The sequence below is a fragment of the Porites lutea genome, chromosome 14 (genome assembly GCF_958299795.1).
Source record: "Porites lutea chromosome 14, jaPorLute2.1, whole genome shotgun sequence".
In the NCBI taxonomy this organism is placed as follows: Eukaryota; Metazoa; Cnidaria; class Anthozoa; order Scleractinia; family Poritidae; genus Porites; species Porites lutea.
In genome coordinates, this window is record NC_133214.1 from 22660003 (window position 1) to 22801044 (window position 141042).

The 141042-nt window shown below is 37.7% G+C and overlaps 12 protein-coding genes across 21 annotated transcripts in view; 8 read left to right on the forward strand and 4 right to left on the reverse strand.

Annotated features, from left to right (window-relative positions):
• The first annotated feature begins 716 nt into the window (after positions 1 to 716).
• On the forward strand, positions 717 to 11431 carry LOC140924099 (uncharacterized). Its single transcript, XM_073374100.1, has 6 exons — positions 717 to 968; positions 1111 to 1185; positions 1400 to 1477; positions 5519 to 5659; positions 5823 to 5915; positions 6367 to 11431. The coding sequence occupies exons 1-6, from the start codon at positions 840 to 842 to the stop codon at positions 7540 to 7542; spliced, it is 1692 nt and encodes a 563-aa protein (XP_073230201.1). The 5' UTR covers positions 717 to 839; the 3' UTR covers positions 7543 to 11431.
• Positions 11432 to 11864: 433 nt separating this feature from the next.
• On the reverse strand, positions 11865 to 26305 carry LOC140924097 (tetratricopeptide repeat protein 13-like). The gene is made up of 26 exons (XM_073374098.1): positions 26010 to 26305; positions 24259 to 24404; positions 23081 to 23159; positions 22730 to 22800; positions 21171 to 21236; positions 20734 to 20826; positions 20381 to 20497; positions 19478 to 19588; positions 18863 to 18945; positions 18413 to 18485; positions 18162 to 18230; positions 17890 to 17994; positions 17458 to 17521; positions 16944 to 17062; positions 16792 to 16829; positions 16417 to 16462; positions 16077 to 16291; positions 15840 to 15932; positions 15421 to 15504; positions 15017 to 15098; positions 14402 to 14514; positions 13918 to 14041; positions 13348 to 13427; positions 12975 to 13053; positions 12531 to 12610; positions 11865 to 12102 (listed from the first exon to the last, which is right to left on the reverse strand). Exons 1-26 carry the CDS (start codon positions 26269 to 26271, stop codon positions 11979 to 11981), a joined length of 2616 nt encoding a protein of 871 aa, XP_073230199.1. The 5' UTR covers positions 26272 to 26305; the 3' UTR covers positions 11865 to 11978.
• Positions 26306 to 26333: 28 nt separating this feature from the next.
• On the forward strand, positions 26334 to 33103 carry LOC140924101 (intraflagellar transport protein 43 homolog A-like). 2 transcript variants are annotated; one of them, XM_073374102.1, is made up of 10 exons: positions 26348 to 26487; positions 28762 to 28903; positions 30104 to 30238; positions 30451 to 30518; positions 30657 to 30689; positions 30841 to 30890; positions 31057 to 31129; positions 31513 to 31597; positions 31716 to 31778; positions 32660 to 33103. In XM_073374102.1, the coding sequence occupies exons 1-10, from the start codon at positions 26468 to 26470 to the stop codon at positions 32768 to 32770; spliced, it is 780 nt and encodes a 259-aa protein (XP_073230203.1). In that variant the 5' UTR covers positions 26348 to 26467; the 3' UTR covers positions 32771 to 33103. The 2 variants fall into 2 exon arrangements, with proteins under 2 accessions (XP_073230202.1, XP_073230203.1); XM_073374101.1 differs by lacking the exon at positions 28762 to 28903 and having other exon boundaries at positions 26334 to 26487; positions 32660 to 33098.
• Positions 33104 to 33174: 71 nt separating this feature from the next.
• Positions 33175 to 34902, forward strand: LOC140924068 (neuropeptide Y receptor type 1-like). Its single transcript, XM_073374066.1, has one exon. It carries the CDS (start codon positions 33943 to 33945, stop codon positions 34900 to 34902), a length of 960 nt encoding a protein of 319 aa, XP_073230167.1. The 5' UTR covers positions 33175 to 33942.
• Positions 34903 to 35667: 765 nt separating this feature from the next.
• LOC140924096 (DIS3-like exonuclease 2) lies at positions 35668 to 39927 on the reverse strand. Its single transcript, XM_073374097.1, has 2 exons — positions 39840 to 39927; positions 35668 to 39651 (listed from the first exon to the last, which is right to left on the reverse strand). The coding sequence occupies exon 2, from the start codon at positions 39595 to 39597 to the stop codon at positions 36067 to 36069; it is 3531 nt and encodes a 1176-aa protein (XP_073230198.1). The 5' UTR covers positions 39598 to 39651; positions 39840 to 39927; the 3' UTR covers positions 35668 to 36066.
• Positions 39925 to 52315, forward strand: LOC140924098 (protein phosphatase 1 regulatory subunit 21-like). Its single transcript, XM_073374099.1, has 29 exons — positions 39925 to 40122; positions 40936 to 41004; positions 41111 to 41188; positions 41361 to 41429; positions 41785 to 41880; positions 42264 to 42334; positions 43200 to 43293; positions 43464 to 43522; positions 43629 to 43675; positions 44860 to 44907; positions 45053 to 45195; positions 45398 to 45457; positions 45700 to 45801; positions 46058 to 46146; positions 46273 to 46409; positions 46780 to 46872; positions 47039 to 47100; positions 47177 to 47242; positions 47763 to 47852; positions 47960 to 48028; positions 48726 to 48818; positions 49143 to 49244; positions 49565 to 49642; positions 49765 to 49848; positions 50488 to 50523; positions 50942 to 51016; positions 51349 to 51390; positions 51613 to 51711; positions 52034 to 52315. The coding sequence occupies exons 1-29, from the start codon at positions 40060 to 40062 to the stop codon at positions 52181 to 52183; spliced, it is 2364 nt and encodes a 787-aa protein (XP_073230200.1). The 5' UTR covers positions 39925 to 40059; the 3' UTR covers positions 52184 to 52315.
• A 1530-nt stretch (positions 52316 to 53845) lies between these two features.
• On the forward strand, positions 53846 to 57286 carry LOC140924448 (uncharacterized). The gene is made up of 2 exons (XM_073374480.1): positions 53846 to 54014; positions 54130 to 57286. Exons 1-2 carry the CDS (start codon positions 53952 to 53954, stop codon positions 55681 to 55683), a joined length of 1617 nt encoding a protein of 538 aa, XP_073230581.1. The 5' UTR covers positions 53846 to 53951; the 3' UTR covers positions 55684 to 57286.
• A 1264-nt stretch (positions 57287 to 58550) lies between these two features.
• LOC140924449 (obg-like ATPase 1) lies at positions 58551 to 66065 on the forward strand. Its single transcript, XM_073374481.1, has 16 exons — positions 58551 to 58759; positions 58848 to 58918; positions 60023 to 60034; positions 60557 to 60617; positions 61068 to 61134; positions 61811 to 61871; positions 61960 to 62051; positions 62179 to 62205; positions 62452 to 62508; positions 62588 to 62665; positions 63252 to 63349; positions 63454 to 63535; positions 64026 to 64084; positions 64266 to 64362; positions 64949 to 65071; positions 65643 to 66065. The coding sequence occupies exons 1-16, from the start codon at positions 58566 to 58568 to the stop codon at positions 65754 to 65756; spliced, it is 1293 nt and encodes a 430-aa protein (XP_073230582.1). The 5' UTR covers positions 58551 to 58565; the 3' UTR covers positions 65757 to 66065.
• Positions 66066 to 83397: 17332 nt separating this feature from the next.
• LOC140924450 (transcription factor Sp5-like) lies at positions 83398 to 85621 on the forward strand. Its single transcript, XM_073374482.1, has 2 exons — positions 83398 to 83642; positions 83798 to 85621. Exons 1-2 carry the CDS (start codon positions 83595 to 83597, stop codon positions 84944 to 84946), a joined length of 1197 nt encoding a protein of 398 aa, XP_073230583.1. The 5' UTR covers positions 83398 to 83594; the 3' UTR covers positions 84947 to 85621.
• A 17125-nt stretch (positions 85622 to 102746) lies between these two features.
• On the forward strand, positions 102747 to 132734 carry LOC140925206 (inward rectifier potassium channel 2-like). Of its 5 annotated transcripts, none has more exons than XM_073375183.1 (3): positions 102747 to 102793; positions 128229 to 128560; positions 130383 to 132734. In XM_073375183.1, the coding sequence occupies exons 1-3, from the start codon at positions 102748 to 102750 to the stop codon at positions 131172 to 131174; spliced, it is 1170 nt and encodes a 389-aa protein (XP_073231284.1). In that variant the 5' UTR covers position 102747; the 3' UTR covers positions 131175 to 132734. The 5 variants fall into 5 exon arrangements, with proteins under 5 accessions (XP_073231284.1, XP_073231282.1, XP_073231281.1 ...); XM_073375181.1 differs by lacking the exon at positions 102747 to 102793 and adding an exon at positions 104217 to 104356; XM_073375180.1 differs by lacking the exon at positions 102747 to 102793 and adding an exon at positions 122541 to 122559.
• Positions 110657 to 127391, reverse strand: LOC140925205 (transcription factor Sp9-like). Of its 4 annotated transcripts, none has more exons than XM_073375179.1 (2): positions 126973 to 127391; positions 110657 to 112428 (listed from the first exon to the last, which is right to left on the reverse strand). In XM_073375179.1, the coding sequence occupies exon 2, from the start codon at positions 112384 to 112386 to the stop codon at positions 111226 to 111228; it is 1161 nt and encodes a 386-aa protein (XP_073231280.1). In that variant the 5' UTR covers positions 112387 to 112428; positions 126973 to 127391; the 3' UTR covers positions 110657 to 111225. The 4 variants fall into 4 exon arrangements, with proteins under 4 accessions (XP_073231280.1, XP_073231279.1, XP_073231277.1 ...); XM_073375178.1 differs by lacking the exon at positions 126973 to 127391 and adding an exon at positions 119812 to 119999; XM_073375176.1 differs by lacking the exon at positions 126973 to 127391 and adding an exon at positions 114377 to 114610.
• A 601-nt stretch (positions 132735 to 133335) lies between the features above and the next one.
• Positions 133336 to 141042, reverse strand: part of LOC140925207 (probable RNA polymerase II nuclear localization protein SLC7A6OS) — a 10273-nt gene continuing 2566 nt past the window's right edge. Inside the window, exons 3-11 of one of the 2 annotated variants that reach the window (XM_073375186.1) lie at positions 139258 to 139325; positions 139040 to 139138; positions 138246 to 138313; positions 136947 to 137099; positions 136345 to 136454; positions 136121 to 136211; positions 135159 to 135250; positions 134667 to 134765; positions 133336 to 134498 (exon numbers count right to left, since the gene is read on the reverse strand). In XM_073375186.1, the coding sequence (XP_073231287.1) occupies positions 134443 to 134498; positions 134667 to 134765; positions 135159 to 135250; positions 136121 to 136211; positions 136345 to 136454; positions 136947 to 137099; positions 138246 to 138313; positions 139040 to 139138; positions 139258 to 139325 (836 nt within the window). In that variant the 3' untranslated portion in view covers positions 133336 to 134442. Of the gene's footprint in view, positions 134499 to 134666; positions 134766 to 135158; positions 135251 to 136120; positions 136212 to 136344; positions 136458 to 136946; positions 137100 to 138245; positions 138314 to 139039; positions 139139 to 139257; positions 139326 to 141042 lie in introns of both variants that reach the window. The other variant, XM_073375185.1, reaches the window with a different exon arrangement.

The following is a 141042-nucleotide window of genomic DNA, read 5'->3' on the forward strand; positions in this document are numbered from 1 at the left end:
GGCACTCCGCATATGAAAGGGGTGGGGATGCTCGTCGGAAATTTTGAATTAAACCCCTAAAGGAGACCGATCTGGGTGTGGCCCAACCGCCCAATCTTTTTTTGACCCCTAAAAGAGACCATGCTAAAACACAGACAAATGAAAAAAACTTGGATTATATGAATGGAGTAAATAAAACGCAATAAAAATATACGTATCAGTTATATATTGTTATATTTTTTCGCGTGCAACCCTAAACGAGACCTTCACGGCTAAATATGATGGTGTTTTGCCCAGAAGACCCTAAGTGAGACCAAAATCCGAAACTTACACCCCTAAGTGAGACAACGAGCATCCTAGTCTCCCTCGCAGCCGTTTTTAGTATCGTCACGCAACGCTCCTCTCCACAAAGGGGAGCGTTGCGTGACGATACTAAAAACGGCTGCGAGGGAGACTACGAGCATCCCGACCCCTTTCAGATGCGGATATCCGGGGTTTGAAGGCCTTGAAGGCTCAGCTCTACCCAGACTTCCTTTGAGTGCGCCCCGGATCTCAGTTAAATTTTGAAGAGCGACAATAACATTTTTTTCTAGAAAAGAAAAGAAAGGTATCTACCTTCCTGCAGATCGGAAGTTGCTAACCTGAGATCATGCCCTCTCCCAGGTCAGGAATCCGCCTGGACATCGCTAAAAATAGTTTTGAACACATTACGCAATAGGCATCTGAGCATGCGTGTATTGGCCGGTTCATACACCGTTCGTAAGCTAATAACTTTTGAACAAATGCATTTGTGAACTGTGTCGGGGATTTGTTGTTCTCTTTATTTCGGTTCTCTCGAGATTTTGAAGAACTTTCCAATTATGAACAGGTTAAAACGAAGCTTAAGTCTAAGAAGCTCAAAAAGGCACATACCAGAAAGCGTAAGACCGCAAATCTGGGAAAACGACAGCTACAAAGTTCGCAATGGAGGAGTTAGTTTTCCGGTTAAGGTAAGTCTTTCTAAATAAAGAGACTTTTACTGGCATTTGTTGTTGTACTTATTGGTTATGAACTTGCTATAATGACGACAGAAAGTATATAAGTGAGTAAATCCAGATTTTCGATTAATTTGAGAACGTGCAATTGCTTTAGTACGTAGGAGCAATAGAAGTAACTGAATCAAGAGGAACCCAAGTTTGTGCCGAGGCTTTTCGTAAGATGAAAGAGGTAAGCTTTCTACATGAACTTCTTTGATTTCCGTTCTAAATATAACAGTCTGAAACGGGGTCTTCCTCTAAAGTCTTTGCTGTCACTGCACATCTTTTTATACCGTATCGCATCTTTGCTCTTACGTTGGTTAGCTTATAGACAGATATTACCAAGTCGTTGGATTGATAACTTTCGTGTCGATCTGACAAGGCCTGTTAATTCCTCTCTCTAGGTTGGCACTGCGAAAAAGAAACGAATGCAACTTCTTGTTACGGCGGATTGCTTGCGAGTTGTAGATGAACAAACTAAGGTCAGTGATATGTATTTTTTTGTAGTAAGCATTAATTCGATTGAAATTCGATGTGTGTGAAATGAATAATGGTTGTACACTACGATGTGACATCATATGATTATCGCCAAAACTTAAGAGTGGTCGGCAGTATTGCTTATGTGTTTTGATGGCTGTTGCGTTTGAAAGTTTCCTTCAATTCTATTTTTTTCTGTTACCCCGGTGTTACTCAGCAATGCGTGTGAAAACGTGGAATTATAAATTACAAATTGCCTTACAAAACCTGAAATCTGTCTTACCGTATATCAACAACACGAAATATCGATCGAAAGTTGATGTGAGATTAAATGGTTCATCGGATTCTTCATTGATATTGGTCTATTGTTACTTCGATCGTTTCTTCGGAACGTCGACATTATGGATCGACAATTTCCTGGATGCTTGGGATACTATTTTACAAACGTTAAATGATTATATTTTTGGTTTTCATTGTTTACTGTCATTGAAAACTAAATATACGAGACCAGGAACACTAAAATACACCAAAGATGTTAGTTTCAATTACTTGCTCTACTTTGTTTAATATTTATTCTTGAGGTCCACCTTTTTTTATATATTAAATTCTGTCTGAGCAGCAAAAGCAGCAACACCAAAAATAGGTATTGCATTTATGGTTTTGGCTGGATCACAACATATGTTGTCAAAAAAGGAACTTTGTAGAAACAGCTGAATTGTAAAAGAAAACTGTCTTAATGTTTAAAGATAAAATATTTAATATGAAGTACAGGACGCGTTTGAATACTCTTAATTTTAGACTTTTTTCTTGGGATGAATAATCAAGTGATCTCCACATTTATTTTTAAGGCAGTCATTTAAAAGATCTGTCTTTCAAAGCTGATTATGTGTTTTCTTCTCAAGCATGTTTATGACTATTTGTTTATTGTGAATCTAAGATCCTGTGGTGGCATAATGTTTTATTTATTTCAAATCATGTCTTCTTAATAATCTTGAAAGCCAAGGAAAATTTTGAGATATTTAGTTTTGAACAATGACATTTGACATGCAGATGTAAATGCCAAGTTGTTATTATTCCAGTGTCATTTTAACTTTGTATCCCCACTTGTACTATTGTAGTTAAACTGAATGTAAAGGCTTGCCCTAGTTGGAGACCTTTGCTCTAATGTACCTTTCATTGGCTTTGATAATTGGGGAGTAAGTGTTGAGCTGGTCTGTGTGGTAGAGAATTAGATCTTCTGATGGTAACTTTGCAACAAATTGGAAAATATGTGTGGTATTTACATGAAATCCCTCCTTGTTAGACTTTGTTTTGAACAAATTGAGGGGAAAGAAGGAAGTAGCTTGTACACTTTGATATTAGCAGAGTCCCCTAATCCATCTACACAGGGCCCCCCCTTAGAGAAGTTGATGACAAGTGAATAAATAGAGCTTCATAAAATCAGAGATGTAGCTAAAAGCTGGCTGCTGGCTAATTTCACCAGATGAGAGTTTACTACTGGCTCAAATTGCTCTGGAAAACAAAGACATTGGGATATTTTGAAGGTGCCGCAGTTGACTAAAAAGCTGACTTGACTACGCTACGCTTCTGATTAAAAATGCAAAGTTTTGCTAGTATTTACCAAAGGACTGAGAACCATAGTGAAGGATTCAGATTATTATTAATCCTTAGTATGTGCGTAATTCATATCCTTATGTGTGTGCATTTTTTGTGGTATGTAATGAGCTTGTCACTATAAATGAATATAGCCTCAAATAAGATTCAATAAAAGAATTGTTACATTACATTTTGCGAAAAAGCTAACAAGAGTTGAAATAATTATTTTGCTCTTCTTTCTATTTTACCCTGAACCTCCTGCAATTAGAAGATTTTGATGGTATTTCTTTATTTACTCAATTTAATTACATAGATAAATTTTAAACTATTAAGTAAATTTGTCTCCAGTGATTTATTATATTTTCACTCTGCTGATTAGCAGGGCTACAGTGTATGGGCATTTTTGAAAAAACTGTTTCAGTAGTTAGTCAATAATACTGTTTTCTGGTTTCCTTAAAAATAAGTCCGAAAAAATAAAAGAAGCCATGATAACTATTAACAATCAGTTTCGTGGTTATTATCTATTTTTTTTTATGTATAGCATGATTCTTTCACCATGCCTGCTGGCTCACATTTTTGTCTTTTTTGTGCATTTGTGTAGACAGAAGCAAAGAACTGTCAAACAAAAAGGTTATGATATATGAAATCATATGTATGCATGTCAGAAGTTTGTGGTTTAAATTGCTTTTGGGTGAAAAACAGTGCAATTTGTGGTTTTCATGGGGCTCTATATGAAAAATGAATTGGTAAATAGTCAAACAAAACCTGAAATATAATAATAACCTCAAAACAACCAAGTTTACAGTTGAGATAGTCTTTAAATCGTGTTAGTCTCAGAAGAGTGGAATGGTATCTTACACACTCTCTGTATGTGGACTTGCTTGCCACACCCAAACACATTTTATTTATGTATTTCTTTGGTTTACTTTAAATTGAGAGCTTTCTGTGACCAATTTTAGTTAAATATTTTGTTGAAATTGAATATTTCTGATTCAAGTTGTGGGTTTTAAATTTGAAGTGCACAAAGTGAAACATATTTTATGAAAGCAAGCCTGGAAATTATTGAATTTAATTTGAATTCACAAAGAATATTTTTTGAACACTGAATTCTAGTTTTTTTGTTTTTTCTTGAGATGAAATTTGGAATAATGTATTCAATATACTGGGGTATTATTTTTTCGTATAAAAATTTCTGTATTAACTACTTGTGCATAAATCGGTGTTATGAGAATTTTAGCTGTCCGCTCTGGTGCAGAGTGCAATAACCTTAACTTTGTCAGAATGTGCCTAATTAATTCAAATTCTTTAACCCAATATATTAATATAATAATATGAAATTTTGGTGCCCTTATATACATGTATCAGCTGCTCTCGCTTAGTTTTGGGCCTGGAATTTCTAGCCTCTCATAGATTAATAATAGTTATTTTTGACAGTGCGTAATTTTTATTGAAAACGACTGAAATCAACTTTTAAAACAAGAAACACTATTGGTTAATATTGAAATACTTTCTTTAGATGACAATATTTTTAAAGTTGTGAGCTAATTATTTTAAACAAAACTCCATAGCAGAATATAGGTGATGGACCCTGAGTCTGGGATGTTCATAATTAATTATACAGATTGTTTCATTTTTCATTTCTGGTGAGGAAGTGCTGGTGTTGAATGCAATTTGAATTTTGGATAAAATTTATGTCAGCCTTTTAATAATTTAACAATTAGTGAATGAGGCTGAGTATCTTATGAAGAAATATGGAGATCGAGTAGAGTATTACAGCCTCGACCGACAACACCCTCCAAGATCTCCATAATTCTTCATATGATACGAAAGCTGAATTCAATAATTGTTTTATTATTCATTCAAAATAGTTCCTAGTTTAAAAACATGGCTAGAACATGCTTACCTCCATCGATCCATTGATGTTCATCTTCGATACTGCATGTTTAGGGTTGTTAAGCTCTGCAAATATTCTCCAAATAGCAGATATCGCCCTTTGAGTTGTCCTCTTGCTGTTATTGCCATGTGTTTAGCTATTATTTTGCCTAGATCTTACTCTTGAAACAAGTGAAATGTCCCCCATTTCTGTTTTCACAACCAAAACAACTCAACCTCGTCCCCAGGTCTTCTCGGTTAACGTTGCATTAACCTGCAAGAAAGCTGCACTTTTGACGTCATCGGTTCATTAAACACAAAATTCTTCCAAATTTAGTCATCAGTAGCTGTTTATGGTGAATTATGCGTGTGCTTTTAGCCAGTCAGAATCGGGGAAATATTTTGAATGAATAATAAGAAATATTAATCATTTATCCAGCAGAAGACTTTGTCGTATCTTTGTAGGAAAAGTTTGTGCCAGTTTATTGTACATGTATATATTATCTAATCATTCTTGCTCCTAATTTGTTGATTGTTGTGAATCAGTGATTAATGCCATTGTTACTTCTATGTTTCAGTCACTTGTTATTGATCAGACAATTGAGAAAGTCTCCTTTTGTACCCCTGATCCCAGTAATGAGCGAGTGTTCTCATACATCTGTCGTGATGGAACCACAAGACGATGGATTTGTCACTGTTTTATAGCCATGAGAGACACAGTGAGTGTTTGACCTTCTTTGTAGCAATCTCCTTTAACAAACAATGTTGAGTTGTGTAGCATATCTCATGTTAGAACTGTCATGTGGTAGTGTATGGATTTCCATTTTCAAAGATTCTGTACTTTGTTCAAGTCAAGATTGTACCCTTCTTTTTTTCCTTCAGGGAGAACGTCTGAGCCATGCTGTTGGCTGTGCTTTTACTGCATGTCTTCAGAGGAAACAGAAGGCTCAAGCTCTACAACAACAGCATAAAGAGGTTGGTTGTTCTGGATGACGTATCATGTTCCTACTGTGGTGAAGGTCCAAACAGTTTTTTGACTTGATGTTATTTGGTTGGGGTAACTGTGACACCATTTTTTGTTTGTCATATCCTCAACCTATTCATAAGAGTACAAGTAATATTACTTCCACAGCTGCTTCAAAGTTAAACATCTTGCCATACATTCCAACATTATTGAAAAAGTGCTGCTCTTGTCTTTAACTCCTTTAGACTCAAGTTCTTAAAAGTACTGTGTTCTTTTTAAGAGGTAGAAAGAACTCTCGGTTCCCTGGCTGTTATTTATTGATAATAATTGTATTTTTTAGCTGCAAATAATAAATTATTGCCTTTTTGGTATGAAGTGCCATACCATACATCAAGAAGTCAAAACCTGTTCTTCTTATCTTATTCTCACTTTTTTGGTGTATTTGTTTGTTTCCAATTGTAGCAGCAGCAGCAACAACAACACCAAGGAGGGCAGCCTTCTGCCTCAGCAACTGCCACACTCAGTACTTCAAGCACTGCACCACTGGTGAACGGGACAAGTCCATCAAATCAACCAGCACCTCAGCAGCCTTCTCCAGGGAAAATTACTACCCCTACCCCTACACCCTCATCAACTACAGTCCCTATATCTGCTGCAGCAGTGCCATCAAATGTCTCTATGGCTCCAATTAACAATGGCACTGTGGTTACTTCAACACCGCAACAGCAGTTGCCATCTTCAAGCCAACCAAAGCAAAGCAATGCAGCTACTCCCATTCTTAAGCCCCCACCTTCAGTTGCGAGGCCACGCCCACAACCATTCAACCCATCACCTTTTACTCGGCATATGTCTCTGAGATATCGCTCCAATCCTCTTTCTTTTATGCCTCTTCGTGGAGATACAAGTGGCTATGAGACCCTTACAGAGGAGCCATCTGTTCCTCAGTTGCCTCCACCTATGGATGCCATCACACTGCAAAACAACACACCATTCACAACATCTGGGGCTCAACCCACTGGGCCACAGAGCAGTACTCCAAGGCAACCAAACAACATGTACAATGGGTTGGGTGCAAATCCACCATCATCTGTACAAGCCCCTAATACATTGCTGAACTTGAGTAGAGGAGGTAATGTACCAAGTACAGCAGCAGTATCATCACAGCCATTTGCTTCCTCTTCAGCGCCACCTCAAGTCAAGGGACCCACCCAATGGAGCACCCCTACCCAGCAGCCACATCCAGTTAAGCCACAACCACGACTTTCTGATGCTGAGATGTGGCTGGCAACTGCCTCTGGAAAGGCAGTGGAGTCAGCAGGGACAACAGCCCAACCAAACCAAGGTCTCCTTACAACTGTAAACCCATTTGCAGAAACAGCATCACAGATTGATGCACTTTCAAATGCATGGACTAGTGATTTGAAGGCTACTTTGCCATCAAGTGGTACCTCATCTCAGGGAAATACTTCCTGGTCAGCGGCATCTTGGGGACAAAGTTCTGCACATACAACAAATGGCAATGACTTTGCTTCTCTATTTGACTCTCGACAGATAAGTTCACCACCTCGAGTACCTCTCACTAAGAAGGATTCCAATCCATTTAGCCCATCTAGTCAGGATCAAGTGTTTTGGGTGTGATCACAGTGTAGCTGATCTGTGAGGGGGTCACTTTACTTATAATTAGATAAAGTGTTTTTTTAGATAACTCTAACATTAAGATAAGTTGGTGATACTGTAGGGATAGTTTGATTAGTCTCTTCTTTGTTAGTTTGATGTTGTCATGTATTTGAAATTTTGTTCATACGTGTAGTCAGGGCAACATGATAAAGACATGCATGCAAGATTAAAATATTAGTATTTGATCTTGAATACTAAGCTTTGAAAGTAATGCAACCTTCATATTAGAAAATTATTTTTAGAGGCTCAAGTGTAGATATATGTGTTTAAGGGAAGGGCTGTTTATTTTTTAAAATCCTATCGAGCACTATCAATGGATAGTCAGACCTCAGAGACAAAAATAGCAACTCTCAAACTCAGTAAAAATCATTGTTTTTTTATCCAAATTAAAATATAACTGCAGCCATCACACTTGCCATTAGACTGGTGTTGAATTGCAATGGTTTTCCATTGTAAAGGGCTTGAACGAAACACTGAGAGCATATACCTGCCAACTTTTTCTGAGATATAAGCGTGAGATTTTTATCCTGGGAGTGCTGGGATTTTTGAAGACGACACGATTATTTCCGAAGATTCCTAAAGAAGTCCGAAGACGTCCGAAGTCTGCAGAAGGCGAAGTTATCGAGAAAATGCTTATCCACAAAATCAGAGATCGCGAGGAAGGTATTGTCATTTATTCATTTTACACATGGTTTTCGTTCCTAACATGGGTCTGAGTTAACATATTTTTGGAAATTGTGTCAAGAAAGACGGCAACAACTCACATTTTTCAATCAGGCGTGAGAAATTGGCCCGCAAGCGTGAGCAGGCATGAGATCGAAGTTTTCAACCCGCAGGCGTGAGACTCACGCCTAAGGCGTGAGAGTTGGCAGGTATAAGAGCAGGGTTCACAAAACTCTCTCAGCAAATTAAACTTCATGGTTCTTTTAGTGGATCTACAGGGTGCATAGAAAGTCACTTTTAAAGCTTGCCATTTGGGCAAGCTGAAGCTAGCATATACTAGCCCAAACGTCATTTCAACTAGCCCCAAAAAATTGATTTGAATTGATTTCACAGTTCTTCTGTAATTTGAATTCCTCATAAAACTTAACTTGCCCGCCAGGCAAGTTAAGAACAAAATCCACTAGCCCAGGGTTATCGGACTCTACTTTCTTTGCACGCTGATCTAAATGGGAGACTAGTCTGCACAAAATAATTTAAAAACTCTATTGTAAAATACTAATAACAATATTAACCACATGTGTATTTAAAACTTACAGTATTTACTATTACATTATAAAAGTACTAATGAGCTTCTATTGATGCCTGTAAACAACACAATGGGCCATCATTTCACTCTGTTGCACCATCTGTGGCTCAAATGATTTAAGTGGTTCTTCATTGTAAGATTTCATCCAAACACAACAAAGCTTGTACAGTGTTGTGAAAGCACTTTTATGAAATTTTATTCTAATAGTTGATCCTTTTTGTTAAGTTATTTCATGAAATTTTGTTACTAAAAAGTTACCAGATGTAATAATGAAAGCTTGATATTTTGGAGTGGTTTAAGGAAAGGTTTACTGCCGAAGGTGGATTTAATAGTGTAGTTGTTCTGATGACAGGGTTGAAGGGGGGAGATTTCTAAGTTATATGCAACTGAATTTTTTTATTGATATTGTCAAGATCACCTTTGTGGAAGAGTATAATAATTTTATTCTTTTTGTCTCTCTTTAACTTCAGATAATTCATATTTTAGTACAATGTTTGGTAGAGTTTTGCTTTGTTCATAAATTTTTAGACAAATAAGTCAGTTTAAGAACTGTTTTGACTTTTAGATGATGGGCTTGCCACCTTTTCAAAGAATGAAGGTATTCTTAGTTTGTATTTTAAATCTTTACACAATTTAGGGATTTTACTATTGTTACTCACTCTTGTTTTCTATCTTCATGGGTGTGTTTCTCACTGTTTTTATATGCACTGAAATTTTTGGTGAGTAGGCCATGTGCATCATACAAAGAGACTAGATGAGAAGGCAAACTTTCTCTGCATTTCCATTTAAGAGAAAAAACAAAATGAAGCTGCAACTTACTTGCATGCCTGCTAAACCAATGTGAGAAGTATTACTTAGCTTGAGCATTTCATTAATCATTTAACACATGCAGTGAGCAAAATTAGTCTTGCACAAGTTTGTGTAACAGATGAGAGATTACAGATGAACGTGAAACGATATAGTAGGTTGTTATTGCTCCTGTTCATGCAATTATGACTTTTATCTATATTGACTTTATAGAAAGATTTATAGCTTGTTTGCACCAGGGATTAAAGAGCAATTCAATATCACTTGTATGTTATTATAACTTAAGGTTGTCCTTAATGGCTTTTACATGTGTAAAATTAATTGTATTATAAAAATTGGCATACATGTATTACGACCGTATAGTTGGTAGATTTTCCACTTAAAGATTTCAGAATTAAGTGTAGAATTAAAACTTAAATAAAACGTTTAGAAGTGAGGGTGTGTTCCCAAAGTATTTTGTGGAAAGAATCCAAAGAATATAAGATCAAGAGTTTAATCTTGGATTCTTTCAAAGTAACACACCCTCATTGTTAATACAGTGCACCTGTGCAATAACTGAAGCTTGAGGAAGTGGATCAGTTACTTCTGTATCCTCTCAACTTTGGTTGTTGTGGAAGAAACCCTTTAACAGGAGAAAAGTATGGTGTACTTTAATGCTCTTGGATTCCTTATTTGAAAGCGCTGCCTCAGAACCAAGGAATCTCTTGTTTGTGGTTATACTTGGCTGGTCAGAGTGCCTGTAGGTTTATGTGAGCAGTGATACTTACAAGACATTGACTCTTTTTTAATGCAAATTGTATTTTTTGTAAGGAATCCATGAAAAAAGGTCTGGTATGAATAAATTTATCTCTTCACCTGTGGCATCTTGATGCCTCATGTTGCAAAAGCAGCATTTTAAAATTAATTTGCTTTACTTATTTTACTATTTGATTAATAATTGTGCAAGACTGGGTAGTTGTTGTAATGTAGAGTAATATATTTTAAAACAATACATACACAGAGGAGCTTGCTTGTGGACATGCATGCAACAGGCACAACCTCGTTCTTATGGTCCTAGTGAGAGAGAACCCAGGAACCAAGGTTGCAACTAGATTACAAATAAGACTAAGATGGGGGACTATCATGTATTAGTAAAATCCAACTAGTGGTCTATTAGCAATGCTGCGCTCTGATTGGTTGAGCTACTACTAGGCTATGTGTTATAGCCAACTAGTAGTGAAGTGCTGGCTTTGAAAACCAAAACAGTTGTGGCTGAATCGCATTTTACTAGCTAAAGTTGTTTTGTCTCAATATTTTTGACCAACTAGTTGGATTTTACTAAAACTCCTCTTGCCCTCATGGCCTCTGAGTCAATATCCAATTCAGCCTTCGGCCTCATGGGCTATTAACTCAGAGTCCATTTGAATTAGAGGAATAATAATTGTTAAATAATTTTTGACATGAGTAATCTTGTCTATAGGCTTCTTTATACAGTTTCAATGAACAGGGCTGCATCACTGTAATTTAGTCTACTTAATGTAACTATACTATACCTTAAGAGAATGTAATACTTAGCGTTAGTGACAGGATTAGATTTGATAGTAGTTTGCCTCGACAAAGTATCAATGCTTGTTCATCATTCCCAAATTTTCTGAACAAGACCAAATAATGCAATATTATTAATCGGGCCGAGAAAAATTTGGGAATTATATTTTCACACGTTCCTTATTGACTTGTAATTAAGTACTATGCTTGCCATTCATGAAGTCTCGCAAAGATTTAGAAATCAAGTAAAGTTTGCTGAAAGTGAAGAAACTGTGGTTGTTTGTGGTTAACATGTTAAGTCTTCTAAAAGTCTAGCTTAGGAATGCGGAATCCGTTAGAGCATTTTACTTGGTTTATCTGCCAGTCTGCAGTCTGAGCTTGTCGCACACCGCCATACTAGTAACAGGCCTCAACGCGCCAGACTGCACGTGCCGCTGATCCGAATCTGCGCAACGTCCCCTCCCTCTTTTATTTCTACAAACAGATTAGCGTGTTAACCAAGATTTGCAAAAAAAACTTTTACAAGCAGCTTTGTACATCAAAAAGGCAGATTATACATGGCGGTCATACGTTGAGGTGAAGTGAACTGAAAAAAAAATCAAAACACGGCTGACAAAGACTGGAAAATTTTTGGCAAAACACTATTCTAAATTTCAAATAACAGACACTCCCTTCACCAACAAATGTTCGTAAAGCCAAGATGTAAACAAAAGTATTCAACAGCTCTTTATTACAAAAATCAAATTTGTTTCAACGTCTCCTCAATCGGTGACATTAATTTTCGTGCTTTTTTATTCTGTGCATTTTATTAAAAAAATTAAAATGATGGGAGATTTTTACAATCATCTTCAGTGAAGCGAACATTTAGAGCTTCCAGAGCAGCGCGGAGAGTGGGGAAGACTTCACTGACAAAGGGAAAAGACGTTACCGGTTTGGACAACCTGCAGAAAGAGAAAAGAATTAACACAACGATCATTCGAACTTATAAGAAGCCTATGCTCAGGTTGTGGAAGTTTCGGAGTTTGACAAGATTGAACTTTAATACTACATTCATACAACTCACTCTCTCTAATAATGACAAATTGGGACCAGCCCTATGTGACCATCTTAGAGAGATGTCCATCTTATAGACAGTCAACTAGAAGGAGTAAAGAAAGGCGGGGACTAACTCTAGGTGACCGTTCTAGCGAAATGTACGTCTTAAAGAGGTGTCCGTTAAGAGAGAGTTGACTTTACATCACTACATACTCCCATGAAGAAGAACATAATATCATATCATTACAGAGTAAATTTGTTAAATCAACTTCACTGAAAATAATGCCTCGACCTCGACTTGAGGCTTATAATTTTCCAGTACCTAGAGCCTTACTTTTTAAGCGCCAGCCATTCTTTGACGTGCTTGGCGAAATTTTCTACGGATCCCCCGATCATGGCTTCTAAGTCCACCTCCTAAAACAGTAAGAAAAACAAGAAGGTGAAATAAATATATCAACCGATCGTAAGCTAGAATCTACTTTACACTGAACGCCCGCGGCCTGGGTCCCCATGATAGTTGACCCAACTCTCACTCGTCCATGTACCTTATAGCGCTGCACGAACAGAGAAGCACTATTGTAAATTTTGATACAGCTGGCTGATTGGTGATAATATGACCTTAACTTTCCATGTTACTTAATACTATTATTGCTTTTAGGTTTAAGACTTTTTTCGTCTGATCCCTCGGAAATCTGGCAACTTTCGCTCTCGTGTAGTTCCAATGCGGCCCTCAAATCGAGACGTTTGACGGAAAACAAAAATTTTCAGGAGCACGTACCTTTCCTTGTGGAATTTTTCCAGTTGTTTCTCTACCAACGGCAAGGAAAAGACCTAAAGCTACTGTGTAGGCCACAGCACTTGTACAGAAAGGAAAATAAAGAATTCGTAAGCTACACATGTTACTGACTCGGAGCCCCCGACGATATAAGGAAGTGCAAAGCGACTGGTAACGCCGAGTGTGTTATATCGGGTCCCTGTTTCATCAATTAAATACAACGAGATTAAAGAAAATCGCTTGCTACACCGAGGTCTGCGTTAAAAAGGGGCCGTAATATCGGGTTGTTGGAAAGAACCATATAGCGCGGTGTTCAAACAAAAGCTGGCTATTTAACCTACACAATGTCGTGATCTGGTAAGAAAGGGTAAATTACCTTGATCCTCGTGACAGAGGCATTAGATTAAAAAAGTAGTACACCATATAGAGAATGTAGTTGCCAACCATATCAACATCCTGTGGGAGAAGCATAAATGATGAACTATAATCACAGAGGGCATGGCAAACAATCGAAAAATTGTTTAGTCATTATTTAGAGTCGTAAATTATGATATTTTGCCGAACAAGAGAGAAGGAACTGGTTGTAAAAACAGGTGAACACAGATGTCACTGTCGTGTAATTTGTTTGTTCTGTACAGCCCCCGAAATGATCCCGACCCCGAAATGATTCCATTCCAAGAATTAATTGGGGATCATTTCGGGGTCGACGTGAAGAGAAATGGGGATCATTTCGGGGTCGATTTGGGGATCATTTCAGGGTTGGGGATCATTTCGGGGGCTGTATAGTTCCCAAAGTGGGGACCACCGATGTTGTTCTAACTGCCGTCCGCGTGGGACTGTAAATTCGGAGCCGAGAGTTCTTCACTTTTCTCATGGACCAGTTCACAACAATTTCACTAACAAACACGTCTCGAGAACAAAAGAGGCGCAAACTTGAGTCTTTTACCTTGTTGCCTGGTTTTCTCATCTCATCATAAAGCTGTCCCCAAATAAAATCCAGCTCTGAATGATAATCAGCTGTCCTTGATGGTGTTGTTGGGGTGTCCATTGTGAACAAAAGATTGGAACCGCTAAGATAACAGAAGTCACGTGCTCTAGTTTCAATCTTGTTGTTAAAACGTATCACTGACGCAGTAATGCCTGCACACCCTGGCAAGCGCGTGTGTGTGAAGGGGGGGAGGGGGAAGGGGGGAGGGGGCAAGATAAGCAATGGGCGTGAGGGAGAAGAACAAGAGATGACTGTTGGGATTGGTCGACATCATTACCAAAGAATGACCAAAATCTTAAACTTATTAAAATCTAGATAAAATTGAAAAGTAATAAAAGCTTACATCACTACTATGGTCCCACCTTCGCACTTCGTGTTAATGATTGAAGGGTACGACTGCCTTTAGTATGAATGCATGTAAAGACATAAGCAATAAACTGACCTTTCAGAGAGACTTAAATTTAATCCTTCTAAACTTTTCGTTCCAGTGCCCTTTGTACTTGATACATGAGTGGATAAAACCATACCAGGCTGCGGGTTACGTGAATCGTGTTGCTAATGTACACGAGAAACAGAAATTGAGAAAATATCTTCTTAGCAGGATGTAAGAAGGCCCCTAGACCCACTCTCTGCACTATCAAATGTTAAGGAATGATACAGTGCGGTCATAAATGAGGTTAACACAACCTCAGGATGAACCGTGCAATCATTCCTGGTGCCTTTTTTAATCGTTCGGGGCAACAAAGGGGAAGAAAGAGCTCAATTGACCTATCTATGTTTTTTGAGTTGTACAGCATCCTAGAATGAACTGGGTGATGCGGGGTTTTAGTACAACAACAGGAGACTGATAAGTGACTGAGACATAAAAGCAGGCTAGCCCTCCAAAGGTCAGCTTCTCAATCTTTCTACAGTCAGTGGTTTATCAACTGATTTAATCAAACAAAATTTTTAAGTTCACTCCCGCCAACCGACATAACACCACAGTTTCTATAGAAACTAACCCCTATAATCTATTTTGAGGAGGTGATTGATTATACTTGTCCCAATTCAGGCCTACCTTCAAGACTTCCATAAGCTGCCGACATGTTTTTGCTTTCTCTATATTATTTTTAAATTCCTTGGAATTGAGTTCATCCACTCTAAAAGCAATCAACCTGAAGTCAGTACCGTTCTGCGCATGCTCCCACAGCTTAGTGGGTTAACTTCAATCAAATTTCCTGCTTTAATGAACTCTTTATTTTTGTTATTGAAATTGTAACGATAGCAGTCTCAAAGACTTAAGAAAGACAAACTCAATCTTTAAGGGCCGCCTCAAAGCTACTTAAAAGCACATGTTTTTTAGGTCACGTGGCTTAGAACAACAGGCATACCAGGCATGACAGAAAAAAACTGCAAGCTTAGCGCGGAGCGATAGATTTATACCCTTAGAAAAAGTCAAGGATAGAATCATAGTTAGCTCACCTGTATAAATGCTGTAACATTGTTTTCGTAAACTGAAAAATCTTGTCAAAGTAGTCCGAGTACCGAACGCTTTTTAACTGGCCCCTGCAATCATATGAATTTAAGGTCCGTGATCGTGACACGCTACCCGCAGTCTCGCTGCGTCACAGAAAGTCAGTGTAAAGAACTCTGGAGTAATGTTAGTAGTTTTCGCATTTTGTCACTCGCACAAACACAAAGCAGATACAAAAGATAATTGCTGTTCTATTACATCGATTAGATGGTAAAGTCAACCAGGTCTCCAAGTCCGTAAAAAGGGTGTCGTCAAAATTCCTGTGGTAATGTTGTTATACACTCTAGAACCTATGAGCAAGCCTTGTTGGCAGGGGAGGAGGGTACGTAACTGGGTGGGGTAGGATGTACATTGTCTCTTAACAAACCTTAAAAGATTCATCCGGAAATTAAAGCCGCTTTTGACGCTTTTATCTGGCATCATATCCAACCAAAATACTGGCTGCTCTGGATCAGACAATCTACACATAAATAAGACGGCAATATCAGAAAAAGGGTCTTGTAAGATAAGGGTAATAATTGAAAGAGAGAATCACCGTAAGAATCCCGTAAGAAAGGGATTGTCTGGGAAAGTTTTTAGGTATGTACAGTCGATCTATTCTTACCTTCTCCACTTGACAGCCACATCAAACATGCTTCTCCAGCTAGCTTTCTTTTGGTTATTCTTAGAAGACCTGCCAGCTTTCCAGTTCTTACTAGCAACTTGTGCAACGTCAAGAATGGCAAGGCCCATGGCGCGATGATGCCTCATGTTGGGCAGGAAACCAGCCGAATGATACTGAATCAAAGGACCCAAAATGGAGGATTTGCATAATAACAACTAGAGATGGAAGACAATAGGAGTTATTAGGAGGTGTTTGGTATCAGAAAAGACAGGGTTAATCACATAAATTACTACAAACACGACGAAAAAAAAGACGATTTCAAATGCACTACTCGGCATACCTGAGCCTCTGGACTAAAATCGGCGAAAATAACATCTTCAACTTCTCTGTTTAAAAAAAATGTTGATAATCACCAAGGGCTGGAATACTGCAGCAAAGACTTAACCTTGTTTTCCTGTACATTTCTTTTCGTTTTTTATGTCACAGCCCTTCAGTTTGGTTCCATAAGGCAACGGATTTAGGGTCATTTAGCAAAGACAACGATGGCAGAATGGCAAGTTACACACTGGAAGATGCGTTGTCTTTTCTAAATCTTCCGTTTGCAACGGATCAAGTCCTTGACAGCACAGACAGATTGTTTTAGGGTAACACTACTTTGGGACGCACCACTTTGCTTAAAGCAAATTAAAATTGACTGCCTACTATCTTTACTAACCGTATATGAGGCTGGATACCAGGCTGCTCATTGTAATTCTAAAAAAAAAGATGTTTAAACCGTTAAAATGAATAATGAGTTGAAATTTACAAAGTCCTCGCCCTTAAAAGCAGTTAATTTCAAAGTTTAAAGAAAGTCTGCTAGTCACGTACCCTTGCATTGAAAGGAAGGCCCTTCACCCAGAGATCTCTCAGTCGACCATCAAGATCAACATCCGGGGAATACTCAGAGAGAGGAGTGTCCAAGTGGGGATGAAGATACCGTGAATACTCTGAGAAATAATTAACAGTCCAGCTCTTACGTAAATCATATAAATCAGTCATACAAATGATAATCAAGTGTTTTTATAGAAAATGAATACACAGTGGTGAACCTATGACAAGGAGAATCATCTTTTGATCAGAAGTATGCTATCCAGGAAAAAGTACTGATGTCCCTAGTCACTTTGTAGTACATAAACCAGGTTATCATAAGATGGGCTAGTCTAACTTGTTCCAGGGGTGTTAGCAAGCTAGTATCCTATCCACCAGGGCTGGCTCCTGTGGAGGGTATTGTTTGCTAGCTTCTGGTTATCAGCGAAAGATTGACTCATTAAGTTGTCCTCAAAGACCTTCTATTCAATTATTACAGCAAATTAAATTAAAAATTTAGAGAAAACATTGTCACCTTTGAGGTAATGGCTTTTGATAACATCCACATCTTGCACAGGAGATGTATCTGTCAGCAAGACCTGTGAATTCAAGGTACAATGCTGATTCCCACCCATTTTGTTGATATTACATTACCAGTTCATCTTTAACCATTACTTTGTATTCGCATGCTTTGGAAGAAGTTCCAGAGAGAATAGAGATCATTTACATGTAATCCGGTAAATATTCCATGTCAAACAAAAAGCTAAGTTTATACACTTGTCACAAAAAATGAATAAATTTTAGGTTTTTGCTCAAGAGTGAAAATAGGGACAAGCTTAAAACTGTCAAGTTGAAAATAATAGTGATGTATAAAATGCCACACTTTTAAGTCCAAGAAATCAGTGATTAATTGATGACTACCATGAGGCCTGCGGTATTAAAATAGTGAGTTGATTGACAGTCAAACCTTTGTGCTTGATTTCACAGCCTCATAAAAGTTTCCTTTTGAAGCATGACTAACTCCTTTCCAATAAGTACAGGAAATGCTACTTGGATTGTATTTAAGACATTCCTGTTGAAAAGAAAACAAACAAAAAAATAAACCTTGTCCAGAAATAGGGAATTGAAACTTGTATTCATACAGGTTTGGCTGCAGAAAAAAATGTTTTCCATCATTGCTATTGTGTGATTTTACTTGAACCACGCTACTTATGAATTTTCACCGTTATATTGTAGTACCTCAAAATCTTTGATAGCTTCTTGAGGTTTCCCATTCATATAATTAATTATCCCTCTGGACTGATAATTCTATCAAAGAAGATAACAAGTAGTACTGTTAAACAACTTTTCAAAACAACTTACTAAAGCTATAACAACTTAGCCACCACCCTTCCCCAACTACATTACTTACAGTCACTATAGAGCTGTTTTAATTATTATTAAGGCATTTTACCTCAAGCAGCAAATTTGTAAAAAATGTTTTTACAAACCTGGGAGGCTGTTGGCTCTAGAGAGATGGCTTCTGTGAAATGTGTATGGGCAAGGTCTGGACTTCCCAACTCCCTGAACAATTAATGAGACAAAAAATTAATTCACTTGCAACATAAATATCATAGCTTTACATACACCACAAACACCTCAATTTTTACACACTTACACAGCAGTGTACAAAAAATGCTTACCGGTAAGTCTTATCTACCCTTCTATTTGCATAGACAGTACCAAAGCATGGTATGTCTTGCAAGAACATACCCACATACTGTTGGTTGGTAATGTTTTCTCCAAAGATCAAAACCTGACCCTCTTCCTTGTTGTCCCCCAGTAGGTACATGGAGAAACAATAATAATATTACAGCAACAGACTCCAGAGTTGAACCATCCAAGCTTAAAAGTTGTTTATAACTTCCAATAATTCACCCTTACATTGTTACATCACCCACCTGTAGGCGTGGCCCAAGCTGCGATGGCACTCTGCCTTGTTAACGTTTGTCTCAAGAACTTTTTTAAAAATCTCAATGGACTCCTGACAAATCAACCAAAGCAGTGAAAAAAAAAAGCAAGCAGGTAAGTAACAATAACTATACTAAATGTGGAAGAGACATTTTAGGGCCAGTTATTTAAATGGTTAGCCATTGTTTAACAGAACAGCATTCTAAGTCATTTTCAGTTTGCCCAACACTTTTATCTAAACACCATTTGTTGTTAACAGTTTCATTAAAGCATGTAGAGTAGACAGGAAAAGAATTTATCTTCTTAAATTGACCCACTAAGGAAGAGATCTGGAGGTCAAAAGATTTCTTAAACCGCGGTTTCAGTTAGAATTTGTTTAAATAACCGACCCTTAAGAGTTTGTGGCCACGGTTATTTTGCATCAAACAAAAAGAGCCAGTATCAACCCTAACCCTAACTTAATGATCTGCAGGCCGTGGGCACTTTTTAAATAACTAGAATAAAGGAAAAATAAAGATTGTTGTTGTTGTTGTTGATAAACTGAGGTACTCTCCTGAAAAGAATTTTTTTCAACTAGCTGCTGCATGTATTGTATAACTGATTACCTTCACTTTTCCCCTGTGGTACAGAGACAGTCCATAATATAACATTGCTGTTGGTTCATTCTTATCAGTCTCCAGGCACTTAACGAAACTTTCAGTGGCAGCCTCATAATCCTTAAGAAGCCAATAAAAAGTTAAGGTTTCTTTTTAGGTCATCAACAGTTAAATTCACTAGAACAGAAGATTATGTGAAGAAATGCAAGCAGGTAAAGTTAATTAGTTTTTAGTTATAAGGATTTTGGAATTCCTTTAGACATGGTTAATCTCACATTGTTAAAAGTCATTCCCCTACTCACTCCCTTACTCGCTCACCCACTCATTGAGTAGGTCAGCCAGTCAATAAATCAAGGAAAAACATCAAGACAAGATATTTATTATCATAATATTGAAAGTACAATCTTTTGGTATGCAGTTAGCAAAAAAAAAAAAAAAAAAAAAGCTAGTAGAGGCGTGCCAAATTGACTCTATTACAAATCAGATAGCACAGATAATTAAATAAGTAAAAAGCAAAGAAAAAGAAAAGACGAAATAAGTATAATAAATTCAAAAGCAAGAAAGATAAATCTGTTTAATGCAACCTGGGAAAGAAGCTAAGGTTTAGGATTTCACGATTTTATTTATCGTGTTATCATGGTTGCATCAGGGTAATAATCTTTGTCTTTTTGTAATTTAGCGCAAAAAATTGGGACTAAGTTTACCTATCGTCTTCTTACACTTTGCTTTAGGTTTTAGTAATAGAAATTTAACAGAGATTTACACCGAACTAGAGCTCAAAAATAGCGCGACCTACTCGCTCAAAGGCCATGTGCCAACAATCAAGCAGGTAATTATTCTCAGTGATTAATTACCGCATTATTAAATCCTTTATTATGTAAATAAGTTATAGTTTCATTTGTCTGTTCATACCTCTTGCATAAAGTGAAGCGTTCCACTCATGACATACAAATGAGCACTGGGTTTCAGATCAAGAGCAATTCTGATGTCTGCTAATGCCTCTTTGATGTTTCCCAGGGGTGATAACACCTATCAACACATTAAAATGAACAAATTGCAAAAGAATCGGTAGTTGTCTTAGCGGGTGACAGTTATTGCCAGAGGTTATTTAAAGGCCTTATCGATGATCAGTAAGTTAAGGACTGATGCTTTTTCCCACCTACATGTATCGAGTGTATCATTCTTTGAACTTACTTTTCTTCTACTGCCTTAATCGACACTTTAACATGATGAAGGCAGATCATCTCATATTGATTATACATTACCTCAGCACGTTTTATCCATCCATCAGGATTATCAGGACTCAATCTGATAATTGATGAAAAATCTTCTATTGCTGCATCAGCATTCTCCTTGTTCTGAAAATGATGAACCGCGGCAGGATTAGCTCAGTCGGTAGAGCCTTTGACTGCAGAGCGGGAGGTCGTGGGTTCGATTCCCGGGGCCCGACCAATACTCAGGGTCTTAAAATAACTGAGAAATGAAGGTACTTCCTTTGCCCTGCAGGCGGCTGGACCTTCACGTGGCTCGGATGACCACGTAAAATGGCGGTCCCGTCTCCATTAAGAGACGTAAAATACAGTGTCCCCAATTAGCACTTTCATGCTAAATACATTGACACTCATATAAAATGCTTTTTTTTTAATACAAAGAAAAAGAAAATTGTATTCACACCATGAACAGAGTAAAGCCTTTGAAATACCTGTAAGCCTTTCTGAACATAAGCTGTACCTCGACCAAAATATGCTGCTGTCACCCAGGGGTGTTCCTACATGTAAAAAATTACAAAGCAAACAAATAAAATTTAATGTTGCAGTTCCTTTAGCTAGGCTTTAAATTAAAGTTTAATAAAAACATGACAACAAAACATATGGCATAAAGCGGGCTACACCACTCCGCAATCAGCATGGCAGACGACTTCCGTAGCATGACCATAAAGCCTTACTTATCTCCCAGCATTATTATATATGCCCTGGATTGGACAAGTTCGGGTAGGTCCAAGAGAAACAAACTTAATATGGCCTAACACTCCACAGCACTTCAAGCTGAATCCTCTGGCCAGCATCATGCAACTTAATGGTCATGGTGTAGGGAATATTCTTTTCTAGGAGCTTTATCTTATCAGCACTATGAGCTGACTCTGTCGGCACATGCTCGAATACAATCACATACAAACATTTGCGTTAAAATCAAAGCTTGGGGAAGTTGCCGCAAGACTTAAACCGAAGGCAAAAGAAAGTGGTGAACCCATGTTTATTGAGAACAACAACAAAACCTCCAAAGGGAGGAAAGGGTGGGAATGACAAAACTTTAGGACGGTTGAACTATCAACTTACAGGGTTTGCAAATTTTATTGATGAGTGGAGTCACTGTGACTTCTGCTTCACAAATTTTGGAGTCATTTTGGAATATTTGGAGTCAAGTATCACAACGAAAAAAGCCACTTTTAGACTTTCCAGCACGTGATGTATACACTATCATGAGGGATGCACGAGGTAGCTGTGGCGGTGTGCTGACTTGGAAAGCTCAAATCCATGATGGCGGTCATCGAGTAAACTTTGATCGTAATTTACCCTCTTCCTGTTTTGTCATGGAGCATAATTCTTTAATTTTGATGATTTAATTAAGGTTTACAACGTTTACAATTAACAATTAATGGTATTTGTTGCGAAAAAGGTAAGGACAAAACTGTGTTTGTCACCGAAAATTTCTGGATTTGAAGTGGCTCCCTGTTTGTTCACCAAAAATTTCTGGAGTCGAAGTGACTCCCTCCGTAACCTCTGTGGAGTCATCTGAACAATTTTGGCATAAAATACACCAAATTTGGCGTATTTGCGAACCCCGAACTTAGCAATACAGCTCAGAATGAGACACAGGATTTTTACTAGGCCTTTTATAGTCAGACTGCTAACTGAGGGTAAGCCAATGACAAACACTACATACCATTGAACAGAATGTGCACCTAAGGTGCTCCACGAGATATGCATGAGGAAACCTATTCTTATTAGGCATACAAAATGAGCGATACATTAAAAACTAGCCCCAACTGCAACAGAAACAAGCATCGCTATTGTATCTGTAATTTCCCAACTGTGGAAGTGAACTTACGTACAACCCAGTAATTTTACCTATTTACAAGTAAAACTCTACCAGATGTGATAAGGGCTGACATAACGTTGCGTTAAGTGTTGCTGATCGAGGGTGTCGCGCTCCATTAACTTTGTTTTACAATACAGTAATTCTATAGAATTATAGAATTACCTTTATTATGTTGGTGAATTGCTCGATTGCATTATCCAAATTCCCACTGTTCATTTGAAGTGTTGCAAAACCTAATAGGTCAGTAAAAAGATGCAAGTGAAATTGTGAGCCTTGTATACAGCAAAGAAGTGCAGCTCAAAGATAAATATAAAATGTCTGTTACATTGGTTTAATCTGCTGTATTGGGAGGCAAAAAACCCAGAGGAATCTGAGTAGCAAAGAAATGAAAACCTGGCTAACTAGTTCAACCTTCAAACCATAAATGAGCACTGATTTTTGTTGTATTTTTTTCTGACTCTGCATGTTTTAAGTATTAAATCAATAACAGGGGCTTATGCATGGCTTGCTCACCAACTCTCTCATCAATGTGACTGTTTCCTGTCAAAATAACCTTCTGTTCTGTATTGTGTGATATGACTAGATGGAGACTCTGAAAAGTAAAACATTTATAGATAGAAATGAAGTTAAATGAAGTATGTTCCCTATTATTTAAGTCACATATCAAATAATAAAAGAGTTGAAGTATTACAATGTGTACTAATGTATGCAGGGCTGTCGTTTGAGGGCTGGGTGCCAGGGATTTTCCTCGGCTACGATGCAGAATGTGACTCCTCGCTACTCTCATGATTGAATTGGAGAAAAACAGAACCAAAAGAAATCAATTGCTGTCTGATTTCCCACCAACATGTTGTATTTACCCTGCAACTAGAAACATTAGTGACAGCCCTGCATATGGCTGTGGGATTTCGTATTAAGCATAGGATTGGATGTACTGCTAGGCCAGGTGGACAATACTTTGAGACAGGACTGAAAAGGACTGGTCAAGTGTGAAATTAAAGACAAAATAGTTAATGAGCACTTACCATTTGTAAGGAAAACCTGGTGATTCCAGGAAGAATTCAAATGGAACGGTTCATCCCAGTGGAAATTTTCCGGAAAAGAAGTAATACCTTTTAAGGCATTACCTTTTTCGTATTTTAACCGAAATGACTGAAATTTTTTGTACCATTTGTCTGCACTTACCATTTGTATGGAAAACCCGGTAATTCCGGCGAGAATTAAAATGGAATGGTTTATCCCGGTGGAAATTTTCTGGAAAAGAATTAATAGCTTTCGAGGATCACCTTTTTCCCGTTTTCACCGAAACAACCAAAATGTTTTGTACCATTTGTCTGGTAAACCAGTATCAGGTTTCCTCTTGAGGAGAATGGTGATTTGTTTTAACCCAGGCCCACTCGTTATCTGGTGTTTTGCAAATGGCACAACTCTAACCCATTCCTCTTTTCGGAAACATTTTCAAGTCCAGTACCATTTGTCAGAAATTTTTCACCTAAATTTCATTACAAATGGTAAGCCCTCAATATTTCGTACCTTTTACAGCAAGTGAGAGAAAACAGGAACCTTTTACTGGCAAAAACACCCATGCCATTTTCATATGAAAAGATATATTCACAACCTCCTCTAATAAAGGTAATATCTCTAGTAACACAATGTTTACATATTTAAAAAATGCCCTGAAGCAATGTTACCTTATTGTGTTCAGGTGTGTGAATAATAAAGTGCTTTTTATCACTCATCAAAGGCTTGAAACAAGGAGTAGTGGGTATCATCTCTTCTTTATTACAACTAAACTTTGTACAAGTATCTGTATGAGACATTTGCTTGCTGGCACAGCCTGTGACAGAGAGTAAAACAACAATGAGAACAAAAAAATGCTGAAATTATTAGTATAGGTAATAACATGATTTGTAGTGATATTTGGCATAAATACCACGAGCGATATTTCGAAATTGTTATATGTAATTTGGCGAGCCGTTAGGGAGGGAAATTTGAGACAATTTTGAAATATCACTAGTGATATTTATGCCAAATATCACGTACAAATCATGCTATTATTTGTTTATACTACTATCTACAAAAGGTTTGTAATTTTCACATGTAGGTATTTCAAATTGAGCTGAAATACCACTGCTCTAAGCCAATCAAATTGCAGTGATTGTTCATGTAGTAGTATAAAGAACTAAAGATGCCTTGAACTTAGTAAATCAGAGCATGGTGTATAAATGAGCCCCGGAATTGTTAAGAACCTTGCATAACTTGGGAGTTGCAAAAACTTTACTGCTGATTAGGCAGATTTGATGACTTTTCCATCTAAGGGTTTTAATTCGGGCAAAACGATGAATCCATAATTTGATCTTCCCCACCCCCCTTCCCTGTTTTAGCTGATAAAACAAAATAATGAGAAATACTTGCAGAAAATATTTTCAAGGCAAAAATAAAATTTCTCTATTATTGGAAATTAAAGAGCAATTCTCTGGAAAATTACCCCCGTTTTTTGCCTTTCTGTGGTTTCTTTATATGGGTGGGAAACAATATGAAGATTGCCTCCACCATAACAAGAACAAAAAAAGGAATGAGATTTATATAATGATCAGTTTATGTATCTCAGGCTTCCTATACTTAGGATGACGTTAACGAATTATTGGTTAAAACGAAATTAAAGTAAGTACAGTACTTAACTAGCACACAGCTGATCAGTGTTACAAAGTCCCAGTGACAACATGGAACTCATGAGCTTTGAATCATTTATGACAGAAGTTCTGTCGTTCTGATGCGAGACATCAACCATACCTGTACATCACATTTTTGTATTTGAAACAGGTTATTAATTCATTTAAAGGGTAAATCTCATGAACTGGGCACATGCGAGCCGAAGTACAACACTAAAGAAGGAGAAGACGAATTCTTCTTTAGTGGATAGTACCTACAATAATATTGCAAAACTCAACAAAATGCCACATTATCTGGCCAGGAAAGACAAGGATATGTTCAGTTAAAGGTATCTTTGCTTTGTTTTGTTATATTTTGACTTTGGACTATTTTAGTTCATGGGAGTTTCGACGACTCATCGCATTAATTTGTCCATGTGAATATTAATATATTGACACACACTACTTCTGGGCCGCCTGTGGTGCAGCTCATGAGACTACCTCTTTAATTGTCTTGAGTGAATTGCATCATTCTTTGATTGATAACATTGCATCATTCAATACGATATATTAAAACGTTATTTGCATTGAAAAAGACTATATTAATCATCTGGAGAAGATAACTAGAACCTCAAAAAACTGTAACCTGAAGTTTGACACAAACACGTGTACTGTACAGCAAAACATGAATGGACAGAAGCCGCGAGATGAAATTTTTAACAAAGGTGCCTTATAGTTCACAAGATTATTAACATGATCTGAAACACCCCACTTAACACTGTCGTACAAACCTTGGGAAGATTTTAACCGCTCTTTTGCTTTTTCCGCGCAACTTGGCTTGCCATTGTTTGAAGGTGGAGTGGTGTTCATAACATTGCATTGATGTATCGGACCATTGCCAAAATTGACATGAAAAACCTGCGCTCCGGAAGAGCAAATATGGTTTGCTCCGCGTACGTTGACTTTAATTGCTAAAACCTCATAAAAAAGCAAAAAGAAGAAGGTTAAACGGAGCGGCGACACGACGCACCACGCAGCCATGTAAGCCGCCATGTTTTTGTTTTCTATGACACCAGGTCCTCTCGGTTTCGTTGGACGATGAACGCTACGTTTCATGATATGTTACACAGAGTCAGTAGCGAGGCGTTAGACGAATGTTTTTTTATTTGGTTGACCTTCTCCAGCAAAAATCGGATTTCTGATAACACTAAGGCTATTTTGGGCTCTTTGGACGCATTAACATTCATGGATGACTTTCTTCCTAAGAGAGTAAGTACCCTTCGTTGAAACATGGCTTAGTTATAAACTTCTGAATTGGCATATTTCTTCACGTCCTTTCCCTTGGCAACGTACTGAACACCTGCTTGTTTAATAAGTTTATTCTCAATTTTTTTGTTCATCGGTAAAACAAAAATGGGAAAGAAATTCAAGAGGGGAGTGGGGTTAGAATTACTGGCCACTATCAAAAGAAGTGAATTAACCCAACAAAATCACCAAATTCACAAACCTTCAGCAAAACGAGCTTAAAGGAGTATGTAAAATAGACACCCAATGGCAATATTGCGGAACATTTAATTATATGGGTGGCTCTGGTAGTGAGTAAGATGCTGTAAAGCGAATCCTGTGTTATGACTAGCTCTACCCGTATCTCACGTGCTGAGAATTTCCCCACCATTCATGAAAGAATGGTTGATGTTTAGGATAATATGGGGAGTGGGGAATGAGCACAAAATGGGAAAGTGATAATGGGAACAAAACAGAGAATTGGAAATTAAATTACTGATAGGGCTAGGGTTCAAGTTAGGTTTTGTTCCCATTTTCTATTTTCCCATTCCCTGCACTTGTTCCCCACTCCCCATTCCCTATTTTAGTAACATCCTAAACCATTATAGCCTGCATCACAGATCTATTCTAACCCTGGATAGTAATGTCTGCAAAGCAGGACCGATATCCTTGTTCTTGTACCCCAGTGGGTTCAACAAATTACCAGAAATGCGTTTCGAGTATCCCTTCACCCTGATTGACAAATTGACCATTGCCTTTTTATTAGGCCAATCATGGCAGGTACTTAAATGGTAAACAGATCATTAAAGGGATACATAACTGTTTCACAGATGGACTTAACCAGAAGTTTATATATGGCTACAAACAGTACTTTTACACTCATGCTGTATTATATATAGTTATTTACTAGCCTTGAGTAATTTTACTCGGCATTTGTAAAAACATGGCCCTTGATGTAATGATAGTGTGAAATCTAACACTGGTTCTAAAAATATAAACTGTGCAAGGATGCCTGAGCCACTAATCCTGGTTCATGTTTTCGGTAACTTAAAAAATGTCCTACCATTTCCAGTTCAGATTCAGGCTTGATTTTGGAAGGATAGGTTAAACAATACATTTATATTCTAGTAATGATTAAAATGTGATCAAACAATTTCAAAAGCTGCACAAGTGTGACACCTGCTTACAATGTTGAATTGCCCTGAAAAAAAGAGGAAATTATTTTTTGCTGCTCTAAAACCTATCAGTCAATTTTTATTTAGGATTCAACCAATGGTGGTCATTTCTTTGAATTCATATAAAACTTCAAATAATTGATAAATTATTTACATCTTTTTTAATCATCCTCAATCACCTGTCCTTTTAAGGCTTGCTCACAAGGATTTCATTTTTTTGCTTATTCACAAAAAATAATTAAAAGCTTGTTTTGTGGAGTCTGTGGGAATCACCAGATGGATTCCAGTATTTGTTCCTTTTGTGATGTGTAGTTCTTAAGCAGATATCTTCTGCAGTGTGTTTTCTTAGTAACTTCATTATCTGGGCTAAATGACAAAGAACTTAAGTATGACTTAAAGTAAACGACTCAGTTGTACTTACTCTAATAATTATTTAGTTCTTTAGATAGAACTCTTACATTTGCTTCACTAGTCCAAGAGCATTATCGGTCTATAAGTTTAATGTGACCACAGTCATTTAACAACTCACTTTTCACTTTTAGTTTTCCTACTTTAACCATTAATGGCCAACAAAGTTTTCCCTTTAGCAGTTTCCCAACATGAGAGGTTAAGTTTTTTAATTTTTCAAAATATTTTAAAGTTGATTTTAATTAATGTTGTGAGTTAATATTATGACCATGGACTGCAACAGACTAAACATAGAGTCTTGACATACTGTACATCTTACACTGTACAGAATGTATATTTCAATGCATAAATTTCTTACTGTGTCTAATGCATAAAACAGTAATGATTCTTTTCCCCACCAGGTTTCTAATGAAGTGAACTGTCCTTTAAAGATCTTAGCAAAGAACATGCTATAAGTCTGTCCCCATAATCCTTGATTATCAGGGATATTATATTATTATAGTTTGGATCACTTTAGATTATTAGATTGGTCTGTGACTCAGCCACCAGTTGGTAATCCGGAATAACAAAGCAGTGCTATTAATTAACCTCTATTGCTGTCTTTCTCCTCCAGTGCCTGTGACTGTGACACCATTTATATTTTTCCTTTTTCATAACTATTTTATTTTACATACAGGAGAGTTAGTGGAGTCCAACAGCTGAATGAGTGGACAGATATCTTAGCACATCTTGAATTGCATGCTCCTTCATCAGCTGTTAACAATTCTTTTGAAACTAAACAAACAAAAACTGATGACTTAAAGCCAGATATGGCCAAGGTACATGTTAATATTTTAAATATATTAATTAAATCTTAAATCAATGAAATTATGAATCTTAAATATAAATTATACTTACAGGGTTAAAATATAAATATAAATATAGGGCTGATTTTTCCTGTGTCCTTATAGTGAGCAGGCAGCAGAGAAAATAATGCATTTAACTGTTACAAACTTCTTTCTTTAAGTAATAAAAATGTAAATTTAACTTTAAATATTTTAACCATAACCACAAAAGGCTAATGGAACTGCAATGAAGAATATTTAAGCAATAGACCACACTTTCTATGGGTTTACTGGCGTGATAACCCACGTGGGATGTTGGGAGAACACAAGAAAAGCTTGTTTATCACAAACCGGAAGCAAGTGATTCTCAAGCTTTTCGAGTGTTCTCCCAACATCCCAAGTTGGTTATCATGCCGGTAAACCCATAGAAAGTGTGGTCTATTGCTTTTATAAAATAACTTTAAGTTTTCTATAAGTTTACACAATAAACCATAGGTTTTTAACCAATCAGAACGTGCATACTATCTTAGTTATTTAATAAAAATAGATATGATTGAACCAACAGTGTAGTAACATAATTTGCATTATTGAATGTTTAAAAAAACTTCGCTCAACTTTATCTTTGTTACAGAAAAACTCATGGGTTGTACTCTTTAGAAGACTTACAACAAAGTTATTGTAGGTTTCTGATTGTCATAAAATTTATAGACTTGCTTTAGCCCCTTGAGTCTGTTTTTAGGTCTTTTTCCATACATATGAAACATGGCAGCATGGTAATAGCTCATGCTAGAACTGATAAACTCTTAACTCTATATTTCTGTCCATGACTTTTACTTTTACTTTGATGCTTGTAAGATTGAATTAAGTTTATGTCTTATAGTATCTTTTTTTTTCTAATGCTTTGATTTTATTCCTATGTCTCTTCTTTTGTTGTCTGCTTACCTGCTTGGTAGCCTGCAGAGGAGATGATCAGTTCCTACTCTGATGAACAGTTCTTACTCATTTCTCTTCCTTCTGATGGTGATGTGGTAACTTTGGCATGTTAATGGCTATTTACTCCTTCTTTCAGTTTCTTTCAATGATCTTCAACTCTTTTCATTAACAAGATCATCTGGGAAGCTAGAGGAGCTTAATTGATGCTCCATTGCTTAAAAACGTGTATTGTTATTATTATAATATTATTATTGTTATTAGGAAGTCCGACAAGGCAGAAGAGCCGCTCAGAATATTCACTCCAATCAAGAGGCAGATGAGGATGTATTGGATGCGTCTCTGGGAGACATGACACTTCAAGCTAATAACACAGCAGCTACAGCAGAACACGATCAAGTAAAATTCTAACTGCTTTTACATAATGAATATTTTTCTACACTGTCATGAAAGCAAACTTTGAAATTTCTTTCCCCTTTTAATGCTGTACTGAGATACTGTAATTTCTGATGCCTAACCCCACACCAACCCACCACTGAGCCAGGATTTATAATCCTACTCCTTCTGAAAGAAGGCAATTTTCAATAGGTTGTATTAATTTTGTTTTGTAGCCGCCACCAAAACCCTCTAGAAGACAAGGAGGCTGGGCAGATGACACACCCAAAGAGAAAAAGAAAGGGTATGGATTAAACTAGCATGAATTATCATGTGGAATTTTAAACTCTGCAATTAATAGCTTCATCATAAAAGATTTGTCTCCCGCTGGCACTATCTTGATTATTTTATAATTTTTTATATAATTTTCTTTCTTTGACAGGAGAAGGGATGTTGAAACCTTTCAAGAAGAAGAGTAAGAATTCCTTTTATTGAAGGCTCATTTTTACTAGGAAATAATTCCTGAATAAAGCTAGTACATATAAAGAAAATTATGTTCGCCATTATCCTATAAATCACACCATTAATACTAAGTCTTACAAATGCATTTTTCCATTTTTGTTCAGTGAGAGACTCAAAATGGACAATACCGTAACACAGGATGATGGTGATGGTGGTAAGATTACCCTTCAATGTCAACTATTGTAATGCTTAGTTATGTCATAATAGTAAGAGTGTCATTAGTTTGAATTCTCATGACTGATGTACTCATTAGATTCTTATTGTTAGATTTTACATTTATTCAGTTGATAACATTCTTGTCTGTGTTTGTGAATTTTTAGACATTCCTGTGATTCCTGATTTGGAAGATGTACAAGAGGAAGACATGATGACACAGATTGCTGCTCCACCCAGGTTATTATTTCTGTATTACTCTCCCTTAGTTGTTTTAATACTCTCCCAAGGCCCCTTACACAGCTTCACCTCAACAATAAACGCACATGATTATAATATAAACAGTAAAAACCTATTATTATGAGAGAGGGTGATACTAATAAACCTGGAGACGCTTTCCAGATCAAACATGCTGGTTCTTGAGAAGAGGGGAAAGTCAGAGTACTTGAAGAAAAACCTTTCTTTTTTACTTTTATTTTAGTTTCATCTTCATTTTGAGGTTGGCATGTGCAGACTCCAAATGCTTTTTCCCAATTTAATTTATGCATGTGACTTCCATTAGTTATCAATGGCATTCAACTGCTTTTTCATATTGATAATTTTTTACTTTTTTTTGCTCTCAGTGTTCAAGTCAACAGGGTAGCGACTTACAAAGAACTGGACAGCTACTTCCAGAAACAATCTGCACTCTTTAATGTGAACTTACTGGTAAGAGTAACGAAATAATGAACATCCCAACCTGAAATAAATAAACAAATTAATATCTAAATGAGTAAATAAATACATGATACAATACATAATATCTTATTCTTTCAACTATTTTCAGGATGGAGAAATTGACCTCAAACTTCTGACTAATGTTCTGTCTCCAGAAACGGAAGTTTTTGAGGTGACGATTATGTACTTTGCTTATCTAATGTGTGTATAATTAAAGTTAGCCATATCGAGTCTGGTAACACTCAAACTGACGTTTATATAGCTCAAAGTGATTATCATCCAGGTACTTGCCAGCTCTCTACAAGACTGCATCGTCAATGACCACACAAATTTGTGAAATTTAAAATATTCGTATGCTTCTATATAGATAACATAAAAAATATAGTAGTGTAAGATAGTAATGTACTATAGAGGTCATTTGAATAGGAATCAAACAAGTAAACTATTAACAGTTCTGAGCAGGGGGTGGGGGTTGTTTTGACTTGAGGCTTTTCCTTTGCTTTCGTGGCGCTACGTAGCTTTGCTCTCTGTTCATTTTAAATGGAAACTTGTATCATGTGCTGTCCAACATTCTGCCTTTCAGAATTAAACCATACCAACCGTATTTTACTGCCCTGGTAATTTTCTCCCACTATTTTAAGTGACTACCCTGGGGGGCTTATTTATTTCAAGCCCATTGGAAGCGGGGCTTAATAGAGACAGTGGGCTTATTTAATTTAGAAACGACGATGGTATCAGTTCTCCATAAAGAACTAGAATACAAAGTGGAAAAGCTCAAGTACAAGACGTTTTAGGTCTTGCAGCCGAGGATCAGAATCAAATCCGAACTTCCAGTTGGTAAATAAACCACCACGGATCAGTTCACACGAAGTTTTCCAGTCGTGATTGATTAAAACAGTCCATCATTTATTAGTGAAGAATAATTAGGGGCGGGGAGGGGGGGCTTAATAGAGAGGGGGGAGGGGGCTTATTAACTTTCTTCCCACGAAAAGGGGACGGGGGGCTTAATAGAGGATTTACGGTAATGCTGCAACTTTCCTTTCTCTTTTTTAGGAGGACAAGCGGTGGGACTGGAACCGACTTTTCACTGAAGTCGCGTCTGAACTCCAGACGGAGTGGGACGAGGGAGGAGAGACAGATGACTTGGATGATACCAAATCATAAACAAAGCCTAATGCTTTTTTAGAACTCGATATATTTAAGAGGTCTGCAGGGGCCAAGAGATAAGAAAGAAAGTCTGCTATTTATTAATATGGAACCAGGAGTCCAGAAAACTGTATATACATTCTGATCCCACTGCATGTTAACTGAAGAAGAAGGCTTCGTGCTTAACAGGCTTGTATAAAAATAGCACGCGGATGATTCAATTCATTCGAAGTAAAGTTATCCAAATACGTTTTACAACTGCGTGCCGAGAAGCCTGAAATTTCTCAGTGAAAAGTGAAATTTTCCAGTAAAGCTGGGGAAAAGCAGAGGACAGTGTAATGAACATTATATAAGTATAAACATTATATAAGTATAAACATTCTACCTAGCGCACTCACAGGCTGGTATACTTTTTGGAGTTTAATAAAGTAAAATCACACACACAAGATTCCTCATAAGTAATCTCGCTATATTTCCTATTTTGCATTCATGTAAAATCAAACTTGCTCGGGGCAATTGTCGGCCTAGTTATTGCGCTGGAATCGTGAGCTTGGTGACGTTACTGACCAGCTGAAAATACCGCTTGGACAAACACAGCGAGGGAAAGTCATAGATCAGGATCATCAGTATGAAATAACACTTAAAATTGAAGGCAAGGCTGATCGGACAGCTGAGGGTTACAAATTTATTTGCCCAATATTTCGACTAGACAAAACTAGTCTTCATCAAGGGCTAGGAAAGCTAAGTGAACAGCACTGTTTTGTCGGTGGGCTCTGGTGGGTTACGCTTGTCATTAAGGCGTTGACAAAGAAAACTCCCTTTTCCCACCCACACCCTTATGCCTCCCTGCTTTTTATTTGATTTTGATGGCTTGACTATCAACAGTTGACTTCACCTAAACAAACTTATGTTGACTTTTTACCCTTAAGCGATTTAGACTGTTTTTTTTATAAATTATCATTTCAAAAGATGATTTACATCCCGAGGAATCGTTTATTTTCATCCAAGACTGTCAATTATCATATAGATCAATTATCTTGCTAACTGTCTGTATGTCAGATGGTTTATTTTGAATAGACTGGTTACACTAAACATCACATGGTCGGCGCTCAAGCGCTTAAGTGATCTGCAAATAAAGACGACTTCCAAGATTAACACGTTGAACTGGACAGTTATCCTGAAGGTACTTCATGGCAAACGCAACGGCCGTAACTGAAGCTAACACCACTCTACTGCCTCCATGGCCAGACGAACTGCAGTCTCAAGTCTATATACTTCTCACAACAATTTTCTTCTCTTTAATTATCTTAGTTGGTTTGTTTACCAACAGCTTGGTCTTAGTTACTCTGGCTCGCTGGCCGGTGGAAATGCGAATTCCCTGTAATATTCTGATTGGTAATATCTGCGCAGCGGACTTAGGAGTGTGCGTATTTGCAGCGCCTCTAAGGATCATTGAAGTTTACTTCGGCTGGATCTTCGGTCAAGCAATGTGCTTCATTTTCACTCCACTTCAAGATGTCTTCGTGGTTGTCTCTGTCGCTGCACAGACCATAATAGCCTTGGAGAGGCATCGTGCCATTGTCACACCGTTTAAACCCAAGATGACACTGAAGAGAGTTAAGAAGTTTGTACTTGTCATATGGATTGCTAGTTATCTCACAGCTGGGCTACCGATGATGATATTTCTTAAGAATGAATTGTACGAGGACCGTTACTACTGTTTTCCACTTTTCACCAAGGATCAATATCGAATTGCATACCAGATTTACATCGTGGTGTTGTTTATAGTACTACCTCTTGTTATTCAATGCATAGCGTACTTCAATATCATCCGTGTACTCAGAGCCAAAGGAGTGTTTCATCGAAGGGGTTCTTCAGTTGAAGTCTTCAAAAAACGCATACGCCAAAAGCGCCGACTTGTCAGAATGTCATTAGCTCTTATGCTGGCTTTTCAAGTGTGTTACCTGCCCAGGGGAGTGGTAATGTTGATTCAAGAATTCAAACCTGAAACAACTGTCAAGCTTGAGTTTCTCTACATAGAGATGATCACACTGGCGATGTATTATCTCAAACATGTCATTAACCCATTTATACTGTGGGCTATGAGCAATGATTTTCGCGCTGGTTGTTTGAAACTGTGCCAAAGCTAAGAGCCTACCGTACAAGAACAAGGGTCTTCTCCTTTATCTTTTTTCAAATTTCCATGTCAAGCCTTCATGGATGATGTAATGAATCTGAATTCATCGCGCTTTTCTGACTCCTTGGTAAGCTCATAAGCTGTGTAGAAAACAAAGCGCTTCAAAGCTTTCGTTCATAACGGTTACGTAACCATGTAGTAATTATTAAAAAAATCTTGTTACACGTTTATTCGTTTCCCCTTTTGTCTTAAAAAAATGCTCTATTCCTCTAGGCAGACAAGGAGTGCCAAAGTATGCTATTGGAGTCTCCCGGAACTTCTTTGCTCCGTGCGCAACAAAGGAAATAGGACACGCTTACACGCAGGCTAGCTCCGTTTTCCTTCAGTTTCCATTTACAATTTCTTTTGTGTGAAAAAGAATCAATTCCTCTACGCAGAAATATACAAACAGCATGTCACTTGAGAACTTTGATCAAAATCAGAATTGGCGTTCAAAATCGCAATGCGCGGTTGCAATAGACCCAACAATCAGGGCCCAGTTGTTCGAAGGCCGATTAGCGCTTAACCCGAGGTTAAATTTAATCCGCGTTTCTTTTTCTTGTGTTCAAAAGTATTTTCTCGGATAATTTTCTCTGTTATATTTGGAGCTTCCAATCATCAACTTGTAGACAGAAAGAATTAAAACTGAAATGCTTTTTGAGCTTACAAATCCGAATTCAAATCTCGCACTAACCCTACGTTATCTAAACCCAGCTTTGAACAACTCGGCCCAGGTCAATGTCTCTCTAAATTCCCCCCCAAATCCCATTTTTAATCCGATTTAATAGTAAGAGTACCTCACACATTATTTTTGTGGGAGTAAAATAATACACACGATAACTACCTCTCATGAAACGGAACTAGAGTCCAGAAATGTCCTTTCTTAAACTTCAGTTTCTCCAGCATGCATAATACATTATTCCGTTCGAGTTAAATAGTGGACTGAATAGTCTTTTAACGAATCAAAACAAACTCGAGTTCATTTCTTGAGCATTGAGAGCTCCCGAAGAGAACCAAAACTAGTGCAGAGTAAAACCATCAAGAAATTTGTTTGTTGTACAAATTTCAAGGAGTCTTTAAAAACGGACAATGTTAAAGAATAAAATTTATTCCCCTGCTTGTAAGGTTGTCAGCCCTCTTAGGGATCGGTTTCAGACTCCACTATGACATCATCGGAGTCATCTTCGGTTGCGTTCGTAGATTTATCGTTCCCATTCGGCAAGGCACTCGCCTCTTCTTCAGACTCTACAATAACGTCATCAGAACTATGCGACTCTATTTCCGCTGCTTCAAGATGACAGATCTCACTCCCTTGTTCGGAAGTACGTGGTCCTTCCGGTTCTTGTTCCGACTCGAAAAGTTTCTTTCGGATATCATCGGCAGCACGAATGTTAGCTGAGATGGGACCGTGAACCTTTTTGGAGCTGCATACAGCATTTTTCTTCTCGTCAGTTTTGTGATCTGCTGAAGTCGAGGGGATGTAGTATTCATCTCCGCAGGCCAATTTTGGAACGAGTTTTCCCATGACCTTGAAGGGGTTTGCCCTTTTGTTTTCTGTCTGGCTTTCAGTTGTCAAAATCAACCGGACTTGGTGAAATATCTTCAGGATTTGTTCCTCTTCGTACGGTTCATCACCCGATTTGAGCTTCACGCTCCAACGCAAGCGTATCTCGGCTGGCTTCCCTTTCTCGCCTTTGGTGAATTCAAAGCTTTTAACTCCTGGGCAGAACTTTAAGTAAACCCGCTTGACCACGCCCAATTGGGGCACCAAAATGTCCAAAGACTGGTCCATAACATTCAAAACCATTCCGTCTTCTTCAAGAGGGCCACTTTCACGCACAAAGATACCAAAGAACAACTCGTTGCTCAGTTCACTGGCTCGCTTTGCAGCAAGTTTCCGGTCATTGCAGTGTCCCGCTATCATGTCAATACCGTCAGGGTCTTGATTCAGAGGTTCGTCGATGCCAAGACTCGCGGCTAGAAGCCTGTGTACTACTACATCTGCGTATCTTCTTATTGGGGACGTAAAGTGGGTGTATAGAGGTAGACATAAAGCGTAGTGTCCATACTGATCTTCTTCTACCGACCCAGTGCAAAAATATTCCGCGTTCTTCATCGGTCGCATAGTCAAATTGACCAGAACCTCTCTCTCGGGGGATGACAGCGGAAATTGGGACAGTGACTCTTGGATAGTTTTGGAAGAGGTGCCATTAAAATTGATTCCAAAAGATCTGCATATTTCGATTACATCCTCCACTTGTTTTTCGTGAGGTTTGGGATGACGCCGTAATAAGGCTGCCTCAGGATAAGCCTCATAAATGTGGTGAGCTATCGCCATGTTTGCAAGCAACATGAATTCCTCAATGAGCTTATTTGCATCACGCTGCTTGTGCACGTGATATCCATTTGGCAAACCGGTTTCTTTATCCAGATCAAACTGGAGTTTAACTTGATCAAGGCGCAAGGCGCCGTTTTCAAAGCGATTACGACGGAGACGTAGGGCAAACTTATGAAGCTGATTAACTTGAGCAGAAATCTGCTCAACCGTCGCGCCGTCTGAAATAGGGGGTAGCTCACTTGGATTCCACTGCCTGTTTGGTTTCTCAATCATGTCTTGAGCGTGTTCATACGCCATCTTGACGCGAGAACGAATAATTCCCCTTCCTTTCCACTCATCTAAGATTTCTCCTTTTTCAGACATATGCCAGACAATGGAGAAAGTCAAACGATCTTCCCCTGGGTTTAAACTGCATAGCTCTTCACACAAACGCCGTGGGAGCATGGGAATTACTTTTTGTACCATGTATGTAGATGTTGCTCTCTCTATGGCAATTTCATCCAATGCTGTTCCCCTTCGAACGAAAAAACTTACGTCAGCAATGTGTACTCCAACTTCGAAACGGCCATCTTGAATTTTCTTGCAGTGAACTGCATCGTCAAGATCCCTAGCAGTAAGGGGATCAATTGTGAAAACACAGTCATCACGGAAGTCTCTTCTGTACTCTAACTCTTTTTCAGGTATTTTCCAAGGCGTTTCCTGAGGTAAACATGCCAGGGCTTCGTCTGAAAAAGGTCCTGAATCGATTCCGTACTCTAAGAGGATCCCCTCTGTCTCAGGTTCAATCTCCCCCGCCTCTCCCAGACTTCGCGCAATAGAGCCGATCGCGAGAAACGAATCCCTTGAAGAGGTCTCGGGCCAACTGACAATTCGCGCAACAAGCAGAGTGTTTTCAAAGTCTCGTGGTCTGTCAAAGAATCCTGGCGGGCATTGGTCACGTGGGATGCGTATTCTGGGTAGTCGACTGTCAGCTGGGGAGAAGCAACCATCGTGGCATTCCTTAGGGTGGGGGAAGGGCTTTAAATTACCACTAGCCACACGAGAGTGTTTCTTTTCAATAATGTAAACTACTTTGCCAGTTCTTTGCAAAAACTCTTCTGGGACTTGATCGACATTGATGTGGCCTGAAGCAGGCGTGGAAGGAGACTGGGACTCATTCCCAGGGCTCAGGGACAAGGAATCTAAGCCCCCAGTTGTCTCTTCTACGTAATTTATATCCAGAGTAATCCCATTGTAATCCAATTCATCTTTCATAATTCTCCATTTCTGTTTGGGTAAGATCTCTAGCGCAACAATATCACCATTGAGAGCTCGGTTTCGCATCAGCATTCCCTCTAACACAATATCACGTTTTAGTCCAGGTACTGTCACCCAGGCAAGCTCATAGTTCCTGGGGCTTATTCGTAAAACTCCTTTCATAAGTTCTTGCCTCTTCAACGCAGCTGACACTTTCTCCAGTGGCCAATACGCTTCATAAAGTGGTCTCCGTTTATTCCCACGATTCCTCGGGGTTCTGCGTGGTGTGTTTCTTCTTGCAGATATTTCATGAGAGCTTGGAGTTGCTTGTTTTGCATTTCTTGTCCCTGAATCTCTCACGCTGCCGGCTGATTGAAGGTCTTTTCTTGTGGAGCCGCTTTGACAACTGAATTCAACGACTTCTTCATTACCCGCACGGACTTTATTTTGTTTCTTCCTTCGTCTGTTCCTTTTCTTTTTCCCGCTACCTACATTGTTAGCAACCACCAAATCTTGCTGTTCATTGCTATGAGCAACTTCCGCAAAGCTGTTACTTGGATTATCTCCTTGAGCCATAGTTTTTTCGTGTCCTGGCGGAATTTCTTCTGGTTTACCGTCTCCCAGCTGTGAGCTTTCCATTTGCTTTCTTCTACCTTTCTCGCTGTCAGCTTGATCCAGGCTCGTTTTTGTGTCTAAATCAGCGCAATCGTTGTTTTCCTTGTCAGCACATTGGTTGGGTCGACCAGCTTTAACATCACATTCGTCATTTATTGCATCACAACAAACAACAGCTGACGCAGCAGAAGTGGAATCACGATCTTGTTTTTTCTTTTTCCGTCTTTTCCGTTTCTTCTTCTTCTTGTTTTCAGCTGGTAAATCTTTATCACCACCTCCGACAATATGAGCCTGTGCTTCTTCACCACTCTGCAACTCTTCCGGTTCATGTTCAAGTTCACCCGCAACGACTTTTGCACGTGCACTGTCCATCTCTGCAGCGCCTGCACTGATTGGAACTTCTCTCAAATTATCTGAAGCTTCAAAGACTTCTTCGTTTTCCTCTCTCTTTATTTCTTTATCCATTACATTCAAATCCATCCACTCTTAAAGCCTTAGCCTGGTGTTTTGGCAGACAACCAGATAAAAACTCACCTGCAATTTGGAAAGTGAAAGCGTAACATGACAAAAAAATTTCCCCACACAAAATATTGAGCACAAATATTACATTTCCCTAAGGAATGATATTATCTACCCTTTTCAACTACTCAATTAAACATTATCACCTCTCTTGCTTAAATGAAAGGGGGTAAAATTCAAAATATGACGAATTATTAACTGACCTGGAATACTTAGCTTCATCCGCCATTTTTGTTTTGTTTCTCTTTTTCCCAGAAGACTTTGTAACTTCCTTGAACGGAAGTCACGTGACACTTAGGAAGAGGAAAACAACATGGCGGCCTGCTTGACCAAGATGACACCTGAAACTGACACGGTATAACAAGGATTCTAATGATGTTATGTTGGCTCTGATGTCTGTAAGCTTTCTTTCAAGGAGTGAACATGAGTGCAGATTCCCAGACGCTGCAGGCAAAGTACCATAAATTGGCTGCTGAATTTGCAAAGGTATGCATTTCAGTGACGTGTTGAAGCCTATTCATTTTATTTATTAACAGTCTCTGAATCTGACATGTATATTTTGCTAAAGGTAAATACATTTCTTTACATGATAAATGGACGGTAGCAATTTTGTTTGTTATATTCCGTGGCTCTATCAGAATCCGTTTGTACAAATTAGAGGGGATGGGGGGAGGGGTGGAGGGGTAGGTAGGCTCACTTAGGACGGGTTTTAATGACTTTTTTCATAAGCGGCTGCTGATGCCGGATTGTGTGGCTATAACCATGAAGTACTGCTGCTATGTGATGATAAGTAAAATCGTAACAGACAGCATATAGCTGCCAACTTTTTCTGAGTCAAATGCATGAAATTTTCGTCTTGTCACGACAAAAACATCCCAAGGACTGCTGAAGATTTCCAAAGATTTTCCGAAGACTTCTGAATGTTGCTGAAAAAATGTCCGAAGATGTTCTGATAACCTTTGAGCACTGCCAAAGCTACCTGAAAGGCAACAATTTTAGCGTGCTTTGAAACAGTTAGGATACAATGTCAACATTAAGCACCTTTTTTGGAATATTTTTGGGGAAATTGAAATGAATTTAAGCTCACTGCTATCACTGTGTGACTATTCTGTGCATTTCAAAACTGGATACCCCATTCTAACTCTCAGCCTCCAAGTCATATAATTTGCCACACACGATGCCAGTACATGCCAATAAAGGTTGTTTGGATTTAAGTTGAATTTAAGTATTTGCCTGAATATTTTTGTAAGTTCTATGGCAAAGTCCCCAAAAACCTAACATGTGAGGTTTTTTTAACAGCAAAGAGCCCAGAACACTGTCTTGAAGAAAGCTGTAATTGATGAGCAAGAAAAAACAAAGTCACTTCAGGTTTGAAAACTGACTGATTTGGAGTTAAATAATTTCACTGGTCTCTTTCCTGCAGACAACTGACTTGAATTTCTTTTTCCTGTTACCTTTTTATTATGCCCTGAAGGAAACTGTTAGGCAAAAGGATCAGTCAATCAGGAAATATGAACAGGAAATTGACAGTCTGCAGTTTAGAAATGATCAGGTGACACAGTTTGATCATTTTTTTTTGATTACTAATTTTTACATATCCTGAGTAATAAAGGGGGACTTATCTAGTTCACCTGTTTTGTTGGTTAAGCAAACTAGTTAATTTTGTATGAGACTGAATTCAAAACATTGTTCTGAACCATTTATATGTTGTTCCTTTTTTGAAGTTGTCTAAGAGAGTAGCTGTTTTACAAGAAGAGCTTGATGAATATGATGGAAGAAACAGACGAGGAAAGGTTGATATCACTGTGTTTATTTACCTTTTTTCTAAGTTCCACTCTTTAAAAATCAGTGCTTCGCATCACAGCATTCCTATCGGATGAGGGCATTTGATGGGCTTTCATTTGAACTTATGATATTTTTGGAGTTGCATTGTATGGTAAGCAGTAAGCATTGAAAAGGAAAAATGTGGATTTTTATCATTTGGGCAATGGGCAAACCTTGCGCCAAGCATAGCCTGAGATGAAGCTGTACTAGACTACTCAATTTTTCCATTTTGTATCATCTTAGTTGCGTTGTAAGGTTATAATTTCTCACATGCATTGACTCCAAAGCACACATCTTATTATTGTTGTTCTTTGTATTTTTCAGTCCAGAATTGATGGGGTGACAAGAACTGATGATGATGATGTTAAAGATCAGGAACTCCAAATAAAAATTCAGGAAAATGAGAGACTACAGAGAGAGGTAAATAATGACAAAAACCAACTCAAAACATCAAAACACTGCTGGTACTCCTGAAAATATGGAAGTTAATTACAGAATATTATTAGATGTGTAGTATTCTTGGACCAATAAGTTCTGATGAGTAACACTCTATATCATCCAAAAGCTTTCAGCTGAAATTTTAATCATGCTCCAGTGCATGTTAAGTCTATTATATTTCAGTATGTGTGTAGATTTAGACTTCCCTTTAATTATCCATCCTCCTGTTTGTGACCTGAAACAATTTTTTTTTTTCCTAATGATAACAATGGACTGCTAGGGAGGAGCACTCATTTTCTGTCATTAGCAGATACTGATATTCATTACATGTAGGGGACTTAATTTTATTGGTCATTTTCTCCTAGTTGTATGAGGCAACTCAGGAGTACAAAGGATCAATACTTTCCCTCCAAGATAAATTAGACTCACTAGAAAGGTAAATATTTTTCTTAATTTACCTCCTTTTTATAGGTGTACACTACAGCTGTTATATTTATTGTTTCAGTCAAGTGGAAATTTATGCTAGTGAATTTTAACTAAATAATGCAGAAAGGGGCTATTTTCCACCAAACAAACATGCATCCAGGAAGATAACTATTGATGTCTAATAGTTCCTGAAATCAAATTTAAGAAAGTGACTTGATTTGCCTGCCTAACCTAGAAATTATCAATTATGAAAGTAAGTTATATATACACTAGGATATGAGTATATTGATTAATATTAATAATTATTCATTCAAAATATTTCCCCAATTCTGATTGGCTAAAAGCACACTCATAATTCACCATAACCAGTTACTGATGACCAAATTTGGAAGAATTTCGTGTTTAACTAGGAAGTGACGTCAAAAATGCAGCGTTCTTGCGGGTTAATGCACCGTTAACTGAGAAGACCTGGGGACGAGGTTGAGTTGTTTTGGTTGTGAAAACAAAAAATGGCGGACATTTCACTCGTTTCAAGAGTAAGAACTAGACGAAATTGTAGCTTAAAACATAGCAAGAACAGCAAGAACACAACTCGAAGGGCGACATCTGCTATTTGGAGAATATTTGCTGAGCTGAACATTCCTAAACGAGCACTATCGAAGGTAAACTTAACACCGATGGAGGTAAGCATGTTTTAGCATTGTTAATAAAACAGTTATTGAATTCAGCTTTTGTATCATAAGAAGAATCATGGGATCTCGGAGGGTGTTATCTGCCTCGGCCTACGGCCTCGACAGATAACACCCTCCTCGATCTCCATAATTCTTCATAAGATACTCAGCCTCATTCATTAATTGTTAACTAATTTTGTCCAGAAATTCTACTGACCACCAGAAGATATTAGATGAAGCTAATGAGAAGCACAGAATGGTGGTTGATAAACTTCATGAGGAAAGAGCCATGCTTGAGGTTTGTGTAAAAACAACTAGTTGTAACTTGAGTGAATAAAAATAGATAATGATGATGGGATTACTTGTAATTTTTTGCTCTTAACTATCATTTGAGTAGTTCCTGTTAAAGAGGGCTTGTCTCATAAGTGAGGTACTAAATTCGTTGATTTCTTTCCCTCAAACCTGAAGGCTAAACTTCATAGAACAGAAGAGGAATTAAAAGTGGCAAGCTTGAAAGCAGAGAAAAGGTAAAAAAATATATCGTTAACACAAGTATCCAATGTCCAATGGAATTCAGAATTTCAAAAAATTATGTAGTATCTTCACTAAAGATGGTTTATCTTGCTTTTTTAGCCATCAACAGCTCAAGTTGTTGCACAAAGAAATGACGTCCAGATATGGTGAGGATTTTGGTTACATTGTATCAGTACAGTAATATACTCTCTAATGGAGTAATGTGCTTGAAACAGAAAGGTAATGATAATAATATCATTATGTTCATTAACCCTAGCTAAGGGAACTACATTATAAAACCCATTATAGCTTACGCACTAATAATCTTGCACCTGGTGTCCTTTCCTCTAACTTATTACCAACAAAAATATTTTCATGACAGGTTGACGTGCAACCGTAACAGCCTCAAAATCCCACTTTTCAAAACAGCTTCTGGGCAACGATCTTTCGCCTATAGGGTAGTGAAGATTTGGAATGACTTGGATGACTCATTTAAATTACAACCATCAATTTCTACTTTTAAGAGAGCAATGAAAGACCACCTATTGTCTTTGATGATCGATTCGTAGAATTTCATTGATTTTATTGGATTTAGCCATTAGGGAAAGTTCATTTAATATGACAAGGGGGGGGGGGATGAAGATATTGAGGGGGGGCTCCGAAAATTTTTAGACACCCGAAGAGGGGGCTCTGAAAAAATTGTTGCGCTAGGAGGGGGGGCTCCGAAAATTTGTATACTTCAAAACCAGCACATGACATCATCATACAGATCGGATGGTTTTCAACTCAACAATTTAATGACCTGTGCAACTCAGCTATATCACGCGGTTTACAGATATAACAAATGTAGTCTCAGTAATTATTACACTCTTGTTCATCCCAAAAATGCTTTAGAAAATTGTATCACAACTGTATCTCAAGTTTGTCATAGTATAAACCATTGAAGACAATAATGGTAAATATATTTAATACAGTCTAGCGATCTTTTTTCAGGGGAGCAAAGGAATTGAAGGAGGAGGGGGGGGGGGGCTCTGAAATTTTTTCGACTACCAAGGAGGGGGCTCCTAAAAAATTGAACCGCTAGCGAGGGGGGCTGCTAAAATTTCAAGCTTCGAGTTTCAATATCTTCATCCCCCCCCCCCTTGTCATATTAAATGAACTTTCCCTTAGTTTTCCTTTTTATTAGATCTAATTATATCTTATCCATCTGTAAATAGTTACATAATAGCCTTTTCTGAGGAGTACCTATTAAAGATTATTACTATTACTATTGCTTATCAAATGGAATGTTAACAAGTTGAAAAAAATAACTTGTACTCATTGTACTACTTCTTCTCTATTCATTGCTTAGATGATGTTTCTAAAGTTGTTACAGAAAAGCTTCCATTTAATGATACAAGTAAGTTTGTAGTTTGCTGTAGGAAATTATGCTTTTGTGTATTTGTTAGGTAGTACTACTTAATATACACCAATATTATTATATAATAATTTATTATCATTAAAAACTGATATCAGTGATGACGTGTTCTCTTTATCTTTTGTAGGCATTAGAGAGTTTAACAAGTTAAATGTACCCACACATGACCGAAGACACCAGGTTAAGGCAAAGGAAGTTATATGTCAAGCAGCTGAGTTAGTTCATGAACTTGTGTCTGGAATGTCAAACTTCCACACATACACAGAACAGGTAAGCAATGACATTTTTGTGTCTAATGAAGTGTTATTGTTTGTCAGTTTTATTGTCAATTTTTAATCAGTTGGAAATGTAATGATTTTCAGCAAAGCTTGTCAAACCATAGCTTGCACCACATGTCAGAAAGACATAGCCGATTGTAAAATAGCTCCTACAACATTCTCTTTGAATTTCACCAAATTTTTGCATTTTGCAGCGGCTGAAAACATTCTTTGTCGAATCAGCTCAACAGCAAATCACCCCAGTCACACAAAAGGTAAATTAAACTAAATATAAATGTTACATTTTGTGTTTGAGAAAGACTACTACTTCAAATAATGATTGCAGATAAAAATTCCATCATATATTGTGCACCTGTATTAGGGCAAGACCCAGGCTAATATAATGAAAGGGCTTAGGGTGAATCAAAATTAATTAATACAGCTATGTGACCATGCACTGTTCAATAATAAATATTTAACTTTAAGATTCTTATGTCTTATCCTTTTTTCCTCTTAGTTTTGTGACTACCTTCATGAAAATGCCACAGTATTACGAGCTGTTGACCAGGCATTTGTTTCCTTCTATACCAGCATAAAAACAGATGTTTTAATATCAATGGTAAGATAAACTACTTGCATTAGATAGGTTTGTCCTCCTAGCTATCCATACCTTTTCTTTACCGCTGTTCACATTCTTATTGCACCGTCCTCTCTGAGTTGAACATCGATTTAATAGATGGCATTACATCAAATGGAAATGATTAGATTGCTTTCATATTTTGGTAAGTCACCTTGTCCCTATATATTTGATTACCTGATATATGAATATACAAATTTTATTCATCAGTATTTAATGCTATTTCTTCTATTTTTAGGAAACCATTCCTGGTTTGCATGATTTTTCTGAAGCTTTTCATAAATATAGCAATTACTTAAAGAAGCTTCTACCATATTATGTGTTGAGGTAAGAGACTATGTGGCTCTAATTAATTGTGCATTGAGACTTATTTCTTTAATGCAGAGGTTTAGCTTGGTATGCTTTATTTACTGGCTTACATTTTAAGGGTTTTTTTGTACCTTTTTTTGATAGCACCAGTGAAGAATGTAAAGCATCAACTTGTTCCAGCACCTTGGAAGCCTATAACAAAGCATTGTTACATTCACTCTCAAAACTGATCACAATTTTTAATAAGATTGATAGTCACATCAGAATCCTGGGCTCTGCTAGTAAGTTTAAAAAAGCAAGTGAGTAAGCAAGTAAGTAAGTTGAAAAAAGCATTGTGATAGACTGTACAAGTTCTAAATGGCATCACAGCAAAGCTGCCTCCTTATACATCACCCTTTAAGCCATTATCAGATAGTGTAGATAAAAAGTTTGGCAATCAAATGAGTCTAAAATTAAATTGATATTAAGGTGAGAGATTAACGTAATGAAACTTGTACGTTCACTTCAGTATAAAAAACAATGGAATTTTGTGTGTAAACCTCTTTGTTCAAGATGATCTACAAGGCCTTAAGAAAGAATTAACCCTAACACACTAAAATGTATCTTCGTGCCTATGTAGGTTTTAATATTTTTCCTTCAATGTTTTGTTAGGTTCAGGGTCTTCTGGAATTGTTTTGGCTAACTACAGCACCTCCTTTTCACTTCTGACCTCTTCTCTACAGGATTTCCATGAATGTGTGAAAGGTAATAATAATTATTGTATCTTTCAATTATATTTACAATATTAGTAATATTATTACCAATTACATGGGTACTCCAGTAAAAGTAACCCCCAACACCCAAGATGCTCTTCCTAAGTGGACAAATGAAAAAAATTATTACCTTATGTTATTATTCTTCTCTTTCACAGTATTATCGATGCATTTCCAGTCCAAGGTATCCTTAGAGCACCAGCTGCCCACAGCCACCCAGGTAAACCAACAGTCATAAAAGTATAGTATATGTTCTGAAATGACACCAATTTAATGTCACTGTTTTTTCACTGCAGACTTTGAAAAGCACAGATGAATGTATTGTTTCCTCTTTGGTGTCTCTGGTAACGGTCACTGCTAAGGTACTTTTAATGTTTCATTTCCTCATGATTAGATAGTTTCCTTTGTTTTAGCTTCTATCAGGGACAGCCACACTGTAGCATGCAATTTGAAGTTAATGACCTCACTGTAACTCAAACTATTAGGTATAGCGGCATATAAGGGAAGTTGTGTCTATTAGCCCCGAGCTAGTGGATTTTGCTATCAGACTAGTGAATTCTGTTTTCAACTTCCCCAATGAGTGAGTGAAATTCTTTAGGAATTCAAATTACAGATAAGAACTTTTTTGGGCTAGTTGAAATGACTCTTGGGCTAGTACGTGCAAGCCACAGCTTGCCCAAATGGCAAGCTGTAAAAATGACTTTCTTTGCACCCTAGATACTGGCATATCAGACAGCCTTAAAGGAGCAAATGAAACAAATTAATTGAATATGTATAATGTACAATGCAGCAACACATGACACATAATCAACACAGCTTTATTTAGTGACTAATTTGTAAATAGAAAAATTGAATTTAATGTATTGTCAATTCAATTGTCAGATAGGAAAATTCATGAGCAGTAACCTGGATTTCTTCTCAGCCAAGTCTGGTATCAGAACAAGAGGACTAACATCTGCTGCAAACAGTGAGGTGTGTTTCACCCACTTGAAAAGACTCAACTACTTTCTCGAGAGCTGTACAGGGACATGTGTCTACGTTAAAATTGTTTTAAAAAATATTCTTTTCTTTTCCTTTAGTTAACATCTTCTCCAGCTGTGGTGGGGTTCAGACATCATGCAGCAGACTACATTCAGAAGCTTATGAGGGTAGCTGGCTAAATTAGTATTGTTTGGATTTCAACCCTTTAAGCCCCAAATATCTACATACAAAGTTCTCCAGATTTAGCTCTATACATTTCCTTGCAGAATTGGCTGGGAAAATTTGATAAAAGATCAAAGTATTTTCCCTTTGGTGATCATTTTATGAATTCCTATAGCCTTTTTTCACTGATGATGGTAGGAGAAAATTAGTGTTGGTCACTCGATCTTAAAGGGTTAAACAGCAGTCAACCTCATCCCTGGGGCTTTTCCCTTAGACAATGGGAGGAGGAAAATTTTGTTTTGACAGTACCACAGAAAAACTTTTGCTTAGGCTCTGTAAGATGGTGGCACTGGTGTTTTTCTCCACTTTCAAAACAGAATTGTCATACTGCTGATTCCTTTCAGTTTCTTTGATTTACCCTTGCTTAACCCTTTAATCCCCAATATCCACTTACATATTCTCTAGACTGATCTCCATACATGTCCTTGAAGAATAAGTATGAGAATGGGATAAAAGATCAAAACATTTTCCCTTCGGTGATTATTTCATCAATTCTCATAACTTTTTCTCTTGATAATATAATGATATTGTCAGGACAAAATTAAGTTTTACTCTTGGGAATTAAAGGGAGCCATCAAATTAAATTCTAGATGCAAAAGCTTTTCTACCCGTTTTAATGATGTAATTTTTTGCATACTTAAGCCCTGTCCAGAGTCTGTACCTTACAAAGTTGCTCTTCATAATCACAAAATCCTGGTGAGCTCAACGGAAAGTAAAGATTCCTTGGAAAAACAGGTATGAATCAGCCCGTTTACAGTTAACAAGTTATATCAAGCCTGTATTTGCACTGACAAAAAAGTAATTATTTTATTTAAATGGCTGTTAACCTGTAGTTACAATAAATTTTTCTTTTAGTTCAAAAATTAAAAAAAATCCAGTTTGATTTCTTTCCATTTGTCTCAGGTAATGTGGGTTTATGTGAGACATAAGAAAAATATAGTAACACTAACAGCTTGTAATATCTATGAATTGTCAAAATTCAGTTATGTTTTGCTGTGGAAATGAAAAGGTCCAAAGCTACGAGAAAGAGTCAAATTTTTGTTTTCATGGTTTTTACAGATCGCTGCGACTCACGAGAGAGTAACTAAACTTGAACAGGACAAAGAACACTGGATGCTGGAGTCTCAGTTGTTACAAGTGAAATATGAAAAAGAAGTCAAGGTTTGTGCTCTTTCAATAATTTCACAAAGGCAGATTCCGCCTCCAGTCGGCCAAGTCGCTCGGGTATTAACAGACTCTGACAGTGAACACATCACATAAGCACTGACTCCACCTTTTGGCAGTCATGCACTGTACATGGTCACGCCTTCACCCTTTCTTAGTCAAGCAGTTTAATTTCCTTTAATTAGGACTTTCAAAACCGTCTCTACTTTTTCAGAGAAACAAGGCAGTTTGTTCTTAACTTTTTTGTGGTAACTTCCTTGTATTTTCCACCAGGAGTGCCTAAACTGACAATTTCGAATTTTTATTATCCCTCTTAGAAAGTACAGTCCCTAGAACAGGAGCTCCACCGATTATTGGAAGCTAAAAACATGAACTTTATAACAGATGGGGTTGCGGTAAGAACTGTTTCTCTAATTATAGATTTTTACAAACGGATGATAGAGTTCCCGCAAGGCTTGACTGATGAGCCCTTACACTTTTTTAATACATATTCATCTTTCCTTCTCTTAATTTCCAGTCTCTCTCAGATGAAACAGACTCTACCTCATCTCGATCATCTTTGACGTCACACAGCTATGAAGTCCCAGCTCCACCTTCTGACGTAAGTACCTGTACCTCAATTTCGTTATTGTTGCGTTTTCAAAGACAAGAAGCAAGGAACAAGCTTTGTGACTGAAAGGAACTTTTTTTGAATAGCTAAAGGCCTCTCCATAAACAGGGGATGATCTACAACAACAGACAACATCGCAGTTATTGTCGTAAGCGTTTCAAATGTTCGGCAGGATTTTCTTGCGACCATGAGGTGCTGCCGTGTTGGGTTGGCTGCCTGTTTATTTATTCCTGTTAACCTTGAAAAGGGCACATTTTCCTAACCTTACATTTAGTTGTGCTAATTTTCTTATCGGAACCTAGACGTTACTCAAAGAAAAATATTTTGCATTTAGAATAAGACACGATTTGTTTTTCTCAGTTTGAAAGAGAAGCTGTAACATTCCTCAACAAATGCATGACAATAAGTTTAATTTGTGAGGGTGAGACATGGTCCCTTTTCGGAACTGATAATCTGTAGTCACATGAGTGTAACCTTGCACCATGTAATTACCTTGATAACCTTTTTAAGGGATTCCAAAATCACTGATGATGATGTTTACATTAAAACTAGTGAAGTAGTGCAATGTAGATCGCAGGTAAACTACATTGTCGTTTTGATTGTTTATTAGTTTCTTTTTTGTGCATTTAGCTTGGGGCACTAGCATCACTCAGGCTGCAGGATGAAGTGAGTGTTATTTTTCTCTCATGTTTTAACATATTTAACAGATCCAGCCGCAAGAGGAAAATTCGTAAGAATACTTTCCAAATGAATAGAACTTAGTTATCCTCAGTTTTTGGGGGCCACTGTAGGCGGTTCGTTTGTGGGATATTTTGCCAAGTCAAGCTGCTTCTAATTATGTCCCTTCCTGATATTTTCATGTCGTGCCTGGTTCCTGATCCCGAAATAAGCTTGGCAGTCACTTGAAGCTGAGAATAGCTTACAGTGGTCCATGTTAATTGTTGTTAACAAAGTACTTACCATCTAGCTGAAGAGGGCCTTATCAAGTGATAATATACTACATAAGCTCTCGCTCTGGTAATGAGCTGACTAGATTTCATTATCTAAACATTGATGAATGTGACTGTTTGTTTTGATGACTTAGGGCGAGGAACATGTGGCAAGAGAAGCATTGATCAAGACTCACTTTACACAGAGAATATCTGAACTAACTTCACAGGTAATGCAGCGGTGAAGGAAGTGAGGGTGATTTTGTTCTTGGATTTTGGTAAAGCTTTAGCAGACTAGCTTAACACCGGAAACTGAGCTCGATCATAAAAGAAGAGAGATATCTGCAACAGTGTTAGTCTTAATTCGGTTATATCATGCAATATATCTTTGTATGTAAATTGATTACTTTAATTTTGGTATCTGTCATGTGTTAGAATGAAATGAGTTCTTCTCCTGTTGTCATAATACTTGCGGCGTATAACATAGCTGAAAGGATTTGAGATTTCTAAACTTCAAACGGAAATGCCATTGCCTTCTTTTTATTCGTTTATTTGATTGCAGGTGCAATTTTCTGAGAGCAAGACAGCGTCCATGAGTGCAGAGGTACAGAAAGTTTTAATCACTACTTTTTCCCTGGTTCTGTATTCAGTCAACTTGAAATACCTGAAAAAGGAAATTTTGAGGGTTACTTTGGCTCTTTTATACATTGTATTTATTCATTGGAGCCGGTATTGATATGGCCTTGTAAGTTGATGGTATCCAAGCGATATTTTAGTGATTATCTATGGTAATTTTCTTATTTATGAATTGTTCAATCTTTACCAGTGCCGCGCTTTATATCGACGAATAAAACAGACAGAGAAGACCAAACAAGAATTAGCGAGATCTCTAAAGACTGCTACGTCTAAAGTCAGTCAGCTAGAGGTGAGTAACTCACTCAGTAAGGCTGTGCTCTAGCAGCGCCTAGTAGACCCTGGCGCCAAAACTATTACGTTTTTCATACAAATCCTATGTGCTGGGTCCCCTGGATTTCACAGGTTTAGAGCACCGGGCTCCCTTCAATTTTTCTTACACGACAGCCTCTGACTTGGATGGGGCACATCGATGATACAGTAGCGTTTTCTTAAACTTTCCCCCATCCCAACAACGTCGCCTCAGAGAGAGCGTAGTGGTTTATCCCCCATTTTCCTGGTCGTTTTCAACAAAGTATTTTGCGGTTATTACTGCATTTTTCTCATTTTTGCAGGACGAGGTGGAGACAATCAAACGGAGCTATGAAACACAGTTATCAATGATGAGTGATCATCTGTGTGGAATGAATGAAAAACTGACGTCACAGCAGGATGAAATTGAGGCTCTTAAGAGTGGAAAAACCAAGAAGGGAAAGCAGCGATAACAAAAAAGATTTTAAAAAGGAAAATGGACATTGTAAAGAAAAAAATGGAAAGATATGATTGTTGAGACAAAGAATAGATTATATCATCAATAAGAGATAAATACACTACAAGCATTTGCGCATTTCCAATAAGACTAGGCTTATGCATTTTTGACTTTATAACGGCTTGCTTTCATAAAATGCTGGGTTGCTGAAAGTTAAGCCCGCAAACTGGTGTAGATGCATAGGTAGCCCAAGCTTGAAATATGAGCGTCGGCATTGTTGCACAACCTTCCAAATATAAGGATTTGTATGTGGAAGAAACGTTTCAACACTGCGTGCCAACGTAGATAGGCACTCTAAGTGAGGTAAAAAGGTTATTGAAGTAAATCGATAGTCACAGGAGCCCATGGGCACCTGATAGTCAGCGGTAGTAGACAAATTGGGCTGGCAGTTCTTTGCCGACAACAAACCAGAGATCTCCTGTGTTTCCCTTCTTTTGACCTCTGCAAAACAGAGTCCAGCAATAACGAAATTTTCATTTTTACCAGGTGCAGGCCAGTGGCTCCTGTTATTGCCAAGATACTTGACTTGATAACTAGTTATGAACAGGAGCCCATAACCCTGTTATGAACTATTATTTTTCTACAATACTTTCCCTTGGTTGACTTTTCTCGAACTGCACTCCTTTGTTCATGCTCCTTTTTCCCCCCTTAGTTTTTTCCCGCTCTCTGACTCCTATCTGAACGCCTAAGGGGACCCTGAGACAGGTTACGGATTGAATGCTATGGAACCAAGCTTGCCCCAGGCCCCAATTAATTATGCAAAGAACGCAAACGAATTTGCCGCAAAACGAAGGATCTATAGAAGACCTCAAATATACACATTAAATTCTGCAAAGCTGATCGTACTACATGAAAATTAACTTTGCAAGACATCAGCACGACACCGAAAGAACCCAAAACAGAGCGGGGTCGTAACCATAGATAGCTGTTTCGCCATTTCTGATGTTGCAGAGGTGGGGAAGGGGGTGCATTTTAAAAATTATTATTGCCAAGGCGCGGTTGGGGGGGAGGGAGGTACAATTTTCATATGAAATCATTTCGGAAGTAAAGTTTTGATACACTTGGCTTTTCTTAGCCTACGTCTCCGTCGCGCACCCCGTTGTTTTCGCATCTTACTTGCAAGCGCAGGCTACGTTTTCCTTTAAAACACTCTTCCCCCTCGTCAACAATGTTGCGAAATCACTATTTCCAGAACCCCTATCACTGTTCCACCGAAGTTTACTCTAAACGTAAGTCTACAAAACGGAGATATGGCTCCATTCGTTTTTTATTAGCTTCTTAGAAAAAGGCCTGCTTGCGAAAAATCACTTTATAAACATTTGTTTTGTTGTCGTTTACAATTTTCAGAGACTAACGATTTAGGATGGAAAAAGTGTTTCAAAGATTTGAAAAGGAAGTGCTTCAAGAGTTTAATAGCAAATATTCTTTTAAAAAGGATTTTATGCCAGTTGAAAATTTGAAGTTACAGTCGGGGTATACGAAGTTTTTTTTATAATGACAGCTGAAGCACATGGTTTCCATTTACAATAGCGTCTATACCTGTCAATCAAATTGACCACCTCGCTAGCTGATTGGTCGCCATCGAAAAACCATTCGAGTGCTTCTGTAAGCAGCTGTCCTCCCGAACTAGTCGTTGTCATAAAAAGAAAGCTCGCATGCGTTTTTACTGTGTCGCGCGCTCAAAAAACGCTTTGTAAAAGTAATCACCGGACAATTTCCACGTAATGACCGCTATCGCGCAATATCGGGGTCAAATGGAGTATTTACAACCACCGCAGAACTCTCAGGTAAGCAGGGCAAGTGTACCTTTTGTATCGCATTGTGATTTGGAACGGCACTCTCATCTTCTCAAACTCACACCCCCTTTCTTGTGCCCGCCCACCAAACGCTTTTAATCGACAGGAAATCCAACCCTCTCCTCTGGCATTGCTAGCTGCGACTTGTAGCAAGATCGGACAAGGTTTTGATGCGCCGAATACCGTCCAACAGCCGCCGATCAGCCAACTTGCAACCCAGCAAGAATACCCGACCTCGTGGGTCCCCGAACATGCGGTCTCACACGCGAATGAAAGTGTGTATCATACCAATTCGCCGAACGTTTTACAAGCACAAAATCACTCCGCTACGAGTTTATATACCTCCCTAGGCCAGGTGGAAAATGGGCAGATGTATTATACTACCGTTACAACCAGTCCTACCGGACAAAACGCGTGCTCACTGCCGCAACAAACGATTGTAACAAACAGCGAAGCTAGTGTGAATCTCGTCTACGCTCCCGAGTATGATTTGACAAAAGCAGTTGATTCTGGTCCGTGGAGCTTAAAATCGGACACCGAAGAGAGCAATGGGACCATTGGAACACAGTGGTGGCAAGGAAAACCTTTATCTTGGGCGAAAAACTCAAGCAGTCCTTCGCATCAGTATGTTGTGCCCTCGCCAACGTACACAGGAAATAACGACGTAGGTATTTCCATAATGGCAACCCAACAACAAACAGAACCTTCGGAGAATGCGACGCAAAACCCAGCGTATGTCCAAGTAACAAGAACTCCTCAAGGGCAAATTATACTAACACAAGAGAGTACAGAACCCAACAAATGGCTTTCTGCTGGAACTGTTAATGTGATTGCGGCACCTTCAAACGCAACAAACGGAAACGCTGCTATTCAAGTGCAAGTTCAACCTGCAGAAGCCTCGCATGAAACGGACAATGTAAACATAGCTGCTACTAGTGCCGCCGCCGCCTCTGTGAATGTCAGTCCTGGAGGTAATAATCGCAGGTTACGCCGTGTTGCTTGTACCTGTCCGAATTGTAGAGAAGGCGAAGGAAGGACTGCTGATGGCCGAAAGCAGCATATTTGTCATGTACCAGGCTGTGGAAAGGTTTACGGGAAAACATCGCATTTGCGTGCTCACCTTCGTTGGCATACTGGCGAGCGACCGTTCGTTTGCAACTGGCTGTTTTGCGGGAAAAGATTCACTCGATCTGACGAATTGCAGCGTCATCGCAGGACTCACACCGGAGAAAAAAGATTTGCGTGTAAAGATTGTGGCAAGAGGTTTATGAGGAGCGATCATTTGTCAAAGCATGTGAGAACACATTCTAATGGCAAGACCATGAAAGCCAGTTCAATGCAAGTCATGGAACCCATTCCAATTCAGCCGATTCCACAACCAGAACTGCAACAGGTGCAAAACATTCGACCAATTTTAGAAGGGGAAACAGGCAATCTAAAAGATGCTGAAAGAGAGCAAGCAGCCGTTGTTGGAGTAGATATACCTGGTGTAGCGGTCGCTGTTGATCAAAATCAGCTGAGTGAAAGTGAATATTTTACTGGCGAAGCGACTGAACAGTACCTCAACGATATGAGTGTTGCTCACGAATTTGTTGCTGTTCGAATGGATGGAACTCAAGGAACAGCCATTTTAGTAACGCAAAATATAAACATGGCATAAGGCGTTAAGCTGCAAGTAGATTGAATAAAATGGACGAACGAATCTAGGTTTTGTATAACATTCTATTCTGCCTATCTATTGGAAGCCAAACAGTTGCTCGTTTTCGTTTCCAGCTTTTAAAAGCAAATTTGAAAATAGGTTTTGGTAAATATTATAGTTTTTTCCAAAATGAAGGGTGTAAATTTCAATGGTTTTTAAAATGTACGTTGTTGATTTCAGAGTGAGCTTGGTTCACCGATATGCTAATTTATGGCCATCTGTGTGACATGTGGTTAAAGAAATTGGAACCAAGCCAATTCAAAGCTTCAAATTGTATGTAAAAACGGTACAAACAAAAAAAATCATGGTTCAGGGTTAAGTTTTTTACACAAATGTTGTATCATGTATTTTGTTATGCTATTTTCTCTCCCTGAGACAGTAATTAAAAATATTGAATCATTGACAAAAAAAGGAGAAAACATGTCAATTTTTGTACGTGGTTTATTATATTCCTCCATCCTCCGTAGAGTTTGTGTTTAAATTATTTATTTTTTCAGTTGCATCTATTTTTTGTCCCATACTTCAAATTAAGAGAATTTTTAGAATACTTTTTAAAAGTTAACAATTTTTATATTTGCTTATAAGTAAAGTTTATCAGCAGTTTTTAAGTACAGGGCTAGAAGTACATGTTCAAGCTTAAAAGTAATTAACAAAGGAATATTTACCACACCTGGTCAAATGTCATGGAAATAGTTTGTGTATTAAGATCTAAAATTTACACTGACAATAAGACTGTCAGTCCTAGACTGACAATAAGTAAGTTTACTTATCTCATGAAATAGATAGCAGACCACCACATAGTGTTACACTCTAATTTTATTGTTTTGTTTTCTTGCAACTGTTTTACAATAATAGAATTGTTAGGTACTGTTTCAAGGGTTAAGTAAAATCACTTCATAATACTGAGAAAATTGTAATATTACTTTGGGTATTGGAGTGATTTATAGGAGAAACTATTCTCCTTTGAATTGCATTGCTTTTTTCGTACACATTTGAATTATATATACATATATGGATGAATGGATCAAGTCCTTTCTATTAAGTCCTTTCTATTATTATTATGGTACATTACTGAGTGGCAAACTAATCAACAGTAATTTATTGAAGTTTAGTTTAGTTAACTGAGGTACATGTAGTAAGGTAAATTGGCCTGCACTGTAAGCTGGTGTTTGGAGTACCTATAGAGTAAAATCACTCCATAATACTGAGAAAATTGTAATATTACTTTGGGTATTGGAGTGATTTATAGGAGAAGCTATTCTCCTTTGAATTGCATTGCTTTTTTCGTACACATTTGAATTATATATACATATATGGATGAATGGATCAAGTCCTTTCTATTAAGTCCTTTCTATTATTATCATGGTACATTACTGAGTGGCAAACTAATCAACAGTAATTTATTGAAGTTTAGTTTAGTTAACTGAGGTACATGTAGTAAGGTAAATTGGCCTGCACTGTAAGCTGGTGTTTGGAGTACCTATAGAGGTACTTTTAACTCAGTTCATTAATGGAACCAAGATTGAATGAACTATTACATGTAAATAAAAATTTATGATGCAAATGTTGCATAATGGTTCTCTGTTATTTTAAAACCTTTAAATTTGAGATTTTAACATCAAAACAACATTTTTCCTAGCTCCATTGTATTAACCTTCCTGTACTGACTGTTCAGAGGATTATTTTGTGTTATCATAATTGGATCTTGGAGCAAAAGCTCCAAGTACAGGCCACTTCCGGGTTCCAAAAACCCTCACTTTCAAAATGAGGCCAAGTGCACAACCTTTCATGTGAAATGAGTTTTATTTGCATTAGAATGAAAAACATTTCCATATCAAAGGTGTGACCACAGGTGGGCCATAAAATCCTGGTCATAATAATGAGGTGGTCATGTTAATGGGGTCTTCAGAATAACAACATGACTAAGTTTTCTACGTTTGTGTTGGAAAAATGTGGTCCGTCATGTGACCAGGGAGGTTGTAAGGCAAAGTTCCACTGTACTATGTATAACTGTGTGATTCCTCACACACTCATTGGTTGAGAGCAACTCTCTGTGGGAGAACGGGCCAGAATATAGATCCTTTTCTTTCACATGAGCAAAATCCTAACAAAAGTTACTCTACACTCAAATTAATATTGGTGACCGAAAGTGTAAACAAAAGGGGTTGCATTGCATGCCTGCTGTGAAGATGTTTTGATAGAAAAGATATAATGATAGTACAATATTTATTTGCTCTCACTGTCGGTAGGCAATTTTCCAAGATATTTCACCAAAAAATCGCTTGGCTAAGGAGAGAGCAAATCAGTAGACAACAATTTTCTAACCACTCGCCTCTGACTTGTGGTTTTAGTGAAGTTTTTATCATTTTGACATCATTATAGATGTAGCCTGCAGAAAAATATAAAGGGGCTAAGTTTTTTTAAACTACTCAGACGTTTTGAGTTGGCAGTGGGGCAAAATATGAAATTAAGAAAATTGAATAAATGAATGAGGATGACGAGGGAATCAACGATTAGTTTCCCTTTTGCGTTTTCACCCCTCCCCCTAGCTGCCTTTAATGCCTTACCGCAACTCAGGCTAACTGTCGTTCTGTCGTGACCCTCCATGGAAACGAATACTGTAGTGGACGTATATAATGTTCTGCTGATTTCCAAAATCGGGATTCTACCTTAACTATCCCATAAAGGAATCTGCCGTTTGTTGTTGCTGTTGTTTTTTTACAAATGAAAGGAACGTGAGTTGCATCCTCGTTGCATTTTCCCGCCAATAAAATTCCTGCCAATCAGAAATCCTTTCTGCGATAAGTCTTTACAGCGGCTTCTCAAACAGGATATGCTCTGTTATGCCCTTCCGCCATCTTGCAAGAATTGCCCTTTATGTTTCAAGCGTTGAAAACAGGTTAATTGTAAGGTGTTTTTCTCGTTCATTCACTTTCAAAATGCCTCCCAAAAAGAAGGAAGAAGAAAAACCAACACCTTTAATGGGAAGATTTGGAACGTCACTTAAGTGCGGAATAGTAGGGCTTCCAAATGTAGGGTAAGTCAATTAAATACGTGCGTGCAACAGGTCTCTATTTTTTTTTCGCCTGATCGTGAGTCTGTTGTTTATCCACCTGGATTTTCAGGAAATCAACCTTCTTCAATGTTTTGACCAAGAGTGCAGCAGCAGCCGAAAATTTTCCATTCTGCACAATAGGTCAGTATATAGTAAGCAGTTCTACTTCTAGCTCGAAATGATAACTGTCTTGATTTTGTCTCCATGTTCTCTGTCTCGTACCCTTCAGAAGCCCTTCGATCTTCCCAGATAAGTCGGGAGGATGGAAGGAGTTGTGGGAATTTCGAGACACCGCTAGGATACATGGCTGTCCCATCGTTACTGATCAAAATTTCAATGTCTTGAAATTGTGTGGCTGTTTCAGAGTCAATCTATTTTACATAAAATCAGTGAATTCGCCTCCAATCGATGAGATTTATCTCGTTGTTTATTTTTTAAACATCGTAGAATTGATTAATGCAGGTTAACATTGTCAATCAATTGATCTTCTCTACCTTTACATCAGAATTTTCCAAATTATGCTTTACCATGCATGCAAGCACCACAGTTTCAAAAATCACATGTACCTCTTTGGCATTGCATTCGAGTTCAGCTTTTCAGTGACTCTTCAATGGCTGTGAGGGAGGCTAGACTTGCACCAAGTCGACTTCTTTTATCATAAATAAGATGATTACTTGCAGGGGGTGGGGGGGGGGGGGGGTTAATTAACATTGGGGTGAACTCGATTTATTACGGGAGTTACTCACTATCGGGAAAAACCACTGGTTGACCAACCAGTGTAAGGGTCTTTATATCCATTCCTACTATTGTGTTTTATGCTATTGAGGATGGTGATTACTAACCAAATTTTGCAACGAGGGAGGAGTTAACACCCTAGAAGGTCTTATTTATTGTTTTATAAAGTGTCCAGGTTTATTATTATTCATATAAGGTGGTTGATCTTTATTTTTGATTTCTTAAGAGTCTCTTCACTTTTGGACATTCTTTACCTCAGCTTATCATTTTTCCAGTCATAAATTGGTGCTTGAAAGCCTTTAGAACATTATATTGTTGAAAAGCAGATGCTGCTAGTCATTTTGAAGAGGAAGTGATTGAGAACGAACTTGTTTGAATCCTGTACATGTTAATTTCTTTCATTTACAAATCAGTGGTGTCTCTTTCTAAATAAACCTGTTATATTTACACCAATTTCAATGATAATATTATTATCTAGTAACAATATTTATTGGTATTTTTATTTTTCAGATCCCAATGAAAATAAGTATCATTCAATTTTGTCATAGTACTTACAGGTAGCCTTCAAACAGGCAGTGAAAATGTCAATAGAGCATTTTTACATGATGTCACAGTGGCTACGTTAGTGTTCCAGAACAATGGAACAGTGGCCTTGTTAGTTTGCTAAGCCAGTCATATGGGGGTTGTACTCTTTTCTAAATAAGGAAACACTTACTTTTGTTCCAGGAAATTTACTTAGTGAAAATGCTCTATGGACAGTGGAACCTGTCTTCAATATAGACACCCTAGTAGAGTGGACAGCTTCCTTTTTCATGTTATTCCTAACATGCGAGCCCATGATATTTGTTTCGTGAGCCACTAAATCCTAACAGAAGATGCTTTGGCATGTCCTTTTCCATGGTCGTTACTTGTATTACTGTGGAACTGCACAGAAATCCTTCCTTACAACAAAAGTTGCCCACAGTTTTCTGAGTTTCACAGTGGAAAACTCAAGTAAATTTGTGTCAATAGATAATCCTTTTTTATTCTTTCTTTCTGTTGCACGTCGAGTGGCTGTTCCAGATGATAGATGGGATTTCTTGTGTGATTTTCACAAGCCTGCAAGGTACAGTAACATCTAATGCCCAACCTATTTTGTCTGGAATCAAAAACACTTTTCTGCAATAGGTTGTTGATCTTATCTTGTAATAATGTAATACTTTTAGTAAGGTTTTGGCTTTTCAAAGAAGTTTATTGTAAGAGGCCGTGAATTTTTCAAGGGCTGTATAGTACTACTTTCAGTTGTCCCAACTACCTACTTCACTTTGGAACGTAACATACCGTTGTACAGGATAATCAGTTAGTTCAGACTCTGTTGATACCAATATCTGTTTGACTTACTTTTAGTAAACTAGAAACATCCATAACTTGAAAGCCTCAATCTAATAGTACCTTAGTTTCCTTTTGTGTCTACATGATGCCCCCTTTGTACTCTTATAGACAGATACTTAGACTTTATCTAAAGGGCAGGAATTGCCACACTATCAGCATTTATTGACTTGTATTTCCTTTACAGCAAAGTGCCAGCTTTTCTTCACGTAACAGATATTGCTGGTCTAGTGCAAGGGGCACACGAAGGCCAGGTTTGTATGTCTTTAAAAATAGGAAACATTCCTGTTTACTTCAATGTGCATTCTTCTCTTCTTCTTACTTAATTGATTTTGATTGTTTTATTAATGCTGCAATAAGAATCAATGGACATAATGAATTGGTAAGCAAAGAGGCGGTAGATCTTTCTTGAGTAAAAAAGGCTAATTTAACATAAAGTAGGCCAACCTTTTAACACCTCAAACCTTGCGTGTGAGTTGCTCCATTCTTCTGATGGTGCCTTTATTGGCAGTACAAAATCAGAATTGAGAATGTTCAATTCCCCTCAACCTACTAACTGAATACCTTGGAAACTGAAATTGTAGTGACAGCCCTGGGTTAAGGTTCAAGCCTTGTAATTTCGTTGTTTTGAAGACAAGTTACCTTTACTCCACTATGTTTCTCTTCACCCAGGTGTATAATAGGTACCAGTAACTTACTGCTGGGGTAACCCGCCAGTTGAAAGGGAGGTAGAATTACTTATTGGTGCTTCGTGCTACAAAAACTGGGGTAAGCTCCAGTTGTGTGTTCCCCATTGGCTCATTTGTGCCCTAACCTTGTTTATTCCACCTACTGTGAACAGCTGTAATGTATTAGTAGTATTATAATACTATTATTAGTGATATATGGAATGTACAGTTTTTGAGACTATGGTTATATTGTCACCTGTAGGGTTTAGGAAATGCCTTTTTGTCTCATATTTGGGCGTGTGATGCTATATTCCATATGATACGTGAGTACAAAGTCATTTTTTCATTATGTACCATTCTCTGTATAATAAGTTGTACTGATAATGTATAATTTTGATTTGATGTGACAAGGTGCATTTGAGGGTGAAGATGTAACTCATGTAGAAGGAGATGTAAACCCTGTACGAGACCTGGAAATCATCTCAGAGGAATTGAGGAAAAAGGTAGAGTAACGTGAAAATACAAAAATAATATTTTCTGTACATCCTACAAGAGGTCTTCTTCTTCTTGTCAGGTATGGAGATCACATTATTTTTTACAATCAACACATTACCTTTTTTTTTTCTTAAGGATGAAGAATACCTAAAAGATAAAGTTGTAAGTATCATTGTTTTAAGTCTTGCAGTTTATCTTACAGTACATGATAATTTAAACTTATTAGTATAATGGCGTTAGCTCCCACAAGTCTCTTGTTGCCCAGTGGTAGAGCATTTGGACTAGTAACCAGAAGGTGGATGAAACCTATTCAGACACAACCAGCTGGGGATTGTCTATGTTGCAAATTATTATAAGGTGGCAATCTGACTGATTAAAATAATTTTTATCATTTTGTTGTATTTTTAGAGCAACATGGAAAAGACAGTAGTGAGAGGTGGAGATAAAAAGAGACTAGGAGAATTTGTAAGTGAACCTAAATTCATTTCCAACTCTACTTTTTTGAATAAGATGGCTATTAATCATTTGCTGTTGTTACTTGTAGGAAAGCCTAAAAAAAATATATCACTCGGTCTCAGAGGATAAAAAGCATGTTAGGTTTGGAACATGGGATGCAAAAGAAGTGAGTGTATAATATTTATTGTTGCAAAGGAAACTTCACCTTTGAATAATTTAAATAATTTATTGCTAGCTTACTACTCCTTCTTGGCTAATTAAAAAGCCAGCACTGTTACTTTTCTCTTTCATCCCTCTCTGAGCAGTTATCATGTTTAGTTTTACCTTGTGTTATATATTTTTCCACTCTGGCACATTTTTACTGTACAAGTGTTGGCAGGGAACATGGAAGGGAAATGTGATTGTTTGTAAATCTGTGATTTACAGAAGAAAGTACAGTACTCTAATGAACTGTTCTTAGTCCCCTATTTTTCTCTGTGATTGTCAAGAGGAGTCACCAATTTTGAGACACTTTCATCTTGTTTTTGTGTGATGATTGAAATCTGGAGAGACATCGCAGCCTGTTTAAGTAATTATTAAGCCCTTGATTGAAACAATGCTTCCAAAAATAGGGGTTTTTCAGTCTTGTAGTTGTACTCTTGCTAACAAAAAATAGATACAGCGGTAAAAGTGAGAGTCAAGGACCATGTGCTTGCTCACTTGCAAAAGGCCACACATAGGAGATACTCAGTAAGTCTCTTTGTTTATTTCAGATTGAAGTTCTCAACAAGCATTTGTTGCTTACATCAAAACCTGTTATATACCTGGTGAATTTATCAGAGAAAGACTACATTAGGAAGAAGAACAAGTGGTCAGTTCTTTTTTCTAATAATTATTATCCGTAATGATGGTCAAAACTTGTAGCTTGAATTGCGAATGACAGAGTGTTAAATGAAAGAAAAAACCTTTTTGCAGGTTAGCAAAGATAAAGGAGTGGGTAGATACAAATGATAATGGAGCTGTTATCATTCCTCTTAGTGGAGCCCTGGAATATAAGGTGATGTTTTCTTTAATAGCAGGAGAATTTATCACATCATTATGCAAACTGTGAATCAGACAAAACTGGTTTAAGTAGCATGCTCATTTTCTTCATATTTTCAGGGTATAGGAGTTGTAGATGATGCATGAATTTTGCTTTTTGTGCCAGTTTTGGAAATTTTGTTCGTTTCAACTACACAAGTTCTTTTGTGTATCCATCAGTCCCAGAAAGAACTTTTCAACGCAAGCTGTTTTTGAGAATAAAATGAATGACATTTTGATGACTCCATTTCGTCATTTTCAAATTCGTGTAGTTCTTAATTGTGAGTTCAATATGTAGGGAGTTACATGTGAAAGTTTAGTTGTATGTGATTAAAAGAGAAAATTAGATAAATATTTTTGTTTTGATAGAGTCAGATTGGGTGTTCAGTTTAGGTTTCTTTTCTTTGATAAAGAGCATTTCATAAATTAAGCAATCCAGCTATTTTTATTTTTGTTTTTTTATCCAGCTCTTAGATATGAGTCCAGAAGAAGAAGAGAAGTACCTTAAAGATGCTGGAACACAAAGGTATTAAGAACTTAGCATTATTTGGCCTCTACACAACACTTCAAACAATCCACAGGAACAGTTCCCTGATGGGCCTCCCTGATGCTTGATAAGGGAGTCCAACCAATGGATGAAATAATCTGCCATCTATGCAGCACTGACCTTTTTACACTAATTAATGTTTTCCTGTTTCTTTTTCCAGTGCTCTTGCTAAAATTATCACCACCGGATTCAAAGCTCTTCAGCTTCAGTATTTCTTCACTGCTGGCAAAGATGAAGTCAAAGCCTGGACAATTTTGGCGAGTATAATGAGTTTTAACTGAGAACACATGTTTTTAACGTTGTACACTTAAGCAACCTTCCACAGTTTGAGAAACTTTAAGATAATATAGTTTAACTCAAACCTCGCTTTTTCCATTATTGTGCAGCAGTATTACCAAATGCAAATTCTTTTCCACCAATCAGTGACTTCTCATGTTCGTGAAAAGGTGGTGAACATTGCCTACATGGGAGGTGCTTCAGCAGTTCGACTTGTTCCCAGTCAAAGCATTGTGTTCTTTTGGGCATGATTTTCCCCTTTGCTGCTCCCTTGGAAAACCTACCCCTCAGGCTATTTATGAGAAGGCTCCTGGCAATTATAAGGTTTAAAAGTCTGCTGTTTGTCACTGCGTAGATACTGGTGTATCACACTCCCTATTGTTTCTCAGTTCCACCAGTTCTCACTTTTAAACCGTTTTGGCCACTTTGTTTAAAACTACTAACATGAGAAGGAAAATCAAATATGGAGGAGCCTAGAGTTGATAGATTGAAAAAAACCATGGTCACAGAAGTCTAGACGGCATTTATTTGTTTTTAACAATTTAATTTTTGGGGTAATTTTTACAGAAAGGGACGAAAGCACCTCAGGCAGCCGGTAAGATTCATACTGACTTTGAGAAAGGCTTCATTATGGCTGAAGTGATGAAATTTGATGATTTCAAGGAGCATGGCTCTGAGACGGCAGTCAAGGTTAAGTGTTACAGTTCTCAAGAAAGTAGACATGATAACTTAGAATAATTGTGTTAACTAGTTTGAAGGGACCAACTTATGAGACAGCTTTCCTCATTTTTACTGTAGTATAAAATTTTCGTTGGTTTCAGATCTATTAATTTGATGTTTTATTTTGTACAATTAGTGGCAGAGCTTTTCACCCCGATGTAGGCACTATGTGGTTTGTCCTTCCCTCCCTACTCCTCCTTCCTCTCTCTCCCGCCCAGATCAACCTTTTTCACATGTAGGAAAAGAAACCTCTCGGAAGCTTATTTGAATCTAGACTGAAAAGGGTATTGAACAGAGTTCTTTTACGGTCTTGAATTATCCAAACTCAACTGTAAAGTTTTTAGAGTTCCGGCAAGAAGATACTAGTGTCCCATCCAGTCGGGGGTGGGGGTGAGGGATTCAGGTTACTGAAACAAGGCAAATCTCCGGGTGTTTGGTCCTCATTGCTTAGGTTCGCCTTTACCAATCTCAAGGGTATCTCAACTGAACCCACCTACCTTTCTTGGTGAGTCTTATAATATCTATTTTATTTCTTTTATAGGCTGCAGGCAAATACAAACAGGAAGGAAAGAACTATGTAGTTCACGACGGAGATATAATATTCTTTAAATTTAATGCCGGCGCTGGTTTAACAGACAAAAAGAAAGTGAAATAACGAAAGAATATAAATCATATTAAATAGTTATCACCAAGTAGCGGAATAGAAGGACGTCAAATTAAAACACACCACTTCGGTCATCGCTGCGCTTTTAAGCAAGAAAAAGACCTAGAGTTCTTTTGCATCAAACAGCAGACTTTTGAACTGGCTTAGAGATTTCCTGTGGATGCAGCAATTTCTAGTATGACAATATCGAAAAGAGAAGCTGTCATGTTTAATTAAATCCAGTTCCTCTTTCTTGCATTAGATTGCTGGATAGAAAGAAATTTTAAGTTTATAATAAACAAAAATAACGAACTCTGATAACTAGTGACCACAAGAATGTTGTTGCCTTTTTGCCAACGTCAATAAAACACTTTTAAAAATGCTTCACCCTGCATCAAGGGAAATTAAGGGGGAGTGGTAGGCGGGCTGTGATAAAAAAATCTCGTACCCAGCAGATCTCTTGTAACAAGAGTTCTGGGTACGAGATTTGGACAAATCACGCGGGCGCTAGGCTTTTGTACATTATGCTTTTGCTTCCCCACTAAAATGCTCCACCTTAATGCTCCATTTTTCCCACTAAAATGCTCGGTCTCCCCAAAAAAGTCACTAAAATGCTCGGATAATGCTCATTATACAAACGGCTTTTTAATATTAATTTCAAAGTTTACACTCACAAAAACGTGCAAGTGTTGCAAGTAACAACGACAACGTGTACAAGTTCATAAATAGCCAAAAAACAGCTGTATTAGGTTTTTTTTGTGAATTTTGAGTTTTAGTCTTCATTTTCTTTAAAAACGCAAGAGCTCGTGGGGCATGGGCTCCTGAAAAAAGTTAATTTCTATTTTATTTTCTGGGAAAAATTAATTTTCCGGGGAAAATGCCACTAAAATGCTCGAATAATGCTTAACGGTTTTGCCTCACTACAATGCTCGAAAAAATGCTAGCATAATGTACCAAAGGCTAGCGGGCGCGGGTGACAGAAAAGCGCGGGAATAAATTGCTATGCGCTTCGTATGTTCAGTGGATTTTGCATATCGAAGTTTTTCATTTTTATGCACGTACCAAACGTGTAAATTAATGTTATTTTCGGCAAGATTTATTCTTTCTGCCGTTAATTATCCGTGGTGCCTGCGTTGATCCGAAATTAGTCAAGCCGAAAACAAAACTAAGTAGTTGCTTCTGAGGGCGACTATTACATTCAGGATTCAGGTAGCAAAGATCTTTGAGGTTAAGCTTATGTGCGTTGGGTAGTGCCTGTAATCATGTTCAAACTGGCTGTGCTGCTTTAAAACCTTCATTTTCTTTGCGCATTTTCTTTGTTGTTAGTTAAATACATAAATCAGTACTGTTATTCACGCTTATTTAACTCGTCATTTTGCTCGCGCGATTAATTTTTATTTTCAGTCCCGTTTATTTGTCAGACTATTTGAAGAGTTTCTTGCCAACACTACCTTATTGTTTAAGTCTGATTTTAGCGTTCTACGTCGTTGAAAAATTTTGATTTTTACAACAAGAGACACTTGAGCGGAGCTAGGCACTGAATGAGCCATTTTGTTTTGCGATATTTCAGTCCGAATATTAACTGTTCGGAACAACTGGGTTCTTAAGTCGACACAAGGAAGCTTTCCCGAAATATTTGCGAATTTTATGGCCAAAGAGAACATTTTTCTTGAGGGAGAATTTTATTTACCACGGCCAGGAGCCCTGCCACAGCCTGATATCAGGTTATTACAGGTCTTTATGCGTAACAATCGTTCAAAGTCATGTTATTTCCTATTTTAAACAGTGTGTGCTCTAAACCTTCCAAAGTTTTTAGAGAATTTTTTTTGGATTTGTAAAAGGGGAGGAAAAACGCCAAGCCCCCGACATGTCTCCGTACCATACCCCACGCACTCTCTCCACTGTTCCAGGCTTCTGCTACGCAGGCTACTCCCCTCCTTTCCAATTTCAAGAATAAATTACTCGTTTTTGATTGGCTCACGCATGGCGCGTGACTTCAAATGGATATCGCTTTCTAGTCTGTGGATATTTTCCTAAAACTTCTCGGGATAAATTTCCGCGTGAAATTTTCCATTTCTGTTGCTAACTGGACTGTGTTGGCTATAACGGCTTATTCAAGATGATGGGGATGTGAAAAGGGATCGCCTTTATTTTGCTGAATTCAACTGTTTGAATAGGACAGTGCTTAGGTCGAACGCATGAAGGTTATGTTTGTTTAAATACGGTAAGCGGTTTTTATCATTTAATTTGAACAAAACTAATAAGTGAGTAAATGATAGACTTGATCAAATGTTTTGTTTTTGAATTTGCTATCATATCACCTTTATTTTAAACCACATTTGTCTCACTTAGGCTTCGAATATTGCGCGCGGCGTTTTGCTGACAGTTTTTGTCGAGATATAAAAACTAAAAATGATTTCGATTTAATGGGGGTTTTAAAGGATGGCTTCTGCTTCAAACGTCGTTTACGAACTGTAAATTTTCACGGAAAGGAGAGTTTGTCACCGGTAAATAAACGGCTGAGTGTCGAGGCGGCAGGGTCTGGGGGGGGGGAGGTGGGGGGGGGGAGGCAAAGTAGATGTCGCCTCGTCCTGTCGAGTACAAATGCACTTTTCTACGTTCCTAGATACAGGTGAATGAATTCTTACGATAGAAATCTGTCACAACTGATATTTCTTTTGAAAATTGCTCTTGCACCATTCCCTGATAATCTCAGGAGAAAAGGGACTGATGATGATCAATGTACCAAATAATGGTATGGTTGGTTCACCATTTGTCTCACGATGATCACTTTGTTGCTGATTGATTGATTGAGCCTCTAAGAGGAAGCCATGACCTCCTGATCCTGCCCATTTGTGAAAACGTGTGACCTGGATACTGCTAGTAGATGGACTAAACCCCCCAGTAGGTGGGTACTCCGTATAATGGCTTATATGGGTATCATAATGGACAAATTACCAACCCTTAGCTATCCGATCAACCTTGCCTTCAATTTTAAGTGTTATTGTATATTGCTGATCCTGATCTACAACAAGATCTGGCTTTCACTTGCTGCTTTTTGTCCAAGTGATCCTTTCAAGAACTGAGGTGGAGCCTTCCCTGATAAAACTTTATTCAGTACCTCTCCACCCCTGAGGCTAGACTTGATTGAATCAACTCTTGTCCCTTAGTCTTGTTTTATTGAGGCCTCTTACAGCAGCTAAGTTAGAAAGTGAAGGTGACCAAATGAATGTTTAAGTTGTGTATATTGAGCTTGGCTGAATTTACAGACTACAGGAATTACCGAGAGACTCATCATGATGGCTAGACCTTCAGACTTGCCTATGATAATCAATGAACCATTATTGATAATGTTTTTTTTATTTGACACATCTTGCAATGAACAAACATCACTGAATCGTAGTCAACAGTTACCAGCACCCTACAAAGAACTTATAGACGGACTCAAGCAAAACTAACTACAAGTGAATGACTGTTTAACTGTGACAATAGACGGATCGAAATGCACCAATGACATTACGAGTTTTCATAGCCAATAACATCATGCTTGGCTTAAATGACAGATGACCCATAACATGGCAACTTAATTGACCAATCAGGTCAATAACCAGAGTTTAATACCATCAACTGACTTGATACATCTCCTTTTGACTGATGACTACCGCACAGGATGTAGAACCGTCAGTCACTATCAATGGACTACGTTCACCCCAACAATCATACTCAACCTACTTATGAAATGACTCCTGGGTTCAAACATTTTGCAACATTTTATTGTTTTGTTAATCTTTCAGCATGATGTCTGACCTTTGTCCTTGGATACACACCTAAATGGATCTGAGGTACAAATTTCTTTCTTTCTTAGCATTAACTTACCTATTAGCCTCATTTTCAGCCTCCTCCTCCACTCACTAAGTCACTCGGGGAGAGGCTGCTCCCTAACCTCACTAAGCCTCTTGGGAAGGGAGCCGGCTCCTCTCTCCCCAAGTAACTTAGTAAGTGGAGGAGGCAGCTGAAATTCACATTATGACTTACCATATATTGGTTAAAAATATTTAATCAGTATCAATGTTATTGGTCACTTAGAATTTCTGTATTATTGATTCTGTGAGTGACATCTTTGCAGTACAATAGCCATAGAGTGAGATCATTTGTAGCTCTTAAAAGTCTCAAATTTTTATGAGCGTACAGGTGTAAAAATTACAGCTGACAAGAGGTAGCCCAGCTGGCTTATTACAGCCTTGGCTTAGGAGTTAATCTTGATTGGTCATGAAATAACTCCAGCTAGTGGTGACAGCAGGACTTGAACCTGACTTTGGGGTATCAAGTCAAGTATCCTCATTACTTGCCCATGCTACCTCTGTCACTGGGTTAGGGTTAAGGGTAACCTTCTCCTATTATTTTAATCTTGCTGATAAGAAGGGACAATGCACCTCAGTTTGTATTATTTTACAGTTATTTTGGTAATATTTGTCTGGTGCATGTTTGAAACATTTGGCCCAAGATCGGAATTTCCAACTAAGTGATACAGTTCAGATGGCCTTCATTTACCAATTCTTGGGAAAAAAGCTTGTTTTGAAACACTCTGAACGTGGTTCTATGCAATCTTTGTGTTAAAAACAAATAGAAAATGTAACTGAAAAAAGTTGTAAATTAGTGCTTTTGTGCCATGTGCATGCCAACGTAAATGATTGAACTAGTTTCTTTTTTCAATATTTCCATTTAGAGTAGTAGTTCTCCTCACTGTTAAGACGGTAATCAGTGATTTTATGGTCAAATAGCTAGTTCTTTTTACATTGGAAAACTTTGAAGTACTTAACCCCTGTCAATAAAACAGTATGATTTCTGAAGAAGAAAATTAAAACATCAGACGTACGTCTCAATATTTATAGTTTATTCAGATGCGTACTTATATTGTATGACTCACATTTTTAAACGAGCCAACAGACCTTGCAGAGCTGAAGACATTTTATTTGTAATTGCTGTGTACGTAGTCCATTTGGATAGAAAACCAGGTTACGATTTCCCTTGCATTGTTAAAAGCAAACTGAAGAAAAAAAACTAAATAACTTATATTTGTAAAATACTTTGGGTTTGCTGACCATTCTCCAGCCAAACGGATTAAGCTGATAATAATTCCAGCAAAAGTAGATAGTTCCTAGCTGATCTTGGTTCAGTTTGCCTATAGCTGCATTCTGTCTCTTGCAAGATCCTGGCTGGCTGATTTTTCTTGTCTTTGACATTTAAACACCTTTTTTGCGCAAGGAATGGAGATGTCTATACAGTGACAAAACTCAACCGATAGTTTTATCATCGGATCATAAACGTGATTATAAGTTATTTCGAGCAATATATTGTATTAACTAGAATTGGTGATCAAGTAGTTTCCTTTATTACTTGTCACAAATAAACAGATTACTGAAAAAGTTGCTCGAAACACGCTTAAGCAGCGGGCTTGAAAGAAGGCAATGGTTCTGACAGTCGTCTCACCACATTTTTACCTTTTGTGAACTACTTGTATCCAACTTTTTCCGTAGTTTATTTTTTATTTTGAAGGAATCATTAATCTTTTCCAATTTTATCCACGTGTGAGACATAGATGATCAGTTCTGAGTGAGAAATAAACAAAATTAAACGAAGCAACAATACATTTTAATTAAATGAATTAAATTAAACAAGTATTAATGTTAGTAACTCTTTCATGATTCTGTGAGTCTGCTTAGGTGATATTGTTCAAAATGTTCTGGTTATGAATGAAATCGTATCAGTGACCTCTCAAATCAAAGTGTGTTAAGTAACAGCACTAGTCGATGTGCATTTGTGTTTTGAACTTATTTTCTTTTTAGTTCTTTCACTGACTCATTTCGCCAGTATTTGTGTGCTTATGAAGTCTATGAACAAGACCGTTTTTACCTATAATTTCACCGCGATTTGTCCATTACGTTTTTTCTTCACCTCAGCTGTTTTAGCCTAGTGAACGATCTTATCAAAACGAATAACCTTTGTCGATAATATCTCGTATTTCTAACTGTTTTTTGTGCTTCCACGCTGCGGCCAGGCGACGAGATGACGCCCAATGCTTCAACAGATACCTTTTACATTTTTCCGACTTATCGCTTTTAAAATGCTGCCATTGGGTGCTATACGCAGCCGTTTTGTTAAGCGGTTATTGTTGGCTCCACAGGGGGCCTATGCTTTGGCGCCAGCACGTTCTTGGTTTATAAGTAAAACATTTACGTTCCTCCCATATTTGTTTTGCGGTGGTCTGGTGTGTTTTGTTGTGGCCACATTATGCCCGGAGGTATGCATGTTTGTTGATTTTTCAAAGGTATCGCGTGGAACTGATAAACTTGAGCTACTTACCTGTTTGTTTTACCTTTGTGTTTCGTACCGCTTATTTTAATTTGGTGTAGATAACAAAAATTAATTCTATTTACCCCTCCACTTTGGCCTAGAACATCCAAAAGTTAAAATTTATTTTGTAGAGAAGTAAAACGTGAAAAATGCTGTAAGTAAGCATTTGAATGGCCATTTTTTATAACAACTAACATAGAACTCCGCAATGTACTTTTGATTCTGAATTGAAATGTTCTAGTTGTGGTCTTAAGAAATCATCTGATAATTTCCTAATCAAGCTGATGTCCTTCTAATACTTCTACCGCCGGTCAAATTGCAAATGTAAAAATTTAGTTTCTACATTGAACTTTCAGTCAACATCTGGCGACCATAAAGATAAAATCAACCGAGCAGCTCTTTTCTTTAGTAGTTTCTCACTCTTAGATGCTTCACTATTAAAGTATGAAAGCCTCTAAAATCACTCTCCTAGTGTGAACTATCGCTTTTGGGGGTCGGTTAACTTTTGAACTCTGTAAGCAGTCAGTACATCTTACTGTTGAAAGACAACACATTTACGCGCTCTTCTTTTGATATCATTTGATTCCTTGTGTCAAACGAGTTTTTGACGAAAAGTTCTGAATGAAATCAAACTAGCTCAAGCAGCTGTTAAAACTGTAAGAAAAGAGTTCTTAACAATATGAGAAAATGGGGATGTTTTTAAAGAAACCATGTGCTGCTGTGTCGGAGGTGGATTGAAACGCAAAAATTTGGTTGTATCATCCGGTTTAATAAACTCAATTCAAGGCGTTAACAGGATTGAAAAACTGATGTGAAGCGCTAATCATTGGTTAAAGCGTAGGCCGGCTACTCAAAACGTCAGCTTTTCAATCCTTTAAGAAGGTGGCAAATGACTTTATCCACTCAGCTGACAAAACCAAATTTTTGTGTTTCACTACCGACACAGCACCACAGTTTCTTAAGAAACTAACCCCTTCATTTCCTTTTTCAGTGATTTCGTTTCGGGTACAATTGTTTTTTCCAAAAGCAGCTCAGTCCCGGTAAAGATTTCTACCCCTTTCCAAATATTGCTATGAAATACATCCACACTGACGAGTCCGAATTTAATCCGTTTGTTTGTTTTTTGTTAATATTGCGCTGATCTATTAACACCCGTTGCACAAATTTGGACAAAATTTCTATATGGAATGTTACAGAGGGAAGAATTATCATTGAAACACTATAAAACTTCCTTCCTTAGAGTGCATTGTCTACCGTTATAGTTTCACCTCTTTTTGTCTAAACGGTAACGCCTTGAATCAAATCAGTGGTTTGTAACCGGTTAAGTTTCAATTTTCCTTTTGTTGTTTCAAGCTTGGCTACCTTAAATTCCCCCTTTTGTACCAAGTGCAAAAAGGAAAAACAAAACTTTGTATAAGGCATGTCGCTTTCGTTGCAGACATATGTCTAGAATATCATGTAGAGCCTTGTATAAACCCCATCTTAGATTCAAAACTTTGTATGGAGTCAGGTTAGATGGTTTAACTTTTGGTGTGCTCAGAAGTGTCCTGTCGAGTTGTTCGTTTGTTCTTATTTTGCCAAATTGAATATTGTTTTAAAATGTTTTTTGGTACCACAAAATTGCTCTTCAAATTTGTTTTGCCGACGCTTCCCGAACCAATGAAGTGGCATTACTTCACAAGCTGTGATATAAAGAGTCTCCGCCCTTTATAAATATCCATGGAAAGCCACCGTTCGTGGTCTTTTTGGGGGCATAACACAGCAGGTTGCCTTTATTCAGCTTCCTATTTAATGTTTACTGCTACTGTTGTGTAGCTTAGTCGGTTGTTCGGCTGCTCGCGAAAAAGTTTTCTAAGAGCTGTTTACGGTGGAAGACCGTGCCTTCGTCTTTGGACTGACGCCTCGTTTGTGGTTAATGCGAAAAAAAGTCTCTTCGGATTATATAGTTCCAAAAAAACTGCGAGTTCTTTAGCTCATCCAACGTGTCGCAGTTAACCTCTACCAAAGTGTTTCAAAACAATTACTCAGCGATAAAGTCAATTTACGTCGATCCATCTTCAAGTCTGATGTTCGGATTGTCCATGTCCTCATTCCAGTACCTTGGCTCTTCTTGCTCGATAAAACCGTGGTTCGAAAAGGTAGGATTCGATGAACGAATTTTGCAGTCACTTATTTGTATTGAAAGAACCTCACATCGTTATAAGCATCCATTATCCTTATGATAAAACATGAGAGAGAACGTACTTCACAGGTCTCGCTAAGAAGAAAATTTCCCTGAGATATCTAAGCTTTCAACACCCCCACTTTTATTGACGCGCTAAACTCATGCAGTTGGGTTACACATATTTAAAGAACTTGAGAAAATCTTTACATGGCCAAAAGTCGTTACGGGCCTTGGAAGTTGAAAATGAAAGCTACCCAATTTTGCTGCTAGCTAGCTGTATAAACTAGTCTTCTTTTAATCAGTGTTCCAACTTGTCAGAAGCTAGAGAATGCTACCCGCTTAACTCATGACGAAGCCTTATATGGTCAATAGACTGGCCTTTGGCCCGGTGGATCGGCAAACTGTGAAGTTTATATTTGTTTTTTTGGATGGTGCAGTAAACCGATTAAGCTGGAAGCCAAGCCCCACCTATCCTGCGTATAGGGAGTAAAGTTGGAGGAAAAACTGACTTGTGTTTCTTAAACCAACCAACCACTAATATCCCTACTTGAAAAAGAGGTTCCTGTTTTGCAGAGTTTATTCTGTAGAGAAATGAAAACGACACTTCATTTAACGATCTCAGGCCAATTTCTTCTGAATTTATCCGCCTCTGCTCTTTTAGCATCGCCTCCTTATATTATAATGATGGTTAAAACGGTTGATCTTGTTACCGCTCCCACGACAGTCTGTGAGTGTTCAACTTTCGTCTTGAAATTGTTCAGTTATGTTTGTCTATGAGAGAGGACGATCGCCGATCAAACAATGTTGATGTTTTGTTTTTCGTATATATGCGCATACTCCGACTGGTCATTGAAAACTGAAACCCGCGTAAAAAACATTTTCAACTTGCAACATGGTTTGAGAGAAATCTAACAGCGTTCTGTAATGGTTACATCAAAATTAATATTATTAGGGATATGTAGAATCACGTTTACAGCAAACGGTAAACTCTAGATTCAATTTAAAAATTTTCTCTAGGAAATAAGCAGATAAATACTTTCCAACATAATTCTTACGGATTAACATGGCGTGAAACTATCAATTATTATGTACTGTTAGATATAATGAGCAGTAAACGACAGGCAATGAGAAATCGTGGTCACGTGGCACAAATTGACGGCGGTTTGGCGATTGCCGTGAACGTGATCCGAAATCTCTCTATTCATTCCCACTTTTGTCAATTAGAAAATTATAGTACATCAAACGTGATAAGCACATATTTGTTGGCTGAAAAGAAGTATAAAATTCACTCTTTGGACGAAATATTTCCGATAGTTTCCAGGCTAGGATACAAAAAAATTAAATAGAAGTTTATCTTCAGAATACGCCCAAGTGTCCAGGCTCCCGCTCCGAGTGTTCAGGACACCTGTGACGAAATGTTTGAGATATGCGATAAAGTTATTTTTATGCTTATCAACTAAGATAGAGAGGTAACAATAACCTCAAGGTGATCACTAGCCGATAAACGTAAATCAAATAGATACCTTATTAGTTACGGTCACTTTGAACTTTGAATAGCTGAAGTATGGGACAGATTTGCATATCTGCTTTATAGCTTTTATTTCAGTGATCTCAATCTCAAGTTGGTTTCACACTGGTCTCAATTAAAATATAAATACTCCATCTGTGTAACGGATAGCCAGTGTGAAGTAAGGTTTTTTACTTCGAGTCTTCAAAAATTAGTTCCTAGTATCTTGCTGAATAATAGTAGTAATGTTGCAGCATCGAAAAAACTTTTCATATACCAGTTTTTCTTGTGTAAGGTTATTATTGTTCCTTTGTTTCGTTATAATATTTTACAACCCTTGGAATTTCGGTTTCTTTTTTCTTTTTTTTTAGTGCATAAAGGACAGTTAAAAAGGTACCTTTTTCTGGCTGTTTCTAAGGTTTGGTGTTGACCCGCGTGGAAGTATTGAAAGTGTTCCTTGTACTTTTCTGTAGTTGTTTCTTAGTTAAAAGCGTAGGGGAGTCGCTACTACAGTGCAGAATTAGTGGTTATTACGACGTTACTGACGGGAATGGAAAACTTAACAGCATAATACTATAATGTGATGCTCACTGAGTTCAATGATAAACATGTCAAAAATGGCAATAGCTCAGTAGCGGACTTGGCCATTGCTAGTGCGACACCACATATCCACTTTTGCTCTTATCAAAGCCTGTAGCTTGTGCCGCTACCGCTGAGTGATACGAAAAATATTTGTGTTTAGTGTTCGGCGTGTTGCAGTACGGCTGATAGTTTACCTGCTGGGGAGACGCAGAGAGGCGCACCTGTTGCGGTACATCATACCAACAGGGCGTCCCGCAAATGATGAAAGTTTATTCTAGTGCACCTGGGATATTCACGAACGTTCTCTAATCTGCTCTTTTTCAAATACTGCAACCTCTTGAAATTACACAGTAATGTTGTCTGGAAGAGTTCCTAAGGGAGATGCTGCGTAAAAACTTGCTCTGTGTCTCTATTTCAATGTTGACTCAAAGACTTCTACAATTGCTATTTACTTCGTCTTGTGACTTGTGTTTATTAAGGGCTTGAATACCAGGTGTTAGGAAGACGTCAGGAGGGAATTTGACAGATGGAAAGAGAAGAGGTTCGTATGAAGGAGGTTTTTCAGTACGTGGCTGCAGTGATTGCTTTAACTCAAAAGTTATATCTCAGGTGAAAAAGCAACCTGCATTTAAACCAACTCACGTTAGTGCACGTTTCCCATATTAGTCCGACCTCTTTCGGTGTCATAAGAAAACCTTTATTTCTTTCACGGTTTTAGCTTTTAAGTCTGTTTGGTGTGACAACCAAAACATCGCGAACGTATTTTATCTATGTACAGTAAAAGTAAGTAAAGATAATTCATATCAGTTAATGAAATTCGCTCCATGCGTTTTCTAGAAAGCCAATACTCGATGAGCAAAATGGCGCTTTAGCAGTGTGGTCGGAGAATATGTAACATGATGGAACGTGTATAGCAAAGTCGCGACGTGGGAAAATAACTACTAAAAATGCGACAAATTGCTATGGTACCCTAGTTTTCTAAATATTCGATTACACTGTATCTTGTCAATAAATGTAAGTATTGTCAATAAGTATCTTGTCAATATACGTAATATTTTGCAGCCTGTCAAGATCTGTTTGTTTCCATAGTCTTCTTAGATCCTTTTGCTTTCCTCAACAAGGTAACAGATTCTGCAATAAAACCGTTGAAAAAAGATGACGGCTCAACTTATCCAATTGTTATTGAACAATGCTTCTTTCTTTGATAATAAAGTGACTTTGTTTGCTGATTTGCGCTACGAAAAGTTCTTTGTAAATATTTTTTCTCTTCCTTTCTTCTGGATATGCAATTATTAGGTGTAGGGATTTCGTCTGATATATTTCGTTGAACGAACGAGCCAGTTTTGCTCGCTTCGCTGTCTTGGCTCTCCTTTAAAAGAAACTGTATGAACAATCGTAAATTTAACAGCCTTCTTAGTCTCAGTTTAGGGTCACCAGGATTCGTCAGGGGTTAAGTTCTAACTCCCGTGGTGCTGTTTATTTTTCTTGTGATGTACACGACGTTCTCAAATGTGACAACTGACTTGATGGAAAAGAAAAGAAATGTCGACGAGAAGGAGTTTTCGATGATATAGTAGGCTGTGTCAGATGTTTAGTCTTTCATTGTTACAACTCAACTGAGAATTCTTTTGCAAATGCAAGCTGTTGCGTGATACTGCTTCTTTGATGCTGTTTGGTGTTTTGTATGTTAGCAGCTTCCCGCATTTACCTTTTTCTCAATAACTCAAAATGACTATCGTCAGTTCACAAATGTAAGCATAACTTCCTTTCTGCATTTCAGGCATATTACTTAGCGGGTTTCCTATGCATTCTGTTACCTGCTAATGTAAACTATTGTTCTTTTTTGTCGAAAGGAGAAAGAGTTAAATGGTGATTAAATATTTTGTATGATTTAAAACTGCTGAAAACGAAAGTTAACAAAACGGAGTGTCTTACCCTGTGTTTCTCATTGGCAAAATCTAACATTAAGTTTAGGATTATATTTTTAACATTCAATCTGTAAACCAATAATACAGTAAGTAATTCAAAAAAAACTCTCGAGTATTGTTCTTATGTGGTTCATTTTATTAACGATAAAAGGTAGAGTTGCCCATACTTATGATTAAGTTATATACCACAAACTGACATTCTAAAGAAAAGTTCTTTTCAGTTTTGTAAATTAGCCATACCTTAGCAGTTTGGAAACTTTAAAATGCTTACAGTAAAATGACCCAAGCGGAAAGAGGTTTTCGCACTTTCTATTAACTGAATAGTTTAGCAAATTTTAAACTTAACACAAAATGAGACAGAATATCAATGAACCCTGTTTGGCAAACGTTGTTTCCTTATTCTGTGACGTTGTTTCTATCACATACTCCAGGCAGCCCTTAGCCAAATTCTGGCTCTCGGCACTGATTTAGTTGTTCATGGAGGATGTTTATGTTTTCCTGTAAACTTTATTTGATTTACTGGTTTATCAGTCATCGGAAGAAAGTAATTCAGAATGTTTGCAGAGGAAGCTCTGAACAAGTGTAATTGTTTCATAATAGTTGCTATATCCATGTGTCATTGCCCTGTTAAAAGCATACACTGTTACTGAGTGAAATGTTTTAGGAAACGTGATAAAAATTCCGCCTTATCAAACGGGCTAAAGCTCGTCAAACTCTTGTCATTCTCTCAATGCTAATTTAAAAACAAAGTATACGCAATAATAAAGTTGAACTGCTTAAAGTGGTTAGCCAGGAGTGATGTATGACTGATTTTTGTTAGTCCCGAAGATTTCATTACACTTCTTAGTAAAATATCATGCTTAATTTTGTTTAAGGTTTTTACATTACCTTAGTTCAATATTAGAATCTTTGAAGTAACAATCTTTTAATTTTAACCTAGGGCGATTCAAAGGAGGAAATCTGGATGCCGTTTTTAATAACGCTCTATGCCCTCCCTATATGTAGCTTTTTAGATAAGACCGTAAATTTAGTCATAATTATTCTCACCTTTATCTAAAGTACAAACGGAAATAAATTATTGGCCAGGTTTCAGTTAAACCCGTATTTTTTTCTCTGAAATCAAACTGTCTTATTGAATTGAGACAGGAGAATGCAACCCAGTGATGTAACAAAGTTCGGATGCGAAATTATCTTAATTATATTTATAAGTTCCGTGACCCAGGTCGAGGAGAAGTATTTTTGTTCTTAATGACTAACTTTTCAAGAGTCTCTTGGCTGAATAGAATGGGAGGGAAAACATGTTATGGATAAATCACTTCGCAGTTTATTTCGGTATGCCTGAGGCTACAGACACACCGACTCATCCTTTTATGAGGCGGAACTGGGTTTGTAGAAAACAGGGCCTTTTTTTAAATAGAGAAAACTCGTTAAGGTAATAATTACTCGGAAATCGGTCATTTTTCGAGCTAAACGGAGTATTCCGCGTTTGTACGAGACACTCTAGCGCCATCTCAAGGGTGGCTTTTATCTTTTGCCAATCATGGCACGTGCCAAGTGCTAGTTGAATTACCCTTATCAGAAGTGTAAGCAAAGTTCAAACGATACCGCCTCTATTGAGAATTCAACCAAGTGGGATGGCTTGGTTTTACATCATCTTTGATCTAATTTCTTTAGAGAAACTGGCATATTGCAGAGACTACTCTTTTTACTTGTGCCAATTACTACTGTTTCTTATGCCAGTCCGCTGACAGCACCTTTTTTTCCCGGCTACTAGAACTGGAAACGATACGTTGATTTTCTGTCTACAGTTTTCTCAAGCTTTTTAATGCAACCGCCTGGAGGTTGCTTATTATATGCAAAATTTAGAGCAAACGTGATGTATAGGTAGAAGAGACTTTAAACACTCCAACTTGCTGTGTTGTGATTAGGAAAAAACGAGACGGGTTTTTGTTTTAGCTTTGTCATCTTCCATCTGCAGTCAACCAGTGAGGCTGATACAATAGGGATTATTTAAAAGCTAAACTTTTCGTTATCTCTAAGTTTTTTCGGATTGTAAATTTTGAAGTAATGTTTAATCACTGCTTTTGCCGGAGACGTTTGCTTTAACACCAACAAGACAGCTTAAAAGATTTCAAAATCACGGTGATGAAAATTAAAACTCGAACGACGGAAAATGAATAGGACAGAAAGATAACGGCTAGATTACATTTAAGAAAATTACTTAGTGCCTGGCTCGCGGGGTTTGTTTTCTTCAAAGAAATCTCTTAATTTTCCGATTACCCTTTTCGCTATTTTCATATAACTGGCTCAAGCCGTTTAGTTTAAAAAGACCTTTTAGTGTGAATATTCCGTTAATAGATTCTTCGCCCCGGGCTAACATTGAAAAAGAGTGCAATATCTTTGTCGGTTATTGGATCTTTTGGTTATTAGCCAGCCCCTTTGAGCTAACGATCCATCATGGAGAAATCAGAACCCTACGGCTGAAAATATGTTTTGTTCAACTAACTTCTTGTAACTTCGGGTTGTAACTTAACTTCATTGCCTTTTGTGACAGCGTTGATTTAGGCATATACTAAGCAAACAGAGTAAACAGAATTATTGCCACAAAAACCCGATAACGAAGGAAAGCGAAAATTGAATTTCTACCTTCACAGTTGAGACACAAACATTGTAGCTCTTGTTTACTTTGAGGTAATATCTTTTTTAGAAAAGCGGTCACCGTGGGTTGTGTATGTTTTCCTTTTTTGAGAAGACGGGAATGAGAAATTGAAGAAGTCGGCAACCTAGAGTGTTCTATTGTTTTGTCAGGATGCTTTTTACGAAATGACAATTTTCTGCGTAAGAAGAATAAATATTCAATTAGTGGGAAATATATTATAAAGAAAGGTCTTTGAATGCAAAGTTGCGCCTTTGATGAAGCCGACAGTTTTAAGACATTAGTATTGTTGAAAAGCTCTTTTCACTGACAGCTCGCTTTCTAAACTTTGTTGACAAGACCGAATAAGCCATCGAGCTGTAACCAAATTTCAAGAGAGAAAAACAAATCTGGACAGCGATTTTAACAAAGTTCGAAGCGAAAAATTGCAACAATTGTTCCCCTCTCTGACCAGACCCAAATTAGTGGTATGCGATGGGTGAAATTACTAATTGTTATCCGACAGTTTTGCAATAAAGTTTGTCGCAGCGGATATTTTTCTGTCGTCTTCTGGGCGAAATTTATAAGTTTTGCTAAGTAGCAACAATGTGAATTATAAATGGTTCCCTGCCGCTTTCGGCTCCGGCCTGTCGCCTGTTCTTCTGTAATCCTCAGGTTTATGATAAGCAATGTTGTATTACATCATTTGGTTTTGTTTTATTCCTTGTGAACCCCCGTGGCCTGTTTGAATGCAACACGCGGCTAAGCCCTGCGTTGAAGAAACTTTTTAATTTTCTTAAGCAGTGGGAGCGGAAGACTCCGGCATTTTTTACTATTGTAGCACTTTATATTTAAGCAGTGCTCACTAGAATCTCTGTCTCAGCTCTATAGTAATGTACTGTGATTGTTTCGGGGGCATCGTGTGTTGTCTTTCATTCACAGTCGAATAATGAATCGCTATTGTTCAAAAACCGTTTCCCAAGAGTCCAAGCTGATGTGTAATCTTTGTATTTGAGTATCGTATTGTCCACTGTAAAATATATTGGCTTGAGATATCTTATCGGTAAAAATCAAGGACCCCTTCAAACAAGAAGCTGAGCGAATAAGCTGGAGCTTCTCAGAGAAATCAAAGTTTCGCGTCTGGCTTGTTTACAGAAAAATACCTGATTTTCATTATTTTTTTCTTTTTTTGAGGTAAAGTGAGAAAATCGCTGAAAAGAATAAAAAGAAAATTAATTGTGGTGCAAAAGCGCGCGCTTTGTTTGACCTAAACATTGCCTTGTGTTATATTGAATGCCTGGCAAAATCTCGAGCGCGATTCTCAGGTAAAAAGAAGTTTTGCTTTTTTGCATCCTTGTCTCAATTACAGGTTTAAAAAGCCTTAACCTGCGTAATAAAATAAACAGCAGTGAATATGCACCTGAGGCCGATAAAAAATACCTGACACCCTTCAATCACCCTAAGAGTGCGAATAACTTGTTAATTGTTAGCCGAGGAAATTGGTCGAAATTGATCCGCAAAATCAAAGAAAGCCGCCGTCTTCAAGAGCGACGAGCATCAATAATTGCCCATAAACAGTTCATGGTGCGCGGTCTGTCAATTCAAGCGCTGTGATATTGAAGTTTAATTTTAGTTGGCAGACTGAATATTTGCCAAGTCGACATGAAAAATAGCCGCTCGAGAAAAGCTAAGAATGCAAGATCAGTTGATTGGCACGAATATTGAGTGTGAACTAAAAAGGTGGACCTTGAGGCGGTCTTATTGGGCGGGTTTCTAATTAGTCTCGCAACGCACGCTCGTTAGAACACCTTGCCTCATAAAACTAACATTAAAACCGAATTTGAGCTTGCTTCAACAAAATGTTTGTACATTAGCTTTCCCTGGAAATGATGGCCGGAAAGTGCCACTGGTCAGTTTTATCTGTTTCAGAGCTTGTCACTGATTTCTCATTTTTCTCTGTCTCGATTAGTAAACAATTGGATGGATCGTGCGGCACGATGAAAGGTTAACACCTCAAGCGGTTTTTATCCCGAAAAGCCACAGTGTACCTCGTGCATTAGATGCGAATTGTTTGTTGCTTGTTACTCGGACAATAGTCTGTTTGCCTTCTTCAGAAGTGTATTACAGGAACCTTTCTTATTCAAATATAGGCGGTCTCTTTTGCGAGTGATGACAGTACTTTTAAAGGTGATGACAATAATGTGGCGCGATAACGGAAATACACAATAATATAACAAATGATTTTCTTTCAAGGGTCGACCCGCGGCTTGTTTACAAAGTAACAGCCAATCAGTGTGCTCCCATGGCGGCGGCCTCCTTTCATCATAGAAATCCAATCATAAAATGTCCCTTCTTTTGATTTTGTTCATTAGTTCGCCGCCCTCTCGCCCCTCCTCTATCATCTTTGATAATAGCACCTTATTTACGATAACAACATTGCTGTGAGAAGAGTATAAGGACTAGTCTCCGCCTCTGGTCTCCCATTGGCAGGCGGCACCGTTTGTCTAATTACATTTAGTCTGTTTTCTCCGCCACCGGCTCGCAAACCAGCTGAAGGCTTTTGTGTGTACGAGGGTTCGCAGGTTTCATTTACTCTTGGCTGTTGTACGCGAAACATCGTATTCAAAAGTGCAAAGCTCAAATCTTTCCCAAGGAAAAAAATTTCTTAATTCTCGACGAAATGGCCACTGCCGCCTTAGCGAGACCTGAATATTTTGCGTTCTCACATGTAAGTATATTTTTTTCGAGAATATGAGTTTCTACACGATTTTAAAAGTCGCCAAAAGTTGCGACTTGTGTGTATTATTTATTAAAATCGATACAGCGTTTCAGTTATCAACAGTGGATCGGTCGGTGCTCAACGTTTGCGTTTCTTGTTTCTAGGAATATCGCAAGCCGTCACCATTGGCTTTATTAGCCGCTACTTGCAGTCGAATTGGTCAACCGGGTGCGCATCGCGATTACGAATGTCACGGCAAGTTTGGTGGTGGTGTTTTTCCCGAACTAAGTCAACATGCAGTCAGTATGAGCCAAATTATGAGCTGCTCAGGAGAGCGGATGCTTCCGCTTACGCCGCCGACCGATTCACACTATTCTCCTTTTCAGGAGTTTTATCTCTCTGCGCCTCCGAAGAACCATGTCCATCAGAATTTTGCCGTCTCCCATGGGAGTGCTTCCCGCGGACCTGTCTCCCCTTGCCTGAGCCACGCGTGTCCTGCTTCAAGTAGGAATGGTCCTCTATCCCTGGGTTGTCCTGCTACATTTAAGCCTGAATGTAATGAGATTGGCGGACTTCACTGGTGGAGCGTCGAGCCAAATAAAACGATAGTTCGCAGCCCAATCTCGAACTCTGTTCCACAGAGTCTCGCCCTTAGCTCCGTGGCCGGTACAAGTCACATTTCCTCCTTGAGCTATCACGGAAACCCCAGTCCAGCATCTTACCATCTATCAAGTCCATATAGCTCGTCATTGTCTAGCCAAGTTACTAGCACAAGGAGATGCAGAAGATGTAGGTGCCCGAACTGTCAAATCGCGGCTACGACTGGCAACACAAGCAAGCGAAAGCAACACATTTGTCACATCCCCGGCTGTGGAAAAGTGTACGGTAAAACCTCTCATTTGAAAGCGCATCTCCGATGGCATACTGGCGAACGTCCGTTTGTTTGTAACTGGTTGTTTTGCGGAAAAAGTTTCACGCGATCGGACGAGCTCCAACGGCATCTTAGAACTCACACGGGAGAAAAACGCTTTCAGTGCGGCGAATGTGGAAAACGTTTCATGCGAAGCGACCACTTAAGAAAACATCAGAAAACACATCTGAACAATGTTAAGAAAAGTGTAGATAAAGCGGACGAGGGAAGCATGAAGGAAGAAGAAGAAATCAAGGACATTTCCATGGAACTCAATATTGATGTCCAAGAAGGACAGAGACTAGCTCAGATGAGCAGCGTGCTCGCACTTACTCCGAAACAGGAAGAACACGATAAAATGGAAGCTCCCAACGTTGATACATTTATAAACGTGGAACACTAACCTTAATGACAGAAACCTTCAGGCGAGAACAAAACCTTGCATACCCAAGATACTATATTTCTCACTTAGTAATATATATGTGTGTGTATCTCTTCTATAAAAAGAACTCTTGGAGAATTCATTGAGCGAGCAAATTTAAATAAGCTAGTGTATCCAAATGGAAGAATATTTTAAGAGTTGAATATTTATAGTCGTGTGTTGACCACACGTAAAACTCTGAAAATTTAAAACTAATATCATGTGTAAAAAGATTGTACAATTTAGTGTAAATAACACACACTGCCTCATTCGAATCTTGTATATACATAGGGACTGAGAACAGGAATAATAAACACTTTTTTTTATTTATCTCAACATACGCGTGTGGCCTTAGAAATTTCTTTAAGATGCATGTTTATAGCGAGAAGAACGCGGGATCCTTTTGAAGTCCCAGATATATAAGAAAATAGCTAGAAGGGAAAAGCCTTGCTTTTCCGGTTACTTGAGATACTGAGGTTTGATTCGCTAAGTAGCGTTGAATTCGAAGCAAAGTGCACTTTATGACGCTAACTCGCCCTGGTTTGTGCCTTCCATTGTAAAGTGGTTTTAAGCGGCTAAAGAACTTTGAAGGCGGTCTCTTTGAACAGGCCCTGTTTACAGAAATGTGGTGTTATTGGCAATTACACAAAAGCTACTAATTACCTTTGCGTCCTGTCTTGAGAAATAAATGCTTAAAATTTGAAGAAATACGGCTCCAGTGATTCTTATAGTCGCGACCGCAGTTAGAGATAATTTACCTTCGCCCCGCTTACCATTTATTATCATTCATTCTACGAAGTCTCCAACAGGAGTGTGATGTTTCTGATGAATGAAGGATTTAGGCAATGAACTTCAAATCCCTCGTAATTTTAGCTATTAGTCCCTGAGAGCTTCTGGCTTCATTTAGATCATTCTCGCGAAAATAGCGCAAACATGTTGTAAATGCAAGCTGTGATTTACAAAAGTGGATTAAACAATGTCCGGGCAGGCAGGGTATGTAATTGGGGTGGAACTTGGCGCTACACAGGAGCCGACTTAAAAAAGGAATCTTACTGCATTATGGACCTAAAAAAGAACACAAGGCGCTCACATTAGTGGAAACAAAAAATGCAAAAATTTGCTTGCACGGATTGTGTGAGTTTGTAAAGATAGTTTGAAAGCCATAGCAAATATTTCCCTTTTTCGTTTTATAGAGGTTTGGACGTTCTTTAAGCCGTTTTAAAATGCCATGAAACCCCTTACTTGACGAAACATTTGAAAGGTTAACCTCTTTATTCTAGCTATGGCTTCTTACTATTACATATGCCAACAAGTCTTTGAATTGCTATCGATAATACCAAAGCTCTAGGAAATAGAAACTTAGAAACTTAGCTTTCCTTTTCGTTTTGCTCTTGATTGCTTTTACTATAAGTAAACAAGATAGTACTTGTAATGCAAGGCGCCAAGAATTAACAGTCCGCGTCCTTTCTGTTAAACCCAAGGCTTGAAATGATACAGAGGGCAAACCAGTGAGGCGTGGCTGAAAAAAAATAATAAAGCACAAGAGGCAACATACGATTACCAAAAAGAGTTTTTATGTTTCTCATTGTAAAGGCTCTGATACTTGAATCGTGCGCTTGCGAACGAAAATGCTTTGACTTCACGTTTTCTGCCGTGAAGCTCAGTACGTCTGCTCGTTCTCGGTAGAAAGGTATACTATGGAAATTTTGGACGCTATAAGTAAATAAGTATAGTTTTAAAATGTTCCTCTGTGTTTTTTATAATTGTCGTTTGAACGCGCCCAGTCGGCGGTTTTCAATGGTTAGGCTGGTGAGCGGAACATGACAATATCTATTTCCAGCGTATTATATGCGCAATTTAAAAGAAATTTTGAAAAAGTTCTTGAGCAGTTCGTTTAAACTGTTGAAATATCAAGGAGGAAATGGTGGCGTTAAGTTTGTTCGGGAGCAGCTCTGTCCAGCTGTAAAGTGGTCAGCACTTTGCTGATGTTGTTCTGGCGACAGTCTTCATTATCAGTTGCTTCTTATCCTGCTATTTTTTACGACACGATTGAAAAATTGTTAAAAGTTTTACTGCAGTGTTCATTTACAGTCTTGGTTTCGTTCAAAACCACTGCAACCGGTATTAGTGTTTATGTAAAAGGTCTTAGCAATGTATGATAAATAACTCTGTTCTGTCCTTCCGTGTGTAACTAGAAAACAGACGAACCAAATCAGTGACCCTCTTGAAACCCTTTTATTTACAAGCCAAACCTTGAATTGCATTACGCGACCCTCTATTTTTATTGAAATCCTAGGCCGTATCCATTCAATTAAGGCCGCTGCTCAGAGTGTTAAATTCTTCTGAGATGTTACTACTTTAGTTTTTATCTTGCTCCAATTTTTTCTAAGTTTCTGGATGAAGTTCTCGGGTGTGCCCACCTCAATAAAAGTTGCTTAGTAGTTCTTTCCCATGTTGTTGTTTATTGTCATGTACAAGGTGGTTTCAACTTCTAGTTGCGTGGATGAAATCGTAAAACTTTGTGATTAAAATAAAAGAATGAGCTTAGTTTAAACACCCCACTAAAATTTCGATGAGGGTATTTAAAACAAGATCGATCTTGGAAGTAAAACAATTCTGTCCATCCGCTGTGAAAATTTTATCTTTTTATGCCATACATTCCTAAAAGCAACTTTACCGTAAAAACACCAGGTTAGAGCCTATTTGCATCTCTTTGCATCGTATGCCGCCAAAATGATTTCCTCAGAAGGCCCACGTTTCTTAGCTTGTCTGAGCCTCACAACAACGAATTAGCGTTTTGATTTGCAGTTTACTTTTTAAATTACTTCCTTTCTTGATTTGTCATTGTGTATTGCCTTTTCGCACCAGCTCTTTAATTAATGTTTGCTTTGCCTATCCGGTGTTTGTCAAATCTATGCGCATGATTTGCGCCAATCCCTCACTGATGCTGTTCCCAAACTTCAAAGCATTGAAAATTAAATCTTTGCACATCTACCGACCAGAAAGATAAGTTACAAATCCTTTCAGCCCATTTATAATAACTTTATTTAACTCAGAGCGTTGTAAATTTATGTATTAATTTGAAACAAAACACAGAGCCAGCGGTCTGAAAGACTATAGTTTATTGTGTTGAAATAAACATTTCGGCTGTGCCGCGCTTTTTATAAGTTCGTTATTAAAAGAATAAACTGATGAGACCACAAACGACTATCTCATTAAACGCCGAAATCATGATGAAAACCCCTACACGAGTTATTCTCTTTTGTGAAACTTTCGAACCCCTCGAGTCATGCAGTTGAGATAAATTTTTCTCCGGTCATATTTGTGAGATGATAAGTTTGATCGCTTTTGTTGATAAATCTAAAAGTGTTACCATTCAAATACAAAACATTTAAGCAGTAATTTCGTGTAGTGTTGTTTATTTCTTGTTTGATTTTTTTTATTGTGATATCTATATATTTTCTCTGTCTCCATCTTACGGATTCTTGCGGGTAAAAATGTCTGCCCGATTAGTAGATTTTGAACGGTCTAACTTGGCAGAGAACACACGAGTCGCCTTTTCATGAACCTAAGCTTTGTTCACTTGCTAAGCAATTTTCTACCTGTTTAATTCAAATTCTTCAAATGTCATCCACTGAATAGAAGATCATGAATTAACAACGAGCCGTTTTATGGAGCACGCCGCGCTTGTTTGTCACCGCGCCATAGGGCGTCCGCTACCCCCTCAGCGTGTTCTCTGTGGGAACTCCACCTTTTCATAGCTTCAATTAGAATCTTGTCACGGTTGACAACACCGTTATCATAAATTAAACTCATTCACATTTTCTTATCCTAAACTTCACACCGTATGAAATCAGCCGGCCAGGACGAACCTTGTATTACGATTGGAATAGACATGACGCCCCTTTCTAATACAACAAGATGGTAATTTCCTTGTTTAGCTCTCCGCTTTCTTCACGCGTTTTTACGCCATAGAGAGCTTTTGATTTTAAACAAGTTTGTCATTTGGTCGGTAGTTTAGTTTTAACATAGGATCAATATCACCAGGATTAACAGCAGGATGTGTGTACTGATATTTGTTCAGTGAAACCCTTGGTTCACTGTTGCCGGGTTGAACGTCACATTTTGAAAGCGTCCAAGTCCAAACAGTTTGTCTGCTCTGGCGCACTACAATTCTCTTCGCATTTTCTCGCAATGTGACAGTCTAAGTTATTCAAAACCTCAGTTGACGCGTCTATTTAAAACTTGGTGAACATACCTTATTAAGGAAACAAGCTTTGTAGATTTAATTGACATTTGGTTTAATGGAAAGACTCTTTTCTTTATAGCGAAAAGGTATCTTTAATTTATCGCTTTGCTCTATTATTGTATTTACCGCGTTAGATCGCGAGTAAACTTGAGTGCATGCTTGTTCATTTTCAACACAGGCCTTAAGCCGGCATAATGTGCTTTATGGAAATGAGTTACTGCGGTCCAACTTTACTTAACAACAAACTTCAGTTTAGGGACAGAAAAGACCAAACGGTATATCCTGAGATATCTTCTTGGTGCTTCCTATTATAAAATAGTTTCTAGCAAGATAATGTCTTGGAAAATTTAGTAATAATAGGCAATACCTTTTGAGCGCGTGTCCTTGTTGACTTTTAGCTGTGGCGATTTATCTTCTCGTCCCTTTAATTCGCTCTGAATAACGAGGTCAGATGATTATCGATACTAGTTTCAGTTTAGTCAGTCTTAAGTAACAAATGTTAAATGCGACTTGATATATATTTTTCCTTTTTCGGTAACATGCAGTGATATTCAGACATCAGTGATATTTTGCTTTTTCCTTTCTAATTTACACTAACTGAACTCTCCGCCCTGGCTTGGTACCAACGAATGGTTAACGCTAAAAGACTGCCCGATCTATTATTTTGGGTGTCATAAAGCCCATCTTTAACCAGCAAAATCTTTCTTCGACAACGACATCAAAGCATTTTCATTACGGGGTCAAAGTTACACTAACTTGCAAATCCACTTGAGCTTTATGTGGCCAGCCGTCAGACAAACATAAGGTAACCAAGTCCATAATATTTAATGTTTGTTTATGTGGATTCTAGTCAACAGGTCTTTACTGGTATTTTAAAGATAAATTGTTAATGGGAAATAAAAAGACAATTTTTAAAACTATATCGGCAGCTTGCCTTCCTTTTGTACTAGTCATTTGATACTGTTAGAGCTTCGTGATCTTTTTCTTAACTTGGATGCTATGAAGACACTATGTTAACATCATATTGGTTATTAAAATAAACAAAACTGAAGTTGGTTTTTTTAGAAAACGAATTTGGTTTTGCTGAAATAAATTATGTATTCGCTAGTATTTCGGAAATTCATGGCAAGTTGCATTTTACTACTGGCAGGATCGTAGTATAAACCTAGTCTCTTTTAATAAAGTTTAGAGATTTATCATTTCTCATTTCAGCCCAGTAACTACTGGCTTCCTAAGGTTATCACCATTTCGCGGTTGTTAAATAGTAGGTACCCCAGATTACATATAAATGTTTGATGTTATCGCAGATTTAAGTAGCAGGCCAGACATTGACCTTGTCCTTCTCATACAGATCTTAATTCGATGGTTATCTCACTGAAATCAAGTCCTTTATCGCCAATGTGAGTGTCCATGCTAAAGGTTTGCATATTGGCACTCATTTTATTTTTTCGCTTTACAGTTCTCTCTCGAATTGTTTCAGATTTCTTTGTGGGGAGTAGAAGGTACAGTCATTTTGCATGAGGAACTTGTGAAATAACAAAAGCACTAGTTTGCAAAGGAGGGTATGCAAGACTGAGAGCAATACCACTTAACACTTCCTTGCTAATTTAAAGCAAGTGGTCACTTTCAGTCTATTAAACGTCTCTTTTTGTATGATACACAAAATCTACTGAATAGCATCAAGAGAAAGCTATTCCAGTGACATTTCATTGTGAGTCATTATGAGATTTTCAGTATTGATGACTCAAGAGCTAGATCTTCAATTTGTGACTTCCTTCCCAAAGGTACCAAATACCTTTTAGAAATATTAATGCTTAGACATTTGGAGAGGGCATTGCGATTATTGACATGATCTGTCGAGATGAATGATTTCATTTTTTCTCTCTCTCTCTCTCTCTCTCTCGTCTTTTCTATAACTGATAAATGGACAGGAAAGGAGAATTAGTATTTTAACGTCGGAGAGAGAGAATGCTAGACGAAATTTAGCATCAAAAGTGAGAAGGAGTGTTTCTTCCGATATCCAAACACCGCTGGGAGAAGTGAGTGAAGGGGCATAGGCGAATTTTCAATTGACACCGACTTCAAGGTGCCTGGATATTAGATGTAATACTCTTTGGAGTGTTTGATATAGCTTCTCAAATTATCAGCAATTATTGAAGAAATTTGAAGGAATGTTTTTTTTTAAATGTTATGGTAAGTAGTGGTAAAATCAGTTCAACTTTTCGAAGAAAAAAAGGCAAATTTGATAATCAGGTTTTCATCGAAACTAAAATTACAGTTTTATGTGGGAAACGTAGTCGTGAGTGAAATGCGACCTGAAACTGTTCTACTTTGCTAGATCGAACATGGATTTGTGTTTCATTTTTCTGTACTTTTCTGCCAATAATGACATGCAATTGTTTATCAAAGCTGATTACTCTTCATCAAAGACATAAACTTGAGAGCCGGAGATTTGATTATTTTCCTGCTCTGTTCTCTTCTCTTTGTTGTATCGTTTGCAATACTGGGCCTTAAACGCGGAGTTTTAAACGACTCAGTAACAGTAATCTCGTTCACATTTTAATTCTACCTAATCTTTAAGTATTGTATGTAAATTAGCGACAAGAAGATTTACTAAAAATCCTCCCTGATGCAGTGTTTAAGAAATCGAGTGAAACCTTTAGACTGAAGCAGGTCTTCTTGGTTAGCGTGGTTTATCCGTATTTTATCCAGTGTACGAAACCCACATGTTCAATATTTAGTCTGTATATTGACGATGTGGGTTTTAAACAACAAGCATTAAGCGTCGCGCTTCCTTGAGATATTTCCTTTGCTTTTTAATAAGAAACAAAAATCACGTCTCTGTCTAACAGTTCTCCTTCGAAGCTCAAGATGCGTCAGTCCAGGTTTGCTGCACATTCATTAGTTTCGCTGAAGAGCACGAATTTGAATACCAGACTCAAATAAAAGGAAAATTTGGACTTTTTTCCTTGACGTATTGTCTTCTACATAACTGGAATGTTTGAATCCTACTTTCAAGTATTCTCGGTTCGGAATTGATTGTACCAAGTCTTTCAGGAAGTATTACTTAAAACAATACCGATACTGGTCCAGCCCAGTTACAGTGAAGGAGCCCTCTATGTTTAACAATGTTCTTTACATATTTTTCTTTTGCCGAAGCAAATCATGATATAGCACTCCATTTTTTTAGCGTCCCTGCTATCTACCAAAGCGATTCAAAAAGAAAACTCGGTAGTGGTTTTGGTTTTCACGCCAACGTAAATCATTGTAACCAAAAACAAGTTATTTTTAAAAGCGCGCTATTACAACTGTTATCGCTGGTCTGCCAGAAAGCTCTAATCCGCCACACATTCACACGTGAATTAGTTTTGAGGGACGAAGGATTTTAGTTTGTCCTGAAATATTTGGCAACGAAAACACTGTTGAGAGCACTCATTTGAGTAGTTACACCTTGGAATTTTTTGACGTCAATTGGCTGGAACCTACTTTCATGATGAAGTGACCGTTTGGATAAAGTTTTGTCCCCAACAATTTGCATCAATCGCTATTGAAAACATTCCGTCGAAACGACTAGAAAGTAATAAGTCTGCTTTAATCTTGTTGGAATCGCTTGTCAGGCTATTTTTTCACGATTTGCGTAACAATATATAATTGAAGAATTGCTAGCAATCAAGAAGTCGCTTTACGTTTTGTTACATTCTGTGTCTCTTTATTCTCTCAGAGTAGTCTGAAGAGTACTGTCCGCAATTGTTGAGCCACGTGAATCTAACATGAGTCATGATTACTGGTTTGTATGATCTTAAATGCTATGACTTCTATTAGGAATAGCAAAAGCAGATATAATCAGTGAATTACCAAATTAGAAACAGCAAAAGAAATACAAGAAGAGGTCTTTCCTCCTGTTTTTTTTTAATTATTATTTTGCAACACGAGCCAACTCGACAATATTTAAAATTTCTACAGAAAAAAAAGTCATGTTCTACGTGATCACAAGACTCGCTGTATAGCTCAAGGGCAAGGGCCGCGTCCGTGACATATCTGTTTTAAAAAGACGTCTTTGGTGGTAAATATTAAGTCGCAGAAGCTTTGGCTTTGGAAATACGCTGGACAATAAGTGTTTACTTATCTCCCCTCTGTCGGTGCTTTCTTTAGTGTTAATTAAAGGATTGGCAGAAACTTTGATGCCATAAGTACTATCCTATTAACAGTATCTTTTCCAAACTGCGTTATTTTTGTTTTTTTGTTTTTATTTTTTTCAATGCGTTGGTTCCCAAAATAGTATTATTACATATTCTGCTCAGCGACCTTGCATTTACTGAATGAATCAAAACAGTAACATTTACATACTCAGCTTAAGACAAACTTGAATTCGTTTGTTTTTCGATCCATTGGTAGAGGCCTGTAGGAACAGAATACTGTCAGTATTTGGATTGAGAAGTAGCAACTTCTGAATGTAACAAACGTATGTCAGTATGTTGAACTATGTGCTTCTTTACTCTTGATAATTACTTATATTCCTCGCTTTAGCAATGAGTCAACAAGCTTCACTGTTCCATTGTAATTCCCAAAAAACTGTACTTAGCCTTTTTTCCTTCCATTTCGTTCTTTGAACTTTGCCTCTGTGAATGATTTAAAACAATATATGTATAGTTAATTTTGGAAACATAAGATTATTTGACAAATTAAAGAGTCATAAATTGAAGAAGTAATTACTTTGTCTTGATTTTTATTTCGCAAAGAGATTTCGTCCAGCAACTGTGTATAAAATTTGCTGGCTATGCGCCTTTATTCAAGGTTAGCCGTGTGGTGTGGGACTTGGCAGATGTTTTAAACGAAAGTATTCTAAAAACAAGCGTTGTGGTAGTCCTTAAATACAAATTTATTCCTCTCAAATAACCCAATAAAACATTGCCTTCACTTGCAATCGTGTAACTGTAAATAGTGAAGCATATCCTTCTAAAAATAAATTTTTCGTAGACATTTTACTCTACATGGAGGAAGGATTCACCTGACAAGTTTCTGACTCAGTGGGCATCTGATCAAAAGAAGATTGCAAACACTTTACATCACGTCGCAATCTCATTCCTCAGTGATTGGGAAAAACTCAATATAATTTACTGAAATTTGGCAAATAATCATTGTCCCAATGACAACATTCTCAAAGTCGTCAAAGTCTCGTTGTTCATATATTAGCTCTGTGGTAGGAAGTTTGTTGTTTTCTTACTACATACGATGGTTATTGTTATTTTTCCGTGATCTAGGTTGTCTTAATTCGTGTAAATTTGCCTGAAGGCACACAATTACTCGTCACATAAACGACCATCCATTAGAAGAAGTAATTTGCCTGCTCTTTTAACTTAGCCAATATTTTTGTGGAATGAAATACAAAAAGGAGACATATATTTTAAATTAGATTCTATTCACAACTGAGATATGGAGGTAATGGTTCTTAAAAGGGTCACAAAATCTGTAAACCCAAGTAAGGCTAAAATGTATGCTACTATATAAGGAAATGGTTCCCTTTTTTAACAATTAAATGATATCTGAATTCAAAGACTTGAGTTTAAAGAAAAAAGGGTCAGGCATCATGCATGTCACATTTGGTTTAGTCAAATTGCCACTGCAATAGTGTCATTAAGCTAGTATGATACTTTCAAATTTCCCTAAAATTTTTCAGCAGACGTCTTAGACAAAATTTCGTGAATTAAGTTGGGCTCTTATATTGCACTTGAGATTGAGGAAGCTGTCAGCTTTCCGGTGTTTAAGAATGAATTCAAATGAGTTGTAGGTTTTGTTTTGATTTGTTCGTAGTACGTACAATTAGTTTTTGTGATATCGTGGTGTGAGAATGACCAACAGAATAAAAATTATCTAAAGGAAAATATATTTACTAAAGGAATTACTGATAAGTGTTATAAACTAGCAAATAATTGTACCTGACTGACGCTGGGAGCCTGTTTCATGAAAGAAACATCCAACGTTTTCGACGTGATCTTCAACTCCTGCAGCTGCCTGTTGCGACCAAACATTACAGTTATTATTACATTATCTCGTATTTTCCTGCCATCCTCAAGCTGCTCCCTAACTTTACAAAGGGGAACGACCCGCTAAAACTACAGTGGTCAGACATTACAAAGTAGTGTCACCCACTACAATGAGGTCAGTGCCGTCTGACCATTTCAGTAAAAGAAAACTAGTCGGCAGGAAATTATTGGTGGTGGGGCACAATATGTCTTTAGTTCTTGTTCCTTGAAGGTGATTTAGCCGATATTTAGCCAGGTTTGCTTGGCGTCATGTCTATTTCCTCGCCTCTTTACTATAATATCTTAATAAAACTGAACAAGCGGAGTCAACTATGCGTTTCAATTTTTCTTGAACTGATTGCCGCAAAATGTACAGAACTCTGTTAGAGCTCATCAAATGAAACTACGTTACAATTTTCGTAGAAACGGTCTACTTATCTGTCTAGCCCAATTCTAAGCAATAATCATGTAAATTCTGAGGAGTTGTAAACAAGTTGTAACAAATTGTCGTAATATTTTTCATCCGAAACGAATGCAGTGCTGTTGAAGAATTCATTTTAATAAACACTACAAACATTGAAAATATAGCGGTAGCATTATAAACTCTATTAAGTTAACTTTTAACTGTTGGAACTTTCTGCGAATGTAAAACTACTGAGACGCAAACAGATGCCCTAATAATATTTTTAATACAAAGTGAGATTTAATGAAGGTTACTGACAACTCTTCAGTTCAATACTACAGTGTCGGGATTTTTTTGTCTGGAGAGTAGCAGATATTAAATTAGATTTATCACTTATATTTTAGATCATGGCTTTTATACCCTTACACTGTCGGTCATTGATGCCTCGTGCTGCATTCTCATTCAACTGTACGTCGAGTGATTTCTCTCTGGCGTAGGTTTCTTATGCGGGGCTTATTTTGTTTAGGTTAGGGTTAAGGTTCTATAAATCATTTAAGTCAATATTGACAGGAAAATTGTCTGAGTTGTTATCTTTCTGTCGAGGTAACGAAGAGATCACTTTTGTGATCTTTCATTTCCATGGACTTAAATTTAGGGATTCATTATTATATTCTTAACTATCTCAATAACTCTGTGTGAGACGTGGGCAGTATTGCATTTAGAGGTCTAACTTGATACGAAAGCTCTATTAGCATCTAGCTATATGCACTTTGGAGTAAATTTAAAAAGGATGCTCATCCTATGCTTCCAACCGTGGCCACAATCGTTGTACAGCTTAATCCAGATTTCCCTTTCTAACATTTTAAGAACTAAAATCACCGATAAGAGTGAACAGTGTTCATTGAATTGATCAAGGTTAAGCCTTTAGTATTTCATCCACAGACTCAAAGTTAATATGTCCACGGCTCCTAGTGGTCGTGTCAATATAAATGATGTAAGATTCCTTCTTGTACTCTCAAAGTAAAAAACGTACAATACTGAGCCGCAACCTAAAAAATCAAAAAGATAAACTTCTTCACATTTTTATCAGATTCACTGATGTATTTTTATCCTATATATTCTACACGTGAGGTAGTTTCTCTAAGGACATTCAGTATTACTTTCTGTAGAACCAAATAAATGTCGACTCTGATATCCACTTCAAAAAGAGCCCTTATTGAAATATTTTTTATCTTAATCGCTTTTTACGTTGAACGCACCTTGAAAGGTAAAGCATTAAAGTTGGAGCAAAAATTAGATTGTCGTCCCCCCGACAACTTCTACTAAGAAAATATGATGAAAAGCTGAGTTCACCCATGCTTAATTTTACACATACGTTTCATCAAGTTCCCGCACTACGCGTCCCCCCGACAACTTCTACTAAGAAAATATGATGAAAAGCTGAGTTCACCCATGCTTAATTTTACACATACGTTTCATCAAGTTCCCGCACTACGCGTTTATTGTTAACCGACATTTTGTAAAAGTTATGTTTCTTCTTTTCTTATATTTGAGTTATGGCGAACTCATTTCTGAGCTTGATTTTTAACTTAATCAATACAGTGTTTGAGATGGTCACCTCTATTAAGTCAGTATGAAATAGTTTCTAGCCATAAAACAAATTAGAATGATATTCATGTGTTGTTAGAGATGTTTCGAATATTGATTTGTTTGATCAATGGTGACCTACGGACTTAATGGAAAGTCCTCTTGTGATTTTGTGGTGCTTTTTTGTGTGTAAGATAATTTGGGGACAGGTTAAAATAGGGAAAAACGTGGTAACGCCCTACTAAAGATACTCAAACATTCCTCCTACATCCTATTTAATGTACACGTTTTTAGTCCTTCCTAAAAGCCCATGGACTCCTTAGATTGACTAAGAAGAAAATGTCAAAGAAGTAGTAATTTGTTGTTCGGACAGACATAAAGGAGCTGCTTTTCAAAGGTCGTGATGGATGCTCTGGCGTATTTCAACCACCTTGGGAATCAGTCCCTACCGTCCCAAGAACTCACTAAAACTCTTTATCTACTTTCAAACATACACGAACCTTCTCCTTTCTTTGCAATTGACAACACCAGAACAATTTACAAAGCATGGACAAAAATACAAGTCATTTGAAGACTTTTTAATGATGGAAGTTATGTTGAATTTAATTTACAAACGTAACAAGGCCACCCCTAAAACTGCCTGTTCTTCTTCCTTTGTTTGCGACTCGTTTGGAATTAAATCGTACAGCTTAACTCACTTCCGAGTCTGCTGAAATTAAAACTACTCAGGAATACTGATCTGGCTATGTTACTGTTACCTTTTAACAGGTTTAACGTCTCACGGTCCCGTGGGGGAAATCTTACAGTGATGTTTTTCTACCGTTAGCAGTTATTTGCCTTTCAGTATTTGGTTGTAACTTAGAGTTAGAATTCACGTTTTAAGGCTAAAAATGTTGTGATGTTCAGTTTCTTTTCACTCTTGCACTTGGTATTTAAAATTGAATGTAAAGCGTACCATAGTCTGAAAGTAATCAGGAATAGATCAAGAAGCAGCTGAGCATAACGTTTTACCAAACTTGTAGCTTGTTGGCGTTCCATCTTTACTTCCCTTATACCTCACAACATGCAGAGTTAGCTAGTCCTGGTTGGGCCACCTAAGCAGACGGCTTAATTTGTACATGAATGGAGTCGGTAAGCAACAAAGAGGGCCAGACTGGCGGTTTAATTACAAAAAACAGCTTGTTTTCATGGTCCGCGTCACAGTGCCACCCAAACTAAAAGACTTGTTTGATGGGCTATTTATAGATAACATAATTAAATTACCGTAAAATTCCGAAAATAAGCCCCTCCTTGTATAAGCCCCTCCAAATATTAGCCCCCCAAACTCCTAACGCAAAATACCCTCCATTAAATCACCCCTCCAAATATAAGCCCCCTCGGGGGCTTGTGTTTGGAAATCTCCCTCAAATCCAAAGTAAATCAAAGCAAAAACGGTAAATTTCCTTCCAACTACAAGGATAGCCCAAGCGATTTTGAAACGAAAATTTCCCTCCGTAGATAAGCCCCTCCGAATATAAGCCCCTCCAAAAATAAGCCCCTCAAAAAGGGCCTTTGAAAAACATAAGCCCCGGGGCTTATTTTCGGGATTTTACGGTATGTTCGTTAGAGCAAATAAATGATCTTTCAGAGTAAACATTTTGTTCAGGACTGCTCTTGGTTCAAATCGTAACTAATGGATTATAGCCTGCTGTTTCTGATGCAAGCAAGAGTGCTTTCAGTATCAAATAAAGACGGATGGTTACCTTGTCCTTCATAGCATAAAACCCCCGGGGTACCGGCCATAAAACCAAGGAGGGGCCTGTTTATAATTTCGTGTTACATTTAACGTCGTGTTATTAACCAATTATTCATTTAAACAGCCAAGACGAGGATTCATCGGTACGAATACTAAGAATATAACAACAGATAACGAACTTTAAAACACCCTACTTACGTAGCTAAAAATTATAGCTTTCGACTCAAACTAAAGTCTTGATTACGTTGACGACCGATGTCATCCTTCGTCAAAGTTGAGTCGAAAGCTAAGTATTTGACACTGTTATGACAAGCAGCAGCAAGAGACAGTTGTGTTGAAAGAATTAATTAACATTTTTACTGATTTTTTCTAAATAATTGCGTTTTGCTTTTTCTTTTTGACCCTGAAGGCTTGCTGTGTAATTAAGAGGTCGACGCGCCTTTTCTGAGGTCTGTCGGATACACACAGCTAACCCAGCTGGAAAAGATTTAAACTGCTGTAACTGAAGAACTGGTATTGAAGAGAACCATGTTAAGACAGTTCATTCTACTTTGGTGCAAATCGTTTTTATCAAAGTGCGTTTCATTTGCGAATGATGATCTGCATGCTTGTGCTACCTTTACCGTCTTGATATTTTATTTTCATGTTTATTCTAAGTAGGTGTTTTATGTACTGGCAAATTGAGATTGAGAGAGTATACGCTTCTGCAATACTCCTGGAATTCCCAAACATTTTTTAACTGTCAGAAAAACACATTGTTAATTGTTTCCTTTTTCAAAATGTTTTCTCCTCTTTTCAATAGAAAAGCAATTTTAAAATTGCTTTTCTGCCTTCAATATACACGCTCCAAAGTTGTATAAAAACTGGTGTAAGTCACATAGAAACAAGTGAAGTACGACGACTTTTCCACGATCGTTCTTATTCTCGTCCACTGAAGAAAACAAAATGAGAGCCAACCTTGGGAATAACGTTGAAACACTGTTGTTTCACCAATCTGAGCGTGACTCCCACCAATCATCGAAAAGAACTAATGGATTACTGGGTCGGGACTAGGGACTGCCAGGTCAGGGTTTCGTTAGTGCCGCAAAACTTTTCGACTGTGCTGAGTCGATAAAATTTACTTTACTGGTATTCAGTTTTAACCTTATAAAACTTGTAGAACCAGTTAGTAATGGCTATGCGTTTTTTCCCTCTTATGCCTCTTTCCTTTTATTCACTTCATATATGTACTTTAAAATACATATATTTTTGGTAAGTTGTATCATCGTCTTTACTTATAACGACGAAAGGTTTAATATACTTGTTGTTGAAAATCTAAGGACCAATAAAGCTTAAATCGTTCAAGGATATATATCCGCATCAGGTAATAAAGAAAAGAGGTGAAGTGTTTGCGCTATCTCTTACACTTATTGACCTATTATATACTTGTAGTCGATCGTTTCCGATTTTTTTTCTTCTTTTTTTAAGGCACTCCACGCGCCTTAAAACAATGACTGAGAAGTTAATTAACTGATAGACAATACCTCACAGAGTGTTTTCACCTTTTTCAACAATTGCAAAACTATAAAGCACGTGTAATAAATCAACAGGAATTAACGTACTTGCTTGCTTTGTGCGTTTTAAACTTTCAGGAACCCTTTTTGCCACAAGCAGGTTAGGTTGAAACTCAAAGAAACGGAAAGTATTTGTTCTGTAATAAAGTTTGCCAAACCCTTGCTAGTCGTCAGCGGGCATCTACTTACTGATCTCTGTTTCCATACTGGCTCAATGCTAGATGCAGTTTTCAATATAACGAAACAATTGATGGATAAACACTTATTTATATAGAGACAAGATTTGGATTATTTTATATTTAAATTACAAGTGCCCTTTGATGAATTAAAGAAAATCTTTTATTTGCTCGCAAAAGAAGTGAAGCGGACAAAAGAGAACAGATGTCTCATTGTCTACTTTGTGCAATTTCCCGTAAAACGTTTTGATAATTTCTCCTACTGTTTTCGCTCACTTCTCACTTGGTATTCCTGGATTTGGGTGTCACTATTGAGAACAAATCTGCAGTAACTTGTGCATCATTTTGGAATAGATCGTGAAAACTAAATATACTTGAAACATTTTACAACTTCTTGTTCAGTGTGCAGCAGTTTTTATTTTAATTTTTTTTCTATTATTATAACTCCCGTTATAATGAATAACTGGACCATGACTTTAATTTCACGATATCTCCTTTAACAATTCACACAAGTGTTTCATCATTGTCATAAATAAATGTTTTTGTCTCTCTTAGTGGCAATAATTGAGTGCTTTTTCTTATTATTACTTTCTTCAGTTTTATTTACGTTCTGTCATCGGCATATTTCGTACCTCACAGCACCAGGACTGGTTGATATTAATGTGATAGACATGCCTATATAGGATATTACCGTCTGGGTATTAGCCTTACGCTAGTTTAGTACGGTTAAACGTCACAAGTAAATAGCTTTGTTTCTCAAGGATAACTTGACTGGACTTTCCATGTTTTTTTTGTTTTGTTTTTTTCAATTTTTGACATAGCAGGTTAGGAAAAATCCGTCAAATCCTCTGCAAACGGCGCCTTGAAATTATTAAAATTGCCAAGTTTGAAAGTTATTTCTTGAAAACGTACGCGTACGAAGATATAGGTCCTCAAAGTCGCGAAATTTTACAGAGGTATGTATGGTGGGGGGAGGGCACAAACTTTTCCCCACCCCACCATACAAACGTCTGTAAATTTTCGCAACTTTCCAGAGCCATATCTTCGCTCGATTAAGACGTATCACTTTCCCTGGTAATTTTACTACTTTTAAGGCACTCTTTTCAGTTGTGTCGACGGTTTTTCCCTGACTGGTCTATCGGTGTCAAAAGTTGAAAAAACCGTGGAATGGTCTATTGTTACTAGTCTTCTACAGCCCTAAGAATAATGCCGCCATGTTTTTTATGCAAAAAAGTGGTCTCCAGCCTGTGTGACAAAAGTGTGAAAAAGGGTTTGTTTAATTTTACGGGCACGTATGTAAAATTAAATTTCGATTGGATTTTGGGAGTAAAATTGTAAGGTAATCAGCTGTAATCAGTGCACTTTTTCAATCTGGCTTTGGAAAAAAGAGTCCACTGATTAAACTAGCCTAACTCGGCGCAACTAATTTTGGGACGCTACTGCCGTATAATGCCAAGGACGGCCCCTTGTTCGTTTTGATACGGAATAAAGATTAAATAATCCGAAGTGAATTTCAAACGGTCGTCGCGAAGGTGCGTAGTTCAGGTCATTATTGCCCGCGGGCTCCAAAAAGTCAGTCAGGTAGTTTAAATCAAAATTGCATTTTCGTGCCAATTTACTACAAATAGCAATATTCCAAACAGGTTAATGAATGATTAAAACCAGGAGCCGATTAGCCGTTTTTTATTTCATGTTCTTGACCCCTGAAAAAAGGGAAATCCTTTTTTTTTTTTTTTTTTTTTTTTTTTTGCTTTTTTGAGCATACGGTATTTCCTACGTTTAATTTCCAGCAGAAGCTCTTTTAGGCCTTTCTTGAACAAAGGATACCCAGTCCCAAAACTAGCCTCTATACCTGCACCTATCGCTTGCGCATGCGTAGAGACGAAAGAGAGCGATGATAGTACACTACGTGTTCAGACCTGTGAGATTTACGCACTTCTTTATCCACAGATTTTGTCGTTAAATTAGCAGTTACTTCACTCTAGTTTTCTAATCGCAGTCGGTATTTTTTTTTCTTTTAGCAATGGCTAAACTATACAATACCTGCTTCAGCAGCTATGGATACGTACAGTGGACCTGTTCTTCAATCGTTGGAGCTTTTTGGTAAGCTTTACCTTCTTGTTCAACAACCTTGTCTGTTGTCCGTAGCAGTGTTTTACTAATATTGGTTATCGTAGGTTTTAATCCGGGGGGTACTCAAAACTTGTTTATACGGGGAGGCTCCACCCCGAGGTCCGACCTCTTAGCCTGTTAAATATCATTTTGGAAAGAAAAGGTACCCCTTCTCTTTCAAATACACTTGCTTAGAATTATGAATATATGGCAAAACCAGAATTTTTTCTCGACTTTTTCCCAGCCATAAAGTGCATCTATTAGCCCATCTTTTTACCCGTCCATATACTTCGACAAGTGAAATCCCTGTCCTTTCATATACCTGAAGCCTGGAATGGGTACTCGTTTCGGGCGGAGTCTCCCTGTATAGGCCATTATAAGGAATACCCCGGGGGGGGGGGGGGGGGCTCTGATACTTCAGTGACTGAAAATATGGTAACAATCATTGTCAAGCCGGTAACTATTCAGGAAAAAGTCCATTTATTTAAACAAAATAAAAATCAGTTCTGAAACAAACTGTACAGTTAATAAAGGTATTCGTAGAGTATACGGTATGAATCCTTTCGCTTTGAGAGTGATTCTTTTACCCTGTGTGATAAGGATCGGGGTATAGTGAAAATTTCAGGAATCCTCTCTTTCTTTGCTTAAACTTCTGTGGTTTTGGCGATTTTAAAAGATCATATGAAGGTCAGTATACTTAAGTTTGGCTCTTCTATGCATCACGCATTTTTTAAAATAGCGTTTGAAAGTCAATAATTTCTTGATAAAGTTCAAAAAACTAAAGTAAAACAGGTTGAATTTTTCAAAAGGCAAGCAGAATTAAAAAGGTCAGCAAGATGACAGCAAATTTCATTTATACAAACTAATGAAAGACACACTGGCATCTGAACTGAAAATAGTTTAATATGTAATAATATTCGCTGGATTAAATAAGCTAAATAAACAGAAGTAAACTTTTAAGTAAACTTTTAAATTAAGTTCTCAAACTTAACTGTGCATTTACAACAATTCTCCACATATAATCGGCTTTAAATTGGTTGAAACCTACTGTATTCAAAACCCCGTCTCCAAGGGAAGAGCTTCGTAAAGAAAACATATCAACATGCAACCGTCACAGTTCTAATTGTTGCTCTTATCTAAACTTCTGTGAGTTTTTAATTATATATTTATACACAAGGAGGTAAAAGAAGAGGCAGGCCGATCAACGTCATTGTGAGTTGTTTATATCGTTTTTTAATTCCAGCCCCGGCTATACCTTGTCTCTCGAGAACTTAAAATAGCAAGGCTATCTGATCTTAGTACGTTCTTATAAATTTTTTGTCTGGGTTAAAAGAGCTTTGTCGCGGGGGATTTTGTGAGTTGCTGTTTTTAGTCGAGCGACTGCTAAAATTACAACTCGACAGTCTGTCTTTTATAGACGTCGTTTCCCCAGCAAGGCTTGTTGCACGAGACGATCTCACTCCCCTTAATTCATGTGCTTCTATAACACACAAAGGAAAACTCATCAAGAGTATGTCGCGACTTTACACAGACACAGTAGCAAAGCAAGAGAAGGTATTATAGCGTTTTTAAGTTTTAAATCTAATTTCATGATAAATACAGTGCATTGGACTCCCCAAAGATACCTCAGTAGAGGCCTACTGAACTACACAATGCAGTCATGTAACTTATGTGATGATGAGATCCAAATTAGGGGTACCAAGAGCTATGATATCGCTTCGATTTGCTTTCTGGTGAGGATCACCTTCGTTAGAGAATTCAGTTCCTTATATTGCCAGTCACATAATTTATCAGTGATGTTTATCAGCCCCTTGAGATCACTGCAGATAAAATTATGAAAAGAAGAATTCAGTTTAGTTTAAAACATCTCACTACTGTTTTCCGGTAAAATCACGGTTATCCCTAGGCTTTTTTGTTTGTTTGTTTGTTTGCCTTTTGTAGTATAATTCAAACAACTCCAGCACTTTTAATTGACTCTTGTGCTGATATATTACAAGGGATTTTGACCGGTTCTTTACCTGTCCTCTTTTCGTTTTCTTAAATGACCCGGAATGATCAGGTGATTCTAATTAAACTTTTTTATCATCATTATTATTATTATTTTTGTTATGTTTTTTGTCCTCTCTCTTAGCATGAAGTTAGGAGAATAGGCTCGAAAATTAAGCGTGTTCAGAAGCTTAACCTTTCCTCTCTTGGAGAATTAAGATTATGTCTTTAAATACAACAGCATACATATTGTAGCTCCTACATAGAAGATGTCGCCAATTCAATTCCTTCAAGTTTCTACAAGAGTTCACTATTCTAGGTAGTCGCTTCCTTTCCCAAAAATAAGTCCGAATGTCGAGACATAGCTTGCTTAGTAAAAGCGCTTTGATCTCCAATCTCGTCGCAATAACCTGAAATTAGCCACAAAGCGTATTACTGCAAAACGATATGAACTAAGTAAGAACAATAAACAAGACCATTGGCGAACACCTTCCGGTTTCTTCCGCACTGCCTGATGCTTCTTGTAAAGCTTGTACGAAATATTTTCTAAGCTATCAATTAGGACTTCGGGAGCCATGCATTGCTTCTCACGGACTTTCTCATCTTCGCAAAAGAGCGTCATAAACAACGACCCTGAATGTTATACGAAATCACATTTTGGCGCTCCCCTTTAATCAGGCAGGGAGATAGGTATCTCCACTGTATGTGAATTTATAACAGAAGAATTTCTGTCTTTTTTGTTATTGTTGGTGTTGTTGTTTGTTTGTTTGCCGGTTTTATTTTAATCTTTCTTTAGAATCAATGTCTTGTTTGGAGATTTCAAATTGTGAAAATAACTATCCCCCCCCCGACTTTTATTTTTAAAGTTATTATTTTGAGGGATAAAAGTATTGTCATCAGCTACTGAGAGCTCAGATGTTCTGATATTTTCCACCTAGAACTAGTTGTGAGTCATATTTCAACCAGAAATAATAGATGTTTAGGGCTAGTTTTATCGGCTTTCTCTTTAGTTACCTTAATAGTAGGTTCTTAAAAGCGGAGCTTATAAAGATCCTTATCAGAAAACTGTACATTAGTTTGCTTGCTGTTAGTAACAGAGACATTTTTATACACTATTGCTGACTTTTTCTTCTAAAAATATAGTTCGAAATCAGTTCATGGCATAAATAGCATTGCATTGGACCCACTAGTAAGAATGGTTAATCAAACAGCCTTGTTTCAGCCTAAAGTTTCTGAATTCACCTTTGACGGGTTCTTGAATTTTGAGCCGTTTTATTATTATTATTATTATTTTACGTTTGCGCTGTCCACACTCACCGGTATCTGATTCTTATTTCAACTTATTAAAATATCAGGATAGCATGAGTTATTTCTTTAAGACTGATTGCAATGAATTGTAAAGTATGAGTAGCAGGGGCTAGTGTGCGGTTTGAAGTTAAACTCTAACACTACTTTTTTAGTGCTGTTGCATTAGTTTTACCCGTTTCGTTTCTTGCCTAAGCTTTATTGTGTAAACGTACTATTTTAAACAAACAAGTGAATTAGGAGGCAAGTCATTTACTCATTTATTTAACCGTCGACTTTGGAGACAGTGCGACAGTTTGAAATTCTACTGATTAGAGACCACATTCCTGTGGTATACAGGATATTCTGTACACAGTCAGAACCAGAACTTTTGGATTTAAAATGACCCCCTTCGTCGTGACCATGAAAGCAAAAGCTGTTAAACATTTCCTACTCGACTTACTCTTGTTGTTGTGTAAAGGGGGATGTTTTAAGTTTTAAGTCGCCTTTAGTCAGCTGAATCAGTGATTCTGAGATTCTATGAAATTTGATTTGAACTGTGAAGGAGACGAAGGGCTTGTCCGCCCGTCCCTGTAAAATCTATTGCGGAGAATTATTCCTGTTTGCTCAGTGTTGTTTGTTGCGGTGTAAAAGGCGGTCTCAAGATTTAGTTTGTGGGAAAAACCCTTAAGTATTTATGAGCGTGAAATATGAATGAGCAGTAAGTTTTTTTTTCTCTTTCTAATTGTTCAAACGTTTCCCATGTCAACGGTTCCTTATTCAAGGGTAAACTAGGCCAAAATTGTTTCTTTATATTTCTATCGTTTCAAAATTCCTTTTTATTTTTATTGCAATACATTTAGGTCTGCTTAACCTGTAATTTACCTTAACATTTCTTCTTGAGCTTACCGCCATGTTACAGAGCAAATTCATCACAGGTTCTGCACAACTCTAAGTATATCAATTCTTCGGCACTGCTACATTACTTACAACTAGGGCTATACATTTCTTGAATTATTAAGAGAAAACACTCAGTTTGGCTTTACTTGCTTGTGATTTTAACTGATGCTGCTCCACCTATCTATTTATTCATCAGAACTACAAAAGATTTCAAGTTGGTCTAAGTGGTACATGGTTTTCAAAATTCAGCGATAAAAGCATTCGTTGCGTTATCGCGATTTTTCTTTTTTAAATCGTTATCGCAATCTCTTTTAACTCGATTTTCCACTTGATATGTTTATTTAAAACATGTTTTACTCAGCTTTACAGATAGTAAATCTCATCAAATTGACTGTAATATTCAGTATTTTAACTTGAGGGGCACCGCTGTACTTTAAGTAGCCAATTCCTTTGATGTTAACCGCGCTTTCCATACACACCTGCTATTAATATTGCGAGTTGTTGACAGAAAGGTATGTTTTTTCTTAGTCACAGGAGAAATCGAAAAGTTGTTGAATTGTTTTTCCTTTCAAGAGTATAAAGGTCATCAATGTTTTTGCCTTACTTGTTTTGTGATCGCCTATTACTATCGAATTACATAGAGAGAGAAAAAAATTCCTCGGACATAGTTCAAAAAGAATAAAAAAGCGTTTGAATTTTATCAACGTAGCATCTTAACTCAAATCAGATACCCTCTACAGTCCTGAGGGCAATTTCTTTCCACAATTTAAAACCAAACAATCAGTAAAGGCCGACGTGAACCTCAGCATATCTTTTATTTCAATTGGTGTGCCACACATATGAAAGAACAAATAGAGTAGGAAGTTAAAATTGTCTAACGGAAGAAGGTGGTTTGCACCCGCTCTAGAGAACAAGCAAATGGCAGAAATCAACCTGCCTTAAATCCAAAGCAGATTGTCTGATATAACTCCGGTGTTTACCGTTCAACCTCCTCCATTCTCGGACACATCCACCCTTTGTCAACCTACTCACACAGAGGCAGACGTTAAGTCGCCGGTAATGCAATTCAAACTTTGTAATAATTTTGTGCAGCGAAAAATCTCCTCATTACCACTTTCTGATGTCTCAGTATCTGAAAAAATTAAATAAGGGATTAACTTTAATTTTTGTTTTGGTCGCAGCAGAAAGTCACACTTGTGAAATGATGCTATAATTTTGTTTTGAACCTCACATACATGTAGGTAATTAGTCATGTTTGACTGATGCAAAGTTTGATTTCTTTATCATTTAACACTAGTACCATATAACTGCGAATCATTTTTTAGTTTTGGCTTCATAATGTCTCAGGCTGCTGTTGTGGACAGGGTTTTATTTTGCCAAGTTCTCGTTCGAATTTGTACAGGTTATCCGCCATGTTTGATTGCTTGCCGGCTCACATGCTGTAACCACCCCCCGATGAGAGAAAGAACTAAGTAAAGGAATATTTTGGAAACTATTAACTATCATTAAACAAGACGCCTAGATAATTATCATAAGCCGTTAAATGCAAACCCAATTATATCCCGCTGCTTCGCACTTAAATCTTCTACCTCTGAAATACGGACTGCTGCAGCTTTAGATGGTGCAAAACACCTAATTGGTCTGATGTCTTTAGCTTCTCCTTCTCCAGACGGCGCAAAATGTTCGTCGTTATTACAACTGCGACAAGCTGTTTGTAAAAACAATTAGATCGGCCAAGAGTTATTTTCTTGTGTTCATAATGGAGAAAAAGCAACACACACGTAATATCTCGCGAGACAATCGTGCAAAGATGATCAGCAATTTAAAGGAGGCGGTCACTGGGGCCCTTTGTCGGCACGGCGTATAAACTCTAATTTAGGTTTGTTTATCGACCGTGTCTAAGGAGGTTCGAAGAACATAAAGAAAGACCTCTCTAGGGACTTGCTGAATTAAAATTGCCATATCATCAAAGGCAAGAACAAACAAAAACAGTGATTATCTCGAGTAAAAAGGCAAAAAGCCCTCAAGTTTTTTTCGAGAAGGGTGCTGCACTTATTCTTGTGGTTTGCTTTGTGTGCGAAGGGTTTTCCGGTTGGGAAAAATTTCATTTTATATAGATATGTATTTATCCTTCACTCTCAAAGCGACTTTTTTTCATTAATAAATACAGCAAGTATCAATCAGAAACTTTTCCATAGCCTTGGGCAAATTAGGAAACATGATCGTTTTACACCACGCGGAGTTGTTTATGCCATGTTTAGAGGAGAATTAAACTCTATTTTACAGGCGTAAAAAAGCCTTTCTATCTCGGTGGAAACTCATAATGGGCGGCCGTGGCTGGCGCCAAATTAAAGCTGATAGTAGAAGCGCAAGGGCAAGTTGCATGCTTATAGAACTGAACGCGCTGTAGCCTCTATTACCGGCTCAGGGACAAAAAGCTTGACTTCAATTATCTGAATCGACACCCCGACGGCGGCTCGGAAGAGAACCGTCCACGCTCTAATGAAGATTAAAGATTGAAGAATGCTTTTTGTTCAACTTAAAAGAATAAAAGGCCATCACCTAGCTCTTGCTTAAGCTTTAAAGGAGCCAATTTGAAACACTTGAAGATGGGTGTGAAAAAGCACTTGATTTAAGTTGATAAGGTTTACAAATAAAACACTTCCCCTTGAATCAATTTTCCTGCGTTCACACTTTTCTGCCTAAAGATTGCTTGATGTCAGAACACAATTTTCATAACTGCACGATTTTGAAATAATAAGAGAAAAGAACGTTACTAAATTAAAGTCTTAACGAGTACTTGTTTTCGAGATTTTTAGATTTTGTTCCAGCAAGAGAGGAAAAGCTTTATCCTCTCTTGGTTCCAGACATCTCAAAATGACAGCAAAGGTTTTCAAGTACATAAGATTTTTAGAGAATGTGTCAGTTTTGTTTGAGATTGCTTGCTTAATCGACCTGGAAACCTGAATGATCATATTATTCTTAAAATTCATACTAGAAATATAGCTCTTGTCCGTTGTAGTACTCTATTCAAAACCGATGCAGTGAATGCGATTACGGCCAGAGAAATGACTGTATGCTTTGTTAGCAGAAGAAAGCTGGTCATCTATATCTTTAGAAAATGATTTCAAGTACATTATAATAATATTTATAAAGTTCGGCTGCAGCTGACGCTTCAGTGCAAAATTTCATTTCAGCACAGTTTCTATCAGACATCACTACATCACCGTGCACTTCTTCTTCATCTGGTAATAAAGCCGTTACTTCTAGTTTAGATATACTTAGTTGTCACCGGAATAGGCTAGTATTCCGATAAGGATAACACTTCGAAAATACAAGCTATTTAATCGAGTGTTTGTAAACCTTTGTGCAATTGAAGGGATTTTGACAACAATGCAGTGTCACTGAAATGGTTTATCGGTAGACAGTAGAAGTAACTATTTACCGCAGGAAGCCATTACAATCCCAATCAGTTTTCGTGCTAGATAGGTAACCCATCTCAGTATCCCGTAGAGAAAACTATTGTAGTGCTCCCCAGGAACCTGGTGTTTGCCGAAAACTTTAGTATTATCTTTATATTGATATAGTTGCTTAATTCGCACTTCATAAAGGCAAATTTTTCAGATAACAATTTAAAAATATTTTATCTTCGTAAACTCACAAACGGACAACCTCGCATCAGTTCATCAGTACTCTTTAATTTAGTTTGGAAAGATTTAGCTCTGCCTCATGAATTTCTCGAGTGTTATGTACAGTTCAATAGCAATATTCCGAATCCTTGTTAAAACTGTATCTTTGTTCAATTAAATAACTTCAAACTTACAAACTTAAATACACCTGAACAAATCTTGAAATATAGTCATATTCTCTATAGCATATCATTGAATTCTCTGCGAAATGAGTCATTTTCTCTCATTATTTTGTACACTAGTTTAAAGTTCATAAGATTTTCTTGTTATCGGAAATGCTCTACAATGTGCGGGCTTGAAATCCTCATGGTCTTTTAACCGAACAGGCACCATATGCGTATCTCTCATTGAAAATATTTCGAACTTGGAAATCTTATACCTCTCTGTGTCTCACCGACGTCAAACATTATATACAGCGTAACCGTGATTGAGTACCTTATTCATTGGTCTCCACACAAAGTTTTTAGTGCAAGCTCAAAACGTCCTGCCGTAGGAAGATAATCATAGTTTAAGAGAGCATTTTACTTTTAAGTGTGTCGCTTCCGTTGCCACTGCAATGGCAATCTACAAACCCTTGATACTCTCGCCATTTTCAGACAAGTCTCTAGATCGTTCACTTTCACTAGCGCTCATAATCTTTCCTTCGTCTTTGTCTTCCTTCTCTGAGTCTCCCTTCTTTACCGTGTCATTGTTGTGCGTTTTAACGTGCTTGGCCAGGTGATCACTTCGCATGAACCGCTTGTTGCAGATGGGGCAAGCGAATCGTTTCTCTCCCGTGTGCGTCCGTAGATGTCGCTGCAGTTCGTCAGAGCGTGTAAAGCGCTTGCCGCAAAACAACCAGTTACATACAAATGGACGTTCACCGGTGTGCCATCGTAGATGTGCTTTCAAGTGCGAAGTTTTACCGTACACTTTGCCACAGCCAGGAATGTGACAAATGTGTTGGGTTTTTTTCCTAAAAGGGGCCCCGGACGCGCTTAGTCTCTCGTTGTCTTGGCAGTTTGGACAGTCACAAGTTGCTCGACCCGTATATCGTCGGGTTGCTCGCGCTGCCACGCTTTGCGTTGAAGACAACAAGCCTGGCGCTCCAGGGAAATAGGAAGGTCCATCTATGTACGTCGGTAGCGTAGCCTTCATGGGATCTGAGCCAAGGCACGGAGGGGGAAGAAAGTGAGGGTGACTCGCCACGGAAACCGCAGCGGGAATAGATAAACTTCCTGTGGTGTACTCATGCGGCAGTCCAGTGAAATGACTCAAAGATGGATGAAAAGTACTACCAGAAACGCTCGCTTCTAACCACGAAGGATTACCGTGGACTTCCCAAAACGTCTGCCGTGCCGTGGCCTGTGCGTGAGGCTCTAAAGACGGCTTAAACCACGGCGAGCTGTCGTACGGATGTGGCATTCGTGGATACATAGACGCTTCGACCGAAGCAGAGTGTACTCGGCTCGCTGAGGCTAAAGCTAATGGATCGGAGAGGGAGTTATGTCCGGTCGAATAACTCTGGGTTGGAAGAAAGCTCTCACTGTTTTGTCCACTTAAGGACTCGCTTGTGGGCAAAAAAGCTGACGGCATATTTGAATACAGTCCGCTGTCAGCTGGTCTTCCCCGTTGCAGAGGCAATGTAGTCGGCTGTTTCCAGTGGTAGAAACTTTTGGCCATTGTGACGTCGGGAACAGGCGGTGGAGTTTGTTGGCCGATTCTGCTGCAAGTTGCTGCAAGCATCGCAAGAGGTGTCAGTCTGGTTTTTGTTGCGTTTCCCAGCTCCTGAAAAAAGTACAAAATCAAACGTGTACAGCGTAAAAGGATCGTGTCAGCGCGCGCGTTCATTAATCAGCTTAAGTTGATAATCAAATCACGCTAAATTCCTGTACAAATACAACGGAACAAACCTGGCGAGAAAGCCTCTTGCTCATGGGCTTAAGCTAGAGCTTATTCAAGGCTAGTTCGGCTGCTATTTGGTTCAACAAATTAAGATAAACTTTGCACGCCCCTTGACTATGTTGTAGACTGTTGATTCAATTCAACCAAAACCCTGAGTAGAGAACCTTTTGAGATGCCGCCACTCGTAAACACAGCCAATCAGAATGTCAGTAGTGTCTTTCATGACACAATGTGATTGAATGATAGGGATTTGTTGATATATAATAAGTCTCTCCAAATGGAACTATTATTCCGAACCAATCTATACCAACAAACACAAAAGCGTCTATCGCCTACAGGCGGGTGTTTGAGCGAGTTTTAAGGTCGATTAAAATGCTTCCACAATTGCACCTCGTTGAAAGGCTTTCAACTAAGTTGAGGTTCAAGAAAAAAATCCCGAAAACAACACTGCGCGTTTTATGGAGTTTTGCTACTTCACACCTTTTGATTAGAATCGGAAACCATAATTGTTTCAATGGCAGATTTCTTCACAAGTTTCCGCGAGTTTGCCCGGCGCGCTATTTCCATTTTTTGTGAGGGCAAAGTGGTTCCACAGATGGCAGAAATATTGCTATTTCAAACAGTGTTGATCTGAGGAAAAACTTTCAAGACGTAAACACAACTTGTGGGTGGCACCTGAACATTCGGGGGCGTTCAAAAAATCACCGAGGGGGCGGTCTAGGGTTGTTCGGCAAATATGATGGCATAAAGACACAGATCTTTACGACTACTGATCCGTATATTCGCATTTACAATATGTCGGGCCTGTGTGATGGCGCCGTCGGGTAACATCTGGCTTTAAATTTTTTATTTCTTTCTTTGGCTTCGCCTTCACCATTTCCTGTCCACTGTAACAAGTCTGCATACCTTAGTGGAAGTTTTGGTCGTTTTTAATTTCTCACTTTCTAATCGCATTCCGATTAACTCTAGAAGACGCGCTTAATCAGCATTTGTTTTGAGACGCGATTTTCAGGCGACGGGGATAATTAGTTTGTAACTAGCAAGGATGATAATTGCTATTTCAAAGAGTGTTTAGGTTCTTCCAAAATCTCAGTAAAAACGCTTGCCCAATCTCATTTCCTTGTCTGCGATGATAACCAGCTAAATATTTGACTTGTTCTCCTAATTTTCAGCCGCGGGGTTTCTCCAAAGTTACAACTTTCTAATGCGTTCGAATAATAGAAAATGTCTGATCGCACTATGTGGTTGCTCTAAATCGGCCTTCCCGCTGAGTAATGTTTCACCAAAGACACAGTGCTTTGTGTGTTGTTGTAATAGCTATTCTCTGCCTTAACAAGTTTCACGGGAAATTAATCCTTTTACTTCCAGTAGAAATCAAAATTAAAGAAAAATATTAAAATTTCATTTCCTTAAATACTGGAAAACAGACGTGAAGTTCTACTGAAGAGATGTTATTGATTTACGGCTTGAAAAACACTCTTAGTTTTTAACAGTCCAGCGTTAGGGTTGTGAATGAGCAGAAAGAGGGTCTAACCTAACTTAGCAATCGATAGTAGCGAGGTTTACGGAAGAAAAAAATTGACAACGCTCAGCTGAACGCTGAGGTTTGTTTCACTGTTCATGGTTTGTATATAATTATGTTTGTCATAATTTGGATCCATTTGTCAGGCTGCTGAACAGAAGATGTGGCCTTTAGAAGAATGCCTCGTTGACCTGACTTTAGGATTCCACGACGCATCAGTTGTTGCAAGCAAATATTTGTAAGCTAGGTTTTTCAAGGTTCGCTGGAAAGGTTTCTAAACAAAACACGTAAAGCACATTGTAACCGTACCTCAAATCCTGTGATCAAAGGAGCCCGCCGCTGCTTGGAGTGTACAGTGATTTAGAAAAAAATGGAATGAGATTACGGGCGGTTTAGCACTTCACCTCCCGGTTCGGGCCCTTCGCAGTTTCAATGCTCGCCCTTTGGAGTTGTGTTTGCCTTTTGGCTTAGCTCTAGCAGTGGCCGTACACGCAAGGGAAATATTGAGTCATCAGGCGTGGTTTGTGAAATTATCGATGGCCTTAAAAACTGAGAGATTTAATTAGAGGCCTTTTGATGTGCCGCTTTTGATTGACGCTGCGTCTGTGTACAACGCACATCATCTTGTCCGCTCACAATAAATCACACCTACTATTTAAACGTGCGATAAGGATTCCAGCTGCAGGCTTGTATTAAATCGAAAGGCTCATTGTTCTGGAGAACGAGCGGAGATTCACTAATAAAGGAATCGATTTGAAGGGTCAACTTGCCTTAGGCCCCGACTTCAAGTGTTAATTATAGGGAATGTTAAAAACTCTTCTAGCTGTGGTCATATTACCGGCTTGTTCAAATTTGAGTGCAAATTGCAATGGTACGCCCCCTCTTCACGATCGTTTGACAGTCAAAGAGATTAAACTACTGCACTCAAATCGATCCAAGGGCTTTTAACTGTGTATTTACCATTGCGTTTGCAAATCTCGCGCCGCGCGCGTGTTCTGTCTAAGCGTGCAGTTGGTTTCCATCGGCTGCAAGAAAACATTCGGTGGAGTTTTTATTGTTCTAAAAGCTTAGCTTGTCTGTCAAGGCCGATAAAGATCTGTTGCAAATTAAATTCGCTGGTTTGTGTGTTTAGCGATCCGCAGAGAATCTAAGACGGCAAACTTGAATCGCTTATTAGGTACAAGAAACGACATGCGCAGCTTAAAGACGGTTTTAACAAGATATCTTTAACTTTATAGAAAGGTAAACGATGTTATTTACATAACATTTTGTACGTGTTAATAGAGCTGTTTATACTGACATGTTTGCATTTCGCACGCCGCCAAAAGCATTTTCGTTAATGGAATTGGGAAATACACTCTGACTTTTTCGTCCCATAAATGTAACGAAAACGAGTTTGATTTCTTGTATCAAATAATAACGCTTGAAAAAGCCTGGGTAATGAGAACCGATTTTTATGTCGAGCGTTAATAGAAAGGATAGAGTGATTCCATTGTTTAGCGTCTGCTTTCACACTTATGATTTCAAAAGAAAGGGAGTTATTTTAACTAAAGCCCTAAAATTGAATTCAATCTTTCTAATCTACACTTGAGGTGTGCACATGAATTAAACATCGCTTTATTTTGCACGTGGACTTTTCAAACACGGATCGGCTAAATTTCAGTTGACCAAACGTGAAACTCGTTGAACAATAGAGCTAATTAAATCAAGTACACCTCGCTTATGTTTATTTGCTTTTCTATTAACTACATCAAAGAGTTCATCTGGACTAACTGCCTAAAAATCACAACCCCCGCTGTGATCGTATACTTTTTATCCGGACTACTTAATTATTACTACAGTACAAATTTAGATATAACCGGAGTCTAAATTAAAAACGTGGGTATCATATCACGCGGACTTCTGCCCACAATTTTTGAGTGCTCCAACAGAAATTTTGTTAAAAGTACTTGTTCAACTCGATTTCGTATATCAACCTAACTTTTTTTTAATCGGTCGGCCTCCAAAGAGAAACTTTAAATTCTTTTCTGTGCATTTCCCTCTTTTGTTTTTGATTTGAACAGTACTTTAAACATAAAAGAGAAGCCCTGGTCACTTGTGCCAACAGTTGCCAAGTGTCACAATTATCTTTGTCACTGAATGTGGTAAGATAGTGTGTCGAGCTGGAGGGGTTAAGAACTAAACGAGCAGTGATTTGACACGAGAATTATAGAAGGTGGGGAGCATTCTAAGGGAAGGAGTTCTGGAATAATATGGTCGTGTGTCCTTGGAACACGGCTATGCTTAAAACTACTGACACAGACTCCTTTTCATAAATTAATTACTGTTTTCTTTGTTAGCTTGGGTACGGAGTTTGTGAAAAAAAAAAGCAAGAACAACAACAAAAAAATAGAAAGCTGATTGAATAATGCAAGCTGCCATGTATATATTTGTAATGTCGGGAAACTTGTGCAGAAAACTAGCAAATAAATCCGAATCGTAATAATTGTTTTAGCGATTAATTAACCCGCTGGGCCTTGAAAATTTTTCTTGTTATATTTCTTCACTTATTTATTTTCATCTTCTCGAGATGGAAATGTTTGTGACTTCATTAAACGTCCCGAACTCAAGAGAGGACCCTTTGACCTGGCGACCAAACTGCAGACATTGATCAACACTGATTCTACTGACTGCTTGCTCGCCGGTTTATGTCAATCTGTACCTCAGACAAAATGTTGGCGAAGCAATTTTCTTTACTTCACGCCTCAGGCACACTATAGATTCTGATGAGTCGCTGGAACAGATTTATTTGGTCGCTTATAGCTGTAGCAGCCGTAATAAGGAATGCCGGATTGAACAAGAACCAAAAATCATCGAATGTATCCATAAACTAGCAAAAGTTACAAACTCTGACTGACAGGAAAAAGTAAAAAATCATTCAAATAAAATTCAGGGCAATTCCTTTTACAAGATTAAAGCACCAATATCTTATTGTATCAAGCTAAGAATTTTTTGGCAGTTCTCTTTGCTATCAACTCCTTTGTTCATTCTAGACACCTGTCCTTCCGAAAAGTTGCTATTGTTCAAGAATTTGGGACCATGCCCCCGTAAAAGGCCTTTTTCCCACCCTTGCAACATATGGCCGCAGAGGGCGGATAAATGGATTGATTTTTTTAAGTACACATAGATTTAACACTGCCGTATGTTTACTAGCCTGGTACTCTGAGAACTCACCAGTATGAGTTTTGTTATTTTTTACCTGTTTCATCGCGGGTTAAGTGTTCAGAATACCGGTCACAGTTACGGAATGCCGCCCAACACACCCGAAAACCTTCCCTTTTATGCTACGGCGACTTTATATCGAATCATTCAATCCCCAGTGACGGACCTGTTATCTCTGTATTTGGCATGCGCTCGACAGAGATTTTCCGGCTCTTGGCTTTTTTCAGAAAAATTTTTCGATGTTGCTCTTTGTCAAAAATCAGCTGCATCTTCTAATTTAGTGCTACTACAATATACTTGAATAATTCTGAAATTGGGGCGTACATGGATGAGATGAAAGCCAATTAAGGGATCAAGTCTGTACTTTGTTCATAAAAGCACTACGAATTACAGCCCTTTAGCTCAAGTGCCGCTAAAAAAGTTTACTTGACAGCTTTTCTCTCTTAATAGTTATGGATTTCGTTAAGTTAATTTAGGGCATATCTTTTATTTTTGTCTTTGGATAAAGACAAACCGAGGTCCTATTAGCTTGTGTCCCACCTGTGTTAAAAGAATAATAAGTAGATCTGAGGAACTGTCTTTCAAAACATTCGCTTCGAAGAACAAACAAATCCCAAATGTGCGAAAACAAAGTTTGGAAAGTAAAGTAGAAAAGGTCCATTTGAAAAGTTGTTTACAGTATTGATGTTTAAGGCAAACGAATGGAAATAACTACATGACCCAGTTTACATATTTTATTAACTGTAGTGATGATGATTGTCATCTCATTTCTATGAACTGAAAATGTTTTTTAGGGTACAACTGTTTATATCGTGTAAACGCAACCAAAAAAGTTCCGGCCTTATTTTGTTGGTGTTGTAAGAGGCTTTTCGTTAAATAGCGATTTTTTCCTAAATGTCCAAGTATTTCGTCAATGATGTTGAAAGCCACTATACTTGAAGTTACTAAGAGCCCCGCTATCTTTCAAATTCAACACTGGCTGCTTTCTAGAACCACAGCGTACGCAGCCGCTTTCTTTATTTGGGCAAGTTCTTTGTTCATGGAACGTGCGCTTAGTACTAGAACATGGCCTGATTTTCTTTCGACCTCTCAAGACAAATAATTAATTAAGATAAGTTCAGTGAACTATTTACGGCTTTTTTCAGTTGCGAGTTACTGGAGAAGCCGGCGACGGGATGTGAAGTGTAATAACACACTGAAATAAAATACCACATGTAGAGCTATAAATGTGATGCTTTTAAGGAAGGAAAAAATAGCCATCAGATATGGTGGCTGTTTAGAAAATTCGAGTGAAAACAGGTGTCTTCATTGGCACGCAAATTTTATTTTACTAGAATTTATCCCTTACAAGAACGATTGCAACTGAAATTTTAACTTTTTTTTCAAATTCTCTCCATAATTTTGGTTAAATACATTTCTTGCCTGAAACTGGCAAGAACAGAGGCATTCAAGTTAAAGCAATGAGTGCTCTTGAAGTTAAGTGTTTTCCAGTCTCTCAGTTTAAAATGTCAATGACACGTAAAAACTTCTAACTGCCGATTATATTAGTCTCCAAATTTCTATGTTTGTGTTTCAAAAATCACTGAATAATGGGAAAATAGAAGCACTTTCCAAGCGAAAGTTCTAGAATCATTTAGTGCTCTTAATACTTTGTTTAGTACTAGCTCTCACCCTGCGTCCGCGAATTTTGTGAATTCCCTTTTTTATTTTTCGCAAGTTTTTGTTTATTTGCTGCAAGTTTCTTTTCCTGGAAGGAGAATTGTTTAAGAATTTTTTAATAGAACTGCAAATATTTTTTTAAGATGGGCAAATAGAATTGGTTTAGTCGACGTGTTTTTGGAAAAATCATTGTTCGAACAACACTAGCCGAATTAGCGAAGCGCGAAGTCATGTAAAGTCGCGAATTATGAGGAACAAATTTTGAGCTTTCATACTATCGCGGTGACTATTTAAAAAAGCTTTAACTCTGAAACTCGAAAATTCTAGTTACATTTGAGTAAGTCATATAATCGGAAATTTTGGAGCTATAAGTCAATGATGTTTGAACACAAGAAGGTGTTTTAGAATTTAACAGGTAAAATATCGGACTCCATAAGAAACCAGTGCATTGGGAGATAATGAATTAATCTTGGATGGACCCAAAAGGCTTTTGTGTCAAACAGTCCTTAAGAAGACAATAAACTATTAACCGCCAGGGTCCCGGCAAAAAATTATAAAGTGCAAGTAGTAAACAGAGTGCATCTCCAACCGGAAAAAATTCTCATTCGTCGCTAGTTTGCAGAAATTCTACCCGATAAATTAGGCTTCTTAATTCAACCGGTTTTGTAAAAGCCTCTTTTAACGGTGCGCGTTATGGTGATTCTCTTGTAACAATTCTCGATATAAAATTGCGATCACCGAGATCATTAGGGGGAGTTGGTTCTTCAAATGACGCTTGTTTTTAGAAAAACACTAGGGGAGGGACACATTAAACAAGAGGCTCTCGCTGGGCAATAACCCGGTTCGTCCCAGAACAGGACGATAATAAGATTATCCGTATTTACCTTTCAGAATCGTCTGCTCTCCTGGATATATCAGTCGCTCTTGCTGGGTTTGGAGGAGGCGTAAAGTGGTCGTTGTTGTCAAAAAGTCTGCTGGTTCATACTGGCATTTCTCCTCTTAGATTAATGGATACATTTGACCTGTCCCTGACTAGCCACGCCTCCTCCTCCCATACCTGCTTGTCAGTCAACTATCGATAATCGAAACACACGAAAGCGGTGAGCGTGCGAAATAAAGTAATGTAATACCTTTGGCAGGTTCTTTGTTTCAAGTCACATCGTGAAGGATCTGTGCTAAGCAACAGAGAGCTAAATCCCTGTCCCTGCCTCAACTTAACTTAATTCTCTTTTCTACTTTTCATTTAACAGAAACGAAGGGGTCACTTTTCTCACTTTATGATTACATCATTTAGCAGGGTGTTTAAATATTGACTAGCAGGCCAGCATATGTCAAGTATTGCGGGTTTTGGGTGTGTACATTTAGCCGTACACTGGTCTTAGGTTTTTGCGTATGAGTGAGTTTGAGGCAAGTCCATATTCTTGTGTTTTTGTATTCATTATTAGGCTTTGGTTAATTTCGAGTATATCCATTGGCATGCTCCTTTAAATAGGTTGAAGACTCAGACACCAGGTGCTGACTGAGGATATGCATCTTCCAAAGTGTTTTATTTTATATTTAAAATGTTACACTGAAAATGGGTATATTCCGCCCAATCTTATGGTTCATTGGAAACGTTCCTTCCAAACTTCGCTTTCCCACATCCAAACATTAAACGAAATTCAGTCTCCTTATGTTCAATCGTAGCTGAAGTAATCTGAAAGAATTTCAACTTATTTTTATTTCTGAAGCATACGCAGCCACTAGATGGTCTGTGTTTTCGTACGCATCGTTCACTTGCAAGTGAAACACTTCGATTATTTAGTTAACGAATCACTTGGCCATCGGTTGACGCCTCCTTGAGGCACGTGTGAGCCGTTAGAAATCGTTGCTGTGTTTAATAACGCCCTAAAAAGAGTGGGAAAGCCTCTTCAGTCAGTTAATAAATGCTTTTTTACCTGTCGTGTAACGAAACCGAAACCTCCTCCGTTTGGGAAACCTTCACCCCTTTTATTGTTTTTTTTTTTCTTATTTTGTTTGTTTGTTTTTCATCTGTAGTTACGCTCCGTTGTTCTAGATCCCTCAAATCGAGTAGTCGTGTTCTTTAGAAGCCATCGTCTCGGGAACACTAGTGCTGTGCAGGAAACAGTATGCCAACTCTGAATATCACCTTATCATTTTTTTTCTTTAGCATTTCATGTAAATCTATTCGTTTAAAATTATTCCAAATTTAAGCTTAGCTCTCAAGGTTTTCTTATTGGCATGGTTATAAATTGCCTAAAAGACAGCTGATTAACGAAAACCTCTGCCAGCCATATCGGTGTGAGTTTATCGAAACATTAGACCAAGGAACTCCCTTAAAAAGTGAAAGTTTTGACATTCCGTGACGCTCTTGAGTGCTACATGTTACGTAGAGAGCAAAGAAGACTAGGGATGAATCCAACTACCTCTTAATCTGAAACATAAACCTGCCTGCTTGTGCTTGAATGTTATCAATCTTGTGTCATGAACGTTTATGGAATATTTACTATAGTTAGAAGCTACCTCCTATCCAAACACATTTTTGTCACTTTTAGACTCATAGCGTCAGCTACGCTTCCATTTTTTCGTTATATTTCTGTGCGGGATCTGTTCCTTTTTTTTTGTAGTTCAGGTTTAAGTGATTCTAACTAAGCACTGCGACATTTGTTCACTTTGGAGTGACTGTTATATACAAAATTTGAGCCGATCAGTTTTTACTGTCTTGGACGCATCCCTCAACGCCCCAAACTTTCACTAATGTGCAGGATATCCAGTCTGAACCTGAGCCGCACATGTTAGGTCAGTAAGCTACACTAAGCTGATCGAATAGCTGCCAAGAAGGCAAGTCAGCTATCAAAACATGTTTTGCTTTTTAGCCCTTTTTGAACAAGCGACAATTGAAGAGAAAATATGATAGATGAAAGGATTGTGCGGATGCTTAAGTTACACAAAAGCCTCGTATGGTTTAATATTTGCTTTCGTTCGTTTTATATATTATCAATCTTCCACAAACTTACATTGCCGTTTCAATCCAGCAAACATATTTTTGAAACATAATTAGTTGACTTATTGAGAGCTGAGTTCGAAAGCTATTTATTCTCCATTTGAAAGTAAACCGGACTCCTTGCGGGTATGTTCATATAAGATGGTGGAATCGTGTTTAAAAGCAGATGACTTTTCCTGCTATTTTTTCGCGACAACTGATTCCTATTGTAAGTATCGTTTTTTCTTTTTTTAATTATCGGGACATAACAGACTAAGCACCGGCAATAAATGACCCAAAACCTCTACTAAAAAAGCTGAATTAATTAACACCAAAAATAATAGAATACGTCTGGACCCAAGTTCTAAAAAAGGGGGAAATGCTGTTTTTAATGTTTTTCCTTTTCCCCCTTTCTGACTACCAGGTTAATATTACCGTCTAGTTAATATACCGGGCGGGTCACTGTTTGGAGGGAGACTTGCATTCTAATCAGTTTATCGAATTTCAGGGTGTCATTTACGCCAAGGTAACTAACGAATCAGTTGAAACGGATAAATGTGTACGACCATTCCGGCGAAATGTTTAAGCACTATGCACTTTTCTGCGCTGTGCTGTTGTTACGTCGTGCAGGGACTTGACTTTTATATGGGTGAGTTTGGTGAAACTTTCAGGTGGAATTGTTCATCCTTGACTCTTTCCTGCATGTTACTCGGTTTCCTAAGTGTTCCTCAAATTATATACTTCTCATTTTCATTTTTTGAGGGACAGATTAAAGACATAGCTTTGATCATTTTAAATGGCCCCTAATTGGAATGTTGACTTCCATCTATATTACAACGAATCAATTACTATTGGGCTTCTGTTTACCAAACAAAAGTTCTATATAAAGTCCAAATAGAAGTCGTCGCTACGACGGGAAGCTGAATTCTCTAAAAGCGATCTAAATTTACAAATTCGATTTCAAATTTTCTTCTCAAATAGAAAGTGGTATACTCGGAGTTGATTCTTTTTTTTTTTCTGGAAGTAAGATGGCTTAATTAATCATTTCTCTAATTTGTTAGATAATAGTAAGCATTGGAAGAGCAATATTCCAGGACAATCCGCTTGTTGAAATGATAAATAGGTGACATTGCTAAATTCTGCGGCCATTTACAGCGTCTCGTTAGCAGGAGAGATAAATTGCCTTCATTTTCTTTTATGGCTGAAGTAAAACACTTATCTCGAGAGCTTCGAGGAGTAGGCATGCACAAGATAGATCTTGTAGATGTGATTTTTCATACTACATGGCAGTAAATAGTAAACCACAATTAATATATTGTAGCAGGATTATTCCTTCTTAAAAATGTAGCATTTTGCTCCTATCAGCAATGGAGCGCAAGTTGAAAAAAACGTTGAATATAAGCACGGCAAATAACCAAAAACATTACCATGTCAGTTGGCCTAATGTTGGCCCGATGCATGCAGACTATTAGCTTGGAACTTAAAGGTAAAAGTTGTCGAGTTAAATACTTAATTCATTTTATTAAATTTAGAATTTGTGCTCCGTACGTTAATTTAACACCATACTGAAAAAAATCTTGAGATAAACTTACCGCACGAAAAATTGAGTTGTTAAGGAGCAACCAATTTGCATGAATTTTATCTGTAAAGGCAGATGTTTTTTGAGTGCAGGCCATGTGGTATTTTGTTTGTTCAGTGTAAGTGGGCCATTTTTAAAACTGTGCGTCTGTGCCCAGTCATTCTGTTTCTCCCTGTAAATTGTCTAAGCCATGGTTAAATAATTAATGGTTACCGGAGAGAGAAGTCCAAAAATATCAATTAACGGTCTTGTGAAAAAATTGAGCCTCCAAGCAATTACCTGTATCTGCAGCTCCCCAAGAGAAGAAGGAGTAAATAAAAAAGGTTCTTATTATAGATTGCTTTGACAAATCCGGATAATGTTATGAATAAAATATATCTGTCGATTTAGATGAGTATCTTTGCTTTAGACATTATATATGCTATATAATTGTTGTGAACTTCTCTTAAAAGGAAGGCAGTTGGCTTGCAATACCTAAGGGCTCAGTTCGGACAGTATTCTCTTTAGATGAAAGTGGGGATAAATATGCCCTTTGCTGCAACGCTCGTAGTCAGCTCGTAGGATATGGATAAAAAGTCTCTTAACACAGTATCGAAATACAAATGAGTGTAAAACATGAAGGAATTTATATCAATTTCTCGAACAACATTTCTTCGCAAGACATTTTCCCTCAAGGAAACTGTTTTAAAAGGCCTCACTTTCACTCACGTCACATATGGATTTTAAGCTCGCCGTTGAACAACTTTCTTGTTACGAGTGTGAGAATAAGTGTAAGTTGAAAACTTGTGAAATAGACGGCGTTCATCCTTGAAATCCATCAAATAGATCAAAACTGTTGTAACTCAAGAGACTAAACCCTTTCAAGCTTTTTTATCTTCTAAAGTCTTAGGTCGTTTTGCTTCTGTTGGAGCTCGAAATATTTAAGACACCAATGATTATGATTGCTATGACTTCAAGGATTTTTAAGATTTTTTATTTTGGGCGGGGTCGGTGGAGAGTAAATGCAAAGAGATGATGAGCGTCTTGTGTAGTTTGGAATAAATGACTCCTTGAGAAGGTTTCAGCTTCTCATCCTGTAGCAAACCATAGCAGATATCAGTGGATCCCATGACCTTGTTTGTAATTCTATGTTGCTGAAAACCTTCAGATATCCTGAACCTGCCGCCCTTTAAAACATGCGCTCCTCCTCGTGGAAACGCCTCCTTCTCTTATGTAAACACTTTTTTTCGTTCTTATAAATTTGCATAGATGCTGGCCACAAAGACAAAATGTATCGATTAAGACACGGACACAAGGTGCAGTCCGGTTGTATGAAAGAACGTCGTCCCATTCAATTTCTGAAGTGCAGTATCGTGCTTTTCAAAAACGCCCAAATTTTAATGCACCGTTGGCCTTATTCAGTGATGCCACTTTACCAGCACAATACCTATTCTGTCTGGCGGTTTCTTGGTTGCGGACTATCGCTTCATGTTTTTGTTTTGTCATAGAGTTTGAATCAAGCAATAAATTACATGGAAACCAACAAATAATGTAGCCATCTTTATCCATAAGGGTACATGTGAAGCCATCGCGTGGTGTTCCCAATCGGATACAAGCTGACCGGCTTTAAACCAGTGAACACTTTCATTTATTCACGAATAGTTCTCATATCATAGGTATGACTGGCTTTAATTTTCCTCAACAATATCAAGCTGTTTTCAGATAAAATCTTTCTGCAAGGCGCGTTTATGCAATGTTGACGGGTCGGTGCGAATTCAGTTTAAAACCGAACGGAGTATTTTAACTGAAGAGTTTCAAATTAAAAGGGGGCATATAAAGCATGGAAATCGCAAGACAGAAGAAAGAAGGTGATTCGTTTTTTGTGTGTGTTTGTGTTGTTGTTTTATTTTTGCACAGAAAAGTACAATCTAGTTTCGTGGCCCTTTCAAACCTTACCATACCAAATATTAACCAACTTATAAACCTAGTATTTGACATTAAACAACCAATGATTTGACAAGTCTTTGCTCGTTTCAGCACCAAAATTTTATATACTGCAAATTCTTTCGATTCCTGAGATGAGATTTTAAATGCAAACTTTACGATGGGCAAGTATTAATACTTGCAATGTCTTTGGGCGAATTGACTCAATTCGTGATAACTGTTGACCAAAACTTATAGTTATAAACTCTCGTTAACTCGAACCAAACGCAGGTTCCTCGTTCTCACTTTGTAAAGTACCTTTATTATGTTGTTGCTGTTGTTTATTTTGTCGTTTAATGTCCATTTAAATGCTGATTTTCTATTTTCAGCCCTCTCCTGTTATTTCGGTGCATTTAGAACTGATTATATGTCTTTGTAACTTCGGCAGTAGAAATAGGTATTCTTCACTGGTAGGCGGCACTTTGGCGGAATTTTTTAGTCATTTTCAAGAAAAAAGTGGCAACGTCTTGGCTATGCAAACTTCAGTCGATCTAGGATTGTCGAGTAGTTGTGATTGTAATGTTGGATGTTGTATTTTCGCCATTTCAACCACTATCAAGCTTGCGCCGTCGTGTTTCAGTGTTAGAGCCAAGCTTACCTCACGATCCCGCGTGATCACATGTCTAAATTCCCGGCGGAATATTGCGAATTTTGGGTACCAGAAACCTGCAAATGTAGCGGTCTCTCGATCGAATTGATTTCTACTGAGTTAATGTAACTTTGCAAGTTAATGACGGCTGAAAATATTATCCTAACATTAGCCTTATATAGTTTGCTTATTTAAGAAGGGCATCAGCATCAATTTTTGACATGCTACCCGCACGTACGTATGTAGCAAAAATTGTTCTTAGTTTTGATGTAGTTTGGATTTAGTATTTTGATGTCTTTTTCATAGGAAAAGTAATTATAACTGGAAAAGACCTGTTCAACCATCACGGCTTTCTTCTTAGTTTTAGGTTTTGTAAAGATTCAAATATTCAAACGACGTTAAATTATAGTTGACAAAACCCTAAGAGAAGACTTAGAATCTTAGTTTCGACTGTCGTTGAATTGTAAGTTAAGTTCAAGATTTCACATGCTGCATGCATTCAAAAATTTTCAGTAAATTTTGTTAACTTCCGAAAGACGCATTCATAGCTCCAGTTTCAGCGGTTTTAAAACTGCTGTAAAAAACTCAATTAAGTTTCTTTTGAATACCTTCCTTTTTCGTGGGTTAGGCAAGGAAAGTACGATTTTTAACATGTTTTACACACTACAAGCGAAGTAATCTTGACTAATTCTTAGACAAGTCTAACATTACTATACTATTCATCAGTGTTCAGCACCTTTTTCGTAACAGCATAGTTAAAAAGAAAGACGTCTTACTGGCTATTCAAGCGTGGTATGCAATTAAGTGATATTGTGTTCTGCAAAGCATTGTATTGAGCGATGGATGTTTAGCTCCGTGTTGCGAATACCAGAGAAATATGCCCACCTATAAAATGGTGTTTATCAACCAAAACTGTAGTGTTTGATACTTACCTCGCGAGGACTGGGCAAAAGTCAACAATTAACACGCCAAACAACACAAATATACCCGGGTTACAAGGAGCATTGCTCTCATGTTCGGCGAAGGGATTTATATCTTAATTGCCTTTTTCAATATTTAGTCACAGGCACGTTCCCAGTCTACCTGGGTGAGTGTTTTGCGCGAGTAATGATTTTTTCTTGCTCGTGTGGCAACTCTAAAAAAGGGGGCCGCTTTTGTCCTCTCTTTGGAGAATATCAGTCGTTGATTTCTCGCGCTTGTTGTTAGTTCAAATTGGATATTTTTGTTGTTGTTGTTGTTTTTTGGAAATGACGAAAATTAATTCGTCATGAACGCCAGTTTTATAAAGCAAGAATCGCAAAAACTGCCCTAAATGAATGTGTAAACACAGCTTGTGAAGCTGATTTGAACTATGCGGCATTCACGTCAATTAGTAAATGCTATTTTCGCTTAAAAGTAACCGTTGACGTAGGTAAAATGCCGACGTATGAACTCTAATATGCCGGTGTCTTACGTGGTAACTTTTAAGGGATCTGAAACTGAGCTACTTTTTTTTTTTAAACTTTTTTTTTGAAACTGAGCTACTTCTTATGCCCCACATATGGAATATCACGAAAAATCAGATTTTTTAAACCCTCACACTGCATTCACAGGAATCAAAAAAAGTTGGAATCTAAAGCCAGAATATATAAACTGTGTTGTTTGTAGCTTATACCAACATATACGAAATAAGGAATTAATAAACATTCGTTTCCACCTTTTACTGAGGTTGTAGTTGCCCATCCTCGTGAGAGCCAAACATTTCAACACGTACATGTAATATCGAGTTAATTACAGGCAAACCTCCTTTTCAGTCAGACTCTCAAATAAGACCTCAAATAATGTGTAACGCATCGTTCTCAGGTCTGAATCTGGCCTGTGGCACTACTTTTATCAAAGCTGGTTTTTCTATGAATGACTTCAAGTAAACATTATACAGAAAGTCTGCTTATTTCAGCTGGTGACTTTAGTCAATATTGCAGTTTTCTTAAGCATAATATTGATAAAGTAGTGATTGAGTAGATAGTGCTGAGGAGAGCTAATGTGGGGCATTATCATCTTCTAACGTCAAAATCAGTCAGTATTATTCGCGTCTTACCCCTGAAACACCTTCACCGGTTCTAGCTTCCTTGCGAAATGTCAAAGAAAAGCACAAACCGATCGCAAATCAACATAACCTCTAATAAGCTGTCGTATTATTCCCCTAAAGGAAGAAGAAACTCTGAAGTGCAAGGGAATCGTCTGGTCAACAAGAATGGCAAAGTTCATCTACGATCCTCCAACATCCCTCAGAAGCGAGAACGATTCTTGGCCGATTTCTTCACATCTTTCATTGACGCAAAATGGCGTTGGGTGTTCGCGTTATATGCAGTGGGTTTTCTTTTCAGTTGGTCGTTTTTTGGTACCGTTTACTTTGTCATATTTTGGTTCAGGCTAAAATATGACTACGATGTAGTTTGCGTAGAAGAGGTGGACTCTTGGACATCTGCTTTCTTGTTCTCAGTGGAGTCACAAACGACAATTGGATATGGTGGAAGACAGGTCAGTAATAAACAACAACAACAACAACAACAACTTTTTAAAACTATGGTGAATGGGTAAGGAAGCTACTGATAGGTAAGGGTTTAAGTTAGGTTTTGTCCCCATTTTTCATTTTCCCGTTCCCCGTGATCGTTAGCTGTTTTCCTTTTCCCGTTTAAGTAACAACCAATGTTTTGAGTGAAGTCAGAACGAGCCACGTGTATGTAGCACACAACACACATTTCATGATGTTATCCGTGAACTTAACCCACAATTATCACCTCACTACGTCATCGGTGTGAACGCTGGTTAAACTGACCTTATCGAGCAGCGCTGTTTCGCATCAGACCAAGAACCCAAGAGAGTAAAAAAAAGCGCGTAACATGCTAAAAAAAACTGAGCATGAAAATAAACAGAATAAAAGAGTAACATTTGATTTGTTCTATTAGCTTACTGCCACAAAAAATGAAAACAAAGTACAATTATATATGCGATTTACTATTAAATTGATGGCAAGTAGACTGAATCACCTCATTTTTATGTGGGGATGCTTCAATATTACTATTTGCGTGATGTCAGTCGTTTGCGGTATTTTGTAAGTCTTTTCAAGATTAGACTTTGATAAAACCACTTAACACCATAGCCAGAAAAATGCCGATAGAAGATAGTATCGTTCTGCACACGTATCATGTTTTGAAGATAACTAGTCGTAATTATAAAGCAAAGCCGACGCTTTAACGGGTTACTCAAATCTTCGCAATGTGCTTTATACACAGTGCTGAGCAAAGAATTGTGAAACATGCTGTAGAAAGCCAACTTGATAAGTAAGCGATATCGTTAGAAATATCGCTGAAGTTTTGACGGAATCCATTAGGAAATTGAGTAATTTTAATTTTCAATGGTATCGCATTCTTTTTTCAACTTTTCGAGGGCTATAAATGAAATAAGTTATATGAAATAACTCCAAGAAAAGGTTCTTATGGGAGCCCGAGAAAACAAACTTCAAAAACTTCAAATTTCACAAAATGAAATCTTACGCATGACGATTTTACCTGTGTTTTCTCAATTTCTGTGAAATTTGAAATTTACTTTCTCGGGCTCTCATAAGAACCTTTTCTTTGGAGTTATTTCATGTAACTTATTATTACATTTTAGCCCTTGAAAAAAGTAAAAATGAATTCGATATGACTTAAAATATTCTGGCACAAGGTTTTTGTCCACTGATAATTTAAATTACTCAATTTGTTGATGGATTCCGATCTCAAAGCTCTATATTGATGGGATGAAGAATGATACAGCTTTATCCGCTTAAAATAAGCTAACATTGTTATAAGTACGTTAAATATGATGCTGTGGGTGAGTGTAGTTCTGAAAAGAAATGTTGACTTTTCTGATTCCACCAATTTATCGTATCAAGATCATGTTAGATTACAGAAACAGAGGGAAACAAAAAAGTGATATTGACTTTCTTTATCGTGGCGGGTATTATTGCTTTGCATAGAGCTAAAACACATATCAGTAATGACGACGTCATTATCTTATTGTTTTACCGATAATCACTTGTAACGTTAATTGCTTTATAAAGAGCATGAATTTATTCTTGTATTGAACAAATTGACCACAATTTCCTATTGTCTAAAATCAGATCCTATAGTATCAGAAATGACGTCATGAAATTAATGCTCAAAGTTCAGGTTGTTTCACTGCACCATTCAACATTATATAGCGCTACCGAAGTTTAAATAGATAAGCTGTTATGTATGTTGATTTGTAGTGTTTCGGTCATTCGCCTCTTGGGTAATAATAATTGTTTTTCCTTTTTCTTTTTTCTTTTAAAATATAGATTACCTCAGAATGCCCCGAGGCAATTGTGTTTCTTCTGCTGCAGTCCCTCGTGGGTTTCATGCTGTCCACGTCGCTTCTAGGCCTCATTTTTGCCAAACTTTCCCGTCCTCGTCCCAGGGCCCAAACGGTAGTTTTCTCGAAAACTGCCGTTATTGCTCCTTCTGATGGATTTTTCTCTCTAATGTTTCGTGTCTGTGATGCGCGTAAAAGTCAGTTACTAGAAATTACGATATCACTGCATTGTTTCCTATTTCACACCACCGAGTCGGGTCAGGAGATTCTACTCTCCCAGCAGGAACTACCCATCAGCACTGAACATGGTATCGAGACCGGCGAGCGAATTTCTCCATTTCTTTTATTACCTTTGACAATAGTTCATGCCATAGATAATCGCAGTCCGCTCTACCAACTTGGAGCTCAAGACCTCGCGTCTTCCCGCTTGGAAATAGTGGCTGTTTTGGAGGGCGTTGTCGAAAACACAGGCATGGTAACTCAGGCCAGAGCTTCATACTTGGGGGAAGAAATTGTCTGGGGCGAAAAGTTCCATCCCATTCAATTTATACGTACCAACAATGAGCGAAGAATGAAAGCTGATCTATCTTCGTTTGACAACACGTACCGAGTCACAATGCCAGCTCTGTCTGCCAAGGAATACGAGGAGTCGAAGGACAAAGGGGTAGAATACGTCGAGTTTGAACATTCTGAAAAAGACAAAAAAGAAGAAACAAACGGCGTCTGCGAATGTCAAGTTTGGATTCCAACGGAGCAAGCTCCAGATCTATCCACATAGCCCTGAAACATCCGTTAGTAATAATGACGGCAAAGTTCTTTGAAACGTTTGTAATTAACACACACTTTCAAGAAGTCTTGTTTGTAACAGCGAAACGAGTAGTAAGAAGTTCAAATGAATTTTTTTCCCAAGGCCCTGGACAGTATAGGTTAAAAAAATCTATAGGAATCGACGACTAATTCGCTATTACTTCCAGGAAAAGTCTAGACGGAAAAAGTTGACGCTAAAGTGCTCTTCAGTGCGCGCGCGCTCTCCAGAAGTCCCAGAATGAAGGGATGAATACCTGTTGTCTTATTCGAACTTTTGGTTTAACTTAGACAAACAGAATACAACCTCATCCCCAGAGCTTTTCCCCAACAAAATTGATGGTTTCCCGCTTCTTCCATTTTCTAAGGGGAAAGCCCTGGGAACGAGGTTAAAATCGAATAGAAATCTTTATCACGTTTTTCTCATGGAGATAATGAAATTGGGCATGTTTCGCATTTTGATTCAGTCATAATTACATGCACGTTCCTGAGCTTTTTTCCGCTTTTGAGTCGCACTCACTACGAAGGGTCCTTTGGGAAATTGCTTTGGTTACTTTTTCAACTTCGCCGAAGTAACAAAGTACAAAACCGAACTAGAATTATATTACAATATTACGCAAATGCGCATAAGTACAGGCAGGGACACCTTAAAACCAAACACAGATTAGCTCTGCAGGTTAGTGCAGACCTAGAACCATAGTTAATGGAGGTGACTGGTTATGAAGCCCAGCAAACATCAAAGGAGCAAACAAAGATGTTAAGATTTATGTTAGAAGGTCCACGACCCTGCACAATCTTTTGTTTTGCGTTCATACGTTATGCATGAATTACGTAACCAGCACGTTTCTATTGGTTAGTTCCTCAGTACGGAGTAAAGAACTATTGTGTTTTGTGCAGGGTCAAGGCCAAAAAAGAGAACAAAAACATACAACAAAGAACTTTGTCGGGTTTTATAACCATTCCCTCTATTAACTATGCTAGAACACAGAAAACAAAAATGACAAGAAGTCTCAAAGTAACAATTGAGCTTTTTCTACACAGAGGGTAAGAAAAGTCATCAGGAAAAAACGAAACCAATTTTGCTGCAGGGAACTTGCCCCATGCTCTACTAGACAAAAAGAGCAATTAAACTTCGCCAGAGCTCGCCGACATTTCAAAGGTGTTTTGTAAAGATATCAAATTGGCAACAATCTTTCAACTCGACAAGGGAAAAATATTCTTTAGACAAAAAAATTAGGAGTGCATCAAACCTTTCGAAATCCATCCGGATGGTGTTGCCTATCACGCAAGACAGTCTGCGATTGAGACCATTAGTAATAAGGGACGACTCACAATAAAACCCAAGTTATTTTTTTGTACTTTCGATAATTATTTTTTATACAAATATGTACATAACAGGAGCCCATATAGTAATTACATTTATAACGTACAAGTATCATTGCTTTCCTGTTTATACTGCAACTATTTCCAGCCATTTGGCAGCTCTTGCCTGTACAGTAAAGTTTAGCCAAATAAAAATTCCTCTGATTTTTCAGTTGAAGTGCATGTTTATGTACCGCGGATCAGGGGGCGTGGAAGAAAATTACGCACGGTCATCGTGATTCCCCGTACACCTTGGTTTACTTGTTTACTTTGTCATGTAAGAAAAGGGGTAAGAAAGGAGGAAGCAGGCGTGTGGGATGGGAGAAAAACCAAAGAAGTCCCCTCTTACCTTTTGTTCCGCCCTTAACAATCGTTTACTAGTACCGCAGTCTCTCGCACTTTGCGTGTTGAACATCCCGTAACTTCTGTAATCTTCTGACGTCTTAGGGTGTTGCCTTGGGTGTAACTCATCCACTTAGTGTAGTCCACTTAATTCATAGTTGGTTTCTGCGATCATAACGAGGATCACTGGTGTCTGCTTCTTCGGATAGCTGGAAATTTGGGGTGTTGATGGACGTTTTGTTCTCATATGTGTTAATGGACTTAATTTGGGCAATAAAGTCACCCTACTCCTATCTACCTATTTAAAGGAGACGTTGAAATTGGTTAGTCTAAAGTAAGCGGCGAGACAGGATGTTTTTAGGGATTGTACTTCGAGATCCGCCGTCTGCGATGAAAACACTGAAGGCAACTTCGAGAAAAATAAAATAGACTTCAATAGAATTCTGAAATTTATTTACTATTTTATGAACCAAACTATTATTTATATTACAGTATTTTAACAAAAGTCTGCCCTCTTTTCTTAGGTCAAACCACTAAACCATTTACAAATATTTATTTGGATGCATTAAATTCCCAGCCGCACTTGTGTAAAAGCTGTTTATTTACTAGAGAAATTTTCTGTCATCACCAACGCTTAACAAATGCGGGTATTAGTGATGGTTTGTCGCTATTTTTAAGAAGTTTTGTCTCAGACGGGACAATCTTCAAAGGCCCCTAACCCTAAAGCCGTTATTCTTTCCATTAAGTAATGATAGATGCGACTGCCTGTTAAGAGTGAACAGTTTCCAGTGCGAATAAATTTTTTCAAAACAAAAATTGTCACCATGCAATTTTTGGTTTAGATTTTTCAAAAACAATTCCAAATTTGTCTGCTAGTGCGGGTTGGCCCTAAGCAGAGGCTAGGGATACTCTCTCGTCAACACTGGTTTCTATCGTTTATTAAAAGACTTGGAACACAAATGAAAATGCACCAGACAAAGAGTAGGGACTTTTAGAATGTACATTATGTTTCTTTTGCTTAACAGCAATCCTAACTCAACTGAAATGTGCAAGTTAGTACCCGAGCCGCGCTTATCAAATACTTTTAGTCCACAGGAGACGTTCTTTTTTTCAAATTTAGAACCTAAATAATAACAACCTTAATTTATTTCAAGTACACGGGGACTGTCAAACTACACTAAAACGTATCTGTAGGAAGAAACACAAATCCGTAGTCTCCTTTTCACTTTACCGTCTGTTCTCGCTCTGGCGGAAGCTTGGGCATTAATTTTGAGCCTCTAGGGTGGGAGGGGGCGCTCATTCGCGCATTAACATTGATAGTGTCCTCTATACACTGCAGAATGGCTGCTTTTTTTCGCTCTACAAGTGTGATCCCATGCAGACGCGATGATATCCTACTACCTCGGGGGCAAGAATTAATGTAGAGTCAATTCTGATCAATGCGTGTAATTTGCAGAGTGAATTGGCATTGCTTTCAAGTCATGCAGTGTTGTCCATACGACTTCCAATTCTTCGTTTTCCAGAAACCGTTTTTCAGGTCAGTCATCATCTTCCGAAAGATCCTCGTCAAAAGCATATCTTCTGTATCCTTCATCTAAAAAACAATATTGTTAAGCCCTTTTAGAGTCTTTGAACAAGTTAACTTTACATCCCAAGTGACTAGATGATGATGATGAAGATAATAAAGGTGATGACAATGATGATTATTAACCATATATTTCCTCCCTAATAGCTTTGAAAAAGATTGAGTTTTGCTCCTTACCAGAATCAAAGCCATAATCTTCATAAAATCTTCTCTCTTGTGACGAGTCTGACAGACCTTCGTCCTCATCAGGGTAATCATTTCGCCAGTTACTTTCATCTGCAACAAAGAATAATTCCAAAACAATTCTCCGAGATTCAATGAAGTCACACTGTTAGAGTCAACCAATCTATACTCAAGACTTGATAGTTTGACCTAAGTTTAAGTTCTGTTTGAAAAGAGACATCACTGTTTACATGCATTGTTTTCGTTATTAAAATTTGTAACAAGTGAACCAATAGAATCATTTGTTTTAAGAACCAATGCGCTTCTGGTTGGCACATCACCCCTATCACTAGGTGACGTCAGCGTGAGTATCACTTTTGTATGTTATAGATGTTCGTTCAGCCCACTCACTCGAATGAATTAAAGGAAAGGTCTGAGAATCGACAAACAACAGCACAAACAATTACAGCTTTTAAATATTCCTGACATTAAATTCCATTTACCAACCATTAGAGTCATCTTCGTCATCATAAATTTCATCAAAATCCTCTTGAAGAGCTTCATGAACAAGGTCTGGATCAAAAGGCAAAACCTCAACACTACAAGATAAAGTAAATATGACATGTAAAAAGAATAATACAAAATAGGCTTCCTATTTTAAGACCATGAATGAACAACAGACACAATAGGCTTCCTGTTTTAAGACCATGAATGAACAACAGAGACACCTAAACTGAAAGACGAGAGTTGCTACGTACAGGCGTGGAAATCAATCAGTTCAGACCAATTCGCTGTTTGCACATCTCTATAAATTCACCTTGTTATGTTTGCCCCCCCCCCCACCCCACCCCCACCTAAATCTTGTATAACCTTATTTTTTTCTGCATGGCCAGAGTGTTCAAAGATGGGTCAAGGTAACCCAGGGTTAGTGCAAAATATGAATTCAGATATGAAAGCTTAATGAAACTTAAGTTGAATTCATTCATTTATTTATTTATTTATAAACTTCGCCAAGAGGCCTGGATCACTCACAGAACAGGCTCCACTACGAGGACCAGAACAAAAAAAAGAAAATTAGCAATAAAACTAACAAGAATTACAATACTTTAGAAACAACAAAAAAGAAACAGAATTGGGGAGGACATTGATAAAAAATCAACTACACATACGATCAAGTAAGCCGTTCAATGGCCCACTAAATTCATTTATTTGTTCTTTCAATGCTCTAAAAGAGTAGAGAAATTTGTCCAAGAAAAAGTTTTGAACAAAAGAAAACAAAACTCTGATTAATATTTGACCCTAAGGTTTAGCACTGATCATCAGCCTTCAATCAACTGCTACCTGGGGGTACTACAGTCGTGTCCCAAAAGACAATAGCTCATACAAAATTTTGGGGGCAAACAAGATGTATTGTGGGAGATAAGCAAATAGAGAACTGACTGTAAAACTATATTCAGCTCATCACTTACATATCACCAAGCCTTCCATAATTATCACTTGGGTAATAAAAGTCATAAACATATCCCTCCTTCTCCAATGCTTTTTCCTCTGTTTTAGATTCTGAAAAAAGAACAACAATATAAGAAAGATGCTGATGAATCAACCCTTCTCACTTAGGGGACCCACCATAAAATATTGGGGAAGGTATTCTTCTCAAGGATACAGAGAGTGAATGACAAATCAAACAACCTACCTTCAGACACTGTTAACTTTTCACGAATCATCTTAACAGAGTTGCAAAGGATCGCATTTACATCCTTTGACTGCTGCCTTTTTCTTTCTTTTCTTTCTTCTCTCTTTTCTCTGCTGGTTTGAAGCATGACACATAATATCAAGGTGAATAGTGGTGACACTGGGAGGAATAATTGCTTTCCTTATTCTAAGTATGTGAAATAACCAAATCCTTTTTCGAACTCCTTGCAAATTCTTAACAAACTCGACCCAGTAAAGCAAGGAAAAATGGGCGATCAACAAAACAAAGTGTTGAGACTGTTGAATAGATTTTGTATAATTTTGTAAATATTTTTTGCTTTTTCATGCCATGTGAAATGTGTTGTGATGTTATGATTTACACTTTCTGCCATAATACTTATGTTGACATTTAAAAGATGCCATTGTAACATGCAAGATGTGCTGCAAGAACTTAGTGGCTCTTTCAATATTCGAAAGTGTTATTTTGATAGCTTAATCAGAGAATGATGACAAGCATATGATAAAAAGAGGCAAAAAATGTAAACAAAGATTTCCTAAAGGGCGTATAAAGCCTTTTTACGAGTTTTCAAAAACTTTCTTAACCTGTCACGTGATTCATCGTCTTTCACCAAATCGTAAACACTCAACAGTCTCTGAACCTCAAGATCCACATCATCTTCAACACCAAGTTCCTCAGACTGATCAACACTGCAAATATCAGATTCTTGACACATCCCACTGGTACCAACTAAATGGCTGCAAAAAAAACAAAATTAACTAAATGAGTGTGAATGGAATAACACTGTCTAGCTCGGGAAAAAATTATAATTTTCCAACAGCAATCAAACCCATGAACGGAATGAAGCTGGTCAGAACACTATGCTTTCAGGAAGGTCATGGTTCCAGGAAATGCGGAATTCTCCTTTTCCAAGTAAGACCATGATATTTTGTTAGCTTGTAAATGAGCAAAGGTAATAACATCATATCTATGTCTCTAAATCCATGAGCAGGCAAGGTGAAGTGAATCTTACATTCTGATTGGCAACCCAAACAAGCAAGATGGGCCAATCTTGCCTGCTTGGGATTTACCATGTTCTTCCCCCAAGTAAACGTTCTCTTTTTGGCCATTAATAAATCCTTTATTAATCAAGCTTGTTAGATCAAGGTGAATAATAGCCTTGTTCTTTTTTGTGTTTTTCTTGACCTCAGCTTCATCTCTGTCAATAAAAGCACAAAAAAGAACTTGGCCAATATCCAGTCATCTTGACCTCAAGCTTGGTCTATAACAAGGCAAAACAATTATCAGAAAATTTAATTTATTTGTCTAATAGTACATTAAGTCAAGGAGAGTTTGTTTTTGCTTCACTTAGTTAAAGAATTTAATCCCTGGTGATTAATTTTACATGAGGTTTTATTCCTTTCTTCTTTGAGTGGGTAATATCTAATGTAGTTCCCAAAACATTGCCTGAAAAGCTGGGTCATGGTTTTAAAAGAAGAGCAGGGCTAATGAATTTTTGACATAACAAGGGTAGTAAATCATATCCCACCTGCATGTTAATGTATAACCTCATGGGCACTGTTTCTTGTTTGTAAAGAGCTTTATGAACAAGTGTTGTTTAACACGAGGCCACAGCTCAAAAAAAACAACCTTGTACCAATGTTTGACATGGTGAGTACAACTATATTTGTGCTACTTTTTGTAATAAAACACGACTCAAAATCAGTTGACATTGCTGTTTCTAGCATGACTTTAAGCAAATTATTTTTGAAATGCACCTTGAAAAAGTAACATAATTAACAAGGTTGGAACCATGGAAGGTTGAAAACAAATGATGAACTCTAAACTTAATTACAAAGGTATGGCAGATCATTAAATAACTGAAAAATGTAATGTAACCACACCTGGATGACTCCACTTCATTCTCTCTGTGTGAAGAAATAACCTTAAATCTTGATTCCTGATTTAAAAGCTAGGGGAAAAGAACATGGTTCTATCCATATATGTTGTTTGAATGTAAATGGACATTCAATTATTTAACAATGTAACATAAATTACTGCCTGATTGCTTAAACAACCAACATTTGGTGCCAAGTGGATGTGAATAGGTTAAAGTGATAGGTTACATGTACAGTGTACAGTATGCATTGGACAAATCAGCACCATGAATTATCCCAGGTTTTGTAGCACGATGTTAGACTTAGGGGTTAGCAGTCCTTGGAGAATTACCCAGAACAGTATGAATATGTTAATGGAGTCAACTGCTTAGTGTATAGAACTGCATTTTTTTGTTTTTGTTACCATATACTGGTAAATATTATTCACTAAATAAATATTTCTCCAGTAATTTTGATTCACCTGGCTAAATCTTCATAACCAGGTAGCACTGATAAAATTTGAAACATGTTTGCTAATATCAATGCATTGTTTTCACTCAGCTGTGCAAATTTAAACAAAAGAAAGTTTACATGAGAAAAGAGTTCAATCCTGCCCAAGATTTTTAGGTTGACCTAGAAACTAGCACAGGGACCCCTTGCATCACTCATACCCCAGTTCAAAACAATATGGCTGGAAAACTATAGCCAATAATCTCAGAAAAGCAATTTACTGCCATGCAAACTTGGGCTGGTAAAAACTATGATTAAAGGCAACTTGAGAGAGACAGCACACTCAGCTCAAGAGTAAAAGTAAAGTGTACCTTTTTCTTTTGCCGCAGCCTTTCTTGTATTGTTTGATGATCATGAATGTGAGATTTTGCTAGGTGTTCATGGCTTCCAGACTGTTTCTGAATCTTGACCTTAACAAAACAACAATGGAAAACCATAACTTTGACACATGAGAGAAACAGTCAACAATGGTCCACACTAACTGCTTAAATAATTCAAAAAAAAATTTTTTAAGTGATCTTTTACTCACCAGTAAGTCTTTCTTTTTGACAACATCTCCTTTAGGTACACTTCCAACAAACTTGAAAACTCGCTCAACTAAAAATTACATCAAGATATTTAAATGAGAAATAATTTCTTATCCATCAAGTACATACTAATTATTAAAAGTTAAAAAATGACGGTAAACTTCACAAATAAGTGGAGACTGTATAAATTACCTGAAAAAGTAAGAATAAAATGGTACAGAAACTTTTACAAGCGCATGAATAAGAGTAACCGCAGTGCAGGTGTCTTCCTACACTCCACTACACCAATCTCCTCCCCAGTCTATGTAGCAGGTTCCGGTTATTTTCTTACAGAAAGCCCTGGGGACGAGATTGTCACTGCACTCAAAATAGTAATATTATTTATTACTGATAACTTGTGAATTAAACATTGATCAAAAGACCAAGTCTTATTACCTCCTGGAAACCAGAGTATGCTCAATGATCACCAAGTAAACATCTGAAAAGTCTTGGACGATGCTTATATCTATCTTCCCAACAGCCTTTTACAGCCGTGCAGGATAGTCTAACTCCATTCTTCTCACCGGCTTTGCCAGCAGCGTTGTATTGCTGGGTAAGTTAATTTAGTTGAGGGCCACTGGCTTATCAGCGCTTGCTGTTATGTGAGAACTTATTTTACTGATTCTTATATTGATATAAATAATTATTTTTGAGCATTATTGTAAATATATATCTGTAATTTTTAGGTTAGTTAGTTTAGTTGGAGGGCCACTGGTTTATCAGCTTCTGCTATTATGTGTTTACCCTTTATTAAAGTTGATTGATTGATTGGCAGCTCCACCGCAATCACGTCATTGGCAAGGGAAATGCACGTACACTGTATTGAAAGTAAAAGGTCTAAAGCTAAAGGAAATGAGCTGATACTGCCAACATACTCGTCCAAACCCCAGACTAGTGAGACTGAAACCAACAGCCGCTAATGGTTTGGTATTTTCACCTGTTTGTAACTCGTTTCAGGTGGTAACTAAATCAACATACGTTTCTTCAAATGAGGCTACCATGAAAGATGTTAATCTTGAATAATTTCAAAAGTAGAGTTTATTTGATTTTACTTATGAAATCCAGTCCTGATAAATAAAGGTCATCCTCACTGAAATAATGAGAGGTACAGACTAAGTATTATGACTGTTCAGCTATGCACACCCCAGCGAAGTGCCTCAATTCAAGTGCAAATATTTCAATTAAAGTCTGTGCACCTAGGAATGCAGCTTTATTGTATTTGTACCAAAACTGTTAGACTTTTTTCAGCAAGTCAACACTTTCAATTCAACTGCACCACATACAGCTTTGATATATATATCTAATGATCAACCGATTTGTTAATATTTCTACTGAAATCCAGACACCAACGGTCAAAGACCATGTAGGTCTGGAAAGATAATGACAAGAAACACAGATTCTCAAGACCATCAGAGCCACCACCTCACATTATTTTAAAGACTATAGACACTTTAAACTATTAGATACCTTGAAGTGATAGCGTCATTTGCAGTCATTGGTTAAGAGACATGGTATTAAAAAGGGTGCTACACCGCTACTCCCCTTGCAGGGCCTTGACATAATCAAAATAAATCGAGCTTGAACCAACACGAAGGTTCAATTAAGTTCGGTAACTGGACGCACATAAACTCTCACAAAAAAATTTTGTAATGGAACCTAATCAAACTTTGATTAACTTTGATTAGGATCAATTGTCAGAGTTGGCATACATTTAATTTCACAAAAATTGGGATATTATACAGATGACT

Coding starts and splice junctions, on each gene's coding strand:
- LOC140924099 (XM_073374100.1), top strand. CDS start 840: ATGAACAGGTTAAAACGAAGCTTAAGTCTAAGAAGCTCAAAAAGGCAC. Junction 969..1,110: donor GAGTTAGTTTTCCGGTTAAG/GTAAGTCTTTCT, acceptor CAATTGCTTTAG/TACGTAGGAGCAATAGAAGT. Junction 5,916..6,366: donor TACAACAACAGCATAAAGAG/GTTGGTTGTTCT, acceptor TTCCAATTGTAG/CAGCAGCAGCAACAACAACA.
- LOC140924097 (XM_073374098.1), bottom strand. CDS start 26,271: ATGGCGGCTTACATGGCTGCGTGGTGCGTCGTGTCGCCGCTCCGTTTA. Junction 24,405..26,009: donor GCGGTTAAAATCTTCCCAAG/GTTTGTACGACA, acceptor TCTCTGTCACAG/GCTGTGCCAGCAAGCAAATG. Junction 14,515..15,016: donor AGCTTATGGAAGTCTTGAAG/GTAGGCCTGAAT, acceptor CGTGTACATTAG/CAACACGATTCACGTAACCC.
- LOC140924101 (XM_073374102.1), top strand. CDS start 26,468: ATGACTTTCTTCCTAAGAGA. Junction 28,904..30,103: donor TAAAGCCAGATATGGCCAAG/GTACATGTTAAT, acceptor TATTGTTATTAG/GAAGTCCGACAAGGCAGAAG. Junction 30,239..30,450: donor CTACAGCAGAACACGATCAA/GTAAAATTCTAA, acceptor TTTGTTTTGTAG/CCGCCACCAAAACCCTCTAG.
- LOC140924068 (XM_073374066.1), top strand. CDS start 33,943: ATGGCAAACGCAACGGCCGTAACTGAAGCTAACACCACTCTACTGCCT.
- LOC140924096 (XM_073374097.1), bottom strand. CDS start 39,597: ATGGATTTGAATGTAATGGATAAAGAAATAAAGAGAGAGGAAAACGAA.
- LOC140924098 (XM_073374099.1), top strand. CDS start 40,060: ATGAGTGCAGATTCCCAGACGCTGCAGGCAAAGTACCATAAATTGGCT. Junction 47,101..47,176: donor AGCTGCCCACAGCCACCCAG/GTAAACCAACAG, acceptor TTTTCACTGCAG/ACTTTGAAAAGCACAGATGA. Junction 51,391..51,612: donor CAGCGTCCATGAGTGCAGAG/GTACAGAAAGTT, acceptor AATCTTTACCAG/TGCCGCGCTTTATATCGACG.
- LOC140924448 (XM_073374480.1), top strand. CDS start 53,952: ATGACCGCTATCGCGCAATATCGGGGTCAAATGGAGTATTTACAACCA. Junction 54,015..54,129: donor AACCACCGCAGAACTCTCAG/GTAAGCAGGGCA, acceptor TTTAATCGACAG/GAAATCCAACCCTCTCCTCT.
- LOC140924449 (XM_073374481.1), top strand. CDS start 58,566: ATGCCCTTCCGCCATCTTGCAAGAATTGCCCTTTATGTTTCAAGCGTT. Junction 62,206..62,451: donor AATACCTAAAAGATAAAGTT/GTAAGTATCATT, acceptor TTGTATTTTTAG/AGCAACATGGAAAAGACAGT. Junction 64,363..64,948: donor TCAAAGCCTGGACAATTTTG/GCGAGTATAATG, acceptor TAATTTTTACAG/AAAGGGACGAAAGCACCTCA.
- LOC140924450 (XM_073374482.1), top strand. CDS start 83,595: ATGGCCACTGCCGCCTTAGCGAGACCTGAATATTTTGCGTTCTCACAT. Junction 83,643..83,797: donor AATATTTTGCGTTCTCACAT/GTAAGTATATTT, acceptor TCTTGTTTCTAG/GAATATCGCAAGCCGTCACC.
- LOC140925206 (XM_073375181.1), top strand. CDS start 104,275: ATGTGCTTCTATAACACACAAAGGAAAACTCATCAAGAGTATGTCGCG. Junction 104,357..128,228: donor CAGTAGCAAAGCAAGAGAAG/GTATTATAGCGT, acceptor ATTCCCCTAAAG/GAAGAAGAAACTCTGAAGTG. Junction 128,561..130,382: donor TTGGATATGGTGGAAGACAG/GTCAGTAATAAA, acceptor TTTAAAATATAG/ATTACCTCAGAATGCCCCGA.
- LOC140925205 (XM_073375175.1), bottom strand. CDS start 112,577: ATGAGCAAGAGGCTTTCTCGCCAG. Junction 112,429..112,553: donor GCAAGAGGCTTTCTCGCCAG/GTTTGTTCCGTT, acceptor TACTTTTTTCAG/GAGCTGGGAAACGCAACAAA.